Source organism: Amblyomma americanum, chromosome 11 (genome assembly GCF_052857255.1).
Source record: "Amblyomma americanum isolate KBUSLIRL-KWMA chromosome 11, ASM5285725v1, whole genome shotgun sequence".
In the NCBI taxonomy this organism is placed as follows: Eukaryota; Metazoa; Arthropoda; class Arachnida; order Ixodida; family Ixodidae; genus Amblyomma; species Amblyomma americanum.
In genome coordinates this window covers 122,854,336-122,998,514 of record NC_135507.1, presented here as the reverse complement: position 1 = coordinate 122,998,514, position 144,179 = coordinate 122,854,336, and the positions used below count along the sequence as shown (strand labels likewise).

At 48.8% G+C, this 144,179-nt stretch overlaps 2 protein-coding genes across 4 annotated transcripts; one reads left to right on the top strand and one right to left on the bottom strand.

The window, feature by feature from the left end:
* Positions 1-37,025: 37,025 nt before the first annotated feature.
* LOC144111136 (putative peptidoglycan muropeptide transporter SLC46) lies at positions 37,026-131,490 on the bottom strand. Of its 3 annotated transcripts, XM_077644290.1 has the most exons (5): positions 130,281-131,486; positions 68,364-68,603; positions 55,591-55,674; positions 43,428-43,584; positions 37,026-37,401 (listed from the first exon to the last, which is right to left on the bottom strand). In XM_077644290.1, exons 1-5 carry the CDS (start codon positions 131,230-131,232, stop codon positions 37,305-37,307), a joined length of 1,530 nt encoding a protein of 509 aa, XP_077500416.1. In that variant the 5' UTR covers positions 131,233-131,486; the 3' UTR covers positions 37,026-37,304. The 3 variants fall into 3 exon arrangements, with proteins under 3 accessions (XP_077500416.1, XP_077500415.1, XP_077500417.1); XM_077644289.1 differs by lacking the exon at positions 43,428-43,584 and having other exon boundaries at positions 130,281-131,490; XM_077644291.1 differs by lacking the exon at positions 55,591-55,674 and having other exon boundaries at positions 130,281-131,489.
* Positions 76,801-93,771, top strand: LOC144109391 (uncharacterized). The gene is made up of 5 exons (XM_077642174.1): positions 76,801-77,242; positions 79,144-79,446; positions 82,722-82,892; positions 93,137-93,313; positions 93,487-93,771. The coding sequence occupies exons 1-5, from the start codon at positions 77,039-77,041 to the stop codon at positions 93,724-93,726; spliced, it is 1,095 nt and encodes a 364-aa protein (XP_077498300.1). The 5' UTR covers positions 76,801-77,038; the 3' UTR covers positions 93,727-93,771.
* Positions 131,491-144,179: the final 12,689 nt, after the last annotated feature.

The window sequence follows — 144,179 nt, the reverse complement described above, 5'->3', positions numbered from 1 at the left end:
TAGGTTATCAAGCGCGTCTATGGTTGAATTGGGAGCTCTGTAGAAAGCACCCACTAAGACAGTACGACCATTCAGTCTGGTTTTAATCCATGCAGTTTCTAAATCATCAAACCCTTCTAGAACTGAGAATACTATATTACTCTTAACCAGTATTGCAACACCGCCACCCCTCCTTTCACGGTCTTTTCGTACTATGGAGTAGTTTGGGGGAGCAACTTCACAGTCTCTAATATCTTTATGTAGCCATGTCTCTGTGATTACCATAATATCGGGTTCATGTTCAAGGCATATACTTTCTATGGCGTCAACCTTGTTAAGCATGCTCCTAGCGTTCACATTTATAATTTTAAAGCAGACCGTCTTATGATTGTTTAGTCACTCATTGCTAGTGCTAGTGGCAACCTGGCATTTGAACCGCTGCTTGGTCTCCTCGTTCCATGCGTATAAGGTATTCTTGACTTTTAACTTATCAAAAATTAACTTAGCTTTCACGCCGTTCTTTCGTTCATCGTTCAAATATGGCACAGCCACCAAAATTGAACCTTGAAGTGACTTTAAATGACAAAAACTGAATGGTGGGGTGCTGTACGTGATATCAGGGAGCCAATGGCCGGAAAGTTCTCGCCGGAAAGGGACCGCCGCTCTTTTCGCCTCAGCTCGCGGCGATGGCCCTACGTATGTTTGCTTTATGTTTTTTGCAGTTCGGTCCTCTAAAGTTCTCAGAGTGCTATGCCTTGGTATACCAACACGCGGGCTGCCATGAACCTGGTGTTCATCGCTGCTCTGCGGATACATATCCCAGGGCCGCAAGCCTCGGTTTGACAGCGGCTTTCAATATGGCCCCGCCTACTTCCACGCTGACCGGTGACCATCTTGATATTCCCCTTCGATTCGCCGCTTCTGCGGAGGCCCCCAGAGAACTTTTCGCCACCCGTGCGCCTCTCCCTTCGTGTGGCGTGGCCTCTCCTTCCTCGACTCGCACTCCTGTGCCATTTGTCGAGCCTCAACTTAACCTGCGGGTGCCTAGACGGGTTCCCTTCGTCGAGGTTATTTGCTCTGCCAAAGTAAACTCAACTCGACACTTGATTGAAACGAGTGCATTGACTGCTCGATGTGACGACAATAGTGTGCGTACATGAAGTTTTGGTAGCCTTTCCTTCTCTGCCAACCACCAGTGCTGCATATTCTGAGCCTGCGATCAACTACAGGGGCGTGTGGATTGTCTTTGCGTGGGAATATTGTCTCTGCACGGTAAGCGTCTCATTGAGATTGCGGAGTTCTTTCTCTTAAACGAACGGATGGTTCCGATGAACGTGCATCGTTTTCGCGACTGTCAGGTATGAACCACGTTTTATTTAGTGCCAAAGCAGTTCTAGCTGCATTCTCGGCGAATGCCGAGGGATGAGTCAAGCCTGCTGGCGAGTGACCTGTCTCAATTTGCAGTGGCTGTACAACCAGGTGTAAAAGGATTCTGCACTGGCCCTGAAGGTTGGGAATGTGATTATTCATATCCTGACATGGTCCATGCTCTAATAAGCCACGGACTACCCAAACTTGACCTTGAAGTGACCGTGGCCAAAATCGGCGAAAGTTGAAGGTTGAGTTCCCGACAGGGTAGTAGGCACGTTCCCAATGTGGCCCACGCCCAAATATGGCACAGACCACCAAAATTGAACCTTGAAGTTCATTTTGAAGTGAAAAAATATTTTGTTGATTAGCTGCTTGGCTAAGCCATACATAATTAGAGGCATCATTACCACTGGGTCATGCCTGCGCGCATTCGTTAATTACTGAATTTACGGGCCTTTTGAAAGAAATTTTAATGGTTAGATGCAGCCGCTTCTAGTCGCGCAGTCCTAACAAAAGAATTCTATAAATCTGTAGTTGTCGCTCTGGATGGTGTCGTCGTCGGTCTTATGCGACAGACCGCTTTTTCTGTGGCGGAATATGCACAGTCTGCTGACCACCCCGAAGTCGTTGCACCACTCAAAATCAGCGAACGGACAGAACAAAACTCGACGGCAGCACCACCAAATTGATATACAGTGAGCGAATGCGTTTTGAAATTGTTGTGAAGCACCTTATAGAACTACGTTTGGTCCGAATGCCGTTCGAAGTGTCGAACACTGTTTGACTTAAATGCCACTTAAGATGTAGCAAAGCGCGTCCTCAACGTAGCCCATGCCGAGATATGGCATGCACCACCCAAAACTTTATCCTTGGAATGACCTTGGCCGAATTTGCCGGTGTATGTGGGTGTGCTAAGGTGAAACGCAAGCTTTACGTAATCTCAAAATGGAATTGGCCCACTTCCAAAATAGTGTTGGCCCACCCTCGGAATTTGCGTGGTTCACCCCCAAAATTTGAAAATTGAGTTGACCCACCTTCGGAACCGACTTGGGACATCCTCAAATAGGCTTCGCCCACTCCAGCAAATTTGCATGGTCCCGAAATTCGGGTGTCCCATCGTGCTTTCGTACAATATTTCGCGCTTGGAAACGCTAAACCACCAGCCATTTTTTAAATTTGTTCTATGTGGGAGGCTGCTCATAACTGCATACTATGGAAAACGAGAAGGGCGTTTGTCCTGACCTATACATGAACGTTAAGCACAGCTGGACTGTACTCGAACGAAAAATCATCGATTTTCGCTTTGAACAACGTGCTTTTTCAGTTCTTTGCCGGTTTCGAGTTTGACCATTCATCCTTGTAAGGTTTATTCAGCTGTTCAAACTGGATACGCAGATGAGTTTCTGAATTGAGAGGCGTCTTTCTGACACGAAAATTTCCATCAAGATCCGACTTCAGACAATATATTTTCGCTACACAGGCAATGCTTCACGAAAAAAATAAACGCGAATATGTTCTACAATCAGCCTTTTATGGAGAATGTTGCTAGCAAATATTAGTAATGCTATTCCACATAAGTTCTTTCCATTCTTGGGGTGCAACTCGTAGTGGTTCTTTGCTTTCTGTACGCGTGTGCTTGTCAGGATCTCAAAGTAAAAGCACTTGTTTCGCGTAATATTTTAAACGTATGCCCAGTCTCTCTTTCGCGCAAGTGATGCCTGTCTGTCGAAGTGCCCTTTTTCACTGTCTAAAACAATCGCATGAAAAAATCTCGTGGCGCACTGTCATGAAGACGACAGTGCGCCAACACCGACGATGATTAAGAGGTTTGGGTGGCCTCAGCGACCTGCTGCCGGGTGGGAAGAAATCCGAACGCTCGCGCCCAGACGTTCGCCGCTCTGCTCTGCTGGGAACGATCGCCTAAGTTTCGGGTGGCTTCTCGTTTTGTGGGCTTTAAGCACGCGGTAAGGCGGTAAGCCTGGGCTGTGTCTACCCAGTCAGACATCAGTCTGGCCAGGGGAGGTCCCCTGGTCGGCTTCTCTATCCCCTGATCTACTGCCTTTGGAAGCTCTTTCGCGCGGCGGCGTCGGCAGTGTCCCTTGTTACGTATCGCCTACGACGCGCGGTATAGCCGGCGCGGATGCAACGGACGCCGGGGCTTCGTTTAAAGTGGCGGACTTTTTGGCCCGTTCAGCGCTGCCGCAACGCCTCCCGCCAAGCGCATCCAGGCAGGTTTCAATGTCACGTGTCTTCGTGTGTGCGTGTGTATGTGTGCATGTTGCTGCCCACGCTTGTCAAAGCGCGGCAGCCGGGGAGAGGAGCTCCCCAACTGGGAGGCGAGGAGGTCTGACCGGCGCCGGCCCGGCGGACGCGTCACGTCGCCGTCTCAACGTGTCCGTGCGTCGCCGTCTCGTGCGCCTCATCCCGAGCCGTTCCGTCTTGCCCTCGACTCCGAGAGTATAAAGGCAGCTGCCCCGGACGCCAAAAGGAAGGCTTCGATTTCTTCCGTCGAGTAACGTGGTCACCCGTTTCTCCACTTCGGTCGACCTGACCGGCTGCTCTTTTGCGATGCTAGAATAAACAAGTTGTTCTGTTGGTACTGGCAGTCGACTCATCCTTTGCCAGGACCTTCGGATGTTTCCAGCTGTGCCCCAGGCCGCCAGGCCAACGCTGCCCTTGGGGCTTGCGACCCATTTGCAACAACTGGTTGCCAGCGGTGAGATCGCGACAACGGAGGCCAGCAGCGAAGATATGCAACGACCATCCGGGAGCAGTGCAACGAGCCCTGTGTGATGACTGGTTGCCTGCAGCGGAACGACTGCGCTGAATTCTTGGCTGCGAGGTATGGTGAGTGCGGGACGTTCTTCTTCTGAGTTTTGCCAGGCTTTTGTTAGTGTCAGAAACAGAGCTGGTAATTGTGGTTGTCGTTGCTGCCGGGTTAGTTTGCGGCAAGACAATAGTAGGCAGTAGAGAAAGCAGCATTCGGAGCAGCCATGGATTGGAAGTCGTTGCGCAAACCGAAATTGCTGGAGCTTGCAAGAGAGTTTGGTCTGGATGTCTCAGACAAACTCAGAAAACCAGAACTGCTAAGGGCTATACTTGAGTTGGAGGCTGAGGATGACCTGCTGTCGGAATGCCTTGAGACCATTGAGGAGAGGGCAAAAAGACAGGAGCGCGAACGTAAAGAGCAAAAAGAGAAAGACGAGCGCGAACGTAAAGAACAAAAAGATAAAGAGAAAGAAGAGCGCGACCGTCAACACGCTTTGGAAATGAAGCGTCTCGAGGTAGAGATGGAACGCGCTCGTAATGGAAGTGAGGCACACGGTGCAAGAAAACGAGTATCGTTCAAAATGACTGACCTGATGCGGCCGTTTAAGCTTGGAGAGGACATTGGTTTGTTCCTGGTTAACTTTGAGCGAACTTGCGAGAAGCAGGGGTTCTCTCGGGAAACGTGGCCACAGCGCTTGCTCACTTTGCTACCCGGCGAGGCGGCAGACGTAGTCGCTCGCTTGAAGAGAGAGGAGGCAGAGGATTTCGACCAAGTGAAATCGAGTCTGCTAAAAAAGTACAGGCTGTCAGCGGAGGCGTTCCGTCGGAAGTTTCGGGAAAATGAAAAAGGCAGAAATGAGTCATATACAGAGTTTGCCTACAGGCTTATGTCAAACATGCAGGAGTGGCTCAAAGAAGAGAAAGCGTTTGGTGACCACGAGAAAATTCTGCAGTGTTTCGGGCTGGAACAGCTTTATAGTCGGTTACCTGAGAACGTGCGGTACTGGGTCTTGGATAGGCCAGACGTTAGTACAGTGGCTAAAGCCGCCGAGCTAGCCGAGGAGTTTGTGACGCGTCGGGCTCGCGGAGCTAAGGGCGGTCAAAAGGGTGAATTTGGCTCCAAGTCTGAGAGGCCGAAGTTCACACCCATGAGAGCAAGGGGGGACACACGTAGTGCGGATGCGAATGAAAGCAGTCCGACCGAACGTAAGGAGACGGCGGCAGCCGAAGCCGAACGCAGAAAGCGGTTCGAGACGAGGCAAGCGCGCGTGTGTTATACGTGCCAGAAGCCGGGTCATTTTTCGGCGCAGTGTCCAGAAACAAAAACAAAAGTCGTGTTTGTGTCATTATGCAGCACTGACGAGAACATGAAGCTTCTCGAGCCTTACATGCGAGACTTCCTCGTGAACGGGAAAGAGTGCCGAGTGCTTCGTTATTCCGCAGCTACAATGGATGTAGTTCACCCCTCTTACGTAGAACCCGATATGTTCACGGGCGAGTGCGCATGGATCAAGCAAGCCGTGGAAGCTCATAGCGTGTGTCTGCCCGTAGCAAAAGTGCTTATTGAAGGACCTTTCGGAGCACTTGAGACGGAGGCCGCAGTGTCATCTATGCTGCCCCCCCCCCCCCCCCAGTACCCGTACCTATTTTCGAACAGGTCCGATCACCTCCTGCGCGAGAAGGGGCTTTTGTTTAGTGAGGCTGGCGTTCAGGCCTTAACCAGATCGAGAGTTCGGGAGCTCGCTGCAAAGGTGGTAGTTGCGGGGCCGACGTTGTCGAACAATGAAAAAGGGTCGGAGGCGCAGCAAGCTGATATTCAGAGCACGTCCGAACTGAATAAAATTGAGCCTGTAGCGTTGAAGGCACCAGGTACTGGAGAGGAAATGCCCGACACGGGAAAGTTAGAAGAGCTGTCTGCAGATTTGCTCATCGCGCCTACGTCAGATGGACTTAATAGGTTGCTAAAAGTCAGCCGGTCGGCTTTGATAGCCGAGCAAAAAAAGGATGGCAGCCTAGAAAACATGCGCTGCAATGTCAAGGAAGAGATCGCCAAGAAAAATGCTCGTTTTGTGGAAAGAGGTGGGGTCCTGTACCGGAAGTATCTAGACCGCAGGGGAGTGGAGTTCGATCAGCTGATCGTGCCTCAGTGCTACCGTCAGGATCTGTTGCGCTTGTCGCATGGGGGTTCGTGGTCCGGACACCTAGGAGTTAAGAAGACTAAGGACCGTCTCTTGCAAGAGTACTATTGGCCAGGGTGTTTTCGTGACGCAGAACACTTTGTGAGGACATGTGACACCTGTCAGCGGGTTGGCAAACCAGGGGACAAATCGAGGGCGCCGTTGAAGTTGGTACCTATCATTACGGAGCCTTTTAGACGGCTCGTTATGGATACAGTGGGATCTCTGCCGGTAACAGCCACGGGGTACAGACACATTTTGACTGTGATCTGCCCAGCGACAAAGTTCCCTGAAGCAGTGCCGCTTAAAGAACTCAGCTCAGTTGAGATAGTCAATGCACTACTGTCCATATTTGCGCGAGTTGGTTTTCCTGCGGAAATCCAGTCAGATCAGGGCACAGTGTTTACTAGCGCTTTGACGACAGCCTTTCTCGAAAGGTGTGGGGTAAAGCTGTTACACAGCTCAGTGTACCACCCACAGTCGAATTCCGTTGAGAAGCTCCACTCCGTCATGAAGCGCGTGTTGAGAGCATTGTGTTTTGAGCAACAAAGTGATTGGGAGCTGTGTCTGCCTGGGGTGATGTTTGCATTAAGGACCGCGCCGCATGCGGCTACGGGGTTTTCGCCAGCTGAGCTGGTGTACGGTCGCTCGCTGCGGTCTCCGCTTCGCATGCTTCGAGATTCGTGGGAAGGCAGGGGCGACGACCCAGTCGTGGTCGAGTACGTGCTCAGGCTCCTCGAACGCTTAAGAAGGGCACAGGAGTTGTCAGGTGAAGCAATGGCAAAGGCCCAGCAGAGGGCCAAGGTTTATTATGATCGGACAGCCAGGGCCCGTTGTTTTGAGGTGGGCGATGAGGTAATGATATTATGCACATCGCTAAAAAACAAACTCAACGTGCAGTGGGAGGGCCCAGCACGGATTGTTCAAAAACTGTCGGACGTTAACTACGTGGTGAGTCTGCCAGGAAAACGGAAAGCACAGCAAGTTTACCACTGAAATCTGCTCATACCCTATAGACAACGGGAAGCAGTCGTGTGTATGATGGTAAACGTTCCCGAAGAGCTTCCGGTCGAGCTTCCGGGACTAGGCTCAATAACGAACAGGGAAGACACCGATCAGGTCATTAGTGACTTAATCAGTAAAGCACCGCTGTCGCCTGAGCAGAAAACCGAACTACATCAACTCTTACAAGAGTTTCAAGGTCAGTTCTCTGAGAGGCTTGGTAGGACTTCTGTCCTTACTCATGAAATAGAACTTACCTCCCCAGAGCCAGTACGATCCAAGGCGTACCGGGTGTCACCCCGCCAGCGCGATATTATGGAGGCTGAGGTAAAGAAAATGCTACAGCTCGGTGTTATTGCGGCGGGTGAGAGTGATTATACCTCCCCTTTGATTTTAGTTGAGGTACCGGGCAAGGAACCTCGTCCTTGCGTCGACTACCGCAGGCCTAATTCCATCACTAAGGATCAAATTTATCCGATCCCTAACATCGAGGAGCGCATTCAGAAAGTTAGTAGCGCTCAGTTTATTTCCACCCTAGATCTTGTCAGGGGTCACTGGCAGGTTCCACTTACAGAAGGGGCTAGTAGGTATGCGGCGTTCATTTCACCAATGGGAATATTCCGTCCTAAAGTTTTCAGTTTTGGTTTGAATAACGCGCCATACTGCTTTTCAAGCCTCATGGACAAAGTGTTGCGGGGACAGGAAGAATTCGCTTTACCGTATTTAGACGACGTAGCGATATTCTCCGCATCCTGGTCTGAGCATATGGCACACTTGCGGGCAGTGCTAACCCGCCTGCGCGAAGCGGGCTTGACAGTAAAGGCTCCCAAGTGCCAATTAGCACCGGCCGAGGTTGTCTACCTCGGTCACGTGATTAGACAGGGTCGTCGCCGCCCCTCTGAAAAAAAGGTGGCCGCTCTGCGAGACTTCCCGCAACCGCGCACGAGGACCGATATTCGGTCGTTCTTAGGTGTCGCCGGCTACTATCAGAGGTACATCCCCAGATACTCCGATATCGCGGCTCCCCTGACGGATGCTCTAAGAAAAACAGAGCCCCAAACAGTCGTCCGGGGCGAGACAAGGGAAAGAGCTTTTAGCACCCTAAAGAGCGCCCTAACAAGCCAGCCTGTGCTACGATCGCCAGACTACACAAAAGGGTTCGTTGTTCAGTGCGATGCTAGTGAGCGAGGCATGGGCGTTGTACTGTGCCAACGGGAAAATGGAGAAGTGGAACACCCCGTCCTGTATGCTAGTCGTAAGCTGACCTGTCGTGAGCAGGCATACAGCGCCACCGAGAAAGAGTGTGCGTGTCTCGTGTGGGCCGTTCAGAAATTGTCATGCTACCTAGCCGGCTCGAGGTTTATCATTGAGACGGATCACTGCCCTCTCCAATGGCTGCAGACCATCTCTCCCAGAAATGGCCGCCTCCTGTGCTGGCGCCTCGCTTTGCAACAATATTCCTTTGAGGTGCGTTACAAAAAGGGGAGTCTCAACGGTAACGCCGATGGCTTAAGTCGAGGCCCCTAACGTAGGAATCCGCCTCAAAGTTGTTTGTTACTGATGTTTTCTTTTTGAGGCAGGATTTTTAACATATTGCTTTTGTTTAGTGTTTCAAAGTGATGACGTGCTTTCTAGTGCAATTTTCCCATTTGTTCTGAGTGCTGCTTGACTACTGTAAGGAACTAGGCATTAGTATAAAAGGGGAAAGAGCCTGGCAGAGCTTAGTGAGGGTTGTGTCGTGCTTGCTGACTGAGCGGTTACGTTTCGGCGTAGTTCTAACGCTTGCTGGGAAAGAGAACAAAAATGGCAACTCTCCCGAAGTAACTTTGCAGTGTCCTGTGTGAACCTGAACCTGAGAACGAGGCCTTCTCTGTGCGCTGCGCTCAGGCAACGCGGAGGGACGACAGATTTCGATTACGAGCATCATCGAGCGACATCCCTCCGGACAGCGGATGCAGTCCCCTGACCATCGGGATCTTCTTCTTCCGGCGGGGCGGTCTGTTACGTTTCGCCTACGACGCGCGGTATAGCCGGCGCGGATGTAACGGACGCCGGGGCTTCGTTCAAAGTGGCGGACTTTTTGGCCCGTTCAGCGCTGCCGCAACGCCTCCCGCCAAGCGCGTCCAGGCAGGTTTCAATGCCACGTGTCTTCGTGTGTGCGTGTGTGTGTGTGCATGTTGGTGCCCACGCTTGTCAAAGCGCGGCAGCCGGGGAGAGGAGCTCCCCAACTGGGAGGCGAGGAGGTCTGACCGGCGCCGGCCCGGCGGACGCGTCACGTCACGTCTCAACGTGTCCGTGCGTCGCCGTCTCGTGCGCCTCATCCCGAGCCGTTCCTTCTTGCCCTCGACTCCGAGAGTATAAAGGCAGCTGCCCCGGACGCCAAAAGGAAGGCTTCGATTTCTTCCGTCGAGTAACGTGGTCGCCCGTTTCTCCACTTTGGTCGACCTGACCGGCTGCTCTTTTGCGATGCTAGAATAAACAAGTTGTTCTGTTGGCAGTCGACTCATCCTCCAGAAAAATCATACATGAAAACCTGCCTTCCGTGCAATGGCTGGGAACACCTATTGCACTTGTCAATAGCATCACTTACCTTGGAATAATTCTAGATGAGAACCTACACTGGAAGCCATACATTCAGGCGCTTTGTAAAAAGTTAGCTGCAGCATGGTTTGCACTGTACAAATGCCGAGATTATTTTGGTAATGCCATACTCAGAATTATTTATTTCTCAATTTTTCAAAGCCAGTTATCATATTGCATTGAATCATGGGGCCACACCTACCGATCTTATTTGGAACCACTTAGGGTCTTGCAAAAAAGGGCAATTCGATTCATTTCACATTCAGGATACAACGCCCACACTGCTCCTCCTTTTAAACAGATGGATATACTGCCACTACTATCATTACTTGAATACAGGACTGTCTTGACAATACACACATGCCTTAAAGACAATTACCCGTTACACTCATCGCTATTCTGTATCCCACCACTATGCACTCGCAACGCCACTCATAGAAATTTCCTTCTTCCGAAAACGAAAAATGTCTATGGAGAAAGAAGGATGGCCCATGTTGGTATTAAGCTGTAGAACAAGCTTCCAAGTGAACTCAAACGTAGTAAAACTCTTCCTGAGTCATTGAACAAATATTATAAACAATGAGTGAAGCCAGCGTTTTTTCTTTTCATGTATTTTTGTGTGTTTGTATGCGTATGTAAAAGAGGCTTGGTGCTCTGAATATTGTTGCTCTATGTACCCATTTATGTATTTTTAATTTCATGAGCTTTTATATGTATGTAATTAATTTTAGTTATGCCTGCAATTCTCTTTGAAACTGAATTGCATGGATCCCAACTAGCTTTTAGCTAGGGATCCAGATGTCTTCACAAGCATGCCTTGTATGAATGTTGAGAAATAAAATTGAATCAATCAATCAATCCTTTGCCAGGACCTTCGGATGTTTCCAGCTGTGCCCCAGGCCGCCAGGCCAACGCTACCCTTGGGGCTTGCGACCCATTTGCAACACCCTGTTGCGCTGGTTTCTCAGGATAGAGGTGTAATCAAGATGACCGACCCTGGAGCTGTTCGGGCTGCTCTCCAGACAGCCACTTCTCATTATGAGTCAATCTCAGAGCTACGCCAATTTGGACGCGGCGGGATTCTGTGTAGATCGCCAGACCTCGATCGACTGTGTCAGAGATTTACTTAAGGCCTCATACTTTGCCTCGCTTCGGGTAAAATCCTTTATCCCTTCACATCTGGCTTGCACGAAAGGTATCGTTCGAGGCGTGGACTCATCCCTGTCTCCACCAGAGACTCTTGAGCTTCTGTCTGCTGCAGGTGTTTTTGCTGTGCACCGCTGTAGCCGGGATATAAACAAAATGCGGGTGCCTACCGAATCTGTGATTGCCACCTTTGTCGGAACTTCCTGCCCCTCCGAAATCAAGGCAGGGCCTTTAATTTTTCGGGTAGACCCTTTATCATCTAGGCCCCTGCAGTGCACCAACTGCTGGCGCTATGGCCATAGCGCCGGCGGTTCCAAATCCAACTTGCGGTGTTGCAACTGTGGGGATGGTCATGCAAGTAGCACCTGCACTGAGCAGAACGAGAAGTGTTGCCTTTGCGGTGGGGCCCACTTTGCGAACTACTCAAATTGTCCCTCCCGAGCGCACGAAATGCAAATTCTGGAAATGATTGACAGAAAACGCTGTTCGTGCCGTGACGCTATGACATAGGTGAAATAACTTGGCTACGGTTACGCAGGCGTAACCACTCGTCAAGGCGTTGTGTTAGACTCGACGCTGTCCCAGGCAATTGCGGCTGTTGTGGAGGCTTCCATGTCTAAAATGGTAGAAAAGATTGTCGCAAGTGTATCGGAGTGCCTTACAAACGTTCCAGCGACTCAGCTTACACATGCTGGGCAGGCCGGTTTGTCCCTTCTCTCGACAGCAATTCTTTCTACTCTTACCCGGTCTACACCCAGCAAACAACGTACTTCCCCAGGTGCGCCCAGAAAGGATGGAATGTCCCAGTCCCAGTACAACATTCATCAAACATTTCCAGGACGTAGAGGCAGGACACAAACACAAGGAAAAGGGCAGTTCACCCATTAATGGTCTAGAAACGTTTTTTCCAGAGTGTTAAGCTGAAACAAAAACAAATCATAGCATTTTCATCCCAGAAATGTAACTGGGAGAACGTTTCTGGGAACAATGCTTTTCAACAAAAATTGCAAATTCACTCCTCGCTCCCTTTTCTCTCTCCCTCGCGCCAAACGCTACGGGGAGAGAAGGTTTTGCTCTTGCACTCGGCGTTTTGAGAGATCAAACAGTTTTGTTCAAACAGCCGAAGAAAGCGCAGTTCACCCCGCATCTCTCTTGTGGGCCGTCGGCTCCATGCTGCAGGCAGGCAGGCGACGGCTGTCTGCCTTTTCATCGCACCGCTGGAAGCGGCGGTCACCAACGTGCCCGTCTTCTATATTGTTTCCAACTTCAACACGGTGCGGCGGTCCCTGCAGGAATCTCCAAATTCCAGCAGTCCTTGTTGCACCGTTGTCTAGCAGAGGCACAGTAATGGCCTCCCGTCGCTCGCCCACCTTCCTCGCTGGACGGAAGCCATCTTGCGCACACGTATTCGCGCAGCCCCTAGCCGCTCGCGCACAAGCCCTAGCGCGCGGCAGCTCTTACTCTCATCACTAGGCTGTCGTGGACTTCGTAGCACCGATTCATGGTAGCTCTCGTGCGCACCTCAGCGTGGCCACGTAATTCCTTTGGGGCTGATGCATCGGCGGTGCATCGGAAGTCCTTTGCGCATCTTCACGGCCCTACACCATAAAGGCGCTCTTCCAGGCGTCGTTCGCGGCAGCGGATTTCAAGGCAGTGGGCGACTCCTAGCGCGCACTCTGCATCCTTCCGCACCTCCGACGACTGTAGCGTGTTGTTGGTGGCAGCGTGGCCGTCCACTGCGGTCATAGCCGGGGGAGATCTTCGGAGGCCCACCTGTCACATATATTAAGAAGCCTAAATTAAATTAAAAAAAAAAGGTGTGCAGAAGACGACGCGAATTAACCGAAGAATAAAGAAGAGGAAGAAGAAGCAGTCGTTGAGGTGGAGAGAGATGATTGGTGGAGAAGCATTCGGTGAGGTGGAGAGAGATGATTGGTTGAAAAGAGAACAAGACGACGACAAGGCTTACGTTGACTAACACCGAGGCTATAAAAAGGCGAGTGAGAGCGAGGCACAGGGGGGGAACCGAAGAGAAGCGGAGGCTCCGGCAGGTCAGGGACACATTGGCTGGAAGAGAGCGACGCCGGCTACTGCTCCGGTGAGCTAGCGTTCTACGACATCGCATCGTGGACTTCCAGCCGTGCCTGAGCCCGTTCCGGGGAGTCAACGGAGGACGCTGCCACCTGCTACGGCCAGGGTTATCTCCAGCGCTGTTGCCACCCATCCGGGTGGTGCCCCCACGCCAACACTGGCATCACCTCCACGGGCGCTTGGACCGGGAGCTTGTATGACGCAGCCAGCGACGCCAGCCCAAGCGCGTCGAACGCCGCCAGCGACGCCAGCCCAAGCACGGCGAACGCCGCCTCGACGCCGCCTACTGGATCCATACAACGCCGCAGCCACAACGAACCAACCGTGAGCACGAACGCCGACCGCTAATAGTAGAACACTAGTAGTAGACGCTAGTAGCAGTGTTCCCGGGTCGTGTGCATTTCTAGTCTTTGTGTTTTGTGTTAGTTTTGTTAGTTTTGTGTTCTAGTGTGTGTGCCACGTAGGGTGTATTAAATGTGCGTTTGTGTGGGTACACCCGTCGCCTAGTCCATTCTTTCGGTCCGAGTGTTCTCCGGAGAGATCCGTGACAAAGATAAGTGGCGAGCCTGTGCCAGGATTCATTTCCTTTTTCTTTTTGCTTTGTCTCGGATCTTTCCGATCTCTCGAAGGCAGAAAGGATGGATTTGGCAAGAACGTTAGAACTGGCGCTCAAGCTAGGGTTAAGCAAGGAAGAGGCGATGCGTCTCTGTGACGAGGAGAAAGAAGAGGCAAAAAGGCAGAGAGAGGAAAGGGCGCAAGCACGTGCAGACGCTCGTGAAGCAGAACGCGAGGCGAAAAGAGCTCGCGAGGCGGAAAAGCGAGAAGAGAGAAGAGCTCGCGAGGCATAACAGGAGAAAAGGATAGAACGGGAGAAGGAGTTTATTTTGTGGAAACAGGCGCTTGTTGCGGGAGGATATGAGGAGATCCCGGACAATGATCAGCGTTCCTTAGCGGGTACAGAATCTCCCAGACCGGCCAGAGTTTGCCCAAGGAAACTGATGGCTCCTTTTGATGACGAGAGAGATGATTTGGATGCATATCTGCAACGATTCGAGCGGATAGCTTTGGGGCAAGGCTGGGAGCGCAGTGAATGGGCCATGGCATTAAGCATGTGTTTAGTTGGAGACGCGCTGAATGTGTTTGGAAGGATGCCTGCTGCTGATTCCATGGACTACGAGAAAGTTAAAAAGGCACTCCTCCAAAGATTCAGGCTTACGGCGGAGGGTTTTCGTGAGAGATTTCGCTCCGCGAAACCTGAGGATTCGGAAACCGCGAAGCAGTTTTCCTGCAGGTTGACCAACTATTTTGATAGGTGGCTTGATATGTCAAATTCAGAGAAGAGTTTTGAAGGGGTGCGTGACAAGCTGGTCACAGAGCAATTTTTAGCGTGTTACAGCTCAACGCTGGCGCTATTCCTGAAAGAAAGAAAGTTATGTTCACCGGAAGAGTTCGCCGACACTGGTGACCAATTCCTCGAGGCTCAAGGGTTAAGGAATTTGAGTAAGGTAAAAGAGGAAACCCAAAAGTCCCTAGAGACAGATGCGGCAAAACCAAGAGTATATGGCGGTGCATCTAAGGCGCCAGTAAGGTGTTTTCTCTGCGGCAAGGTGGGACACCGTGCAGCTGACTGTCGAACTAGTAGCGCTGCCCAAAAAACACAGGTTGTGTGTCAAGGTTGTAAGAGGAGAGGGCACACTGTGGATGAGTGCCGATACAGAACGCAGAGCCGAGCTGCATGAGTTCTCGACTCTAGAGTAGAACTTGTCACGCCACCCGAAGTTTCACAGCTGAATCGCCGCTCGAAAATGAGGCAGTGAGTGGAACACCCATGTCGAAAGCAGCAATGCCAGTTGTGGTTGGGCAAATAGGGGACCGTCCTATATTGGTGCTTAGAGACAGCGGAGCCAACACAGCCTTGGTTCGGAGAAGCCTGGTGAAGGACGAGGATCTTACAGGGGAAGCGTCGGTCGTCACTCTGGTAGACAGCACAGTAAGGTACAGTGCCTTAATGAAGCCAGGATGCTAGTGTCCACACAATCTTATACTGGGCAGGTAGTGGCAAAATGCGTAGACCAACCCATCTACGATCTCATCTTGGGGAACAATACGGGTGCAAGAGATGTCGAAGACCCTGATCCCGAGTGGAGGATGCTCGACGTTGAAGAACATTCAAAGGAGGAAAGGCCAGCGACAGCTCAGACAGGTGCAGTCAGTTTCTCGTCGGCAGTGGAGACAAGAGCTCAAGCGACAGCCCGAACAACGTAGCGTCCGCTCTCTACTCCTGTTGCGATGTGCTTGAGCGTAACACCGGGCGAAATTGCAATTAGGCAAAAAGAAGACCCGAGCCTGAAGACCTGTTTCGAAAGAGTCGGGGAAAAAGTGAAAATAAAGAAGAGTCGCACGTCCTTCGAATATCAATTGATAAATAGTCTTCTGCACAGGGAATGCATATTTAGTTCAGGAAGGCGGGTCCAACAGCTGGTGTTACCGAGAGATATGCGAGAGACCGTGCTACGCTTAGGACATGACGCCGTTATGGCCGGACACCAGGGTGTCCAAAAAACGATGTCTAGGATCACCGAGGAGTTCTTTTAGCCGCGTGTTCAGAGTGACGTTAAGCGCTTTGTTCGCTCATGTGACGTGTGCCAGCGCACAGTTCCAAAGGGAAGAGTTGGTCCCGTACCTCTGGGCAAGATGCCAGCCATCGACCTACCGTTTCAGCGAGTGGCGATTGACATTGTGGGGCCGATCTCTCCAGTATCCGCCAAAGGCAATAGATATGTGCTTACTCTGGTTGACGTGGCCACTCGTTATCCTGACGCTATTACACTGAGAACTACTGACAGTATTCAAGTGGCGGAGGGTCTCGTGGAAATGTTTTCGCGTTATGGGTTCCCGAGGGAAGTTTTGAGTGACCGGGGCTCGAACTTCACATCGGAACTAATGAAGGAGGTTAACCGCCTTTTGTCAGTAAGACAGTTACTGACGACGCCTTACCTTTCCCTGTGTAATGGGCTTGTAGAGTGGTTCATCGGAACCCTCAAAAATATGATCAAGAAAATGTGCCAGGAGAGACCTACTGATTGGGATAGATATCTCCCAGCTCTTTTGTTCGCTTACCGCGAAGAACCACAAACTAGTCTTGGTTTCTCGCCTTTCGAGATGCTATATGGGAGAACCGTTAGAAGTCCACTTACAATATACTCAAGGAGCTGTGGGCTAATAAAGAGATTGCATCAGATCTCAAGACAACATACACATACGTGCTTGAGTTGCGGGACAGGTTGAAGGAAACATGCAGGCTTGCATATCAATGCCTGGAGAAGGCGCGTGAACGCCACAAGGGATATTGTGAAAATAAAGCCATTCACAGAAATCTGAATCCGGGCGACAGGGTTCTTGTGTTGCTTCCCATGGATCATGATAAGTTAATGCTGCAGTGGAAGGGCCCTTACCTTGTGACGCAAAAGAAAAAGGACATGGATTATGAGGTATTGATAGATGGCACTAAGAGGGTTTTCCGTGTAAATATGTTGAAGGAATATGAAGAAAGAGGGCCCGTACGGTACGCCCCCAAGGTAGCATGTGCGGTAGTGGCCGATGAGACAGGTGATATTTCCGAGGTGCCCACGTGCAGTGAGAAGAAAAATGCACGAGGGGATGAGGTACTAATGAAGCTCAATGTAACTGAAGACAGACGATCACAGCTCTACTCCAAATCCAGGGGGAGATGTTTTCGGATGGGCCACGCAAAACGGAGGTCATATGTTACAAATTAATTAGACTTGTCAGAAGCTAGCGCCACACTGCGGCGTGCGAAGACGCTGAAGGGGAAGAAAATAAAGGAGACGTGGCGAAGAGCGCGTGGGAGGGAGAGCGGTTGGAACACGGTCGGCGACGGATGTCCCCTGGCTCCCCGAATTTCCAGACTTGGGCCTTAGCCGCAGCCGTCCGGGCTACCAGACCTGGACAGCCGTCGTCGAGGGCCAGGCCCACCAGACCTAGGCACCGCGGTTCCCTTCCTGTGCGGCAGCTTCAGAACACGGGCCGCTTGGTCTTTTCCGCTGCTTCCCGGACTACCAGACCTGGGGGCCACCTTTCTATCCACCACGGCATCCCCGGATTACCAGACCTGGGGGCCGCCTTTCTATCCACCACGGCATCCCCGGATTGGGCCTTAGCCGCAGCCGTCCGGGCTACCAGACCTGGACAGCCGTCGTCGAGGGCCAGGCCCACCAGACCTAGGCACCGCGGTTTCCTTCCTGTGCGGCAGCTTCAGAACACGGGCCGCTTGGTCTTCTCCGCTGCTTCCCGGACTACCAGACCTGGGGGCCACCTTTCTATCCACCACGGCATCCCCGGATTACCAGACCTGGGGGCCGCCTTTCTATCCACAACGGCATCCCCGGATTACCAGACCTGGGGGCTGCCTTTCTCTCCACCACGGCGTGCCCGGACTACCTGACCCTGTCGTCCACCAGAGCGTCGACCTGAGGGCTTGATTGCGCCAACGCCCCGCCACACCTCCTTGCCCGACGCACCACCTTCACAGAGCACACTTAGGACGATGAACGTTCCGCCGAACGTTGTGTGAACGCTTCTTCTTTGTCCTTCTACCTTTCCTTTGTCTGTCGCGAGTGTTCTCTTTGTGTTTTTACCTCCTTTTCTCTTAGTTTCTCACAATAGAGTTTCCTTTTTTCGCACATGCCGCCTGGGTTTATTTCTTCGACCTTTTACGCTGAGATAATGTGAACCTGCAGTCCTCTTTCCCATCACAAATTTGGCGTTCGCGACAGGATACGGCGGGTTTTATGTTTTTTTTCCCTGTGATCAGCAAAATTTTTTCTTCAGCATGAGTGCGTCAGAGTTGGTTGCTTTAGGCGAGCGCATGGGCTTGCATGACGCCGAGTTACGCGCGTGGGTGGAGGAAGAGCTACGTAAGGTGCGCGAAGAAAGAGCGGCTGAGCGTGAAGCCACAAAGGAGCGTATGGCATTAGAGGCTCAGATTTCTGAATTACGCGTGAGGCTTATGGAGGGCGGTGAGCGACTTGCAGATGCTGAACCAAGCGTTCCCTGGGCTGTATCGTTTGGGGCCATCAACCCTCATGGGCTCATTCCCGTTTTCAATTAGGGGCGCGATGATCTTGACGCGTACCTCAAGCGATTGGAGCACGTGGCCACTGGTCAAGGTTGGCCAAGAGACAAGTGGGCCACGGCGTTAAGCCTATGTTTGGGTGGAGAAGCTCTTCGGGTGTGCGGAAGGTTATCGCCAGAAGACTCTCTAGATTACACCAAAGCTAAGGTAGCGCTCCTGCAACGGTTCCGTTTCACCGCGGAGGGGTACTGCGAAAAATTTCGCCACAGTAAGCCCCACGACGGCGAGACCGGTAGGCAGTACGCTACGAGGCTGTTTAGTTTTTTTGATCGTTGGGTGGAAATGAGTGGTCGTGGCAAAACATTCGAGGAGGTTCGCGACGTGATTGCCACCGAAGAATTTCTGAACAACTGCCACGCGAGGCTTGCGATATTCATTCGTGAACGGGACTGTAAGACAGTCGACGAGATCACAGTAGCTGCGGATAATTTTATGGAGGCTCAGCGGCAAACTAATTTGCTCATTTTCAAGGAGAAGGTGTAACCCAACAGCCGGACGTCGAGGGACAGTACTCCGGGATCCAAGACACAGGTGCGATGCTTTCTGTGCGATAAGGCGGGACACAAAGCTTCGGACTGCAGGACGCGGCCGAAACAACCTTACTGCATGGTCTGCCGCAAGCAATGGCACGATGCGCAGTCTTGCCGGCGCAAGAACCCAGGAGACCGCGAGGTGTCAGCCTGTTGTATGCATCTTTCCAGGCCCTTGGTTGAAGTTTGGCCTGTTGTCGCCAGTGTGGATGTGGGTTACCGGCCAGCTGGATTCAGTGTCAGCATGCCTGTGCAGGCAGGCGTGTTGTTTGGGCAGCCGGTTTCTGTTTTGCATGATACCGGCACTAACAGTATCGTGGTGCGGAGGGACCTGGTTCCCGAAGCAGCTCTTACGGGAGATAGAGCTACTCTACTCCTGGCGGATGGCAGTAGTTTGAAGGTCCCAGAGGCGGAGGTTCTCATCTCGTCGCCCCATTTCACGGGCAAATCCATCGCTCGGTGCTTGGAGAGCCCACTGTACGACGTCATCATTGGGAACGTGCCAGGCGCTAAGGAGCCATTTTCCATCAACGGGACGGGGCCGCCAAGACGTCTGACTGTCCCTGAGGGGACGGGAGAGACTGAAGACTCTGCCATGCTGGGAACGGCGAAGGTTGCTCCGGCGCACAGGGATGAATCCCTCAATGCGTGGGAGGTGTCCAGTCCCACCTTCCGAAAGAAACAAGAGGAGGACACCACACTGGATGTGTGTCGGAGCAAAAATCGGCAAGACTTATCCAAGCAGGAACAACACCGCCTATACGTTTCATTTCGAGGGCGGAATTTTATTCCGTTCGTTCCAGTGTTGTCCAGGAAAAACAATACAGCAGGCTGTGGTACCACAAAATTTGCGTAATCAAGTCCTAGCACTTGCGCATGAAAGTGCTCTCTCCGGCCATCAGGGCATCCGCAAGACCACTGAAAGGGTGCTCGGTGAGTTTTATTGGCCATGAGTGCAGGCGGATATCAAGAGGTTCGTAAGGTCTTGCGACGCATGCCAGCGGACACTACCCAAAGGGAAGGTAGGGAGAGCCCCCTAGGTCGTCTACCGCTCATTGATACACCATTTGAGCGAGTGGCTGTAGACCTGATTGGACCGTTGCACTCCACTTCATCCAAGGGAAACCGCTATATACTTACGTTGGTGGACTTTGCAACACGATATCCCGACGCGATACCTCTACCTGCGATCGACGCGGCCACGGTGGCAGAGGGTCCTCTGGAAATATTCTCACGGATTGGTTTTCCAAAGGAGGTCCTCTGTGATCTAGCATCGAGCTTTTCGTCTTCGTTAATGAGGGAAGTTAATGGAATGCTTGCAATCAGGCATCTGTCTTCCATACCATACCACGCTATGTGTAATGGCTTGGTGGAGCTATTCAACGGGACGTTAAAGAGCATGCTCCGCAAGTTGTCTCAAGAACAGCCCAAAGCTTGGGACCGTTACCTCGCGCCTCTGCTCTTTGCGTACCGGGAGGCACCGCAGGCTAGCCTGGGCTTTTCCCCGTTTGAATTAATTTACGGCCGACAAGTTCGAGGACCTCTGACGATTCTCAAGGAGCTCTGGACCGCGGGCCAGCTAAGCGAGTGAGCGAGAACCACATATGGCTACGTGCTGGACTTGAGAGCGAGGTTAGAAGAGACGTTGCGACTTGCGCATGACAACTTGGCGAAGGCACAGAAGTCGCAAAAACTATATTATGACAGGCGCACTACCCGCCGGCACCTTCGCGTTGGAGATCGCGAGCTGGTTCTTTTGCCTACGTCGCAAAATAAATTGCTAATGCATTGGAAAGGCCCCTTTATTGTGACCGGCAGGAAGAACGACTTTGATTACTGGCTTGAGGTCGGCCACGCGAAAAAACTTTTTCATATCAATATGCTAAAAAGGTATGAAGAGCGTCAGCCGGTGATGGCGAAGCCGGGTGTCGGCATTGAAGCCATCAAAAGGTCTAATGCGTTAGACAGTTCCCAGGCGGCCCAGCTGGACTCGCTGCTGGCTTCGTACGGTGACATATTCTGGGAGGTTCCAGGGCGGACCAACCTTCTTCAATGCCGCTTGGACCTGACGACAAAGGAACCTATCAATACTCCTCAGTACCCGTTACCGTTTGCCATGAGGGATGTGGTGGAAAAGGAAGTTAGTTACATGTTGGCGCTGGGGGTCATTGAACGCTCCCACTCACCATACAATTCACCTTTGGTCCTTGTGAAGAAGCCGGGTAACACATACCGCACTTGTGTCGACTTCCGGCGTATCAAGAGTGTGCTCGTCGCCGACGCCGAACCCATCCCGAGGACGGACATTATGTTCGCGGAGGTTGGCACTAAGAACAACTTCTTGAAGGTGGACCTCACAAAGGGTTACTGGCAGGTTCCTATAGACGAAACATCTCAACCTATTACTGCCTTTTCGACTCAGTCAGGACACTACAAATTCCGGTATATGCCTTTTGGGATCAAGACCGCGTCTGCTATCTTCACTCGCCTTATGAGATCACTCCTAGTAGGCCTTCCAGATGTAGTTCATTATATAGATGACGTCCTAGTCGCAACCGCTACTTGGGAGCAACACTTGCGCACCTTGACAGAGTTGCTTCGGCGCATTCGAGCGGCTGGTCTTACAGTCAAGCCTCAGAAATGCGAGATTGGTGCGACCCGCGTTATTTTTCTCGGGCATACGTTTGGTGATGGAGCTATCCAGCCGGTAGATGCTATCGTGGCAAAACTGCAACTTGCCGCGAGACCCGAAACCAAAAAGCAAGTTCGGTCCTTCCTCGGTTTGGCTGGCTACTACCGCAGTCTCATTCTCCGCTATGCTGATCTCGCTCAGCCTTCAGTCGAGTTAACGCGGAAGACGGAAGGCAACCGTGTACGGGGGACGCCAGAACGAGAACAGGCCTTTGACAGGCTTAAAAAAGCCCTGACATCCAAACCAATTGTTAAGGCGCCTGACCTCGCAAAGGATTTCATTCTCCGCACGGACGCTTCTGGTACCGGTCTCGGGGCGGTCCTTCTGCTGGAGTACGACGGCACCCTTCATCCCATATCTTATGCGAGTCGACAGCTCCTTCCCCGAGAAACGCGCTACTCAGCTATAGAGCGAGAGTGTCTTGCGCTAGTTTGGGCGGTAGACAAGTTTCACATCTTCCTTTATGGACGCATGTTCACTATTCAAACGGACCATCAGCCCTTGGCATACTTGACTCAGGCCAAGCACTTAAACAGCCGGGTGTTGCGTTGGAGCCTTGTACTACAAGAGTACACTTTTCATATTGAACATATCAAAGGGTCCGCGAATGTTGGTGCTGACTATTTGAGCCGGGCGTGAATGACAGAAGTGTTCTCATCCTGTAACTCTGGTACTTAATGGTCAATGTCTTGATGTTTTGTGAGTGTGTTCCGGGGCTTCCTCTGTTGTGTTCTATTGTGTCCCGTTATGTTTGGTTGACTGCCGTGTGTTCAGTGTTTTCCAGTCCGAACTGAGGTTGTGAGAACCGTTCGGGCCGTTCATCGTGCGTGTGAGGGGTGATGTGATGCGTGCTCAACAGTGACCAGTTTCTTCTCGTCGCGTCTTCAACTTCTGTCTTGTGTGCCGCTGCCCCACGTTGTAATTTTTTCCTATGGAAAAAACTCGGAAAAGGGGGCTTTTGTCAGAAGCTAGCGCCACACTGCGGCGGGCGAAGACGCTCAAGGGGAAGAAAAAAAAGGAGACGTGGCGAAGAGCGCGTGGGAGGGAGAACGGTTGGAACGCGGTCGGCGACGGACGTGGGGAAGATCTGCTGGCTCCCCGAATTTCCAGACTTGGGCCTTAGCCGCAGACGTCCGGGCTACCAGACCTGGACAGCCGTCGTCGAGGGCCAGGCCCACCAGACCTAGGCACCGCGCTTCCTTTCCTGTGCGGCAGCTTCAGAACACGGGCCGCTTGGTCTTCTCCGCTGCTTCCCGGACTATCAGACCTGGGGGCCACCTTTCTATCCACCACGGCATCCCCGGATTACCAGACCTGGGGGCCGCCTTTCTATCCACCACGGCATCCCCGGATTACCAGACCTGGGGGCTGCCTTTCTCTCCACCACGGCGTGCCCGGACTACCTGACCCTGTCGTCCACCAGAGCGTCGACCTGAGGGCTTGATTGCGCCAACGCCCCACCACACCTCTTCGCCCGACGCACCACCTTCACAGAGCACACTCAGGACGATGAACGTTCCGCCGAACGCTGTGTGAACGCTTCCTCTTTGTCCTTCTACCTTTCCTTTGTCTGTCGCGAGTGTTCTCTTTGTCAGCTTTCCTGTTTATTTGTTTTTACCTCCTTTTCTCTTAGTTTCTCGCACATGCCGCCCGGGTTTATTTCTTCGACCTTTTACGCTGAGATAATGTGAACCTGCAGTCCTCTTTCCCATCACACTTGTATACAGATAGAGCTAACTGAACAGCTCTAGGTATCTCTGGCATTTATCTTGTTGTTGTTGCTGTTTTTGGTGTTATGTGATTATACAAGGGAGTGTGTTGTGGACACGAACATGTTTATTAAGGACTCTGTACGGACAACGGCAGTGGTGTGTTAGTGTTCTGAAAACGCAATTTGGTGTTCTGTGTTAGTGGTGTGCCTTTGGTGTGTGCTGGACATCTGCGGTGTGGTGTGTTCTGGGTCCAGAATCGCCACAGAAGATAGTCGGTTGGCTGGATGGCTTGAAGATGAGGATTACGTGAGCAGTTTTTCATGGAAAAACTCTTGAGAGAGGGGGCCCTTGTCACATATATTAAGGAGCCTAAATTAAATTTTAAAGGAAAGAGGTGTGAAGAAGACGACGCGAATTAACCGAAGAATAAAGAAGAGGAAGAAGAAGCATTCGTCGAGGTGGAGAGAGATGATTGGTGGAGAAGCATTCGATGAGATGGACAGAGGTGATTGGTGGAGAAGAGAACAAGACGACGACAAGGCTTACGTGGACTAACACCGAGGCTATAAAAGGGCGAGTGAGAGCGAGGCACGGGGGGGGGACAGCAGAGAAGCGGAGGCTCCGGCAGGTCAGGGACACATCGGCTGGAAGAGAGCGACGCCGGCTACTGCTCCGGTGAGCTGGCGTTCTACGACATCGCATCGTGGACTTCCAGCCGTGCCTGAGCCCGTTCCAGGGAGTCAACGGAGGACGCTACCACCTGCTACTGCCAGGGGTGTCTCCAGCGCTGTTGCCACCCATCCGGGTGGTGCCCCCACGCCAACACCGGCATCACCTCCACGGGCGCTTGGACAGGGAGCTTGTACGACGCAGCCAGCGAGGCCAGCCCAAGCGCGTCGAACGCCGCCAGCGACGCCAGCCCAAGCACGGCGAACGCCGCCTCGACGCCGCCTACTGGATCCATACAACGCCGCAGCCACACCGAACCAACCGTGAGCACGAACGCCGACCGCTAATAGTAGAACAATAGTAGTAGACGCTAGTGCCCGGGTCGTGTGTATTTATCGTTTTTGTGTTTTGTGTTAGTTTTGTTAGTTTTGTGTTCTAGTGTGTGTGCCACGTAGGGTGTATTAAATGTGCGTTTATGTGGGTACACCCGTCGCCTAGTCCATTCTTTCGGTCCGAGTATTCTCCGGAGAGATCCGTGACACCACCACACTCTTGCTGCGAGTGCCCATGGATTAACCTGCTATACCTACATTGCCGTCCTGTCGCAGCGGTATAGTTTGTGTTGTGTTCTCGTCGCTGACTCCCAACCCACCCCCACCGGATTACTTGTGCCTTGATCACCTTGATCTCGCCTCCCACGCCGTATTGTGCCGCACGCGTGGTCTGCTGTACCATGGGTGCGGCGAGCCAGGGCTCCTACCTCAAGACGTCCCCCCTTTCCATCCGGCTCCAAGCAGTGTTATCTCCACACTTTGTCACAAGAAAATAAAGCGGGGGTGTAACGAGGATGTAGCGCGTATGTTTGAGCGTTCGCTGTGGCGTGAGAAGGCGCAGAACAGAAGGCTGCGTTGAATTCATGTATATAGTTGCAGCATTTTATTTCATCCCCGGGTTTCTGTCGGCAACGTCGTCAGGGTATGTTGGTTTATGCTCGTTTTTTTATTTTCGCCTCGTAGAATTTTTTTTCCTGTTTTGATGACACGCTCAAAAAAGCTTACTCCGAGGCTCGTGCGAAAGGCAAAGCGAGAGGGAGGTATCACCCTGCAGAATATTCGTGATCTGAAACCGCGTATCTGTATCGTACGCCCATATCGTCTTTTTTTTTGGCACCCAGATTGCTCTCTACATGCGTTTGCTTTTGCGGGTGAATATATGCTTTTGTATCCTTTAGAATGTTTGCTTAAGGTGCATCAACTTTCAGCCTGTATTATGTTTTTATTGCTTCATTTTTTTTTTCAGATTTCTCAGAACTAGAAAAAAATTTGGCCATTATTTTATGCTGGTGCCGTAGTGCTACGTACATTGTGTGTTAAATGGTGCGTACCTGTCTCCTGTTTGTATTCATTTAAATGTAAAGAACACATCTAATAAACTGAAATTACATCTGTATTGCGCGGTTATTTCCTGTTATATGGGCGGGATCGGGGACTTATTTAATTCATATTTCCTTTGTGTGTGAAATTCTAGCACATTTCATGTTCTTGTGGCGGGAGCAGCGCCGCACCAAACAAAAAAGAGAGAGGCGGCAATCGACGCTAAGAACCAGATTTTAAATGCACGTTCGTCGAATATATACATCTCGCTCGTGCAGTAAGAAAAGGACAGAAGCATGACAAACGCATAAGATGTACACGTGGTGAAATATTAGGGAAACGCACGCAGATAATCAATCTCGCTGTCATGAAACGCTATCGAAAGTATGCTGACTCATATACGTCGCTCTTTTGTCGGTTGTTATTTCCCTGGTCCGTTGATCAAAATATGACGTGATGACCATTGTGTTGCTAAGCTGCAGGTCACATTCATGCGTTCTGCAATGTTTTGCTAATTCACTGCTGATGGCGCCCTTTAGGGATCTTTTGTGCTCTCGAAACCGTTCATTCAAACAGTGCCCTGTTTGACCATTGTAGGTGCGTTCACATGGCAGATGTATTTTATAAACCCTCTTTTCACACATTTCACATGTTTATTTCGGTGCTTTTTCTTGCATTGATTTTTCTTTGCTCGCTGTTGACTTTGGCGCACAGGCTTCTTAATTTGTTGGGTGCTGTCATGAGCACATTTACACCAGCTGGCTCTTGCGCCAACCTTTTTGAGACTGTGGGAAATGCCATTAATGTATGGAATGACCGCGTACGGCTTCCTTTATTCTGATGTGGTTGTGACATATTTTCTGCCTATAAGTGCTTGCAGAATCCCTTCTGCGACACTGGATAGCTGTCTCGTCGGGTAACCTGCTGCTTTCTGCCGACTGTTCTGTGCGTCAAACCTGCCTTGAACTTCATGATGACAGGATCCCGTCAATGCGGCTCTCATTGCTGCTTTTGCTAAGGACTAGAAGGACTAGAGGAACTAGGACTAGAAATAACGAGTGAACTCCCAGAAAACAACGTTATGCGATTTCTTGACTTGACGCTAGCCTTTCTAGGCGCTCACGTATGCTGGCGGTAGGGACCACGAAGCTAGAAGGGACTGCTCCCCTACACACCTGCGCACTCTAAGTTCATCAAGCGGGGGTAGAAAAAAACTGCAATGAGAGCCGAATTGACGAGATCCTGTCATCATGAAGTTCAAGGCAGTTTTGACACTCAGAACCGTAGGCTGAAAACAGCAGGTTGCCCGACGAGACTGCTATCCAGTGTCGCAGAAGGGATTCTGCAAGCTTTTAGAGGCAGAAAATATGTCACAACCACATCTGAATAAAGGAAGCCGTACGCGGTCATTCCTTACATTAATAGCATTTCCCACAGTCTCAAAAAGGTAGGAGCAAGAGCTTGTGTAAAAGTGCTCATGTCAGCACCCAACAAGTTAAGAAGCCTGTGCGCCAAAGGCAACAGCGAGCAAAGAAAAAAATCAATGCAAGAAAAACACCGAAAAAAAACATGTGAAATGTGTGAAAAGCGGGGTTTATGAAATACCTCTGTCATGCGGACGCACCTACATTGGTCACACATGGCGCTGTTTGAATTAACGGCTTCGAGAGCACAAAAGATCCCTAAAGGGCGCCATCAGCAGTGAATTAGCAAAACATTTCAGAGAGCATGAATACTCTCCGCAGCTTATCAACACAATGGTCATCCCGTCATATTTTGATCAACGGACCAGGGAGATTGAAGAAGCCTTCAACATCCGACCAAAGAGCGACGTATGCGCCTGCATAACTTCAATAGCGCTTCGTGACAGAGAAATTGATTATCTGCGTGTTATGCCTTAATATTTCACCACTTGTACATCTTATGCGTTTTTTATGCTTCTTTCTTTTCCTTCTTATACGAGCGGGATGTATACATTCGACGGACGTGCATTAAAAATCTGGTTATTCAGCGTCGTGTCCCACCTCTCTCTTTGTCTCGTGCTGCGCTGCTCCCGTCACAAAATCATGCACCAACCAGCCCAAATTTTCACCTTGTTAAAACACATTTCATGTAAGCAGTTAAGTCTGAATGGCCTAGCCAGCAAGCATTTACGCGGGTGGACAGATGTATTACACCACCTGTAATGTAAGCATGTGCCTGATATTTGGCACATATGTGCGCTTAGATGCCTGAAATGTGCATGAAAAAGAACTAATTTTATTGAGCCAGAGCCGAGAAATCTAGCACTAACCTTTTGGGGGTGTCCCTGGGACACACAACTTTTTGGACACGGCTAGCTGTGGGGACGCTTTTTGGATGTCTTCGGGAATAATGAGCACCTCCTGGGGAGATTTCAGATGTCCTGATGGGATATTTCTGGGAGATTTTGAGGAGGTTTTGTGTTTGTCGGGCAATTCCTGAAGCACATCAGCCCCATGAACGTATTACAGCCCCCTTCCGCGGTACTTACTTCGGGTACTTCGAGTGATGATGATATCATCTATGATTCCGAGATGATGGAGCCTGAAGCGCGGGTTTTTAGTCTAAAACGCAGTGGGTCCTCCATGTCTCATTCGTCGTCTTCTTCGCATCGCATACCCAGCCCAAATCAAAGAAGCAACAGCTTGGCACCAAGCCCAAGGATAACATTTTGGGCCAGGCTGTTGCTGCTGCTAGGCTTTCGCAACCATAGCGTCGTTGCGAGTTCTACAGTGAAACTGTCGTTCTATTCTTTCAGCTTCCACACATTTACTCTGCATTTCTACTCATCTTAATCCGGACGTCATAATTTTGCAAGAAACCTAACTTTCAACCGACAAACATTTTCATTTTAAAAATTACCGTTCATTTCGCCTAGATCGTCAGTCAAGAGGAGGTGGTTTACTAAACTTAGTCTCTTCAAAATTTTTGCCACAGGAATAAGGTATCTTTTTAACAAATATCTCTTGACTGTGCGATTTTGGCATTAGACTTTGTACTTCCTGGGTGCTCTCCATTTTTCATAGCAAATTGTTATTTTCTCTCTTGAGTGCAGGATATTAGGCCTATGGACTTATTACCCCCTAACTGTAAAAAACCAGTTCTTGTGGCTGGCGACTTCAACTCTCACCATGTGTCGTGGGGTTTCAGGACTAATCTATGCGGCAAGCGCCTTTGGGACTTGGTTTCTGATCACAACCTTATGTGCTTAAATTCAGGATCGGCCACTTATCTACGCTCACAGACTCAATCTGTTTTAGATCTCACGTTCACTAGTCCTGGCATTGACGTAACGGATTGGTCGACTGTTGATTGCGGCACCTCAAGTGACTATATACCTATTCATTTTGATATCATATGTCGTGTAACTCCTGCGTCTTCTCAGTTGCGGTCACATGTATATTGTGACAGATTTCAGATAGCGTTGCGCTCTGCCCTTGCGTCAGTGTCTAACATCGCCGAGTCCCACCAGTCAACAAGCATATGTCTGGCTATAGAAGAATGCCTTAAAAAATTCGGAGTTTCTGGTGTGGCAAACAAAAGGGAATTCTTCTACCTGGTGGAATGCGGACTTACAAGAGATTACAGGGGGAGAAAGGCAGCACGGGAAAAGCTTCTTCATAATCAATGCCAAAATAACTGGAGTGATCATAAATATATAGCAGCCACCTTTAAACGCACAGTTTCTCGTGCGAAGGAAAAATATGGCTCAGATCATTTCAGTTATCTTTCAAAGCCGGACAGCCGACGTGCACTATTCGGCTTTCTACGGTCTAGAAAACTGCTCACGCCCTCTAGTAATTTACAGTCGTTAGTTATGTCACCTAAAGAAGCTATCCAGGTGGTTGAATTTATTGCCACGGGCCTGCAAAAGCGATTTTCCTCTCTACTGCTTTTGCGACCAATGTTGTTTGCGTCAGTGGTGCCAAACAATAATGCCGCACAAGTTAATCTATCGGAGCTTTCCGAAGTTGTACAGAGATTACCAGCTGCTGCTCCTGGCCCTGATGGTGTCAATACAAAGATGCTCAAGATTCTCTATGAGGAGTCTCCCGACTCCTTACTGCACCTCATTAACTACTCTATCAAACACGCTTGGATACCTCCTGAGTGGAAGCTGGCCAAGGTGGACCCTTTACTTACAAACAGGGTGGAGGCTATGAATTGGATAATATTAGACCAATTTCTTTAACATAAAACGTGGTAAAATTAATAGAAAGGGTGTTACTAATTCGGGTGTCAGCCTTCGTGGGCCGCAAAAATATACTCAGCCCGTGTCAACTCGGATCCCGGCCACGGTGTTCGATATGGAATGCACATGCTGATCTTGAAAGCAGAATTCTCCTTGCTCGTCGGCAACGCCTGGTCGCGGCTTTGGTTACGCTAGACGTCGCCAAAGCTTACGAAAGTGTAGAACACTCCATCCTAATACATAGGCTACAGTCTCTTCAGTTTCCAGATTACATAGTTGGTTGGATATCTGAATTCCTTTATGACAGGGAATTTTTTTGCGTCCATAATGGTGTTCAATCAGAGAGGTACAAACAAACGAGAGCTGTACCGCAAAGAGCTGCTCTTTCTCCTGTGCTCGTTAATATTCTGTTGAGCTCAATTCCTCTCAATCGCCATGTACGCACTTACGTCTATGCGTACGACATTGCGTTTTTTTTTTGCGGCTGCGCCGGATATACATTCCCTGCATTATGGCACATACCCACACAAGCTAACAACAACGACCGGTTGTGGCGCGCGTTGAGAGCTTGAGCTCGCTCTGGAGGTCCGGACTGGTGCTGCCGCTGCTGGATCAGTTTGTGCCACGGTTACGCCGCCAGCCCTTTCAGCGTTCCAATAAACCGCTCTCCACTTTGTGGAGGTTCGGTTTTCCATCCCTGTACCGCCCCAGAGCTCCGAAACCGCATGCTACCGACCGCCGCTGTGCCCGCTCAGCACGAAGCCAACCCCCAAGCCTTGCAGGTGGGCTGCCCAGTCACCTACTTCGGTGCCGTCCGGCAGCGAGACCCCACTGTTTTCACCGGGCACTGCAGGCGATCAGGATGTTGAAGGCTGTCTGGCCTCGTACGAGCGGGTGAGCCGCCATAACAACTGGTTAGACCGCATGAACCCCAACGTCATCTTCTATCTGAGCGACGTCGCAAACCTCTGGTTCCGGAACCAAGAGGCTGATATTCCAACCTGGGCTATTTCAAGACGATGTTTGCACAAGTTGTTGGCTCTCTCGCAGTACGGAAGCTTCGCGCTGAGCGAAGTTTGCCCGTTCGGGCTCAGCATGCGGGGGAAAGCTTCACCGCCTGCATCGAAGGTGCGGTCGATCTCTGCAAACGTGTCGACCCGTCTATGCCTGAGGCCGACTAGATCAAGCATATTACGAAGGGGATTGACGACGACGCTTTCCACATGCTGGTGGCGAAAAGTTCAACAACCGTCGCCGCCGTGTACAACCTCTGCTAGGGCTATGACGAGTTGCGCAAGCAACGCCTTGGCGCTCGTCGCTCACCCGCGCCTGGCGAGTCCGCGGCCTGGCCGTCGTCAACGGTGACCTGTTAGGTCACATCAAAGACTTCGTAGGAGACGAGGTGGCCCGGCAGCTTTCGCTCCTCTCGGGCACACACTCTTCGCCCCGGTCCTGACTCCTGAGTTACGGCACACCATCACGCAAGAGGTTTTTGGGCTAGGCTCCCAAAAATAGATGGGCCAGTGCCATCGTGTTCCTTGTCACCTGTGGACAACAGTTTCAACGCTTCCATGTCGAAGACTACCACAGGAAACCGTCCGGATACATCCGATACGCCCACCGCCGATGCCGCCAACATGGCTCCTGGGGAGCCGCAGCAAGCCGCCGAGGCAACATCGCTTCGTAGCGGCACAGATAACGCGGCGCAATCTGTCGCTGTGCTTGACGCCGACGCAAGCATGACGGACGACGAATCCGGCCAAGTGGTTGCGGCGATACCTGTCTCCAATCCCTTCTCTGTTCTTTCCACGGAAAACATGCCTGGAAATAACCATTCTCAGGTAGGATCTTGCACTTTTCCGTTTTCGAAATTTGCCAAGCAGCCTAGGATGGGGTTAGGCACTTCTCAGATAACTCAAGAAAACGCTCGCTTGGTGAACAAACGACACGGCGTAAAATTTGGCCGCTCGCAGACAGCAATAAATGGTTGCTACGCGGATACGCATTTTCAATCGCGGGGCCCTTCATCGGCTCCCATTGTCACCACATTCGGCAGAACCGATCACTCGGCTGATAATGACCACTCTGAAGAGGATGACTGGCAGCCTGTTAGGCGAAAGAACAAAGCAACAGCTGCCGATCCAACCTGTGTTAAACATACTGTGATAATGAAGCTAACTTCATCTGGACAACTAGGCTCACTCCCAGCACACTGGCTGCACAGAGCCATTGCCGATGAGCTTCAAAAAATCCATTTTCACTCAGGCTTTCAAGCACGGCCTCTTGAAAGAAGCAATAAGTTTGCGGTCGACGTATCGCATACGCATGCCAGGGACCATCTTCTCGGACTGCAGTCTGTCTTAATTTCTGGAAAACCTACATCTATACAAGCCTATGAAACCATTCGCTCCGGCTAGATTCGTGGGGTCATATATCGGGCCAACGGGCTAAAAAGCAAACAGCTCATGGCCAACCTCACGTGCTACTCGTGCAAGGTAATCAGTGCCAGGCCAATGGGCAAGAACGAAGCAGCTCTCATCACATTTGAGGGCTCCAGTCTTCCCCGCAAAATCCATCTATACAGCATACTCCTGCCGGTCATACCTTATCACCCGAAATCTGTCATATGTGAGACCTGTCATAAAATCGGACATAGGACAAATTCGTGTCCACTAGTCGACCAACGTCGATGCTCGTTCTGCGGTCGCCCCGCACATGGCAACCTCGAGGTATGCCCGACAGAACCGCTATGCCGTAATTGCGGAGGACAACACGTAGCTACAGACCCGAAGTGCCCTGTTCGGCGACAGGCTACCAAAACCCTGAGGAACGGCATTGTCCGCCGAATCCGAGTATCGCGACGAAAGGAGCGCAAGCAACAAGCCGAGCTTCTACATGGTAACGAAACGTTTTCGACGGCTGCGCACAAGAGCCCTGCCAGCTCACAGCGATCACCCTCGGAGCAAATTGTGCTTGTTAAGGAGGACTTCCCTCCAATACAAAGTCAGCCGTTACCAAAGGAACGAGGCAGTGAACATAAAACTAGAGGGAAAAATGCGCACGGCCGCTCTACACAAACTGAGAGCACTAGTCTAAGGAATGCCACACCTCCATCCCTAATGAGATCTCCTGAGCATTCCGCGACGGCGCCAAAGCAAGCACACATACACCGTGCTTATATTGAAACTCTCCGTGCTACACAGCGCGGTGCAGAAACGCATCTGGCGCAAGATCGCTCACACACGGTGCACTTAGATGAAGACCAACTCAAGCACATTATCGAAATGGTCACTGCTGAGGTAATCAAGCGCATGCTTCCACTCTTAGGACTGTCGCAGGCTTCTCCGAATCAAGAGCCCGGAATTGGGCACACATCATCTTCTCTTCCGCGCACCTTCCAGTTTCAAAATGGCGGGCACTAGCGCGAAACCTCATGAAATTTTTGCTTCGGACTCTCCTATATGGTTCTTACAATGGAACTGCCGGGGAATCCGTCGCAAACAAGCTGAACTTCAGAGGAGACTGTCCATCACGCCGAAGCTTCCTCTAGCTATCCTGCTTCAGGAGACTGGTACTAATAGGCCCAATCTAATAGGGTACAAACCTTACTGCACCCCTTCCATAGAGCACCGACGTCCTGGGCCAGGATCGCGATCCGCGAATCCAGTAGCCTATGGGCAGGCATGCGTACTTGTTCTCTCTCGCGCTGCCCACACCGAGCTTGATACGTCCGCGTGGTGCACGCAGACGCAAGAGGTAGCGGGAGTGCACCTTGCATTAGAAGGGGACCAACAAGCATTGGTTTTTTCGGTTTATGCCAGATCCTTCGGTACTACGACATATCGAGTAGATATATCTTTTATAGAACACTTCTTAAGGATATATCCCCAGGATCGCGTTATAGTTGGGGGTGATTTTAATGCCATGCACACCAGCTGGGGATATCAAAGCTCAGATGTTAGAGGAAGGCATCTATGGCAGCACATTGTCAAAGACAAACTGACCATCGTTAACGACCTTACGTTGCCCAGTCGCTGTGGCCAGCACAGAGGTCAACAAGACACTTCTCCAGACCTGACACTTGTTTCCCATCCTAATGAGATCATATGGTCACGGGCTGATGATGTCATGGGCAGTGATCACTATCCCGCCAGTGATCACTATCACTAGCGCACAGCTCCGGGTGGTTGTTGGGGTTGACGTCAAAAAGGCCTTTGATTCCGTGCCCCACTCTACCATACTTCAACGGCTCCAGGAAGTGGGGATAGGCGGGAACCTCTACCGCTTCGTGAAAGCGTTTCTTGCGGACAGAACTTTCTCGGTAATGGTTGGGGATGCTCAGGGTGCACGGCAACCTAACCGAACCGGCGTACCCCAAGGCGCCGTCATATCTCTGGCTCTTTTTAATATCGCGATGTCAGGTCTTCCGCCAATTCTAACGTCAATACCCGGTCTTAATTTTGCCGTGTATGCAGACGATATAACGCTCTGGACCAATTCTGGGTCCCCTGCGGAGCAGGAATTAGCCTTGCAGACAGGCCTTAATGCCGTCCACGACTACATCAAGAAATGTGGCATGAAACTTCTCAGGAAAAAACCGAGTACGTGGCTGTCATTAACGGTCCGCGGCTGCGAGCCGAGGCCGAACGAAATCTTGTTTCTCTTCATTTAGGGGACTCGGTTATTTGCCGGAAACAAACAATCCGTATACTCGGAATGCTTATTGACGAGGATGGAGGAGCCAAAAGCTGGATTCATAACACGGTGCTTAGTTGCCATCAGGCTTTACATCTTATGCGCCGCGTCTCTGCGCGTGGGTGGGGAATCAAAGAGGTGGGACTCCGTCAGATGGCCCTGGCACTCATAACATCGAAAATACTGTATGCACATTCCTACATGCGGCTTAACGCGACCCAACGCCTTCAGCTTGAACGAATCAATCGGAAGGCGATGCGCCTTGTTACTGGCCTACCACAGTTCTGCCCAGTAGAGGACCTACACGCATGCAGCAAAATCAATGCCCTACAGGATGTGGCAGAGCAGCACTTGCAAGCCCAGCGTGTCCGTCTCTCCACAACGGCGGCTGGCCGTCAGATCCTGCGGGCATTAGGCTACAACACTGACAAATTAGAGCTGCTGTCGTCTCCTGCCCCACCATGGGAACTAATCGATTTAGTAGAGGGTATGCCACTACCAAAGATCATGAGTTCAGCTAATCCCCAAAGGCGCAAAGCTGCCGCTAAACGTCACGAGAAGATGTCATACAAGCTAGCCCAGGAAGGGGCTATCCAGCTATATACTGACGCCGCTCAGTTTTAACTTGGCGCCGCAATAGCTTGTCACGACTCTGAGTCAGATACCACAATAGTTGAACGGCTCTCCGAGGAACACACTGTCACTAATCTCGAGCTCATTGCCATGCGCCTTGCCATTACTCGAATAGTAGATCGACAGGATCCGGCTCCATGCACCTACCATGTTTACACTGATTCACAAGCAGCGTACACCGCATGCCGCGCGGGAGGAGCAGACTATGCCGTTCTTAGCGCAATTCGAACGGAAGCCCGACGCCTGCGAGAGGAGGGCTACACTATTGTTATTAAATGGATTCCTGCACACGAAGGAATCACTGGAAACGAAAAGGCACACCAGGCAGCGCGCGCTGCAGCTCTTTCCGCACCTTTGCCTGGATGCACACTCTTTTCCGCTTCTTGGGCCCGTGATGACGTTGCACATCCGTCGTCACCTCCTATGAATAGGGCCGAGACATGACATCGCGCACAATGCTATCGCCGCCGCATCCTCCAGCACGTGGCGAACCCTGAGCAATTATACCGCCGCCCACCTAGAACTTTCCGAAGGGTAGAGGCGGTACTCCTCCGCCGCGCCCAGACTGGCCAGCTTCTGTCGCCAGCAAAGCTCAACTTCATCAACCCGCACTCATACCCGACCCCTCAATGCCCGGCCAGAGGCACGGCCGAACACCTTTTGTGGCGCTGCCCTGCTTTTGACGTGGTGCGGGAGCGAGCACTTCAGTCCCTGGGCGGGCACCGACCTGGCACCTTGCAGGAATGGGTCGATCCACCATTACACATCGGATCATCGGACGCACTCCGGCTCTGGCGGGCTTTTCTCCTATACTTCAAGGAAGAAGAAGGGCCTGGCCGTTTCTTCGCAGAGCCGACCACAGGACCACCCCACTTCGAAGAAGTGGAGACCGGCCCTCCACCTCCACCCCCATGAAGCCCCTCATTTCTGCTGCAAGGCTAGGCCTATTTTATGCAGAAATAAAGACGTATAAAAAAAAGAGGTAGCCGATGCACTTCCAGTTCGTCGGCAGCTCGTTCCCGTAGCTCCTCAAGTCAACTTTCTCGCGATGCAGCTTAATCTTTTTTAGGAGCACTCTAAGTATATCCGTCTCTCGATAAGACGATTTGATCGCAATATTCACCTCGCATATCTAGTTCAGGCTCTTCGCTTTCATTTGCAAATACTTTCGACCTGAAAAAGTGGCATGCGGGCAAAAGAAATACGGTCAAGCTGTACGACTGAATGTACCGGGTGTTTCATCGAAAGTTAACCAAAAATTTTAGAAATAGGTCTTTTTAGTTATGAAACCGGCTTTAGCGGCACAATAATACCTGCGTCAGCGGACATCATGAAAGAGGTGAAAAATGTTTACTTAGCCAACTGACTAATTTCAGATAATTAACTAACTTTTACAGGCGGGCATCTAGTGGCAATTAAAGATTTGAAGTTGGTAGTTAGTAATACGCATATAAGTTTGAAATTTAGAAAATGCGATTGCCCTTGGAGCTGTGGCCCAACCAATTTTGGCTACATAACGCTTTCGAAAAGGACGCAGGCAAAGCAACCCCCTAGTGCACGTATCTTGTCGAAATAGCCAAATTTTGTCGAGCCGCAGCGTTAAGGGTAGTAAGCATTAGCACAAGCATAGCATAAGCATTAGCAAGGAAAATTGGTTGTGTTGAAGGCGAAAGGCGCTCTGATGTTCACTGGTTTGCCAGGACTGAGACGCTGTCTTGAACACTCAAACCTGAACGGAATCTGCCAAGCACGATGGAAGTGTTTTGCTGCACTCTGAGCATCTGCCAGACTTTCCATCAGATTAGTTAGCTAGCATAAAAGTTATACTTGCTGATACGAAGCACGGTTCCTCAGGGGGACTCTCGATTGTACAGAGCCTTATGGCCGCGAGCAGCTCGGGACGCGGCTTAGAGAATTGAGAATATATGCATTTGTTTGAAAACCTGCGCCTCACTTTGGGCTTTTATTTTCGAAGCTCGTAACTATGCGGCGCCTGCGTGGATGCAGAGTTGTCAAGAAGCAGCCTCCTGTCGACTGAATAAGGCCTATAACCCGTCCACACGCGATCTGTAACCCGAAAACGCCCAAATTAGATGGCCGTGTATGAAAATACTTCGTGTGGACGAAGTGTGACATGCTCACTCTTCCCTTTATATCGGTACGCACACAAACACTCTCTGTACATTCTGCATATCCGCAGTCAGCGTACTTACCATTTGCTTTGAAATAATGACACCATTTCGTTGTGTTACATTTATTCATTTCTATGTGCGAGCAAAGAGGTCGCACCGATGGCGGAATGAGGTATATAACACCGTGTGCGACGTGGCGGCACACGCGACTTGTTCACGACGGCTGGGCTTGAGCGCCGGGAGGGTTCTCTTGGCATAGATGAATCGCACATGTAACACCGAGCACAGAAACAGCACTCGCCGGACTAAAAATTTAAAAAGAAATCTGCGGTTTTTTCTAGCAGTCACATCTGTCACTCGCACAGCACACCTCGCCGAGTTGGGGCTAAGAGGACACAGCAGAAGGCCTGGAGTCTTGCTCATAGTCTCCGTCACTTCGTGGGAGCGAAGAGTACACTGCCACCTCTCTGTACAGACAGTACCTGTAATGCGAGAGACAAGCTTCACTGTAATACACTAGATGCTTCTGAAACTAGCGACAGAAGATGTCATTAGTCGGAGTTTAACAAATTCTGCTAGTTTTGTCGTTTTTTTTTAAAAAGATTCGTCCCCAAACATCCATGCCGCAGAGAAGGGGGCAAACTTGACGCTAATGAGTCCTACACCGACAAACGCCCAGCGACCAGAGAACTGCATAGCAAGCGACCGTTGCAGTGAATCGATGCAGCGAAGCCAGTGAAGCCTGGTTTGAGAAAAAATACAGGACAGACGAACAGTACAGTAGGTGACATAATCAGGGCGACAATGATAAAGCGAGTGGTGTGGAGGAAGTGAACATCCCACAGGCACAAAACAGGAAGTAAAGAAACTTTGCAAGCAAGGAACACCGGAAAAGGAGCAGATGAGGATCTGATAACTGCAGATCTATTGGACGGTGGGGAGACTGTGCTAGAAAAACTTGCCACCCTGCATGCGCAGTGCCTCACGACCTCAAGAGCGCCGGAATCTTGGAAGAACGCTAACTTCACGCCAATACATAAGAAGGGGGACTTCAAGGGCTTTAACAATCACAGACCCACAAGCTTACTGTCCGCTGCCTACAAGGCATTTACTGAGGTAATCGCTAAAAGAATTATATGACCCTTAGACTTCAATAAACCAAATGACCAGGCTAGCTTTCGGAAAGGCTACTCGACCAGAGGCCATATTCACACCGCCAATCAGGTGGTATATAAATGCGTGGAATATAACCAACCCCCATATACAGTCATAAGACTATATATGGGGATTGGTTATATTATGAGAAAGCGGTTGACTCGGTCGAAACCTGAGTATTCATGCAGGCATTGCGTAACTAGTATGTTGTATAAGTCCATGGTAAAGAGAAGGCAGGCAGGTGATTTCGGACATACATAAAGTGGACAAGAGAAAGGAAATAAAACTGTGATCAAATTTCAACCGGGAAGGATGCCAAATAGAGAGACACTTCTCTCCTTGTTCTATTCACAGCGTGTTTGCAGGAGGCATTCGGAGGACTGGATTATAAAGAGTTGATAAAACTTAATGGATACTACCGTAGTAACCTGTGATCTGCTGATGACATTGTCTTGCTAAGTATAACACTCCCAGGGAATGAATTGCATTACATGACTGAGGACCTAGACATGCAAAGCAGAACGAAGGGTGTAAAAAATTAACGTGAAGAAACTGACAGGACGGTTACCACTGGTTAACGCGAGATTCAGTGACAGTGTGTACCTCACGGTATGTTGTGGCAGAGAATATTGAGAGCGGCCTCACATCAGTTCTAGGGCGCTCTTTTTAGTTTTCCACACACAGTCATTTTTCGTCTAGGTACGCTTCGATTGGTTTATGGTTTATAGGGGTTTAACGTCGCAAAGCGACTCAGGCTATGAGAGACGCCGTAGTGAAGGGCTCCGGAAATTTCGACCACCTGGGATTCTTTAACGTGCACTGACATCGCACAGCACACGGGCCTCTAGAATTTCGCCTCCATCGAAATTCGACCGCCGCGGCCGGGATCTAACCCGCGTCTTTCGGGCCGGCACCCGAGCGCCATAAGGCTAGGTAAGCTTCGAGCCCACCGCTCTAGAAGCGCAGCGCCGCCGATGACCCGTTCCTGTGGCGGCGATTTTCATAGCAGCTGTCGCAGATGGACCGCGCTACATTCCTCCGCTCTCGCCATACCCTTCCTTCCACGGCAACCCTCGTTATCCTTCTGGGGCAGATACCCTACGGTTGGTTCCCATGGCAGCCACGCATCAATTGCGCCTTCTTGCACTCTCGCCGTACCCACCTCCTTCCACGCTTACCATCTTCCGGGCGGTTACCGCTGTAACCATCGTCTGGTTATGCCTTCCTACGTTCTTCTGATAAAGCCTCTTTCCATTGTTACCCCTCTTCATCCTTCCAGGGTAAATGCCCTCCGGGTAGTTTCCGTGGCGACGGCCGACCACCCGCCGACCTTGTTACACTCTCGCCATGGTAACCATCCGGATGAGGCTGGAAATATGCAGTGATAATAGGAGTGGTTTTTGAGGAGATGAAGTGGCGCAGTAACTTTCTTACTCCTCGGTGGATACCGCGTCGTAAAGGAAGGGAAGAAGTTGGGAGTGAAAGAAGAAACGAAGAAGTGGCGTAATGAAGGACTCCAGAGGAATTTCGACCAGCTGGGGAACTTTAACGCGCACTGGCATCGCACAGCACACGGGCGCCTTTGCGTTTTGCGTTCATCGAAATGTGGCCGCCGCGATCGGATAATAGGAGGTCAATGGGGGAGGGAGCAGAGGGGGCGGGTTGGTGGGTTTCCTTGTAGTGGCCGTGGTTACGACGATGATGATACGACCAACACATGCACAGTAGATGGGAGGCCATTAATGTTTGCCGCGATGAATTCCAGTACTTGGAGCCACAAAATAGAATTCTGGCGCCTATTCTGAAAGATATGTGCAACGCGAAGATGGAGAGGATATGGATACATGAACCAAAAAACCTCAAGCACCTTTGCCAGCCTACGTTGGCCAAACGGGCAGATGTCACAACGAGAGGCTCATGGAGCCTAATGACAGCGTCATCGGGTCATCTCGTCATCTCGGCATACACTGCAGCGACTGCAAACATTTCAAGGAACGTGGTCCCCTTTTTGGGAAGAACCAAAGTCCTTCATAAGTATGTCAGCAAATCAGCCAGAGATATAGCTGAGGCTGGTGAGATCGCGGAAAAAGGAGATCACGGTGTCAGCACACCATCGGTGTTGTTAATTGAAAAGTAGCGTGGTGTCTTGGGAATTTCAAACCAGAGTGTTGTATTTTTGTTGTTTTTTTTCATCTTGCTTTTTAAGTTTTAGCTTTGTTTTCTTTCTTGCACCAACGAAAGAGTGTCCTCGTGCAGTTTGGCGCCGCTACCAGTCTTAGCGTGACTCTCTCCTTTTCGTTCATGGGCACGCCCGCTGTACTGTATACGTATACGCTGCGCGCAGCAATAATCGCTGTTGGAGTGTCCGAGGTTCGTGGTGTCTCCCCTCTTGTCGGTGTTCGTCTTCGCGCTGTATGAATGAAAGCATGAAATACCAACTAGCCCAGCAACTGATTTTGAGTACAATGCATCAATAGTTTAGTTACCCCTTTCTGCAGCACAGGGACACATGTTAATAATATTAATAATTGGTTTTGGGGGGAAAGGAAATGGCGCAGTATCTGTCTCATATATCGTTGGACACCTGAACCGCGCCGTAAGGGAAGGGTAAAGGAGGGAGTGAAAGAAGAAAGGAAGAGAGAGGTGCCGTAGTGGAGGGCTCCGGAATAATTTCGACCACCTGGGGATCTTTAACGTGCACTGACATCGCACAGCACACGGGCGCCTTAGCGTTTTTCCCCCATAAAAACGCAGCCGCCGCGGTCGGGTTTGAACCCGGGAACTCCGGATCAGTAGTCGAGCGCCCTAACCACTGAGCCACCCACTTGCCTCAAGCGCCAGCAAATGGAAAGCGATGCATATACGCAAAATATTTTTGCGTGCGGAATGCTACTGAACTATGAAACAAGTCATTGTTTTCTTTTTATATTTCGCTAAGAGGCCCCTCGACGTTCTGTGCGTTTTTACAACCGGGGTGTAAGTATAGAGGGAGAAAATGAAAAAAAATTGTTGAGCCTTTGAGCGTTTTTCATCAGTAAACTGCCTCATAATACTTCTAAAAGCAATTTTCAATTCCAATGCAAGTTGATTTAAACGTCCAAAAGACTGAGGTAAGGGTACCGCATCTGAGGTCTGAAGGGTGAGAACACACTTCTGCTTAACTTCCCTGCCTTCCCTTGTTACAATGTGAGTGGTCCAACTGTACTCCCTTTTTTCTACAAAACCAATACAGTCGAGCCCACTTATAACGGCGGCAGTTATTACGAACGCTCGTTTATTACGAACGAGGGTGGTGCAATTGTCAAAGCATGCATGGGCGCTATGGCATCGTATCTAAGATACAAAGAACAAATGTTGCCGTACAACTCTGTTTCAGCGAACGAGGAGACCCTTTAAAGGCGTTCCCATAGTCGGAAACCCTCGTTTCTCGCAGGAGCGGAGAGCAATGAATGCCTTCAGGCCTCTGTGCATGCATGCTGGCCGCTGGCATACTGGCCGCTGCACCAACATTAGATTATTAGAGCATGCCAATTCCTTAGCTGATTCTAGAGGGCAGCATCTGCCTAAGCATTTTAAGACCTGCAAGCATGACGACAAAGATTGCACTCCACTTTCCGGCAGGACTAAGATTATCGGACGCGCGAGGGATAAGAAAAAAACGCGAAGTTATCGAAGCCTTGGAAATCGCGAGATTAGGGCCTGACAAATGTGTTAGCGAGGCTTCCATACACCTGTACCGCAAGGAGTTCGAGTTTCTTGGATTGACAAGATGATTATGGCTTTTGTCTTTGTGGTTGGTGCGCATGCGCTTTGTTGTTGAAGGAAGGAGGCATTGGTGCAATAAACCAGTTGTTAGTCTGCGCTTGTCTCGTGTGGTTCTTCTCTCTCGTCCCGTCCTTTTTGCGCAGTTATTCATTGTTTCCATAACTACAACACGACGCCATTAAAAAAGAAAGGATGCACAGAATGCAGACGAAACTTTGTGACAGATGAAGCCGTTAAAAACTTATGCCTTCAAAGGCGGCGCCTAGCACTGGTGACAGGTGCAGCTTTGCCGTCCTTCTAAGCACGAGCATGGACGGCAGTCCTCGGGAAGACTGGCGGGGTTGTGAAAGCTACGTTCTCATGCGCACGGCACTAGCGATGCGTGGCTTTTGTTTTCGGCAAGCGTGCCACTCTTCGGAAAGGGTTGGTGATGACAGGCGACTTGTTCGCCGAGTGGCTTCAGTTCAAAAAACAGGAAAGTGCTGTCCGTGCTCGACAACCGTGCGGAGCACCGCATGCTGCCTTCTCCGAATGCGGTGACCACGCTTTTCTGCCACCAAAGGCGACGAGCCGAGCTTGCCACTTCTCATTGGTACAATTAATTTACTCGAGGCGCCGCGTTACCAGTGCATACTGCGAGTAATTGACTGACCAAGTCCCAGTTCGGGTAATTCTGTTTCCCGCCACGGAATAAACTTGCATGGGTGGAAATGACTACGTAGTGATCAAAAATTGCTTCCGTAAGACAGAGTTTGTAATCCCATTAACGATAGAGGACGCTCTCGAACACCCACATTATCGGACGCATGTATAGATTTGTGCAACGCATTTTCGGCGAGACGGACCTGATGTTCATGGTGAGTAAAGAAAACTTTCGGCCAAAAAAATGCGCGAGACGAACTGAAGAAAACAAGAAGAACGGCCGTTTGAATGCATAGTAACACTTGAAGAATAATGCAACAAGAAAACGCTGACTGAGGGGTGCGCAAATTGTGTGGCTCATGTAGCACAAGCAAGAAAAATTCCCAATTCCTTCAAGCTAACAGTCCTACTACATTAGCATTACGCCCTCTCGGCTCTGCCTGTCAATGTATGCATTGCTTCATTCCTTCGCCCTCCACAGCACTCCCTAAATACCCAGGCCACGGTGCAATGCAGTGAAGTAGCTCCTTTTGGTCCTGTAACGTTCAAAGTCACTAGAAGGATATAGGTATTCCCAACCTCGCCCTTTGGAAGGTAAGAACCTTCTAGAGGTATTCATGGCAGGACTTGGAAGCATTTTGATTGTCGCATCTGTACGGAAGGCAGCACATTATCCCCATAATTGGCGTGTTTCTGCCATGTTTTTCTTAGGGTCGCATTATGTCCTATCCCTTCGAACGGTTTCTGCTTCTGCAGACGTCTAGGCGCTTCTTTTCGTCTGCGTGTACGACATCCCCTTCTCTCGATTTGTGTCCTCCTCTACTTGCATTGATGTTACGCGTTCACGTCGTGGTACATTCAAGGAGCCCCTCTTGCGTGCTGCGTTAAGGAATTGCTTCGGAAGCTGGTAGCCAAGCTCCGATAAGCGCCGGCGGCGACAACTCACGTGACAGCGCAGAGCGGGACAACCATGAGTCCCGCCGAGATGAAGAAGGGCAGCCCGGCGTCGATCTCGAGCACGGCGTTGAACACCAGGCTGGAAAAGAGGTTGCCCGCGATGGGCACCAGGGACTCGCACGAGCTCCAGAAGGAGAACACCTTGCCTGCGACGCAGGAGACGGAGCAATGCTATAGACCTCCTTCACCCCGCGACGTCACGAAGATGCGGTGGCGCTGATGTCAGCAGCGACTTTCGCATGGTAGGCAAAACAGCTACGTCCAGCCGGTGCCTACCGCAGCTGCTGCAGCTACCGGCGGCTGCATATCATGCCTGCGCACTGCAGACTCAGCATGTATTGATCAGCTGCGTCACTGTTCGATCCACGTAGTAGCATAAAAGGAAATTTAAATTAGCCTCGATAGGTTTCTCGCACATAAATGCCGCATTAGGAAACTGGTTAAAAGAGATTGGACTACGGTAGCAAAGCGCGAAGTCTGGGAGTCGATCGGCACTGCCACTCAATGTACTTAATAGCATGTAAGTTACTGCGTTCATTCACCTGAACATCAGCATAGTACGCTTATAACTGCGCAAGGAAAAAAAAGCACGTATGTAGCTGCGCACGCATTTATAACCTTGAGCCGGTGCCCCCGCCGGCAGGTTCACTCGCCCCCAAGGAATGCATTATTTTGTTAATAGCACAGCATGTTTTAATGGCACGTTTCATGGCATTTGATATTTACTAGAAAGTGTTTCTTAATATGACAGACGTAATCATTTGATTCGAGTAGAAAGAAGTCTGGTAAGTTCATGCGCGGTCACGTTGGCGTGCTTAGAATAGCGTACTTTAAGTGTGCTACATGCTAAAGCTACATGCTTTTTCATTGCATCATGCATGTGTCATGTTTCATGATGCAGTCCATGACCGCGAAGCTTGTTTGGAAAGTAGCAGCCGCAGGCGTGCTACTAACAGACGTGTCGAGATTGAGAGGAGGCGCGGCAATGAAAAGTATTTTCGTTATTTATGCACGCGATATCAAACTAAATTTGGTGCAAATATGAAATTGCTACGCTAGTTTAAGTAATGCCTTTTATTTTTAGCTATACCTGGTGCAGTTCTTGGGTAATTGTAATTAACACCCTCGTCAAGTCACCTCAAGGTCTTAACTAATTGAGTAGAAAGTGCGCAAATTTTTTATGCCAGCATGTTCACAAAGCCCTGTTCTGTATATGACGCCATTACTTCTTTTTTTAGATGATCATGTACTTATATGCATGCATAGTTACGTGAAAACGTTTCTTACAAAAATAACGAACATAATACTGCACATGTAGGAAAAAAAATCGAGAGATAAATTACACTCCTCAACGTCTCAGGAGTCGTTTGCGACAAATAGAATGATTCTATTTTCATGCGTTACGAAATTACGAAGGTGTGAGTGATGCCAATCGCAGAAAATGTGAAAGGTCAGAAAACGAACAGTATAATTAACGTTTATTTCCTCGTTTTTGGCCTCTTCGCTTGCGCTTTGGTCCAAGAAATGCGGCCCTGAACTCAAAGCATTACCTCACAATTTTCGACGACACCGCATCTCGAAAGCGTACTTTATAAATTTATACTGAATATTTTGCTATAATTTTTCGTCACGAAACAGAACACCCCAGGGCTAAGAAAGAAAATAATTCCAGAAATCAAAAATGTTCACCAAATCGACCAGTTTAACAAGGAGAGAAGTCGGCCTGGCTGGTGCATGATCCTGCGGATAAAAACAGCGCTTCAGCGGGACAGCTAAAGGAGAATAAGGAGACGACGCTGTCCCCACTTTTCGCACAGCACGACACCTACGTATGTCAGCAGACGGTGAGCGCACGTCTGCTCCGCCGAAAGATCGCCAGCACATCCTCTCACTACTGTCCCGAAGCAAAATCATTCTGGCTGGAGCAGAGTGTCAAAAATTTCCTATTTTATTCAATGCCTAGCGTAGAATTCAACGGCAGAAACGGTTTCTGTTTACTACTAACCATATCTACAATACACAGTGACGAACTATTTCTCTGAATACGCCGCACGTGGCCAACGCGAGCTCGTGTACTTCGAGAAATTACTAAGCTGTAAACATGAACCATTGCTGTGATTCGCAAAAACTGAAAACGAGCCTACAAGCCTTGAAAACCCGCGCTCAACACCTTTCCGCGACGACACTCCCTGGCCTTTTGCCTACCACGAGCCCGCTAGCGACTGCAGCGCCACCTTGTTTGTTTACAAACATGCAGGCGGTCTATAGGGCACTGCGGGGAGCTAGGGTGGTTACGTGGTAGCAGGGCATTCATTCGTTGCCCTGTATGAGTCACAAGTGACGATCAAGCTGCCTCAAAAATAACACTTCCAAGTTATCGCGCTTCTTTGCGCCGCCACATTTTGCAAGTCGTTCAGCCCGCTAATGTGGTTCGTTCCGCTACATTCAGGAAGAAGATACCATCGCTGACCGGGGCGTTTTACACAAAGGAAAGGAAGACGCATTAAGACTAACGTACCGCACATTCATGCATGCATACTAGCGAAGACGCCAAGACCGAAGCAAGGTCTTGTGTGACAATTGGAGGGGGGCTCACTACTAGTGTACCGTCAACCAAGTCAGCAGTAATCGCGTTTATATGAATGCGACAGAGGCGCATCATCTTTTCGGGCCTATCTCGCGGAGCCGACGCGCCACTGCTTAGATGTACCAAACCAAGTCTATCGATCTACTCCCACCTGGCGGAGTAGCGCGACTGGGCGTTTTTCACTGTTTACATGAGTGTGATAAACCAGAAAGTTCATAAGATGCGCTGCTGTCGCCATCATGTAAAAGCGTCTAGTGCTCAAACCACCTATTAGGTTCCCTGAGCTCCCTACTTACGCTTTGTGGGTTTCTTAGTTGGCACAGGCCACTACCCACCGCAGGTTCGAGCTTCGCGCGAGCCAAGGGCCGCGATCAGCCGTCACCACACGCACCCAGGGGCACCGCTGCGGCGGCGTTCAACCTCTGCAGAGAGGAGAGCGGCTTGCCGCAAGAAACAGGCCTCCAAGTTGACAAAGGAGACGTTTATTGACGCCGTCCTCCAGCGGTACACACACACACACTCAACAGTCACTCCGTCCCGGGGCGCGCTCAGAGCAAGACTCCGGTGCACGCTCGGGGCAACAAGAGAAATGCGCGCCGCTAGCACGCCGCTGCAGGAGATTGTCCCCGCGGCAGTGCTGTGATCTCTCTCGTGTCGGCCGTTGAGCCGTCGTTTGCGAGAGAGAGTGGGCAGTCAACGCAAGGTGCGCCTGTCAGAGGTCGTTGGACCCCTGGACAGGCTCGAGCCGCGGCGGATCGAGGACCCACGCTGGCGAGCTCGAGTATGAACTGGTCCGAACGGCAGAGGCCGGCCCGGATGAACAGCAACGTACGCACCTTACGCTGTCTCGGAGGGGGTCTCTCTCTCTGGGCCCCGCGCGACCACCCAAAACAGGTCCCGAATTCCCGCCAAAAGTCACCAATGGCAAAGGCCCTTGGGAAGCCGGGGGCGGAGCTGCGGCCGAATGACAGCGATTAGCCACCAGCCGTCTCTCTGTCGCCCGAGTCGGGAGAAAGGGAAAGAGAGCGACGCGGGATGCCGCGCAGACGCCACGGCAGGAATCTAGCAGGCTTCCCACAGCTTGTATGCACTGGTGACAGCCCGGAAAGCATGCTTTAACACAGTGTTTACCTTACTTCCTTGACTTTGTGTTTAGGTCTGCACTTAGCGACAGCTCGTTTTGCGACTATATTCTACCTAATCTTGACGCGTGCCGCGATGGGCGGCGTAGTTCGTTGCTCCTACTGCGGCCATTTGTGTGCATATTGCTGAAATGCCGGGTGCTGCATCAAGGTCTCCCCAGCCTTGCGCTTAAACTGAAGCTGCTCTTCCTGTGAGCTAACAGGTTTCGTCAGAGGCATCCTGTGCACTGACATTATTCGACAAGAGAACACGATTTCATTGTACCTGTTATTTATCACACTGAGGCACGCCCCTGTGCTCTATATTTGCGCAATGCATTTTTTTTCTGCCGTTGAACTGTGGTTCTATTCCCATGGAAGATATTTTGCTCGCGGAGAGGGGAGGCGGCCATCTAAACCTGAACGCGTTGAACTCTGCGAGCTACGAGACAAGGCGTGGCGGTTGGCTCCGGATTCATTCCGGCTCAGTGGTTAGCGCGCTCGGCTACTGATCCGGAGTACCCGGGTCCGAACCCGACCGCGGCGCCCGCGTTTCGGCGGAGGCGAAACGGAAAAGGCGCCCGTGTGCTGTGCGATGTCAGTGCACGTCAAAGATCCCCAGGTGGTCGAAATTATCCCGGAGCCCTCCTCTACAGCACCTCTTTCTTCCTTTCTTCTCTTAGTTCCTCCTTTATACCCTTCCTTACGGCGCGGTTCAGATGTCCGTCGAGATTTTAGACAGATACTGCGCTCTTTCCTTTCCCCATAAAGCAATTTTTCAAATTTTGATGTGGTCTTCTTTAAACTCACTATGCGGGGCGTCCTCACATTTCGCTTAGGAGCCGTTCCTTGGCTGCCAAGCAGTGCCGTCGTCCACATGCGCATGCAGGGTGTGTTGCTGGGAATGTTGGTTTGACATTCTGAACATTGTAGCGCTGGCAGACGACAGACTCGTTCTCTCTTCGTCCGTCAGCGCTCCAATGTTCAGAATGCGCATGCACCGTGATAGGCAGCGACGGGGCTATTTGAGCGCCCCGCCGCCGTGCATTCGAACGAAGGGCTCGGATTGAGAGTCGCGCGCGTATACCGGGCCTGCCGACAGGAAACAGCCCCGATTCAGAAAACAATGAAGGCCCACTGCTACGGCGGCCGCAGCACAGATGGCGGAACAGGATCGAGCAGCTGCCGCGTCGACCGGTCTCGTGAGTGGGAAACTGTGCGGACAGAACTAACAGCTGCTGCGCGTCGCGTGCGCTTGGTGACGTCAGGGTCAGGCGCTCCAGACGGCGGGGCTCGCTGCTCATGCGTGTCGCCGTTACGGGACTTCGATGTCACTGGCGGAATTCACGCAGGCATCGCATCGAGCGGGGCTCGGCGAAATCGAATCTATCGGCAGTTGAAAAGTTTAACCTTATCCGTACACGGGCGCGGTTTGTGTGAAAGCTGTTCGTATACGCTGTCCTCGGCTTTCCCAATATACAATATTCTGTGTGTATGCGTGGCTCGTGTTCTTCTCGTCTCTCACCCTTTATCTCTCTTTTTGCAGTGCTGCATTTGAGCTGCGCCTCCTGTCTGTCTCATATAGCTTCCAGAGAATCAACAAAATTACGACGACGTAATTATAATGGTAACAGCTTGACGTCCTCTGAAAGTTGCACGGTCGTACTATACATGCACATAGTAATTTTTTCCTTTGTGGTCTTGGTTAAGTTGAGAGCATGACGGAATCCAGTGTGACCGGGAGGGTACATTTGAAAACAAGAGAAACGCCGATCAGTAAAAAAGGCCCTTGTTGACGTTTCGGCTCCAGCACGGAAGTCTTGTTCACAAATTCGGCCTGTCTTTTGTTTTCAAATGTGTTCTTGGTTGCAGACGAAAGCGACTGAGGCAGGCGAGCGTAGAACATACGCGTACCGTTGTGTGCCCCTTGTCTTTGCACCTTATCATCATCTGGCGCTTGCTGTTTTCTTACACCTTTTCTTCCGCGAAAACCCAATGACCGCAGATTGCGTTCACTTCAGACAGACGACGCTCCCCTTCTTCTTATGAACAAACTCCACACCCTTTTCCTTGTGGTTATTTCCCCTCCGTGCAGCTTTCCCACATCCTCTGGTACGACATTTAAAGCACAGTTGGAAAAACTTCGCGCGACATTTTAGCTTCACCTGCAAGAGTATGACGCGATAGCCTTAAAGGGCCCGTCAGGGGCTCCCCTTGCACACGCAGACACTGTTTCCTTCAAGAAGGGTTCTGAGCCGGGCTAGTTGGTGGATGATTGAACTGCGCGAAAGAAACGGGGACCGAGAAGAAACACGTACACACACACAGCGCAGACTTCCAACTTTTAATTCGAAAAAAACGCCTCGAGCATTCCTTTTATGCACACCTAATCCCCACATGACACAGCCAGGAACCAACACAGCAGATAAGTTTAACAATTCGAAAAACGCCTCGAACATTCCTTTTATGCACACCTAATCACCACATGACACCACTGACTCTGAGCTTCCAGCTACAGTGCGACAAATTGCCCGTAGCACAACAAACCAAGACAAGGGACGTGTTATCGGCGACGGAGTTGACAGCCTCATCCGCACTGTAAGTGAACGTCCACCAAAGAACCCTCCATTAAAGAAAATCGTAAACTACCTGAAAGACAACGACCTTACAGTCATTCAACAGGATAGATAAGCGGGCGAGTTGGTGATACATAATGCAAAAAAACAGCGCGAACAAACGGGGACTAGACGAAGAATACACAGGACCAAGCGCTGACTCTCAACTAAAGTTTAATCACAGGAAGCACACTTATAAAAGGAAACAGAAAACGAAAAAAACACAAAATCAGAACGCATGTGTTACTATGTGATGTCCAGATATGCAACTTCACAGTTACGCAGGAGCAGGGATGGTTGGCTGACACATAATCTTGGTTTGTTTGTCATGTTATACGCCTCGATAATTTCCCTGGTCAACTGGTCGGGGTGTTTGTACAAAATGTCAGTAAAATGCAAGGACGGAAAACATGATTGACACTCACGGCAATGATCAGCTAGATTAGTGGAGCGATTAGATTCTAATGAATTGAGATGTTCTCCGAGTCGTGTGTTGATACAACGTCCCGTTTGCCCAATGTATATCTGACCACAGGATAGGGGGATTTTATAAACTACCCCTTTGGAGCACGGCACAAAACTTTTAGCGTGCTTAACACCACAGGACGTTACAGATTTCTTGGGGTTGCGGGACTTATTTTCTACTGCTGAACAAATTTTACTGAGCTTATTCGGGGCCGAAAAAACCACATCAACTTTATACCTATGGGCCACATTTTTAAGACCATGAGACAGGCGATGCACATAGGGAAGGACTGCGAACTTTTTCCGTTTCTGTTCTTTCTGTGAAGACGGCAGCAATGTCGGCGCTTTAAGCTTTTTAATTATTTTATTGCAACCCAAAGTGATAAGCTCAGCTGGATATCCTGCTTCCTTTAGTCTCTTAGCCTGATTATCAAAGCTTTCTTGCATAGCATGGTGACAAGATTTTGACAACGCAGATGACAAGGATGAAACAACAATTCCACATTTCACTACCTTAGAATGATGTGACTTATAGTTCAGCAGCAGAAGCATTTAAAGCTAATGCACGGGGTTTACAGTTCACCACTGAGGTACCGGTCGATAACCAGATACAATTTTTAGATTTATGTTTGACTGAGGGGAAGGGACACATGTGTTGGAATTACGCGCCACGTGCCAACAAACCGCTGCTGAACTATAAGTCACATCATTCTAAGGTAGTGAAATGTGGAATTGTTGTTTCATCCTTGTCATCTGCGTTGTCAAAATCTTGTCACCATGCTATGCAAGAAAGCTTTGATAATCAGGCTAAGAGACTAAAGGAAGCAGGATATCCAGCTGAGCTTATCACTTTGGGTTGCAATAAAATAATTAAAAAGCTTAAAGCGCCGACATTGCTGCCGTCTTCACAGAAAGAACAGAAACGGAAAAAGTTCGCAGTCCTTCCCTATGTGCATCGCCTGTCTCATGGTCTTAAAAATGTGGCCCATAGGTATAAAGTTGATGTGGTTTTTTCGGCCCCGAATAAGCTCAGTAAAATTTGTTCAGCAGTAGAAAATAAGTCCCGCAACCCCAAGAAATCTGTAACGTCCTGTGGTGTTAAGCACGCTAAAAGTTTTGTGCCGTGCTCCAAAGGGGTAGTTTATAAAATCCCCCTATCCTGTGGTCAGATATACATTGGGCAAACGGGACGTTGTATCAACACACGACTCGGAGAACATCTCAATTCATTAGAATCTAATCGCTCCACTAATCTAGCTGATCATTGCCGTGAGTGTCAATCATGTTTTCCGTCCTTGCATTTTACTGACATTTTGTACAAACACCCCGACCAGTTGACCAGGGAAATTATCGAGGCGTATAACATGACAAAGAAACCAAGATTATGTGTCAGCCAACCATCCCTGCTCCTGCGTAACTGTGAAGTTGCATATCTGGACATCACATAGTAACACATGCGTTCTGATTTTGTGTTTTTTTCGTTTTCTGTTTCCTTTTATAAGTGTGCTTCCTGTGATTAAACTTTAGTTGAGAGTCAGCGCTTGGTCCTGTGTATTCTTCGTCTAGTCCCCGTTTGTTCGCGCTGTTTTTTTGCCTTACAGTCATCCAAGCCGACAAAGAAGGCGGCTTTGTTGTTATGCCGGTTGAAATGTATGAAGAAAAGGCCGTTCAGGCATTAACGAAGAACTTCAGGCCGATTGAATTTTGTGAAAAAAGACAAAAGATGGCTGCCAGGAAGCTTCTGAAGAAGGTACAACTTGAATCAAAGGCCAAAGAGGTCAAGAAAGGCCAAAATGGGTTCCTGCATGTTTTCTTCACAGGAAAAACCCACAAAGCGAAGTGCCCTCTTCGTGTCATCGTATCGGAGGACAGCTAGCAGCGTATGGTAGGGGATTATCTAAAAAAGCACCTGGACAAAGTTGTGGGACCGGATCCGTTTTTAGTGAAGATCTCAAAAGAACTTCTTGCCACTCTGGATGACATCACTTCGGCCACCACGGCATTCTCGATAGATATAGAAGACTTATTCTATTCTATTCCGCATGAAGCCTTGTTTGCAGCTGTCAAGCAGCAAATAGAAGAATATGGTGAAGTTAGTTTCCGAAACGCAGTTAGCATGTCGTTGGAACAATTCCTTGAATTGTTGAAATTCTACCTTGCCTCGACCGCAATCTGCCACAAAGGACAGTTTTACATTAAAAAAAAGTGGCATATGCATTGGTTCTTCTGTGGCACCCGTTTTGTGTAGTATTTTCCTTTCTTCCTTTGACCAGCACTTGCAATGTTGTCTCCTCAACCAATATATTGTACGCATATTTAGGTACGTTGTTGATTATCTTGTGATGGTAAACCTCTCTGCTAGTTCTAGTCTGCCTGAATTGGTGAGTAGCGTCCTCAATGTTTTCAAGTGTGAAGGAAAAGGGCTTAATTTCACTCATGAATTGCCTAAGGGTAACCAAATCCAGTTTCTGGACATCAATTTAGAATTTACGCCTTCACATATCTGTTGGTCCTACAACCCCAGAATGAACAAGCAGTTTCTACCCTATGACAGTGCCCATTCAAAGTTGGTAAAGAGAGCGATCGTTCACCTTGCCTGCCGTTCCGCCCTAGAAAAGTCATGTAAGCATAAAATGAGTTCAAGCCTTAAGCTCCAGATTGACAGAATGTATGATGCTGGGTATGCCCGGCAACTGATAACCTGTGTTTGTGAAAGCTTGCTACAGAGGATAAAGAGTACGAACCGCCAAGTGACCGAACAACAAAAACCTGTGTGTGTCATGCCTTACGTGCACCGAGTGTCACACAATTTAAAAAAAAGTGGCAGGAAGATACGGTGTCCAGCTTGTGTTTGCGGCGCCGTGTAAGCTCGCTAAAGTCTGTGCTATCATGAACAGGGACAATAGAAAGCAAAAATGCACCTTAAATCACAGCCTTAAGTACAGACTGTACCACAACAGTTATCTATCAGGTTCCTTTATCCTGTGGGAAGACGTACATCGGCCAAACTGGGCGATGTTTTAACGAGAGGGCGGCTGAACACGTTCGCAACCTGTCTACCAATTCAGGAGGAAATTTAGCCTTACATTGCAAGAAGTGCAAAAAAAGTGATTGCCACCCGTTTCTAGAAAGTACTAAGTTCCTCGCTATAGCTAGAACAAAGACAGAAAGGGAAATAATTGGGCCTTCTTAATCGCAAAGAATACGAACAATTGCGTGAGCACTCCATCCATCCTGCTTTCAAATGAAAAAATCTCGTTTTTAGAAGGTAAAACTTTAGACTGTCCTTTGTAACGCTGCACCTTTACTCTTGTTACTTGTTGTTTCCTTCCTTTTTTACGTTTTAGCCCGGTTTTAGCTTTTTATTCATCATCGCGTCGCTTTTACCTTTGTTTTTTGTTGTTTCCATTTTCACTCTCGGTTTTAACCTCGTTGGTATTCTGGTTTTGTATCTTTCATATGGTTTCGCTTTTATGCCCTTTCGATTATTTTTTAGTGTTTGCACTTTCATCGTTTACTGTTGTTACTGTTGGTCCCATGTCACATCGCTTTTTGCTTACTAAGTTTTTTCTTTTGCTCGTATTATATGGTTACGCCGTGTGTCATTTAGTTTCAATGTCAGGTGTTCACTTGCCTCCTCTTCTCCCCTTTTATCTAGGTAACAAGTGTGTTTAGGCATGCATGCACACGCTTACAAATTGTTTTTTAGATTGGTTCACTAGTTCGGATCTACCCAATTGTTAAACTTATCTTCTGTGTTGGTTCCTGGCTGTGTCATGTGGTGATTAGGTGTGCATAAAAGGAATGCTCGAGGCGTTTTTCGAATTGTTAATCTTATCTGCTGTGTTGGTTCCTGGCTGTGTCATGTGGTGATTAGGTGTGCATAAAAGGAATGCTCAAGGCGTTTTACGAATTGTTAATCTTATCTGCTGTGTTGGTTCCTGGCTGTGTCATGTGGTGATTAGGTGTGCATAAAATGCTCGAGGCGTTTTTTCGAATTAAAAGTTGGAAGTCTGCGCTGTGTGTGGGTACGTGTTTCTTCTTGGTCCCCGTTTCTTTCGCGCAGTTCAATCATGAACTGTTTCCTTATTGCACTAAAAGGTAGTCAGAAAGGGGCTCTCAATAAATTTGCAATATGTTATATGGAGATGTTATATGCAGCCAAAATTTGGACTTCTGCGTCTTCGCGCCTTTCTGTCCCATCTCGTCAATTCGCGCACACCCAAACGCCGGCGCTCCTCCCTCGGCTGCCTCCGTCTAAAGTCACTGGGACCTCCGTCGGCTGCCGGAGCACGCGGAGTGGCCGCAGCCGTGGTAGACGTGTGACATTTGAAAGAATTTGGCGCGGTGAACTATTGATAACCGCCGGCTGCTGACGTCGCATGCCAGGCTTCGAGCGATACCCCGGCACTGGGCGTCGCCTCGAGGTGCGAAAGATGGAATTAAAAAAAATATATTGTAAATTTCCCGCTCCCTTTTGAGGTCTCGTACGCGGCAGGAACGCTCGGTGGCCTCTACACGACATAGTGCAAGCATATTAAAGCCAAGCTCAAACATCATTTTCTGTGGCCCTTTAAAACCCGATCTAATGAAACTTGATTTTACGAAGTTCCCGGTCCAACGAAGAAATTTCGATCCCGTCAAGTGGCCACAGGGTGCAATGTGCTTCAGTACCAGTATAACGAAAAAAAATTCGGCCATTAAACCCGATTTTTCCGAGAATAAAGGAGTCAAAAAAGCGATTTCTCATTTATTTTTCCTACGATGTCTCGCAGCTTGTTGGCAGCGTGCCAGCTGTAACATCTAGGCGTCGAAATAACGACCCTGGTTTTGACTTGATGGGGCTGCAAGCTGCGCTGCTGCACGGAACAACGTACCCGGCAGTCGGCGGCGCTTGACACCTTGGCTTCGAATCCGTTTTACCACATGGCGCTTCCAGGCACAAGCGATTCGGACGCCTTCGCCGACTTTTCATACCCGTAGGCGCGGGTTGCCGGCAAAGACGACTCCGCGGTAGCTTTTGGCTGCCTCTACGTTAGGAATTTAGATTTCGAAAGGCCGAAAAATGACTTTCTCTATTTCACGAATTTTCGACTTTAACGAAATATTTCTTGGTCGTTCTCAATTCACATCGATAAATCAAGTTCTAAGTATACATCCCCCCACCCCCCCGCAGCTTACGGGGAAAAAATACTTGGATCCGGAGCAGCCCAGCTGCTTCGACAATGTCATCAGCGCAAAATACTAGACAGGTGAACAAAGGGCGGCTGGTAATCGAACTATGGCCCCTCCGGCCAATCCGTCGGCAGCAAATGCACTGCCTGGCGAAAGTGCGTTCAGGTGCAGCCGTACGAGCATACGCACCGGCCTCGTCCTTGCTGATGAGCTTGGACACGTTGGAGAGGATGGCCACGGGTGTCACGCTGGTCAACGAACCGAGCGCACAGCCTGCGAAGAAGAAGAAAAACGAGGGAATATTACTTGAGGAGAAGAAGAAGAAGAAGAAGAATAGATGAGTGCTGTCCCCACAAGGCTCTGGCTGTTCTGTTGACGTGGCTCAGCTACCCAGGCTGCGGGGCAGTGGCTAAGTACCTGGCGGTGTTGCTCTAGCTTGCTAAATTTCTCCTTTTTGCCTGTGCCTGTTTGCTCCTGTTCTGGAGTGATTGGGTGCGGGACGAGAGCTTAATGTCTACTTCTCCTGGCCAGGGGTTTTCCCCTTGGTCGGCATCTCTTCCTAAAGACCAGCTCCCAATTGACCTCTTTTTCTGCAGCGGTGTTTCAAGCATTCCAGTCGCATTAGTGCCTTCCGATGGAGGCGCCATCCGACTGAACAACCCGGAGGCCGTGCAGGCGGCTCTTAGGTCCACATCGCAGCATTTCATGCACATTACCGACGTCCGGCAGTTCGGCAGGGGTGGTATTTTGTGCAGGTCACCGGATAAAGCCTGTATTGAAGACCTGCTGAAATGTACGTCATTCGCCAACCGCCCGGTGAGCGCATTCATTCCGCCTCATCTAGCATGTTCCAAGGGCTCGGTCCGAGGGGTCGACTCTCGATTGAGCCCTGCGGAAACGCTCGAGAACCTCTCGCCTGCGGGAGTGATTGCTGTCCATCGATGCAGCAGGATGGTTGACGGAGAAAAAATTCCTACGGAGTCCGTCATTGCCACATTTGCAGGAATATTTGGCCCGTCAGAGATTAAGGTGTGGCCATTGGTTTTTCGAGTAGATGCCTTTAACTCTCGGCCCCTTCAGTGTCAAAACTGCTGGCGATTTGGCCACAGCGGCAAAGCCTGCAAATCGGCCTTACGCTGCTGTGCCTGTGGGGAACGTCATTGCAGAGAAGAATGTCTTGAACAGCAAGAGAAATGTTGTTTGTGTAGCGGTGCTCACCCTGCTGATTCGCCTGACTGTCCTGCACGAGCACAAGAAGTTCAGGTGCTCGAGCTTATAGACAAGCGCAGATGCACGCGGAGAGAGGCTTTTGCCGCAGTCAAGGAGAGAGCCTCAGCCTTCTCTAGTGTGGCCGCCAAATGTCCACCCATAATGGATTCTAGATGGTCCCAGGCTATTACAGCGGCAGTTGAGAAAGCTGTGGCAAATGCAATGGATCGCATTATGGAAACCGTGTCCACGTGCATTTCGCAGGTCATAGCTGCTCAGATGACCAATCTTCTGCAGGCGTCCACCGCTCCGCTCTTGTCTTCTTTGGCTTCGGAAGTTACCCCTCCTTCTGTAGTAATCGATTACGCTCCACAGGGCCAAAAACAATGCGAGCAACAAAAGACCTCTCAGGCCTCTCCTTCGCATAGCGTTATGGACGCATCCTCTATGGATTGTATGGATATGGAGTCTGATCTCCGCGCCCAGAAACGAAGTGGGTCTCCTCTGAATATTGCAGGTCCATCTTGCCCCCAGTCAAAGACAAAGAAAAGTAACGCAAGTCAAAACGCTAAGACCAGGATTTTAGAAAAGGCAGTCGCGGCTGCGGCACTTCCACCAAGATAGGGTTCTTAAGTGTACTCCAGTGGAATTGTCGATCTATATTCTCCGCTTCAAAAGATTTAAATTGCCTATGCAATCAGCTTCTACCAGATTTAGTTGCTTTACAGGAAACATGGCTAACTTCAAATTTCAATTATCATCTCAAGGATTACCATCCGTTCCGGCTTGACCGGTCATCACGAGGGGGAGAATTGTTAGTGCTCATATCTACAAAGTTTTGCCACAGGGCATGCATTTCTTTTCAATATGCGGACAATGAATGTGAAATCCTTGCGGTTGACCTCAGTGTCCCAGGTCAACAGCCCTTTACGGTAGCTAATGCATATTTCCCGCCTGGTGTGAGTGACACTCGGCCCCTTGACTCATTCATGTCTAGTAGCCGATCTCAGGTTCTATTACTTGGCGACTTCAATTCGCACCATGTGACTTGGGGGTTTAAAACAGACAGCTTTGATTCTAGACTATTTGATTGGGCTTCTGGCAACAACTTGATCTGCAACAATTCCGGATTGCCTACGTTTGTTCGTGTGACGTTCCTTGTGTGTGCTACGAGGGTCCGCGTTCGACGGCGCGGCGTAGACGGAGCCCCCAGTGGCGGCGAAAGCACAACCGGACCCCCTTACATGTTTCTACTGTATATGGCTGCAAGCAACTTGAGTGGGATTGCTTTCGGGCCTGCCGCCGTGAACCGCACGGAGACGACCCAGGTGACAGCGGCATCATCAATTACCGAGCCATACTCGTTGAGAGTGAACGACCAGAACGAAGGGGTTTAAGCACAACCAGAACCCCTTTCCGGAGCACATTTTGTACGCGTGTGTGCCTTCAGATGTAGAGAGCGGCGCCGTGGGAGTGCTTGAGCCGGTCGACTCTCTCAGCAATGGCCTGAAGGCAGCCGCGTGCCTCATGACAGTTAATGACGCCCACAGAGTGCCCCTACGGGTGGTTAACTGTAGCCAGCAGCCACTGAGCCTTCCCAAGAACAAAACAATGGCTTTCTTCACCTCTGCGATAGAGAAACGTGAGCCCACCGATACGGTACTCGCAACTGTAGAGCATGCTAGTCCTTCGGCTGCTCCAAAGGCGTCGTTCGATCTTTCTCACGTAAAATCCAGGGAGAGGGAGGCTCTGGCTGGTTTGCTGAACGACTACTCGGAGGTATTCGCCGCGTCCAACCTGGATTTGGGCTGCTGTGGCGTTATAAAGCACAGGATATAAACCGGAACTTCATCGCTCGTTTACCAGCGTGCGTACAGGATTCCTTACTCCCAACGTGAGAAGATGGAGCGGCAGGTGCAGGACCTGATTGATCGTGTCATTGTCGAACACTCAAAGTCACCCTGGGGAGCACCAGCACTATTGGTGGAAAAGCCAGATGGCTCGTATCGATTGGTAGTGGACTACCGCAAACTAAATGCCGTAACTCGCATCGATCCATACCCCATCCCCAATATACAGGAGACGCTTTCTCAGCTGGGCTCTGCCAGGTACTTCAGGGTAGTGGACATGGCGGCGGGATTCTGGCAGATAGCAATGGATCCGGCAGATGCCGAGAAAACGGCATTCAACACGCCCTCAGGGCACTATGAATGGAAAAGAATGCCGATGGGTCTGGCCAACAGCCCTGCTGCCTGGCAGAGAACCGCTGATGTTATCCTGGCAGGTCTTCTAGGGAGGCTGTGCTTCGTGTATATGGATGACATAATCATATACAGTGACAGTTTTGAGAACCATTTGCGCGATATTGAACAGGTTTTGGTGCGACTAAGAGGAGCGGGTCTCAAGCTGAAGCCCTCTAAGTGCCAATTCCTCAAAAACGAGGTGAAATACCTCGGGCACGTTGTTTCAGCTGACGGCGTGCGACCGGACCCTGAGAAACTAAGGTGTGTCTCGGATTTTCCATCCCCGACTAGCGTCCGCCAGGTCCGGCAGTTTCTCGGCCTGATCGGTTACTACCGAAGGCACATAGAGGAGATCGCCAAGCTCGCTAAGCCGCTCACCGCTTTAACAGCCAAAAATGTCGCCTTTCGCTCGGACGAAAACGCGGAGGATGATTTTGGGGCCCTGAAAAGGAAGCTAATGAGTGCACCGCTGTTGCGCCACCCGGATTTTAATTTGCCCTTCGTTATGGCCACAGATGCGTCAAAGTTCGCAGTTGGTGCCGTGCTATCTCAGGTTATCGAGGGCAAAGAACATCCCGTTGCTTTTGCTAGCCGACAGCTGAGCCCCACAGAGCAAAAGTACGGAGCTACGGAAAGGGAGTGCCTCGCCGTTGTCTGGGCAGTAAAGCACTTCAGATGCTACCTTTACGGCCGCAAATTCAAGCTAGTCACAGACTGCCATCCTCTGAAATGGGTGATGAGTGTCAGGGACCCTAGCTCGCGACTCGCTAGATGGAATCTACCCCTGCAGGAATACTGCTTTGAAGTTGAGCACAAGTCAGGAAAGACACATCTGAATGCTGATGCACTCAGCCGCACAGCTGCCGTGGCAGCTATAGATGAGTTTGTCCCCGTAGTCGACCCCGCCGAATTACGCACAGAGCAGTGCAAAGATCCTGACCTGAAGCGAATAATCGAAAGCTTAGAGGGCGCACCGTCTCACCTCGAACAGCTAGGTTATTTCATTGGAAAAGACGGCACCCTGTGTCGGCGCACGAGGCCAACCAGGAAAGGGAGACCAGAGAAAACCTCTTGGGAAAGAGTCGTCATACCTCGGTCGTGGACAGAAAGGGTTCTTCGCGCGTTTCACGATGCGCCATGCGCCGATCATTTTGGCGTAGCGAAGACACGCAGGCGTGTGGAGCGTTTGTACTTTTGGAGTGGCATGCGACAGGATGTTAGAGACTACTGTGCGAAGTGTCATTCCTGTCTCGAAAGAAAAACACCCAAGCGACGAAGACCAGCTCCAATTCAGCCGTTCCCTGAGGTTTCGGCTCCCTTCGAGCAGAGAGGTATGGACATAATGGGCCCATTGCCCACGACCATTTCCGGAAACAAGTACATTTTAGTATTTGTCGATCACCTTTCAAAATACGCGGAAGCGGTAGCACTCCCAGATCAGAAGGCAGACACGGTTGCAAGAGCATTTGTCGAACAGATCGTGCTCCGACATGGACCCCCGAGGCAACTCTTGACAGATCGGGGAACGAACTTCGTGTCGCAGCTAATGAGGAGAGTTTGCGAGCTGCTTAAGATCGCTAAGAAGCAGACAACACCGTACCATCCGGCTTGCAACGGCGCGGTGGAGCGACTGAACCAAACCGTGGCCGGGTTCCTGTCGCATTTTGTTTCGCGCGACCAGCGGGACTGGGACTTGTGGCTCCCATATGCAATGTTTGCCTACAATTCCGCAGCATACGAGAGCACGGGCGAATCGCCATTCTTTCTTCTCTACGGCCGAGACCCGGACCAGCCTAGTGAAGTGCCAGAGGGCCCCCGTCGTGTCCCATACGCTTCACTGGACGACTATAAGGTTGAGCTAGAATCGCGCTTGCAAGTGGCGAGGGACATCGCAAAGGAGGCCTTAAAGAAAGCGGCGAAGCGCAGGAAGGAGGTGCACGATCGCAGTGCTAGAGACGCGCCGTTTGATGTGGGGGACAGCGTGTACATTGAAAACTGCCAAAGGCAGATTGGGCTAGCTCGTAAGTCCCAGACGAAGTGGAGAGGACCGTGCGAGGTTGTCGAGAAGCTTTCTCCGGTAAACTTCAGAGTCCGAGACGTGAACCGGCGCTTGATAAGGATACACGCAAATCGCCTCAAGTCGGCACCGGTTCAGTATTCACGAAATGAGGAAAGGGAAAGCGCGGATTTTGATGGGGACAGAAGTGAAGCGGAGCGCGCAGATAGTTCGCAAGAAACGCCCTCTCCTGCATTTGTTCGGCAGGCGCCAGAGGTGACGGCCGGAATGCCACCGGATTTACTTCATGCATTGCTAGAAGAAGAAGAAGCGCGCGAGGTTGCCGCGCAGATAACGCCAGGAGAGGCTCCTGCCACGAGCCCTCGCGAGTCCCAAAGCAGACAAAGGGTCACAGACTTACTTAGTGTGACTCATGAAGGCCGATATCCGCTGCGAAATCGGAAAGCTAAGTCGGACTAATGGCGTAAACAGAGCGGAGTTGTGAACTGGTTAGAATTGTGTAATGCCACAGCTCATAACATTGTTATGTGCTTATGTGTTAAGTTATCGGAGTTGGTAGTTAAACCTTTCTGTCATTAAGTAACACCTTCACAGGAGAGCATGCGGAGCGCATGCAGAACCTGCCCTACTTCCTTTCGTTATCTATATTTTTGTCTGTGCCGTGATCGTGCTAGAAGTGGGAGCTCCTTTGTAACTGTGGTAAATTTATTTCGTCCAGTTTGGACTAGAAAGGAGAGGCTTGGGTGCTGAGTTTCATGTTTATCTGTAAAAGAAGATCAGTGCTGCCCCTGGAGACGCCAGTTATGACAGCTGAGGCATATGGTGTTGTGCAGTGGTGTTGAGTGCAGCGAAAAGTGTTTTGTCGGACGCACTGTGCGAGGCGATTCAGAAAGACAAGGGGAGCTGCATGGACTCAAATGTTCGGAGAACATTCTTCTGGAGGGTGAGCGAGTGTGACGTACCTTGTGTGTGCTACGAGGGTCCGCGTTCGACGGCGCGGCGTAGACGGGGCCCCCAGTGGCGGCGAAAGCACAACCGGACCCCCTTACATGTTTCTACTGTATATGGCTGCAAGCAACTTGAGTGGGATTGCTTTCGGGCCTGCCGCCGTGGACCGCACGGAGACGACCCAGGTGACAGCGGCATCATCAATTACCGAGCCATACTCGTTGAGAGTGAACGACCAGAACGAAGGGGTTTAAGCACAACCGGACCCCCTTTCCATAGTGTCGACACGAGTCGAACGCCGCCGCCGCCGCCGCGGGGAGACGGGCGTTATCTTCCCTAATTGCCGTGGCCGTCCCGGGGACAAAGGGGCCTCGTTTCGGCGGGCCTGGCCCCGTGGCAAGACGGCGGGCATCATCAATCAACCCTCCCGAGCACATCCCAGGACAAGGGACCACTTTCCCGGCCTTTTAGTGACCTCGCCTTCCGGCCTTGAGTGGCGAGTGTCATTTGATGGAGAACGGAGGTCGGTGACCCGCGGGAACCGTCAACCAGCCAGAGCGCGCCTTACCACAGCCGACGCTACCTCGACGACAACCTTCTTTCCCTCGGACTCAACACGTGAGGGGGGCGAGACCATAAGTGCGGTGGTGTGTTTGTACGCCCAAGTGAAAGCCCTAGCCCCCCCCCCCCCCACTCCGGCGTGGGCGTCCTCACCCTAGGGAGTGTGGGGATAAGAGGATATAAAAATCGACAAGGAGTACCGAAGAGGCCACGCTCAGGACGACATCGTTCGCCAAGGGGGCCTTCAGCGCCGAAGCCCGACGGCGTGCAGCTTCTGCCAGCAACCGTTCGAGCTCAACTTCGGAGCCCCTCCATCGTCCCCATGAAGTTGTCGGCACGTAAGCTCGGACGCCCCAGCCTCTGATGTATAATCATAATCATGTGTAATTATTGAATATATCTGTTTGTTTAAACTGAGCCATACGGTGTCTCTTTGCCTCTCCGTCGCGTGTGGACCTGCGCATTATGGGGGGTCATCACATTCGCAGTCAATGCCGCTCTGCCTTGGATTTAACTTTTTCCTCCCCAGAAGTCTCTGTTACGTCTTGGGCGCCTGTTGACTGTGCAACAAACAGTGATCATCTACCGATTAGTTTCAAGTTTGCGTGTAAATTAACTCTTCCTGAGCGACATCAGCGCACGTTAATAAATTACAATTGCTTTAAAACGTGTTAACGCAATTTAAAGACACGCTAAAATCAGCCCTCCAAATCACTTCAGACACTCGCGCTCAAAGAAGTGCCGAAAGCAAGGCTGCACATCTATGCTCAGTACTGGACCATGCAAGGCAAAAGTCTGAATTTTTGCTCAAGAGAACAAAGGGTGCAATCGCGAACAATTGGTGGAACGCTGAGTGCACGCGTGCATATAGACGACGGAAAGCAGCTTGGAAGAAACTTCTCATCAATCAATGCCCAAAAAATTGGCTGGATTATAAGTATGTTGCAGCAACATTTAAGCGCACTGTCGCCCGTGCAAAGGAGGAGTATAATACAAATAATTATGATTTCCTTTCCCAATCAGGAAATAAACGAGCTTTGTTTAATTTCATGAGGCGCAACAAGGTGATTCCTCCGGCTGCCAACATTGAATCCCTTGTTCAGTCCCCTGCTGACATCGCAAAGGCCTTAGAGGATATTGCGTGTGGCCTAGAGCTTCGCTTTACACCTGCTTTACCTTCTCCTACTATATTCACATGCACCTCAAGTGATTTCACTGAGGTCTCTATGCATGAGCTGTCGCAAATTGTTCTGCGCTTATCCCCAGCGGCTCCTGGCCCCGATAAGGTCACTTCATCTATGATCAAAATATTGTTCAATGAATCTCCTGGAGACCTGTTGGCTGATTAACCATTCTATTAAAGGCCCTTGGATACCGCATGAGTGGCATCTTGCTGAAATAGTTCCATTGCTTAAAAAGCAAGGGGAGGGCTTAACTTTAGACAATATACGCCCTATTTCGTTAACATCGAACCATGTGAAATTGGTGGAAAGGGTCCTTCTCAGCCGTGTCATGTCATTCATTTCAGGAAATGCTGTATTGAATCCATGCCAAATTGGTTTCAGGCCGGGTTGTTCAATTTGGTGTGCTCATACTGACCTTGAGACCCGTATTAAATTAGCTCGCAATAGAAAAACGTTTGCTGCGCTTGTCACCTTGGATGTCAGTAAAGCATACGACAGCGTGGAGTACTCGACTCTATTACTAAGATTACAGGAACCCAACTTCCCAAGCTATTTTGTAGCCTGGATTTCTGTTTTTTTGGAAAATAGAGAATTTTACTGCTGCCAAAATGGTGTTTCCTCAAGGAGATTTCCACAGACAAGAGGTGTTCCGCAAGGATCAGTTCTCTCACCTCTTCTTTTTAACATTTTTTCTAAGCTCAATTCCATGCATTCAAAATGTGAAAACTTATGTGTACGCCGACGATATTGCATTTTTTGCATCAGGAGGTGACATTCACACTCTTTATCAAACCCTGAAAAATTACCTCAATGTTCTTGACAACTGGCTAGGAAGAATTCATCTGTCCCTTAATGTGAAGAAATGCGCATTGTTAGTATTTCCAGTTTCTGTTCCAGTAAATATCTGCCTGGTCTATAAAAATAACATAATACCTCAAGTTCAGACGGTGAAGTATCTCGGTGTAATATACGACTCTACTCTCTCCTGGCGGCCACACATTGAGCAAGTTTCTGCAAAAGGAGTTCGGGCCATTGGCATCCTGCGCAGGCTTTGTAGTGCTAGGTCAGGCATGAGAAGGCATACGCTTCTGATGATTTATAAAATGTACATCCGCCCAATTTTGGAGTTCGGGTGTGTTTTATTCTCAGGAGCTCCTGCCTATAAATTTCGCCCTCTTGTGCTTTTGGAGCGTGAGGCGTTGCGCCTTTGTCTGGGGCTTCCAAAATATGTCGCCGATGCTGTTCTGCACCTTGAGACGCGAATGCCTTCGTTATCAGCTAGGTTTCGCATTTTAACAGTTCAAACATTTTTAAAATTGTGCGACTCACCTCTTCATGCTTCCAGTATAGTACTTCTTAGTCAACCTTCCGCCTTTTTTAGTGCTGCCTGGTCTCGATTTCATACCCCGCAGATATGTTACATGCAGTCCCTCCTTGATCGCATAAATATTCATTTCACAGATGTCCGCCAAATATATAACAACTCCTCATCTGTCCAGATTGAATTCGATGGCATTTTCCCATCGAATGCAAAGCTGCAGCCATTCCCGCTTCTTCAGGGTCTATTGCACGACCACCTAAGGTCCTTGCCCTTTCATGTTCTTATTGCTACCGATGCCTCGCAGGATCGCGAAAAGGCAGGTGTGGGAATTTTTTCGCCTTCACTGGATTGGTCTTTTTCTCTCCGTCTTCCTGACTTCACTCCAATTTTTCTGGATGAATTATTAGCAGTAATCTTAGCCTTACGAAAATTAGAATCTACCGTTTCCCAGGTCGTGGTTATGACAGACTCTCTGTCCATTTGCTCTTCCTTATCCTCACCCACTGACTCTCGGCCATTACGCCTCTTTAAGTTCCTGATTCCGCTCCATCTAAATTCGGTAAGGTTGCTTTGGGTACCCGGTCACATGGGCTTTCACTTAAATGAGGTTGCAGATTCCTTAGCAAGAGCCTCTCTCAGCGGCCCAATTGTTGCTGTCCTGCCATCGTGTGCATATACAGCTGCGGTGAGGTTTCGCAGCTACACAATATTTCAGGAATTTTCTGCCTCGGCTCTTACATCTTCTGCATCCTTGGAGTAGCAAAGACTGGCGCTCACGCAGACTAGAGGTCTCTTTCACGCGCTTGCGTTGCCGGGTTCCCCTTCTAAATTTCTACCTTCACAGATCTGGCCTGGCAGCTTCCACACTGTGCCCTTTTTGTGCCGAACGTGAGACAATAGATCACTTCCTGCTGTTCTGCCGCCGCTTTTCTCATTTGAGGAAGCGTCTTTTGCAAATTCCATTTCATCAACTGGGCTTGCCTGTGTCTTCCGCGGTTGTTCTTTCCATTGGCGCTTCTTTGCTTGGACGAAGCGACAGGAGTGTGCGCTCTGCTGTGCAAAATTTTCTTCAAGAAACGCAGCGACTCCCATTCTAATTTCTTTTTCCCGCCCTCAGTCAGTACGACATTACAACATTACAGGTATTGTGTACTATTATGCACATTAAGCAATTGTCCCGTCTTTGATCTCCAAGTTAACTGGACCCCTTTCCTTCCCTCTTCCAATCTCTCAGACTACATACTATGACCACTCCTTTTCCCGTCAAAACTTTCCTGTATCCAGTAATTAACCGCCTGTGCCTTGGCCACTCCCCCGTAGTGGGTATGTGCCAGCAACGTCTGAGGCCTTCCTTCCTTCCTTCCTACAAGGCTCTTGCGCCACGCAGGCTTGCGAGGCATCGCTGAGGCCATAGGAGCTTAGCGTTTAGGTTCGGTTTACGAGGTTTAACGCCCCAAAGCGACTCTGACGATGAGGGACGCCGTAGTGCAGAGCTCCAGATAAATTCGACCACCTGGGGTTCATTAACGTGCACTGACCTCGCACAGTACACGGACCTCTAGAATTTCGCCTCCATCGAAATGCGATCACCGCGGCCAAGATCGAACCCGCGTCTGTTTCTATGCTGAGATGCTCACGACTATAGGCGCCAGGCCATGGCTGCTGTGCACCTATGCAGCTGCCATAATGTATCTTCTCCACCCCCGTCCATTAACAGTACTTAACTGATATAAAAACAGCCAAAGCAGCAACATTGTTTCGTAGTAAATATACCTCTTCATAGCAGACCAATATTAAAACGCAGAGACCGCAGCGGTGGCCTAGCCGCTTGAGCATCCGCCTCGCGTGTTGGAGGCGCAGGGTTCGATTCCACCGGTGATACAATGGGTATACAAGCTTTCCCCTGGCCTGGTGCTCGGTTTATTTACGACGAAATACTTGGAAAATGGGTCTTTGACCCTACCTTGAGTCGAAGAAAATACCTTGTGCCAAGGCGCTGTTTGGAAGCAGATGCAATAGAGCCACAAAAATTCATCGTCATCATCATATGAAAGCGCAGAAAACCAAAGTAATGTTCAACAGTCTAGCAAGGGAACAGCAGTTCACAATTGGCAGCGAGGTGCTGGAAGCGCTAAAGGAATATGTCTACTTAAGGCAGGTAGTGGCCGCTGATCCTGATTATGAGCGGGAAATAACTAGAAGAATAAGTTTGGTTTATGGGCGTTTAACGTCCAAAAGCGACTAAGGCTATGAGAGACGCCGCACTGAAGGGCTCTGGAAGTTTCGACCACCTGGGGTTCTTTAACGTGCACTGACATCGCACAGTACACGGGCCTCTAGAATTCCGCCTCCATCGAAATTCGACCGCCGCGGCTGGGATCGATCCCGCGTCTTTCGGGCCAGCAGCCGAGCGCCATAACCACTGAGCCACCGCGGCGGCCCTAGAAGAATAAGAATGGGGTGGAGTGCCTATGACCTATCCCCTCAGATAATGAATGGCAGTTTACCAATATCCCTTAAGAGAAAAGTATACACTTGTATCTTGACCCTACTCACCTACAGAGCAGAAACGTGGAGGCTAACGAAAAGAGTTCTGCTAATGTTAAGGACAGCGCAGCAAGCTATGGAAAGAAAAATGATAGATGTAACGTTAAGAGACCGGAAGCGGGCAGAGTGGCTGAGAGAACAAACGAACGCTGGTTAATGACATAACCGCCCAAATCAAAATGAAGAAATGGGCTTTGGCAGGGCATGCAATGCGAAGGCAAGATAACCGCTGGTCCTTAAGGGTAACGCAGTGGATTCGAAGGGAAAGTAAGCGTAGCAGGGGGCGGCAAAAGGTCACGTGGGTGGATGAGATTAAGTGGTTTGCGGGCATACGGTGGGCGCAGATGGCAGAGGACAGGGTTAATTTGAGAGACGTGAGAAAGGCCTTTGCCCTGCAGTGGGAGTATTCAGGCTGATGATGATAGTGGTGATGAAATATTCTTGTTCGTTTTCTTCTTCTCTCACAGAGGGACACAAACTGGAGAACCGGCTTGTTTAGCCTCTCAGACCAAGGACTAAAATTTTATTTTCTGTCTCTCTCTTTGCAGAACTTTGCTTCTCATTTATGTGGTCGACTAGCTTGCCTTTCTTCCCCATCTTTCATCGCAAAAGCGGCCCTCCTAGGTGTCAGAGCAGCGTGCCAGAGGCGGCCCCTCCTTTAAAAAAATTCCTTTTTACTGTACACAGACTTTCGTCAATGAAGTCCATAGACTTCCTATAAACATATCCTATAGACTAATACGCACTGATCATAGATTTATGGCCATGCACTTTTAGTATACTTTTTGTCCGCGGACAGTATATAGACTATGAATAGAGGAAAAGAAATGTATATGTAGGAAGGCAATAGAGTCCACAAGAAGCGTATAGGAAGCCCATAGACCACTTTTATAAGGCCTATGCCCTGGAATGCGGGCGCTGGTCACGCTCACCCATGTAGTACATCCAGGGCTCGCGCGAGAAGCCCTTGATGACCAGGAAGGCGGTCATGGAGAGGATTCCCGCCATGGCCATGACCAGGTCCGGCAGCTTGAGCACGCGGCTGCAGAAGCCGATGAAGAGGCCCGAGCACACGATGTCCAGCGCCCCGAAGCCGGCCGCCATGTTGGAGTACATGGCCACGCTCCAGTGGAAGCGGCGCAGCGAGAAGTAGAACGAGATGCTCTTGCCGGCTGCGCAGCAGAGAAGCGAAAGAGGGACACGGAGGTCAGCGACCCGCGCCGATCGAGGGCCGCTTGGTTGGATTTCACAACTCGCACTGTTTATTGAAAAAGTTTACTCGCGTGCCAGTGGTGGCACGGCAAGGTCTCGCACGCGGAACTCCATGCTCACCTGAGAAGCCGTGGCCTGCAGTGGATTATTAGACTCCTCAAAGGACGGATGTCGTTCCGCATCGACAAGGCTACAGAGCAGGCACGATTTGCAACCTCCAGCCCCAGGGGCGAATTTATGCGTCACCGGCGATTTGAGGGGATCGTTCCCCTGCCCCTCCCCGATAAATCGGACCTCTCCTGCGCCTCATGGGACGTTATATTTTGATTCGAGCACGTATATGAGCGGGCGCCTTAGAGGGCGGTGTGTGAAACTGAGAGTTAAATAATCCGCCGTAGATTACACACTGCCCGTTTTTAGTACGTGCTGGTGGTGGAGCTGGACGCAGTGATTAGTACCCAGACACAGTCAAATTGAAGGTTTGCCCACGTTATTTTCTGTAATACATCACAGAAATGGCCGTACAACAGCCACGCAAGCCACCTAAAAGAAGGGCACTTGATTCTTTACGATCCTCTCTTGAGCGTTTTCTTCACCCGATTGTAAGGAAATTATTTGGGCTAAGGCTCATCTTTGCGAGCCGATTTCCTGCCAAGTGTGCTTTTTAGCACACTTTCGGCATTGCACTTTTGGTATGTGTGCAAAATGAAGTGGTTTTTAAGAAATCACGCAGCGATTTCGCAATCCCCGATGTGACAGCCATTTCGCATCGCTGCTATATTAATCAGCGCATGAAGTTGGGCCAGTTGGCTTTCCATGACTAGAAGACAAACTACAGAAATCGTTTCGAATCAGTGCGAAAACACGGACTTGTTCTACTTAGAAGACGGCGATGAACAGGCGGTGCCGTGGGACGGACCGCTCGTGTCAGGTCAGCTGCGAACAGACAACGCGACAACGGATGATTTTGCCTGGGGTTGGCGCACATCGGATTAGTGCTTGCGCACTAATAGAGCGAAAAACGGGGCGTACAGGAGTGGGGAGAAGACACGGGGTATTTTTATCTCGCATGTTTCGTTCTTGAGAACTAACATTAAGAGCTCCCTTTTGTGGAATAGTTAGATAGGTGAACTTGTTACATGGCTGGCTGAAAGGAACCGTAGTGAAATGGGAAGCAGCGTGTGGGCGCTGCGGCACGGCCCTGCAAGGCAGCGAAATACAGGTTTGTCTTTCTCTCTATACTAGCGTGCCTCGCACTTATTCGAGCAAAGCGTACCCAGTGTTAACAAGGCGAAGGCAGCAAGGAAGCAAAGAATAACGACCAAGGCTTCTAATTGGGCTAGTTGGTTGCTATAATTCGACATAGTGGCTAGCGCACAAGGTAGACGTACACAAAAAGAATTAAGACAGGACAAACGCTAGACGCAAGACTTTGGTAAATCTCTTCGCATGTCCCACAGAAGGGCAGACCAGACAGAAAAGCCGAAGAACTTCAGGTGGCACCAGGCGGTTGTTGAGCACAAAAGTCAACACCCTTTCACGACACGTACTGCAGGACAATCAAGTTGACATAGGAGGTGGAAAGGTTGTGACAAAGAGAAATGGGGGATAAGGGGGCCCAATGTACCAGAAATAGTAACTGCCAAAGCTCTTAATTGGGCCAGTGGTTGCTATAATTCGACATAGTGGCTAGCGCACAAGGTAGACGTACACAAAAAGAATTCAGACAGGACAAACGCTAGACGCAAGACTTTGGTAAATCTCTTCGCATGTCCAACAGAAGGGCGGAACAGACCGAAAAGCCGAAGAACATCAGGTGGCACCAGGCGGTTGTTGAGCGCAAAAGTCAACACCGTTTCACGACACGTACTGCAGGACAATCAAGTTGACATATGAGGTGGAAAGGTTGTGACACAGAGAATTGGGGGATAAGGGGGCCCAATGTACCAGAAATAGTAACTGCCAAGGCTCTAAAATGGGCTAGTTGGTTGCTATAATTCGACATAGTGGCTAGCGCACAAGGTAAACGTACACAAAAAGAATTCAGACAGGACAAACGCTAGACGCAAGACTTTGGTAAATCTCTTCGCATGTCCAACAGAAGGGCGGAACAGACCGAAAAGCCGAAGAACATCAGGTGGCACCAGGCGGTTGTTGAGCGCAAAAGTCAACACCGTTTCACGACACGTACTGCAGGACAATCAAGTTGACATATGAGGTGGAAAGGTTGTGACACAGAGAATTGGGGGATAAGGGGGCCCAATGTACCAGAAATAGTAACTGCCAAGGCTCTAAAATGGGCTAGTTGGTTGCTATAATTCGACATAGTGGCTAGCGCACAAGGTAAACGTACACAAAAAGAATTCAGACAGGACAAACGCTAGACGCAAGACTTTGGTAAATCTCTTCGCATGTCCAACAGAAGGGCGGTACAGACCGAAAAGCCGAAGAACATCAGGTGGCACCAGGCGATTGTTGAGCGCAAAAGTCAACACCCTTTCACGACACGTACTGCAGGACAATCAAGTTGACATAGGAGGTGGAAAGGTTGTGACACAGAGAAATGAGGGATAAGGGGGCCCAATGTACCAGAAATAGTAACTGCCAAGGCTCTTAATTGGGCTAGTTGGTTTCTATAATTCGACATAGTGGCTAGCGCACAAGGTAGACTTACACAAAAAGAATTCAGACAGGACAAACGCTAGACGCAATACTTTGGTAAATCTCTTCGCATGTTCAACAGAAGGGCGGAACAGACCGAAAAGCCGAAGAACATCAGGTGGCACCAGGCGGTTGTTGAGCGCAAAAGTCAACACCCTTTCACGACACGTACTGCAGGACAATCAAGTTGACATATGAGGTGGAAATGTTGTGACACAGAGAATTGGGGGATAAGGGGGCCCAATGTACCAGAAATAGTAACTGCCAAGGCTCTAAAATGGGCTAGTTGGTTGCTACAATTCGACATAGTGGCTAGCGCACAAGGTAAACGTACACAAAAAGAATTCAGACAGGACAAACGCTAGATGCAAGACTTCGGTAAATCTCTTCGCATGTCCCACAGAATGGCAGACCAGACAGAAAAGCCGAAGAACTTCAGGTGGCACCAGGCGGTTGTTGAGCGCAAAAGTCAACACCCTTTCACGACACGTACTGCAGGACAATCAAGTTGACATAGGAGGTGGAAAGGTTGTGACACAGAGAAATGCGGGATAAGGTGGCCCAATGTACAAGAAATAGTAATTGCCAAGGCTCTTAATTGGGCTAGTTGGTTGGTATAATTCGGCATAGTGCATGGCTAGCGCACAAGGTAGATGTACACAAAAAGAATTCAGACAGGACAAACGCTAGACGCTCGACTTTGGTAAATAAACTGGCTGTATCTGGCATGTCCCAGAGGCACGGAAACTTAAGGAGTTACGCTGCCTCCGGCAGCTGCGGCGATAAGTGAAACTAGAATGAGTATATCTGCACACAGCTACGTATCATCGTCAACAGATGCAGTAGCACCAGTTCACTGCGTAAGAAGGTCTCGCTTACAGGAAGTGTATATCGTGATTAAATTGTAAATAAGGGGCTTTAAGGTGGTGAAGAGGAACATGGCTTATGAGAGGCGCCGTAGTGAAGGGCTGCGGACTGGTGTAGACTACCTGCGGTTTTTAACATGCGCTGACACCACACAGCAAACGGGCATCTTTGTATTTCGCAACCGTAGAAATGCAGCTACGGCCGCCGCAGCCAGGATTTGGAAGTATGTATGACTACCTATATTTTATTTCAGTGTTCGCTGAAGTTCCACCTGCATTGCCTACGCCATCGTTTTCTGTCGCGTAATATAACTGGGAAGAACATATTGATCTCCCAGATCTATTCATGTTTCGCGGCGAATGAGACAACACTGTGACGTTCCTTGTGTGTGCTACGAAGGGCCTCGTTTCGGCGGGCCTGGCCCCGTGACAAGACGGCGGGCGTCATCAATTACCGAGCCATACTCGTTGAGAGTGAACGACCAAAACGAAGGGGTTTAAGCACAACCGGATTCCCTTTCCATAGTGTCGGCACGTGTCGAACGCAGCCGCCGCGGGGAGACGGGCGTTATCTTCCCAAATTGCCGTGACCGTGCCGGGGACAAAGGGGCCTCGTTTCGGCGGGCCTGGCCCCGTGACAAGACGGCGGGCATCATCAATTACCGAGCCATACTCGTTGAGAGTGAACGACCAAAACGAAGGGGTTTAAGCACAACCGGACCCCCTTTCCATAGTGTCGGCACGTGTCGAACGCCGCCGCCGCCGCCGCGGGGAGACGGGCGTTATCTTCCCCAATTGCCGTGACCGTTCCGGGGACAAAGGGGCCTCGTTTCGGCGGGCCTGGCCCCGTGGCAAGACGGCGGGCATCATCAATCAACCCTCCCGAGCACATCCCAGGACAAGGGACCACTTTCCCGGCCTTTTAGTGACCTCGCATTCCGGCCTTGAGTGGCGAGTGTCATTTGATGGAGAACGGAGGTCGGTGACCCGCGGGAACCGTCAGCGGGCCAGAGACCGTATACCACCGCCGACGCTACCTCGACGACAACCTTCTTTCCCTCGGACTCAACACGTGAGGGGGGCGATACCATAAGTGCGGTGGTGTGTTTGTGCGCCCAAGTGAAAGCCCTAGCCCCCCCCCCCCCCTTTCACTCCGGCGTGGGCGTCCTCACCCTAGGGAGTGTGGGGATAAGAGGATATAAAAATCGACAAGGAGTACGGAAGAGAGAACGCTCAGGACGACATCGTTCGCCAAGGGGGCCTTCAGCGCCGAAGCCCGACGGCGTGCAGCTTCTGCCAGCAACCGTTCGAGCTCAACTCCGGAGCCCCTCCATCGTCCCCATGAAGTCGTCGGCACGTAAGCTCGGACACCCCAGCCTCTGATGTATAATCATAATCATGTATAATTATTGAATATATCGGTTTGTTTAAACTGAGCCATACGGTGTCTCTTTGCCTCTCCATCCCGTGTGGACCTGCGCATTATGGGGGGGGGGGGGGTCGTCACAACACTGAATTCTGATACTGTAGAAGCTTGGGCAAGTTGGTGTGACATTGTTTTTCAGCAGCACAGGGGACAAAGGACGAAACAAGTGCACAGACACGGCGCTGAACTTGCAACTGGTTTATTGAGGCGATTTTCACTACTTAATTACAGTGGCAACTAATGTCAAAAGAAAAGACTGATACACAAAACAGATTGACGATAATGACAATTCCTGAGCAGAGGTCTACAGTGGCACAAGACCAGCTGCGCACGTTTTTCTATTCTCATCAAGGAAACGTAGTTCTTTATCAGACGGAGCTATTGAGGAAACGCTTACGCGTTCCTCTTTGAATTTATGGATTTCATGAGCTTCAATGATTTCACGAGTGATTTTTGTTCTATTATCTGACAGCACTCGGCACTGAGTGAAAACAGGATAACACGGCGGTTTTTTTCTTCTTTTTTCTTTCCTCTGTGCAGTCTCTGCAACGAATTCCAAGGTGACGGGATGCGGTGCCGCTCACGATGTTGTGTTCCCGCAGCCGGTCGTTGAGGCAACGACCCGTTTGTCCCGTTAGTGCTTGCCACATGAAAGCGGAAACCTGTACACAACATTCTTGCTACATGGCACAAAACCTTTTTGGTGTTTCTTATCGCAGCCTACCATCCTTTCATTGCTGCTGAAAAGGGTAGGAGCGCGTGCCGATGTAAACGTTGTTTTTTCCGCGCCCGATAAGCTCTAAAAACTCTGCCATATTGTAAACAGCAGCCGCTGTAATAGCCGCCGCTGTACAACTAATAGAAGATAGGGCTGCCATCGCACATATCCCGACTTACTGAAAAAGCGAAAGAAAACAATCGTCGGCTTGGCGCATGCGTGGGTATATTACTGAGTGGTCTGTTTTCAATAAAAATTTGCTGCTGTTAGTCCAGCCATTGTCCTGTGTGGTTCTCTCCTGTGTATGCGTCTTGTTTGGCTGGTAAAAATTTTTCAGCATGCCTTACCAACTGGCCCACCATTCGACCTTGCTATTGCAGACCAAGGAAAGGTACATCGAAGTGGCTGTACGATAGGATATGTGTCCGAAATGTAATGCAATGTATAGGGCTGTATATCCGGATATATGTCCGAAAGCGTGTGACGCACTTTGCCTCGGGTCCTCAAAGCATGCCACCAACACCTTTTTTCTATCTGCATCTGGAAAACTGTCACTTTTCGCATTAAGAAAAAGAAAATAGAAAAAAAACTCTAGTGAAATGAATGTCCACTTGCGCTACTGGCCTCAAGATTACACGCTTCTTTGGCACAATCAAAACGAATCGAAATGACGTTAATCAATTAATGAGCAAATGGTGTTAATCAATGGTAATCAGTAGTCAGTTGAGATAGTTTGTTAATCTCCATGGTGAACTGAATCCTGTTCGTCCGTCGTGTTTTGTTCGCGCTTCAATTCATCATGAAGCAGAAATAAACCGAGAACCGAACTTGGGGATACTGCAGCGAATATGCAACGAACTGAAACGCCGCCGTTTGATACTTTGTTGTGCGTGCTAGCAAAACCCCGTGCGGCATTGGTGATTCCGGTGCCCTAAAAAAAAGTACCTCCTACTGCACGCCCTTACCCGCGGCGATGTACCAGCGACAGCTGTACCACAAGAGCTACTGCACATGGACATACGTCACATGTCCCACGTCAATCACGTCACCATACATGGCACATTATTCGGAGTGCCCCTGTCCGACCTGAACAGCAGCCACCTCGGATGGCTCTCTCCTCAGCCCACATTATCGGAGAGGGGGCTACGTAAGCACACATTTTTCAGAGTTGCAAATAAGGCGGTCACATGGATAATACCCGTGTAGATCACATGATCAAGCTTGGTGCGCTCTCAAAGCGCCCCCTACTGCTCACCTGGAGACGATTACTTGTCCACATCACTGCGGGAGGCCTCGGCTGCGGCATGCGAAAGCGGGAACGCTTACCTGAGAAAGCTTCCTACGTAGCTATCGCTATAAAAGGATCGCGACGGTTAGCTTGGGACACGGTAAAGGGTGAATAGCAAAAGCATACGCCGAAGCACACGACGGGCAACTAGAAGACATGCAGGAATTCACAGTACTGGGAACACGAAAGGGAAAAAAGCCAAATCTCCCCCCCCAACCCCCATTTCGCGGGGCTAAAGGCAAAACACCGATAGATGTCCCTTGTCCTTACAGAGCCAACTTCGCGACTCACGTGCATAAAAGGTCCTGGTGGCCGCTGAGAATGTGCCATGTGTGCCTGGTGGGCACACATGGCTTATCCTCAGTGGATAGCGCTCTCATGAGAATGATCATGCACAATTCTGAATCGCCCAGATTGGCTCATTGGTCAGTGGTGGGGCCAAGATCTTACTTACGAAACACTGCGAAGACTACGAAAGACAATGCGACAATTGCTGGTGAACCGTCCTGAAACAGCCACCGAAGTAGAAGTGGCCGTATGCGGTTCTGAATTCATTGTCCAGGGTGAACAAAACCAATAGGCTAACGCAAGAGTTTTCTCTCAAGTTGTACGGCGACTACAACAGAGGCATCTATCGCTCTTAACAGCATTGCGTCACCTGCCGTTGTTACTCTCCGGATGAGATAATTGGCAGGTACCGACTACGGGGCATTGGCCAAGACACAGGCGGCAAGTGACAGGTGCGCAAAAGCGTTTTTCACGAAAGTACTCGCGCGAAGGTTTGCCGATTAAAATACGAAGAAATCGATTCCTGTGAGATGGGCAAGTCAGGACTCAGGATGAGGGCTTTATAGGCAGAGAATCGCAGCCTTGAATATAGATGAATTTTGTGCATGGGCAAAAGGAAGTAGGAATTCAGAATCGTTAGCGAGGATCGCCTCGCAATTTGAATCAGTTATTGTTGTCCTCTGTTGCGGGGGATTGGCCAGGGTAAACTTGTGCTAGGGTAATTGTAGTGTTTTGGGTAATTAGGCACAGATTAATTAAAGCGAAAATAAAATAAAAAACGGGCGACAAGGTTAGAGTAACGAATACATGAAAATTACTAAAAGATTGTTTAGGTTCGGAAATTTTGGGTACAATTAGCAAGGGGATCTGCCGGTAGTCTGTTGTTCGCACCACCGCATTTCTTTCCTCCTTCGTCTTCTTCTAGGTCGGGTCCAGCAGCGTGTATGCCGGACGCAAATGGGAAGGAAGTGCGCCGCATCGTCATCACCATCGTCGCCTCGTCCAGCGGACGGCCGTGATCGGGGGTCGGGTCGGAATGGCGGCGGGGGCGCCGCTGCGGCTGCTACTCGCCCTGGCGTCCATGGGCTGCGGCCTCGCCCAGCAGAGCCTGCAGGTGGGGGCGGCGGCCGACGACGGCGGCGGCGCTGATGGTGGGGGGACTGTACCGGCCGGACGACTACGGCGACGCCGCCGGCGGGCCGCCTGCGTTGGCCATGCGCGGCCGGCTCGCCAGGGAGGGTGCCCGCAGGGCGGCCCAGGTGGCGCAGTCTCGGTGCCGCGAAGAGGCCTACCTCGAGCTGCGCGCCATGTGCGAGCGCAACCTGGACGAGGTGATGCGCCTCTACACGAGGGTGAGCGCCACGAGTGAGGACGGGGGGACTGCTTGCCCTTGGTGGTCGCACGGAAGAAGCACGAGCTCTCAACTTCCCGCAGTCCGCAGGCAAACAAAGTAACGCCGGAAGTTCAGCACTCATGCTTCACACTTCCGCACGTCGTCCTGTTTTGTTTTTTGTGCTGCAGCCACAAAGATATGCCATATAAAGTGGCTACGCATCGAGGATGCGTCAGAATAGCCCGAAAAACAGAATGCCGGCGGTGTCGTCTTGTTGGATCGCTGTGGCCACGTGACTTAAAGAGCAACGGCAAGGAGCACGCGTGTAGTGTTACGATCGAGCTGTTCTGGTTTCCGTAGACCTTTTATTGTTTAGATTCATGTACAGTACCCCATTTTGTTTCATTCACCTACATTAAGTTTTAGTTTTAGTTTTTTTTGCCGAGTTTCCGTTGAATTTTTATTGGGTTTGACTCCACTTCCTTCTCAGTTAGAGCCGATGGTCTCATTATTTCACATTTTTCTCTTTACCAACTTTTTGTTCATCAAGTTTTAAATCTCTAAGCTCGGCGTACTGTGTTTGTTGGCGCTTTTTTTTTCACGCAGCTTTGGTCCTTTCAGCATCTGGGTTTTGCAGCCTTGGTAAATATTTTGCACTTACCTTTTATACACATTCTCGGTGATCGGTGGGGTTCTGTCTCTACACGTGGAATTGGTATGCAACGCGGCTTTATGTTGTTTGGCTTGTGCCGGTCTCTGCTCGCGTTGACGCCTTCCTAGGTGAACTTATCCTTTAATTTTTGTTTTTGTTCCGCCCCCTTTTGCCGTGCGCACAAACCTCTCTCCCTCCTCCCACCTATATATTTCGCTCCTTTCATTAAACTTGTCAGTCACCGACGTGTTATGTGTTTCCCAAATAGAATCGCAGCGTCTAGCCCGGAAAAATGCCGTTCCGCCTTTTGCCGTGTTCGTTGTCATTCGGCATGTGCTGGCAGCCATGCAAACTAGAGGTGTTTGTGCACATTTCCCGGGACTTGAATCGTTTGGCAATACGGGACAGCCAGGAAAAAAAAAAGGTTGTGCTGCTTCACAAGCGTCATTGATGGTTTCTATGCTGACCTGTCTGCGATAAAGGCGCCAGCGTATTAGTTCTGACGTAAGCATCCCATTTTTGGTTCGCCTTCGCAGTCGTATTTCATATATGAGCGAGTTACGCAGACATTTTAAAAGAAACAGGAAATGAGTACAGAAGCTCAGTATTATCCTGGGAAAGTCTATATAAGTGTAGTCTAAGATACAAGGCTCCAGAGTGGACAGGACGAACGAACACGGACAAGGCGGTTACTGCAACGCGGTAGTCTAGTGCAATCGCAGTCATGCGTGTATTTTGTTTGCTTGCTTTTTCCTTGCACCTTGCTATAAAAGGTGAGCTCGCGCAATAAACTACCGTTGCAGTAAGAGCCTTGTTGGTGTTCGTCTTTCGTTTGTCCTGTCTACTCTTGCGCTTTGTCTCTCCGAGTCATGCACCAACTCTTCCAACAGTCGATTCTTCCAAGTATAGATTTCAGTTGGCGATGTGTCCCTACACTACCCTAGGAACTTGAAAATAACAAAGCAGTGGAAATCACTGACGGGGCGAGAGCTGAAGCTGTGCCGCGGCAAAGCTGCGCTAAGCGATTTTCAGAGAGCATTATTAATGGCACGCTCGAGCTTGATCTCGTATGCCTCTTCTACGGCCTTCGTAGTACTGCCGACGAGTAAAACGAGCGTGTGCGCTGGTTGTGAATTGAAGTAAAGTTGCGGGAAAAAATACAGATTACAAAAGGAACTATATTTACCCATGGCGACTTTTACCTCTGTACCCTTCGCGCAATACTGGCGCGGTCGGTCGCTTCACCGGGCTGTTCACCGCGGGCCCAGGGCGAGCGGGGCCAGTCGTGCCAGCGGCTGCACCAGTACACGGCGTGCGTGGGCAAGGCGCTGAACAGGACCCGCTGCCACCGCGTGGCCGACCTGACGGTCCGCGAGCGCCAGAGGATGCGCGCGAACGTGAACGACTACAACTGGAGCTGCTCGACGAGCAGCCGCCAGGAGTACGCCGCCGGGGGCGCCGCGGGCCTCATGAGCGCCAGCTGCGACGGAAAGGCGCTCATCAACCACCACATGAAGTGCGGCTCCACCTTCCAGAACTTCGTCGGGTCCATCAACGTCTACAAGGAGCAGGTGCGCGCGGTCGGACACAGCGCCCGGCCAATGCTACACGACGGCGCAGCGCGCAGCAAATGCACAGGGGGTTTCAGGGAAGCCCGCCTTTAATTTTCAAAATATACGACTCTCGTGGTACGAAAACAAGTTCTGCGCCATAGTAATGCTAACTGTTTTCGAACCCCAAAAACGCTATCCAAAAAAATTAGTTTCGAGCGCCCCTGAAATCGACAGAAAACGAGGGCAGGCGCAACGTTAGTGGATCGAAAAACACGTCACGCAGCAAATGCGAGCAGATAGTTTTTCTAGCTGAGGCTCACATTAAAGGTAAACTACACATGAAATGCTCGGAACAGAACACAGGTGAGTGACAGAGGAGAAGCCCACTAAAGGTTATACTCTGGGGCGGGTGACATCAGGTGGCACAAGAAGGCATGGATGGCGGTGCAGAATTAGTCGTCTCATGGTTACATCATCCGTTTGCAGACGCCTCTCTCAAGCAACCACTCTCGCGACTGCAGCTGTCATCACGACACCATCTTGAGGTGCTGTGGTGTCCGTGCGACTCAGAAGCTTCTTGCAGAAAATAACTTACTACAACCTTTGAAAAGCGTTATGCGCTCCCTCAAAACACGTCACAGGCAAAGAGACGCGATCAATTCCCAGGACGACGCGGAGGTATTAACTGTTTTACTCTTGACAGGCGTGTTTTTTACGCGTTAGATGAGACGGCTATCATAGAAGACGCACGTGCATCTGCGGGTTCATTTGCTTGTGATGAAGGGGACTGGCCACCTGCGCAGAGAAGGCGGCGCTGACTTGAAGCTCACGCCAACACCGCCGTCACCTGCGCGACCCCGACGCAAGGTTTCGGCTGCCACTGCACGAGTGCTATTGTGCTGACGCAGTGCCGTAACGCGTTTTGCGTGCAGTGAGTCTCGGAGAAGCTCCGCGGCTGTTAACGCTGAGCCCTTCCGCACATGCTCGCACTGAGCAGTGCTGCACGGGACGTTCGCGGAAATAACGCATCGTGGCCGCACCACGGCCTTATTACGAGGGACAGATAGCCAGTTTACCTTTCCCACCGCAGAGCCAATGCGTTCTTGGCGTCCGTCGGGCAGCACTCGGAGGGATCTGCTTTGAAATTTAATGCACTGATGCCAACGAATTTCACTCAAAGCAGCTAAAATGCGAGCAATAACGCGAACCTACACAGCTTGGAACAGCGAACGTACTGCAATCCCAGGCCATTACGTAAGACTTATGGGAGTTGCAAAATTAAACGGCGGAAGATTTCAGTTCCTAATGGACAGAGCAAGTGTACGGGATTAACGACCCGTAGCGAGACGCAAGCTATACGGGGCGCCATATTCGAGGGCTCCGGATTAATTTCGACCACCTGCGGACCTTTAATGTGCACACGGGTGTTGTGTCATTTTGCCGCCATTGAAATGCGGCCACCGCGGTCGGGATTCTATCCCCCGACCTTGAGATCGGTAGCCCAACGCCATAGCCACTGAATGACCGCGGCGACTAGACAGAGAGAGAGTAGGTTGTGCTCCTTGCGAGCTCCTTTCTACTTTGCTTTTATTGGCAGTCAGCAATGAGGATGTCTGCGAAAAATGTAGCGCTCGAAACACAGGACGAAACGGAGAGGCCACCACTTGCGCTAGCTTTCGGCTGGTTTTCACCCAACGCACATGCAGGTTTCTGCACACTGCGAGAATCTTCCCTCAATCTTATCACGCAGCAAGCCACTGTTCGCGCCATCAAGAAACACCATCTCCTTCCTTGATAGCGATACTGAGGGAGTGCCCACGCAATCTTTTTTTTCCAGTTTTTTTACTAATCTAGCTTCCATGATCTCCCGTGTTGCTTTCGACTCCCGTATATGGCTTTGCATTCAATGTACATCGGACTGCATACACTTGGCGTGCAATCATGACTCTGTTCAGCAAAGTTTTCTTTACCATTTTATATATTTTGTTGTGTTCGCGTAGCCTTAATTTGGGCTGATTAACTAGATTAATAAAAAAAACTGGAAAATGATTAAAATGACTGCGCATGAGTGTGCGTGCGTGCGTATGTGTCTACGCGCGCGCGCGTGTGTGTGCTCAATACGTTTGCATGTCCCTTGTCAGGAAGACGGGTGGCAACCTTTGCATGTCGTTGTCCCAGGGTCCCATTTTTTATTGCCATAACATTTACGTTGTCGTCTAACAGAAAATTTCTGGCTTGTCTGCCCCGAACTTCCCTGATTGGTCGGGACAGAACCCATTACAACAAAAGGGAGGATTGTTGGGCCAGTTCGTTCATGATTCAAGACTGAAAACTGTGTGCTGTGTGTGCGTTGCTTCTACCTTGTCCCGTTTTTCGCGCCGTTTTCAGTCTTAAGAACCCATTACATTGTGACATCATCAAGAATTGTTCACCATGGGCGGTGGCAACCTGCCCACCTTGACAGGTTGCAGGTGAACCCCAGAATATTGAAGTTGGCCCAACCCCAAAATTCCATAAGACCCCCCCTCCCCCCCCCCCCCCCCCCCCAAAAAAAAAAATGGAACTAGGCCCACCCCAGGAAATGGATTAAAGTAGACTAGTAGGTGGAGTAAGGCGGATTACTTGGTCGGGTTAGTAAAATCTCATATGATAATCCAATGGTAGGTACCCGAACATTCTTGAAGGTGATGACTCATGCATATATATGAGGGTAATGGAACCAGTTTCAACCGGCGTCTTCTTAACAAGTTAGCCTAAAATCTCCCGTTCTGGAGAAAATCCTGGGTCGCCTTAGTCGGCGTTGTGAGCAGGAAGTGTCCGGGGGGAACCAAGATGGGCCAACTAGATCACGTCACCCTGTGGCATCACAACTTGCTCAACAGATTCTGAGCAAACTGAACACCGTGGATCCCACAAGCCTCAGCTGTGGCAGCACACGCCATCGCAGGGCAGTGCTGCGATTGCGTCTGGAGTGATATGAGGACTCTCAGGGGTCTACTACTGTAAAGTCGAGGATGACCAGTTCCTGATATATGCCATCAACGCTATGGCATCATACCTTAAACAAGAAACTCATCTGTCCCCTCCAATTTTTTTTGGCGGGAAAATTGCAAGAAACTTAGACTCGACTTGTAAACACCATAGCAGGAGACCTAAGTGCTATAGCATTTTCTCCTTTAATAATGTGGTTAATATGGCCGAGTTCTGTTTCGAATGAATGCCAAGCACAATCAACCGAACTCAACCGGCTGCCAGACATGACGTCGCGTGATTCAAAGGCACGCGCGGCGCAGGCAAAGGCTTGTCGCGCGGTTCGGGACTACAAGGACTGCGTCAAGCCCATCTTCCAGAACGAGGAGTGCCAGGGCAACCAGGAGCTGATGGACCGGCTGCTGCGATTCTCGCACACCGTGCTCAAGGAGTACAGCTCGGCCTGCAAGGAGCGACACACGGGCGACTACCAGGCACGGCCCCTCTCTCTCTCTCTCGCACCCTTTGCGAAACTCCTTGTGCAGACAAATGATCAGGCAGACATTCGTAAATGTTATTCCACAATAGATCACATTCACACTATCAATCCGGTGACAGAGAAATGCTAACAATATAACCAACCCCTATGTATAGCTTTTATTGGTTACGAGAAACCATTTGACTCAGTAGAAACCTCAGCAGTCATGCAGGAATTGAGGAATCAGGGCGTAGAAGAGCCTTATGTCAAAATACTCGAAGATTAAACTAGAACCTGCACAGGTACCATTGTCCTCCATAAAGATTGGAATAAAATTCCAATAACGAAGGGCGTCAGGCAAGAAGACACGATCTCGCCAATGCTATTCATCGCCTGTTTACAGGAGGTATTCCGAAGCCTGAATTGGGAGCAGTTATGGATAAGAGTTAATGAAGAATACCTAAATAATCTAGGATTCGCTGATGACAATACCTTGCTGAGTCACTCGGGAGGTGAACTGCAAACCATGATCAATAGTTAGAGAGGCAGAGCAGAACGGTGGGTCTAAAAATGAACGTGCAGAAAACCAAAGCAATGTTCAACAGTCCAGCAAGGGAACAGGAGTTCATAATTTGCAGTGAAGTGCTGGAACTGCTAAGGGTATACATCTACTTAGGGCAGGTGGTGACAGCTGATCCGGATCATGAAAGGAAATGACTAGAAGGATAAGAATGGGGTGGAGCGCTTATGGCAGGTTCTTTCAGGTCATGAATAGCAGGTTACCATTATCCCTCAAGAGAAAAGTATATAGCCGTTGTATTTTACCACTGCTCACCTGCGGGGCTGAAACATGGAGGCTAACGAAAAGGGTCCAGCTCAAGTTAAGGGAAACGCAGCGAGTTGTGAAAAGAAAAGCGATAGGTGTAACTTAAGAGACCGGAAGCGGGCAGAGTGGATGAGGGAACAAACGCAGGTTAATGACATCCAAGTCGAAATTAAGAGGAAGAAATGAGTTTGGGCAGGGCACGTAATGCGAAGGCAAGGTAACTGCTGGTTCTGAAGGGTAACGGAGTGAATTCCAAGAAAAGGCAAGCGTAACAAGGAGCGGCAGAAAGTTAGGTGGGTAGATGAGGTTAAGAAGTTTGCGGGCATAGGGTGGGCGCAGCTGTCAAGGGACAGGGTTAATTGGAGAGACATGTGAGATACCTTTGGCCTACATGGGCGTGTCAGGCTGATGATGATGCACTGACAGACTTCACGGTGCGAAGTCTGGAGCACTGCCTGGTGTAAGTCTTGAGGGTCACAGCCTGTTGCGTCGCTTGTGGCATTCAAATGAGGAGCTCAGGGCTGCTTATGATGTACAAAGACTTGCAGGACGCCATCGACTGCATGTTCGGACGTTAGAGGCGCCGAATACGTCTTCTGAAAACACTCCGAAAGCTCTCGCCTAGCATAGTGCCTTTCCAACCTTTCGACCTGAGAAATGGGGACAGTAAACGGAGGTAAGCGTCTCGCGGTGGCGGATGCGCTCTTAGAAAAAAGGTATCAGTACTTACTAACATTGGGGTAGTAACTAGCTGTCACTTATGTTACAACCCAGTTAGTAATTGCAGTTATTAACGGGAAGTTTAGTAACAGTCAGTAACAGGAAGGTTAGTAACAGTTACTAACCCAGTGAGCTAGTAACGGCTGCTACCCGCAGTTACTAGAGGGAAGGTTAGTAATGGCTGCTACCTAGTCACTAGCTGCAGTTACTAATGGGAAGCGTATATTACACTCTTAAGAAAAAGGTCGGGGAATTCACTAATTAACTACTGACCAGTACTACCTCAAGAAGCTAGTGAAGAGCACTAGAGTCGCAAACAAAAAGCTAGTAGTATTTACAAAGAAAAAATGGGTAGAAACTTTTCGTATATATTGCTAGGTTCTTCGCACGGTGTGCTGGCGTGGCTTGTTAATTTGTGCACACTGTAAAAATAAAGCTTCGTGGTCAATTTGACTATTTCCCGAAACGAGTCAGAGCTATCAGAGCGTGCTGGCCGGAAATCACACGATTAGGTGTAGGCTTATTGAGCATTACATGTAGAAATTATGCGAGGCGATGGCATCAAACAACCTTGTCGAGCACACACAAAGGTCCAGAATGCAAGAAAAGCACAAACCATAAAGGGTCATACACGCGTCACACGGGCACTGCGCATGCAGAGGTAAATCTTTCTCAGTCTTGAGGGAGCATGAGCGAAGGCCATATTTGTCGGCGCCTGCCACGAGCGGAAGCCCTAGCCCGACATTATGACAACAGAATAGGTGTATACTACGTGAACACCTCCGCCCTCACCACCGGGGATGGTACACTGTCGCCGTAGTTCACAACAGACACACAGTTAAAGGCCTCACCTTCAGAGCCCGCCGTGCAACAAAAGCAGAAGTCGCGATTGCTGTCGCGGCCTCACATTCCGATTCAAAATACATACTCACCGACTGGCGAGGGGTCTGTCGGAACGTCGAACAAGGCTGCACTCCCTTCCTAGCCAATATAATCTACCGATATTGCATACGGGATACGGACCCCGTACACCGTTATTTCATATGGGCTCATCAGGGGTTGGCAGGAAACGAGGCAGCAGACGCAGCCACCCGCGCGCTCTCCCACCGGGCTGTTTTCTCCGCCCCACCCGATCTGGAACCCCATATTAATCCGGTCTATACCTCCAAAGATACTGCAACATACAGTCCATGTAACGTCCTCAAGAATGTGGATGTGCGGTTCCTCCTCCGCCTTATCACCAATGCATTGCTGTGCCCAGCAGCCCTAAAACATTGTGACCCCAGCTTTAGCGGCAGCTGCCCGCACTGTAGAGCGGTGTCTTCGGGCACTTATCACAGGTTGTGTGCCTGCGCCTCTAACCCGGCTATTCCCCCATCCCCAACCCAACCCTTGAGGACTGGGAGGTGACCTTGCTCGGCTGCCACGAATTGCAGGCCCAACAAGCCTTAGTCGGGCACGCCCGTCCGGCGGCCACCGCCACTTTGGGACCTCCACCAAGTGTTCTTAAGGACCGGTCCCTTATGGCCGATTCACATGACGGTCCGTTCGCCCGCGGCCCGCGCATCACGTGTTCATGCGCCACTAAAAACTGGCCTGCAATCCGATGACGTCAAGCGGATGCGACGGACCAAAAGAGCAGACGATGCGCTGGGTGTACCACTGTTGCCAGATTATTTTAAAGCGTTTGACAATGCTGGCCAAACTGGTTTTTTCTCCCGACCCATGACTGTGATCGAATGGTTCAGGTGCGGCCCATTGTCCAATTCGTCAATGGCCTGGGTCGTCTTGCTAGCCGAGTCGATCGCTTCGTCATGGTAGCGAATGCAGTGCAGCTTGTCAAAACAGCGCGCCAGTTCAACGCCACTCAGCGAAATGCGGCAGCCGAAATAATGGCAAGAGCAGTGGTTGCCAGAGCTAGCACGCGCGTCTTCGCGGGCCGCCGCTAATTCCCGCGATGGGAGAGGCACTTGAACTTCCTTGGTTGTCCAGTCCCCTGGCCGACAGCACGCCTCTCGATTTGGTGACGCACGAACACGTGATGCGCGGACCGCGGGCGAACGGACCGTCGTGAGAATCGGCCATTACGGGCTGATCCAAGCATACTTCCCGGGCCAGTGCAGTTTCGCCTGCTAGGCTTTGTTCCGGTGCAACGCCAGCGGTGGGGATGGGTTGGCCGGGCCCGTCCTCTGGGGATGCAAAACCCCATGGGAGTGGCAGCGACTCCCAAGCGACTGTGAGGGCCAGTCGCGCTCGTGCGGTCCGATGCCTGAGCGGAGGCAGGCCTGGAGACACACGAAGGCTGACCCACGAAATCCGGCACAGAAGGCATGTACAAAGTTTAAAGGTTTTTAAATACATGCTACTTCCCTCCGCACGCGGGGGTGTGCACGTCTGGCGACCAACGCGCCGGTTTCTCGTTACGGAGAAACCAGGTCCGCGCGGTGTCCCCGATGTCCCCGGGGAGGCAGCCTCACGGCCGACCGCGGCGCCATTGGGGTCATTGCGGGACACCGAGGTAGGCGGGCGTAGTACGACCAGTGCGAAAACCGTCGATGTTGTGGAGTACCGGCGGAGTAGGCCCCGGTCATCTCACCCTATGGCACGTTCTTCGTTTGTGGCCCAGTCAGCCCAGCCTTGAACACTCCCTCCTCAGTAGGAGCGGAGCAAGCTAGGGGAGAAAATAAGTGCATGGTTGGTTGGTTGAAAGCACAGGGGGATCCCCCCGGAGGTGTTAGGTCATGGCGCCGAGGGCCAGAGGGCCGACAGGCTGACGATCTAAGCCTCTATTGGCCGGGTCCACGGAGCAAGACTATATAGGTGGTGAAACTCCCGTCAGCGCGAGAGAGCGCAGGCGACCAGATAAAGTCACAATTGTATGCGCCGACGGGGCCACATGCAGTGGCGGCACCATGCGGCGCCTTGTAGAAGCCACAGCGAAAAAAAAAATGCAGCTCTTGGGCAGGCGGCTCCGGCGTGCTCTCCGGCAGCGCCCGCTCAAAGTAGACGACAAGCAGACGACGCGGGTGTTTGCTTCAGCGGGCACGCCGGGAAGTTGTATTTCTGCGCCCTTAAGTCAAACAGCAACAGTTCTTGTCGGTGTCTGTTCGAGGGCAGTAATACTAACAGCCCTGCTACGCGCAGTGCGGCCTCCTTCGGAATTTTCTAGACTAAGATGGGATGCAGGTGTTCGAAATTGCAAAAGCGGTTACAAGTGTTGCAGGGAGAAGGTGAGCAAAGTGAGAAGTTGTAGCCGCTTGTTGCCTTCTCGGCTGACTTGTAGTCATAAACGCTGCGCCGTACGACGCCCGCGTTCTCCTCCAGCACATGAAACTCAGCGTGGTCACATGCTCGACGAACGTGAAGGCATGTTTGCCTTCGACGAATGCCAGCAGCGCTTATACCCATCCAATCAAAGTCATCGCGCGGGTGTCAAAGAATAGCCCTGCGTACAACCAGAAAGTACAGATCATCTTATAGCGGTCATGGAAAAGAACGCGTTTTATTTTTTTACTGTGCTCAAATGATTGAAGCGCAGCACCAGTTGCTCTTCCGGCTACCAGCGGTAAAGAAGCGCGCGAGAGTGCCATCAATAGGAGTCAGGCGCGCGCGGCCGAACGGGAGCAACAAGCTCGACCGGTTGCCTTGGCAACCGAAACAGCAGTAGTTTCTTTCCAGGCCGCCAGGCGCCGCCAGCATGATAGTGGCGCCGCGGGCTTGTTACCTTTTCTGGTCGCCGCAGACAGCGGAGTTTCCACTACTAAATAGTCTTTCTCCGTGGCCGGATCACAACACACATACTTCCGGTGTCTGAAAAACCGCGAAAAGCACTCGACGGTTAGAAGCTGGCAGGTCGGAAACAAACCCTGAAAGTTGTGGAGGGGCCCGAAATAGCCGACCCCGGGTTAGGTTCTCTGTTTCCCGGAGCCCGTTGCGTTTGGTGGGCGGTCGTGCATACCTTGAGCGGAGCCGCACCATTGGGCAATCTTGACGACCCCCTCCCCCCCCCTCCCCCCCCCCCCCCCCCGTCCTGGCCAGGCAGTCCAGCAATGGAGTCGAGACATTCGAAGTATCAGAGCAAAAACTAGCTGTCCCTATTCCCATCCCCACGCCCATAACCCTTTTCCCGACATCCATATAACCTATCCATTTCACCCGTCTCCGCTACGTCCCAAGGGAGATCAGCGGAGTCTCCCCGGGCCCGCTCCCACGGCTGTGAGTCGCTATGTAGCTTCCCCTCACCTTCATTTTTTTCCATTTTCCCCACCTACGGGTGGTAAAATTATACCACTGCCCTCGGACCTTTTCGTTTATCTTCAAATTAGATTAAGCCTGTTGTACGTCAGTGGTGCAGGCATGGGCTTATTATTTTTCAATCTTTTTAGCTTGCCCCAGCCTAATATATGTCCCTTGTATAGCCAATAAATCTTTTCACCACAACCACCAGTCATATATGCTCCGTAAACCTGACTCTCAGTTGCTAGCTAGTGGCTCCTACTCGTTGAGCCAAGATACCAGCAATTCGAATTATCACTTATAGTCACTACTCTGTTAATGGCCCTCGTCTGCTCCTATCATACAATATTTTATCGGTGCCCAAAATAATCGACTACAAATTATGTACCCTTATGTACAAATCTGTTCTACTTCTTTTTCATCTACTTCCTTTTTCGTTAACTAGCAGTGACCAATATCCGCGTCGCAACGACACGCGTTTTGCTAATCACAGTAACTTTTTACTCCCTAAACCGAACACTAATTACGGAAAGCAAACAGTTCGTTTCTCTGCCACCACATTATGGAACTCGTTACCAGTTAGCATTAAGCAATCATCAAATATCTGTGCCTTAAAATCCGCTCTTCGTCAGTTTCTACAATCTCCCTAGTAGTATTTTACATGGTAAATGGTACTAGTTCTGTCATTTATATCATTCTATGATTTGTGTTTTGTATTGGTCTGTAAGCTATTAGGTGTGTAATCATTTTTCATTCAAATAGGGTATGCATTATCTCTCGTATTTCACTCACTACTCTTTAATGATGCCAACAACTTTTTTTTTTTGCATTTGCTGTCTGTAATTCTTTTTTACAATTGTTCTTACAGGAGGTCCCGTCCACAGTCTCTGACCTTGGGGCCTCCTTCTGCGTTCCAGTGTTTATCTAATCTTTTACCATAAACATGCAATAAACGAACCTTGAACCTTGAATTAATAAATTGAGATTGTAGAAACATGTTAGTCTACGTAACCGCACTTACCTGCAGAAATGTTTAATTACAAAACAAATTTATTCACACTGTCAGTTACATTAGTTGACTTTATTTTATGGTTAAAGGAACGTTTACTGACAATTTACTAACAAGCAACCATAGTTAGTAAAAATGTAGCAAGGGCTACTTTTACTAACTATACCTTGAATAGGGTAGTAAATAGCTTGTAATAAAGTAGTAAAATAAATTCAGACTTAGAAACTGCTGCACTTATACGTTTTTACTACATTTATGCTATCTTTTTTTAAGAGTGTGGGGCTGACTCAGCACCGGCAGCGATGGACGCACTGCACTGGGCGCGCCCGTGTGTTCCTCAGCTCGGTTTCATTGTCCCGGGGGGCAAAGCTCAGACATTCGGTCATCGCTGACACCAAGTTGTTAAAGGCATCACATCGCAAATGTCAGCGCACCACTCAGCGAACGTTGCTGCGCCTTTTGTTTACGCCGACAGCTCTACACAGAGCATGCTAATAACCTATTCGCGACGTGACCCCAATCTTAACTCGATAGCTGCGGTTCAGCAATTACATTGCGGTTTAATCAATCAATAAATAAATAAATCAATCAATCAATCAATCAGCAAATAATTAAATCAATAACAGGAAGAAGTAGCCGAACTCGATTTTTGTGAAAAAATGAATACCCAACGAAGGTATACGCAAACCCCTGCGAGGCAGTCCGTTTCACGGCGTGTTCGTTCGCACTTTCGTTTGCTGGAATCGCGTCCGGTGCCTTTCGGTATCGACACAGGATATACAGTTAAAACCGGATCTGAGGAAAGCCGGTTCTACGAAGTTCCCGATCTAACGAGAAAATTTTGATTCCCTGGCAAGTACCCATATGTTCCAATATTCTCATCAACCCGAAATAACAAAGCAATATTGACCACCAAACTCGATCTCGCGAGGTTTCTTTCTAGAAGAAAAGAGTAAACGAGCAAAGAAAGAATGATCTGACATTTTACTCATGTACGTGTCCCGCAGCTTGTTGCTAGCGTGCCAGCAGTAACGCCTACGCACCCTAGTCCCGGCCCTAGTTTTGATTTGAAGGAACCGCACGCTGCGCCGCTGCATGGAACAACGGACTCGGCGCTTCCCACCTTGTCTCTTCGAATCCGTTATACCAGGTGGCGCTTTCACGCACAAGCGGACAGACGATAGGGGCCGCCTTCGCGGACTTTTCATGTGCTCACCCTTGGGTTAGCGGCAAATGTGATGCAGCGGTAGCTTTGGGTGCCGCTACGTTACGATTTTAGGTTTAGAAGGGCAGAGAAATTCCTCTCTCGATTTTACGAAGTTCCCGATTTAACGAAATTATCCGCGGCTGCTCTTCACTTCGTTAAACTGAGTTTCAACTTCCGCGGAATTCAGCTTTACAAAGACAAGAAAATGCTTTAGCCTTGCGTTGATGGACCAATCAAGAATAGTCGAGAAAAGGATGGAGTGCGCAGCAACCGTGGCCTACTGACGCAACAGGACGCCGGGCAAAAGGCCACTACGACCGGAAGCAGAGCGAAACCCTCAAACCGTACACTGGACATAGGCTTGAGGAAGAGAATAGCGACACACAGTGCGCGCCAAGGGAAAGAAATTGGCATAGTTCAGAGCACCGGAGGCTCGACGTTGTTCCAGTGACCTTAGGGCCATTTTGAAACAGCGCAACAAAGACGGGACGTGGAAACTGAGGTGTAAAGACAAACAAGCGCTGACTAACAACTGGGTTTATTGAAAAAAACACGCAAAATATATACAGAGTTAGGAAAGACTAATCGCCACCATAGTCAACTCATGCCACATGTGACGCCAGATATCCAATCTCCCCTTCGGAAAGGGCGACCGATGGGCAACTAATGCACGTTGCGCCTTTCTCACGTATAAGAAAAGCTTCAAAAACTTCTCGCGTCATCTTATCACAATGGCGAAACACGATATTAGTGTTCTTATAGTCGGGGGTACATTTGCATTTCTTGCAACGGAATGCACCTTTAGTGAGAGGGTCTCCTTCTGTTTTTCTTTTTTCGTACTCTTTTTCGTGTTTACATTTGCACCTTCTGCAGTGGACCGCCACGTGTGACAGGGGGTCTTTTTTTCTGGTGTTCTCATGTTCCATGAGTCGCTTGTTTATGCATCTTCCTGTTTGGCCAATATATGTGGCGCCACACGAGAAGGGAATTTGGTACACTACCCCTACCTCGCAAGGTACATAAGGGGAAACATGGCGCACCTGACAAGCCATTTTGTTTCCCTCCTGCCTCTGCCTTACCTGTCTACACATTCTGCCTAATTTCTTCGGGGCAGAAAATACGACGTCAACGCCATATCTGCCTGCCACTTTTTTGAGCCCATGGGACATGCTGTGCGCATATGGAACCACTGCCGGCCTTTTATTTTTATTTTCATTTCTTGCACTCGGCCGAGCCCCATACTTCACGTGCCTAAGCAATTTTTCCGCTGCCCTGGAAATGAGGTGAGCCGGATAGCCATTCGCGCATAATCTGTTTGATTGGGCTGCAATGCTCTCCCCAATCATTTCATGGCAGGACTTCTTGAGTGACGATTGGAGGCACGACAAGATAATGCCTTGTTTTATAAGCTTGGAATGACCTGACCTGAAGTTTAACAAGGGCTTAGCCGATCTTGGCCGATAACACCAGCACACGTGCTTGTCTCGGGAAAACAAAACTAAATCTAGAAACTGCAGTTCCTTGTTCGTGGGTACCTCTGTTGTAAACTTTAGCCCACGCCCGTACTCATTAAACACCTTAAGAACATCGACTAACATTCTAGGCAGGCTGTCTGGCGGGGTAAACACCAAATAGTCGTCGACATAACGAAAAATACGCACCCCTAACTCCTTCGAAGCTTGCTCAATCGCCCTGTCCACAAAACTCAAACACGAAAAAGAGTACGAAAAAAGAAAAACAGAAGGAGACCCTCTCACTAAAGGTGCATTCCGTTGCAAGAAATGCAAATGTACCCCCGACTATAAGAACACTAATATCGTGTTTCGCCATTGTGATAAGATGACGCGAGAAGTTTTTGAAGCTTTTCTTATACGTGAGAAAGGCGCAACGTGCATTAGTTGCCCATTGGTCGCCCTTTCCGAAGGGGAGATTGGATATCTGGCGTCACATGTGGCATGAGTTGACTATGGTGGCGATTAGTCTTTCCTAACTCTGTATATATTTTGCGTGTTTTTTTCAATAAACCCAGTTGTTAGTCAGCGCTTGTTTGTCTTTACACCTCAGTTTCCACGTCCCGTCTTTGTTGCGCTGTTTCAAAATGGATACGTACCAACTTGCCCAAATTTCTGCTTTACTCGACCTTAGGGCCGCCATGCCTGAAGACACCGCAGCGTTTGTGGCGTCCGTTCATTGCAGTTTCAAAGAATAAGCGATTGATAACTACCGATGGAATCCGCTGAACGCTTTCGTGCGTCCCCTCAGGACGCTCCTGGCGGTGGACGCGGCGGCTACGACGACGAAGAGGAAGGCGGCGTGGGCAGTGGCTTCTGCCGCTTCGAGCAGCTGCGCCAGAAGACGATGCAGTGCCAGCGCGAGGGCTACAGCATCATACGCACCCGGGACGCCCACGCAAAGGCGGACATCTGCGAGGAGCTCAAGGTGAATGCGTTCGTCGGTGGCTGAGGGGCAAACACGCATCCGTCTAGCAATGCCCACGGTGCAGTCTTAGCTAGCGGCAGCCAAGAAATGCTCTAACACTGCCCCCAACGCCACCCACTGCGCAGCATATGCCCCGAGTTTGGATTCACTCCCGTGTACCCCTTACCCTGCAGGTGTTCAAAGACTGCGCCGTGGCCGCACTCAAGGCCACCCACTGCAGCAAGGAGAAGGGCGCCCGCCAGTACGTGGTGGGCGCCGTGCGCGAGTCCTTCGCGCGCTTCGGCATCGAGTGCACAGGCCTCTGGAACGGCGCCCCCGGGCCGGGACCCGCCGCGAAGAGCCTGATCGCCCTGGCGCTCTCCGCGCTTCTGCTGGGCATGGCGCCGCCATGGATTCCGCCGGCGCTCCACTGAAATTACAGAATTTGTGTCCACACGCAGCACGCCTCCTCTGTGTATGGCTCGCGCAGTGAGTTCGATCTAGGGTCATTGTGCGCAGTCTTTAATGTCTTGATTTCAATCCTGCACTTTTGAAACGAAAGTTTCACTACGCTCTTCGCGTGTCGCTAAATTTGACCTTCACATAGCCAGAGATCATGTTCTCGCGGGGTGAGGTGTCCACCGAGATGTCGAGATCTGAGAGCTACTGAGCCCTTTCCTTTCCTTGAAGACATCTCCTTTCCTCAAAACACATGCTTTCGCATTCCTCCACGTAAGCAGACTGGGCTCTGAAACACCTTCTGATTCGAACCCGACCGCGGCGGCTGCGTTTTTATGGAGGAAAAACGCTAAGGCGCCCGTGTGCTGTGTGATGTCAGTGCACGTTAAAGATCCCCAGGCGGTCGAAATTATTCCGGAGCCCTCCACTACGGCACCTCTCTCTTCCTTTCCTCTTTCACTCCCTCTTTACCCTTCCCTTACGGCGCGGTTCAGGTGTCCAACGATATATGAGACAGATACTGCGCCATTTCCTTTCCCTCCAAAGGCAATTATTATTATTATTATTAACACCTTCTGAGGAAAGCACATCAACCCGCTAAATCACTGCACTGTGGTGTCATGAAAACCTCAGCCAAATATTACACTTTTGCACGCAGCAGAGGACCCACAATCGCGCGAAAGTTGGCGAGCCCTTCCCGGCGCCTTTTTTATGCTCGCGCCCTCCTCCGTCGCTCGCATCTACGTATACATGCTGAGAGGTGGCTACTGGTTAGATTCTTTCCGACGTCAGGCTGCTACCAAGGCCGCGGCCAATTTCCGCGTAGCTCAGGCGGGTCAGGAAGCTTCGCCCCCGGAGGTGGGGCAGGCGGAGGAGCGCCGGCCTTCCAGCGTGCAGAAAGTGACGAGAGGAGAGGGTAAAAGCGCGAAGACGCGGAAATTCGAATTTTGGCTACAGATAACTCAGCTTCTACATAGCGCATTAGAAAATTTCTTGCTGCACAGTACTCGTGAAGAGGCGTGCTTCAACATCCCAGGCATACTGGAGCTTTATTAGAGCCCCTTTCAGAGCCCCTTTAAGTACCCTCAGTTGCGTCTCGCCTCCATCGAAACGCGGCCGCCGCGGTCAGGTTCGAATCCGGGTTCGAGCTCGGGTTGTTCTTGCCCAACGTTGTTCGCGCTGTTTTACAAAAGATGCAAAATTTAGTGCTGTTTCTGCTACTTCAGCCGCAGATTTAGATGGGTTCTAAGCGAAGTATAGGAGTTGTTGCGCTTCACATCGCCAGTAAGTCAAGGAAGGTAAGCACTGGCGTTCAGCAGAGATGCGGCCTGCACACGGCTGCTGAAGCGGACCTGCAGACTGCTCGCATAACCGCATATCACCCACGTGGAAAATTTTAAGTCAAACAACGAAGGGGCAAGCTGCACGTCGCGTTTCTTGGATTTTACCGCTTGGAACCACGGAAAGAAGGGCTGTAAGTTTCAGTCGAGATCTGCACCCATAATCTCAATCCCTAGCATCCTCCCCTCTCGAACCCCAGGTGTAGAGCGCACGCGAACTAATCAGTGCGTAGACGAAATCCCAGCAGTGAGCATTAATAGCGATGCGCGCATATAAGCAGGTACGCCCGGCGCAGACGATGCGAGGCGCGAGCCAGCGTAGACCAGCTATGCAGCAAACTGACCACGTGACCAAGCGCAGCCAATGGGCGTCGCAGCTGCGAAGAGAAAACCAAGAAAACTAAAGCGGTACTGTCACCACCCGAGAGACGGCGCTCGAGCCTCTTTGAGATTAGTGTTACTGTATAGGGGAGCATATACAGGAACACTATTTGAGGTTAAAGCGATAACAGAGAGGGTCCGTCACTCCGGAGCAAGTTTTCGAACTGCCCCTATCTGAAAACGTTGGTTTCCAAGAGTTGACGAGCGCTTTTGATGGATTTGTGGTAACGGCTCGGTTATGCTAAGTAATGCCAAGATTCGCCACGACTGGCACAAGACAAGGTTAACAGGTCGTCAGGAGGAGAGGCCTGAGTAATCGTGTGAGCTTATATGGGTTGATAACGGCGACGGTGACGAAATGTCATTTTTGAACGGGGACTGAATCCGACGCAGAAGCGCCAGACCCCCCGCATTTTTTTAGTGCATGAGCTACATAACTCCGTGTTGGGTGACATTCAATAGCTTTTCTTTCGGACTGCCTCCCCGCGCAGCCTTTGATACCGGTGCCACACTGGCGGTCTGCTAGGCTCGTTGCATTAGCAATAGCTATAAACTCTCTACGCGCAATATTAGTCGACGCTGCTTCCTGGTCTCACAAGTCACCAAACAGCCTGTGTTGTCTAAAACCACCACGTCACGTGTGGTGACCCCTTTTCGTCGTCACGGACGGGCTACGCCAAGTAAACAACAGAGGCGCGCGTTGCACCAATCTGGCCACACGCTGGCTCACGGTATGAAGACTCAAGCATAGAAACGGTTGGTTTCTATGGACGACGTGCTTCCCGGGCAAGCAATACTCCCTGTTCTCGCCGAGTTTCCAAAAATCGTCTACGATGAGTTTATAAGCCTCTTCACCCTATGTTAATGGTTGTTTTTTTTTTTTGAAAATTCTTTTTGGCAACAGGGCAATCGAAAGGCGATTATCGCTCTCGAAGTCCCCACCCTTGCCCTGGCGTCTGTCTTCTTTTTTTCATATTGTTTCTTTTTCGTTGTGAGGAACAGTGAAGCTGCGTCATCGCTTCTCGGCGTAATACATATCGTGCTTTTGGTCCTGATATATATGCATCAAAGCTGCAATGCATTTCCGCGGCAAAGTTATTTGGGAAAATGATGTACGGAACTCTGCCCCATTCGGAGACACTTCTTTTCCCACTGACACTCGATGCACTTTAAAGGCCATCCATTGGCGCCATGGTGGACGATGGAGTGGCTGGGCTGTAGTTTCTATGCGTTGCGTTAAATATTTGCGAAATTCTACTAGCCTGTCGTTAGGCATGGAAGTGAATCCCTGTGACTTATTGTTAACCACCTTCAGCTGCGTTACTTGGAAAGCAGTCAGTAGTTTTCGCCCTGTCTTACCTGCGTGTTTAGCCTATAACGCGAAGTACGTATACGGTAGTTTATACCTAAGCGTCGCCTCATCAGTGCGCACCGTCATTTTCGCCTCAGTTTTCTTCGTTTCATCCGCCTGCGTCTATCTCTTTGAAGCGTGATTCGAAAACATCACCTCTAATGTCCGTCCGGGTAATGTAATAATAGTAAATTGGGTGTTTGGGAAAGGAAATGGCGCAGTATCTGTCTCACATATCGGCGGACACCTGAACAGCACCGTAAAGGAAGAGATAGAGGAAAGAGTGAAAGAAGAAAGGAAGAAAGAGGTGCCGTAGTGGAGGGCTCGGGAATAATTTCGACCACCTGGGGATCTTTAACGTGCACTGACATCGCACAGCACACGGACGCCTTACCGTTTTGCCTCCATTGAAACGAAGCCGCCGCGGTCGGGTTCGAACCCGGGAACTCCGGATCAGTAGCCGAGCGCCCTAACCACTGAGCCACCGTGGCGGGTCGGCCTATGGTCGTGCTCCGACATTTTTCTCCCCAATATCGCTCCTATGATCGCCGTCTGAGTGGCAACTTCATAGCGGCGCCTTCTTAGTGCCAGCAACGACCTATCAGGTTGGCTCCGTGCTTACGTGGCTATCCCCGACACACCCATTTTAATGTACTTTGGCCCAAATGGTTTGGTTTGGCTTTATGGGGTTTAAAGTCCTAAAGCGACTCAGGCTATTGGGACGCCGTAGTGGATGCCCTACGGATAAATTAGACCACGTGGAGTTCTTTAACGTGCACTGAGATCGCACAGTACACAGGTCTCGAGCATTTCGCCTTCATCGAAATGCGACTGCCGCGGCCGGGTTCGAATCCCCGTCTCTCGAGTCAGCAGACGAGCACCGTAACCACTGAGCCATTGTAGCGGCTCGACCCAAATGCATCTGCTGAAATAGCAATGCCAAAGGTGTTCGCCGAGGTGCTGTATTTAGTCAACGTAATCCATGTTTTACGAAACAGTACATGCGGCAGTACAATACGAAGAAGTACATGCGTTTTATGGAGCGGAATCTGTTAACGTGCTTCCCATAGCAACAACACGCTCACTTGGGAAGCAGTAACGTGAGCATTCAGCACGTCACGTTCGTTTTACTGATGGCCAGTGACGCTATTGTTAAGGCAACGTGTAACGTGAAGAAGCAAAAAAGACGAACTGCGCAACAAGAACACGGACGAAAGGGAGGCAGACACACACTAACGCAGACTTACAACTTTACTAAAGGAAGGAATACAAGGCAAATATATATAGCGATCCCCAACGCACTTCAAATCTGATCAATATGGCACGTGACAATCTGCCCAGGCGATAAACAGACCACACAAAAACCAACCGCTTACAAGATAATCTTATACCGGGCCGGCCCTTTCTATGAAAACAAAAAGCAAAGGAACGCTTAGCGACAGTGCACACTTGAGAATTACACGTTCAGCAAAGTAAGGAAATTCATAACAAAAACCACACCACTGTAGCCATCTGATACCACTGAAGCTCGAACCGCTTACAAGCGCAGGTGCTGACACCAAAACCAAGAGACGAAGCACTCCCCCTTTTGAAAGCAAACAAAACGGGAAACAATTCCTTAATAGAAATGCTTTCACTAATCAATCCATTCTTTCCGTTTCATATAACGCTGTCAGAAATATGTTCTTACAAAACAATGAATCATATCCAACTGTAAAATAAACTAAGTATCCATGTGCTGTGATTAAACTATCATTTGCGTGTGTGTAACAGTACCGAGACTATTCTGGTGATCTGTTATGAAGATATTGTACATATTTGTTATTTCCTGCATTCTCTTGTTATTGTTTTACTGCTGCCTGTCATCGCCGTGCCAAGCCGCTACGGGAGATGGGAGCTTTGTCAAGCCGCGTGCGCGGCTTTTTTTCCTTTCTCCTCAGCCATTGTACATGACTGAAATAAATGCAAAATGAAATGAAATGAAATGAAAAACAACCACATCGGTCATCGTCAAAAACAAAAAACAGTGAAAAAAAGGCACCAGGTCAAAAAGGTAAAAAAAAAAAAACCATGAATCAGCTCAAGAAGCTAACGTCACTTGTGTTCTTGTTGCGCAGTTCGTCTTTTTTGCATTATGATCAACCAACTAGCCCGACAAGTCCTGGTGAAGAAGCTCACTTAGAGAACTATGAAAGGGGTCTATTGGCGAGCTGGATCTTTAACAGTTCTGTACAATGTATATTCTGTAAAGGCTTTGTCAAGGCCCTTCATGATACCTTTTCTCCAACATTGATGCATTACTCTGGCGGCTGGTGCGTTGAACTTTCTATTGGCAGCGATTCTGCACTTCTCAAAAGTAGTGACAGGCCATATACCGAAGTCACTCCTGTATGCTTACGGAAGTCGAAATATTAGCTTATGCTTAGAATGCGTTTTTTAGCGTGAATTACACAGGGAAAAAAGGAGATACACGCAAGCTTTGAAGCCCCAGATCGCAGGCGCATGCCCCACACATTCGCATCTGCACTAACACAGTTTAACAATCCAGCAGTTTCAGCTGCATTATTCGTTAAGCAGCTGAAGGATACTATCCTCTGGCATCTGAAATGTGAAACGAAGCCCTTTCGAACAATTCGCAATTATGTCAAGCGCTCTTCGTTTCACTTTTGAGATGCCAGAGGACAGTAGCCTTCAGCTGCTGAATGTGTATTCGCTTTTCCGGGAGGCGCAGGTATGTTGGAACTAAAAGCCGCGGTCTAAACAAAGAAATTAGGGTACGATTGGGCCCATTCGAAGCTAGTGAAAATAGGAAGCACCGTTAACTGCCTACGCGCTGCTCTCGCAAAGTCGTGTGCACGCCTTGTGGCTACCAGTGTGCAGCACCAGCTCGAGCGCCTGAAGGCGGCGGGCTACCGGAACGAACTTCTGGTGTCGGTAGCTGAAACACTGTTGCGGGAAGAGAAGAAGGGGGAACGAGGGCGGTCAGAGCAAGCCAGAAAGCGAGGCCTGTTGCCGTTCCCTACATCCAGGGGTTCTCCTACCGCCTTGAGGAGGTAGCAGTAATGTGCGGCGTCCCAGTCTTGTTCTCTGCTCCAGAAAGTTGTCGTGGCTGTGTCCTAAGGCAAACGGCCTAACGACCGGCACTGACGCTTGCATGACGGAGCACCAGACCTGCTTGTATAACAGGGGCCGTCTACGAAATCCCCGTCTCTTGCTGAAAACACTACTTTGGACAAGCGGGTAGGGGTCTCAACGACAGATTGCGTCATCACAGCAGAGGAGTCGAGCGCCCCGCGAAGTGTAGCCACCCGGCTGAACAGTGCAGCCGGTGCCCTAGCTCTAGCAGACCATCGTGCACTCAAGCGTTGAGCAACACACGTGCGCTGCGTAGCTTAAAACAGCCGAATAGCAGGGAAATTTTCGAGGCCCTCGAGATAGACAATGAAGACGATAAATGCGTTAGCACTGCATCTGTTATCTTCCATTGTGTTGCGTTATCTGAAGACTACAGACTGACAAGTGTGCCTAGTTCACGTGAAACTGCTGGATTGTTAAACTCTGTTGAATTAGATGCGAATGTGTGGGGCATGCGCTTGTGAGCTGGGGCTTCAAACCTTGCCGTTTGCTTAATTCTCTTCGTGCCCATAAACCATCGGTTGTAGTCGGCGTTCGTCCTGCGTGTGTATCCTTTCTTTGCCGTGTATTTCGCGCTGGAAAAAATTATTCTACGTACCAAGACCAACTATCCCGTCTTTTCTAGCTGTCGACTCTCTTTCCTTTTATTTGTTTGGGCTATAAACCCCTCTACACCAAGAAAGACTACCTTATGCTTACTCGTACTGTTGAGTCACGATATATCAAACCCGGATATTTCGAATTATTGGCTTTGTCGAACACACAGATGAAAGTCCCTTGAAAGTCCTGTGTAAAAGTACAGTAAGGTCGGGCAGTATATCGAACTCTAATTCTGCCGGTAGTATACCCAGATTCGCCCCCCCCCCCCCTCCCCCCTCCTTGCAAGTGGCGCTTGGGACCACTTTTTGAGCGCTGAGACGAGTCTGCTGCGCGGCGTTGGACACTTTCTGGCGGCGCTAGCGGTGTGAAACCACCCGAAGAAATTAATGTGGAGTGTGTGTAATTGATGGTGACCTTCGGCCCCTGGTATCCATTTTCCACGCCACACTCTACCTTAATTTTAATGAGAGAATATTCTATTTGCAGTCTGCATAACTAGAGGTGTTATAATAGGCAGTGACTAGTCCTAAAGCACTGCCCGCTGCTGCTGCTGCTTCTATGCGAAGCAGGTTAAGCCGAACGACGACTCGCGAACGGTGCATGGGTTGCCACCACGCTGGCTGGCGGCACGTCGCTGCAAGAAATGCGTCACTAGCGTGCGTGCAATGTACTGTTGTTTCTAGGTTAGAGATTAGCTTCTTCACTGCTATTTTCTATGTATGGCAGTAATCGTGTCGGGATATACGACGACTAAGCACCCAAATTGTAACCGTTACTAGCGATGCATTAGAAATTAAAAGTGGTGTTCCACAGAGTTCAATTTTAGCGCCGCTTTTAAACTATCGCGAAAGGTGTGCATCTCATTGTGTTTTCCTGTAGGCTGACGAAACGTCGTTAGTGTCTCGTCATTGCGATTATCCTCGAGCGGTTCTTAACCTTCAGCAAGACTCATCCCGGCTAATGCACTGGTTTCACAAAAAATTGATTACAGTTAACAGCAGAAAAACTCAATTATGTTTCCACAGCGCAGGTTAACATGTTGGACTTACCGTCCCGTTGTATTTTATTTTTATACACCTACTTGTATTGATAGCAAATATCGGTTTACTGGGAATTTTACGACCGTGAGGTATCTACTTTGTGGCTGCTCTGAAACGCTTACCTTGCTTTTCTCTGAACTTCGTAGAATTGCATGTCTATTGTATTCCGTGAAAGCGCTGTGTCCATTGAAAATACGCGGACTGATAATCTATGCTCTGGCCTACTGCGGTTTGCGTTATCGTATTTCTCGTTTCTGTTCCGTATTTTTTCGCGCAACAAAGTTGATAGAGTTCATAAATCTATATTACCTTGCGTCACGTACGGTATGGAACGAAAAAAAAAATGTTGATGCGTTTTCATGCCTGAAACTACCAGATTTTCCCATCTTATTTATTGAGACTATTGTGCCTGAACATATGGGGCCCAATTATGTTTGAGTTGCGTATGTGCCTGAGTGAACTCGGCGTCCACGTGAGCGGTTTTTCTCTTCCTCGGGCACGTACTCTATACGGTGAATGCACGTCATTCTATGTGCAACTCACCCTTAATAGTCTGCCGGGTGTGATATCCTTACTGCATTCTCGCAAGTAAATTAAAAAAGAAATCTTTACTGGTGCTTGTTAAACTCTGCATTCTGCATTGCTTTTTGTGTATTACTACAATTACGGATACTTCCATCTGCCGAACACTTCCACTCCAGCCCATGCATGGCTTTGGCAGGTTCGTATAGATTACCTTATATTGGTTTAAATGAAGACTGACTAATTTATTGAATGAAACAGACGTCGAAGTGGCGACAGCAAGAGGATCTATACCTACAAACCAAAAAACATGCGCAGACCTCGCCTTCCATAGCCAAGAAGCATTATGAGATGTCGAAAACAGCGTTCCCTTGGACGACGTCTTTCGCGCCGTGTACCCTGAGGGCTCCCGAACTGAGCGACCATTAGTGTCACAATCACTCTTGCAGTTTTTAGAGGACACTGGTCTTGTGAAACAGTGGTGAAGACGCAATCACTTAAATCAGTTACTCAGACGGAGCAGCTGCCCATAGGCTACAGTAAGGCTAATCCCGCCTGTACCACCACGACCTATCGTTTCGAAGACGACGAAGAAGCGGGCAATGGAGCGGCACGGGGCGCTCACGCTAGGCTCTCAATCACTAAAAATCATATTTCATCTATCAATCTGTCGTCCTGTTCCTCGGCTTGCCACCGTGTATCCACATCTTGTCCCTTCACCGAACATAAAACTATGCTGGTTGCGTTAAAACAACAGATCCAAACCAACACTCGGGTTGTTGGTCCCCCGGTCTTTGAGATGGACGAGACCCTCTAAATACGCCTCTAGTCGCGATCAAATCCTTACAAGGTACACGTTCGCAAGACTTTGTAATAATAAGCTACTATCAGAGCTGAGTTTCCTCCCCGCCTCCTCCTGATACTCCTGTGCAAGTTCACGTAAACGCCACATCTTGGTGGGCGGCTGTATGACTGAAAAAAAAAAAGCGGTATCAGTCCGACAAATAGGCAAAGTGCTCCCAGAAACTTAGAAGCTACACAAATCGGTACACAGTGCACAAATTCTGGCGTTTGGAGAAAGGGAATGGCGCAGTATCTGTATCGCATCTCGGCGGACACCTGAACCGCGCCGTAAGGGAAGGGATAAAGTAGAGAATGAAATAAAAGGGTGCCGTAGTTGAGGTCTCCAGAATAACTTTGACCCCCTGGGTATCTTTAAGGTGCATTGACATCGCATTGGCGCCTTTTGCTTTTCTACATTTTTTTCTGCTTTTCTGACTTTACATTTTGGTCGTAAATTGCAGGAGCATAAAAAACAAATCCGACGAATTCGCTTCTCTTGTCTCTTCCGTTAAACCACACATGGTTATAGGCACAGAGCCATGGCTCGATGATTCCATTTTTAGTTTCGAAGTTTTTCCTCCTGGTTTTCACGTGCACCATTTCGGCCGCCATCTACATGGCGGTGGTGTTTTTCTTCTCGTTGACTCATGCCTTCAGTCGTCTCCCATTGCAGTTCCAGCTGAAGGCGCAGTGTCTGTATGGTGCAATATCCGTCTTAGCAATGGGCATCTACTAAGGTTGGCTCTTTTTACCGTCCCCCCTCTGTCACTTCACTTGAATTGTATAGATTATTCTCTGACTTTCTGTCTACAATAAATAACGACTATGTTATCGGCGGCGACTTCAATACGTCTGAAGTTCAGTGGCTGAACAATAAGCCTGTCCTTAGTAATTTATCAGCACTTTCCTTAGCTTTTCGCGACCAAATATTGGCAAATGATCTCTACCAGTTTGTTACTGAGCCTACTAGGCTTGGTCCTAGCCGGTTTTCTGTTCTAGACCTGCTGTTTTCAAACTGGGCTTCACTGGTATCTGAAAACTCTGTCATTCCGGGTAATAGTGACCACGAATGCGTTGTTGCCCATGCTTGAATCATGCCGTTTTCGTGTCCTCGCGACCTACCGAGGAAGGTCTACTTTTTTTATAAGGGCGATTATGCTTCACTCTCATATTGTTACGCGACGACAAGCCGGTGAAGACAGGACTATATGAAAGGTAGCGATGGAATGATTTAATGGCGGTGTGCCTAGCGCGAGCATTCCGTGCCACGCCACTGCTCACTTTGACGTGTTCTATAGTCGGTGACACTACCCGGGGCTGCCGAGCGATCGTCCCGATCGCGTGAACTAGGAGAACGGCAGTGAAGATGAAACGCAGGCTGTGACGATGGGCTTGACAGGAGGGATGAACACAGAAGAGAAGAAGATGCAGGGCTTGCCGTCACGACGAGAGAGATGAGCATAGGATGAGCGCTGGTGCAGGAAGCTTCCGGGCAGTAGCTAGGTCACCTTGAGCCGACGGCCGAGGCCCATGAACACACCGAACGGCATGGGCAGGGGCTGTGTTCGAACGTGTTGGCGGCGTCTAGGGTCGACGGGGTCATAGGTGCGAGTTACGGCGTCGTCAAGTTGTGTCTTCTGGACGGGGCTTGGGTGAACGGCGTGGTCGGTTCTGGTCTGTCGGGCTGGGGCACAGCCGGCCGGTGCGGACAGGAACACAGGACCGACGACTACGGCAGATGCAGGACGCCGAAGCTCCAGAACCAGGGTGGAGATCAGTGACCCGCACCTCACACCAAATGTTACGTGACGCCAAGCCGGTGAGGACAGGACTACATGATAGATGGCGGTGGAAGGATCTAATGGCGGTGGGCCTAGCGCGAGTGCCCCGTGCCGCGCCACTGCCCACATTGTCGTCTTCTAGTGCGTGACACTTGCCAATTTTCTGTCGGAATTCAGCCCCTTAAATTAGTCTTTAGAGTGTAACGATTTCTGGAAAACATTCAGCTGCACCCTGAAACTACTTATAGACAAACACGTTCCCTCCAAAATTCTGACAGCAAAAAAAAAAAAAACGCAGACATAAACCTTGGGTTACTCAAGAGGTCAGGCGACTGGTTAATAAGAGACATCGTCTCCTAAGCACTTACAGAAGGCATCGTAATCCTAGAGTACGTGACATGTTACGTTGTCTTGGAAAGGATATGAAACTAGCAATCAAGGTTGCAAAAGAAAAATATTTCTTAGAACTAGGTCCCAAGCTAAAGAACAACCTGAAAGAAATGTGGAAGTGTTTAAAAACAAACGGTAAGAATCAACTAACTTTCCGAGCCTAAACAATGACAATGTATTAGTTACAGATGACTATGAAAAGGCCTGCTACTTTAATACTTATTTTAAGTCTGCTTTCAAGACTTCATTCCATTATGAACTGCCGGTTACTCATGACGTCGTGCTAGAGTATATGACCGTACTCGTTGTGGCCTACAGTGGCGTTGTCAAATTGCTTGCCAATATAGATGTTTCCTCGGCAAATGGACCTGATGGCTTATCTTCCTATTTGTTAAAGGCTTGCTCCGACGTGATTGCCTATTGTCTGGTTTTGATATTTGAGAAATCCTTAGTTTATTCACTTTTACCTCAAGAATGGAAAACTACACAAATGTGGTCTTAATTCATAAAAGTGGCCCAAAACACATTGTACCCAATTACAGACCAATTTCGCTCACAAGTGTATGCAGTAAAACGACGGAACGCATAGTGTACAGCGATGTAATAAAGCATTTAGAAAAGTTTTTTCACCGAATCCCAGCATGGTTTTACAACTGGCCATTCGTGTTCAACATAACTCTTGGAATTCAGTCACGATCTTTTTGTTTCATTTGACCTTGGTGTACAGACTGACTGCATATTTTTGGACTTTAATAATGCGTTTGATTCTGTCCCCATGTTTTGTTGTTGTATAAATTATCTTTTCTAGGTCTTTCCCCTTTGCTAATTGACTGGATTCAGTGCTATCTACAGGATCGCAGGCAACGCGTTGCAATTAATGGCTCACAATCTGATTATGTTGCAGTCACCTTTGGAGACCCTCAGGGATCTATTTTGGGGCTCTTGCTGTTTTTGATATATATCAATGATATTGTTCATGATATCTCATGCAAAATGCGTCTGTATGCAGATGATTGCGTCATTTATCACAGCATCAAGTGTTCCTCGGACCATGATAATCACCAGAAAAATTTGGACAGTATTCATCGCTGGTGTATTAACTGGAAAATGTCTCTTAACCCCACTAAGTGTCAATTTGACTCCTTTACAAGTAAACACAACCCATCTCTGTTTAATTATAATTTAGACGCTGTACAACTGTCGCAAGTGAGCGAATACATTTTAATATTTGAGGGTTTATTTTTCATCTAAACTAACCTGGAATAAACATGTCGAAAACATATCAGCAAGGGCTTGCAAAATGCTAAATTTCATCAAACGTAATTACAGAAAAGCGCACGTCAAAATTAGCGAAATACTTTACTTCACTAACGTAAGACCTATATTGGAGTACGCCTGTACGGTTTGGGACCCCCATACTAAACTTCTTTCCGACATGCTTGAAAGGATACAACACCGTGCAGTTCGATTTGTCTGCAAAAATTATAGCTTCACGTCTAGCGTTACATTACATAGGGATGGGTTGGAATGAGGACTATTAAGCAGGCGCAGAAAAAATTTGCGGTTAGAAATGCTCTACAGAATGTATTTCAGAACAGTTAGAGTAGACAGAGAAGCTTACTTTTTGCCTCCTCATTTTGTGTCTAAGAGGTGCGATCACCAATTCAAAATAAGAGCATTTAATTGTCGAACCAATGTCCTTCGTTATTCATTTTTTCCACGCACTGTCAGTGAATGGAACCGACTTCCACAGAAAATTGCTGAATGTCACAGTGAAACGTTGTTTCGGGCTTTGCTGACATGTGTAGTTGCTTGCGCGGTGCCTTAGCTATTTTGCTCGTTCATTCGTTTCAATTTTTTTTCTTGTTTGTTATTGTGGCGCCATTCTGTTCTTTTCTCTTTTTTTTCTTTCTCGCACAACGGTCTCTGGCAAACATGTATTTCCCCCTGCAATAATGCCTTTCGGCGCTGCATGTATTTTAAATAAATAAATAATTCTAGCGCATTGTAAACGCTTAATGCAGTTAGGCGACCTGAAGAGCGGTTTATTGCAGAGCCGAAAGGGCTGGCGGCGCAACCGTTGCACAAACTGACCCAGCAGCGGCGGCACCAGTACGGACTTCCGGAACGAGCTCGAGCTCTCCAACGTGCGCGGCAGCCGGTTGCCGAGGCCGGCCGAACCTCTTCATCGTCGTCGACGGTGGCGTACTGTCGTCTTTGCAGCCCCTTAAATTTTTATTCGAGAGATTTTTCTCGAGGGATTCCCCTAAACAACTTGGAACACCGTAGTTCCCATTTCGAGCTGCTGATCAATTCGGCCTCGCCCCGTGATCTGAGGTTCGACTCCCAGACTGGTACCAACTGTAGACGTTTCCTGTGTAGTCGCAGACCTCAGTTCAGGGGAATGCTAATAACTACTTTTAATTCCGCCACATATTACGGCCCTACACTTGGTGGGCACACACCAAATGCTGTCTCCGGTGGCGAGTTGCTCATGCAGCCAATGCTGCGGGTCAGCTTTATCGCATGTTGGCGGCTGTGCTTTCGTCTGGAAGCCAAGGCGACGTTTCAGACTAAAATTTAATTTTCTAGTTACAGAGATACGGGTTCATTCTATAGTCATACAGAAGCTTGTTTCTTTTTCTTCAGACTGATTGAAATAACCTTCAAACTGGATTCTCAACACTTTTTCTCTGGCGTGTAGCCATAGGTGGTGATGCAGGCAATTTTTTTCTCACGAGTCGTCTGTGCTTGAAATAAGGGCTCAACGCGCGCCAGAAAAAAAAAAATATATATACGTAAGCACTAGTACTTGCGAAATTCATTCTCTCTCGACTTCATCAATCCCAGCAAACAGCATGTCCTAAGCAAAAGGTACTATAAACTAGCACTGTTCGTAAACAGTTTCAGAGAAAAAACAAAACAAAACAAGTGTGGTTATAGCTAAGCAATGAAATTAGTGCCGTGATGTGGTTTCCCAGTTCTTCTATGTTTAAATTTTTTTTAATGAGTCAACATTACTTTCCTCATGCGTGGCGTGTACAGAAGTGCCCACTCTTTCCTTCCGCAAAGTAAATCGGGTAATCTCGGTTAAATTCGGAGGAGCGCCGCTCAAGCTACAGCCAATGGGAGGAAGCTCGGGTAAGCTGTGGTAAGTACGAAGGAAGCTGCGCGAGAAGTTGTTCGGGGGGAGCAACATATGGGCCGCACAGTCCCTGTATACTGGTGGCTGTGGTAGAAGCAGCCATCTGCCAGTGCAGTGGCTGATAGCTTAGCCGCTGCGCTGGTGGTGGTATGAGGACTAGCCGGAATCTGTGAATGTTAAGTAGAGAATGACCAGTTCTGCATATGTGGTCATTAAACCACGGAGCTCCGAATGATGTGTGCTGTGGTGACCAACGCGAAATAAGTTACACAAACGCACAAACCACAAACGCACCAAAGGAAACAGTAGTAGTGCACAATGCTTTCGAATTCATACCACGTAAGCAGACTTAAATGCCCCCGGTAGTTTTCAAAGAGCGTTAGCACGTTTGTCAAGGACACGTCTGTCCGCAATGAAGGTCAGATTGAACAAAACGGTTACCACGTGACCACACTATCTCATATACAACAGTGTCGATACTTTCGATCCATTGTATATGCGCCAGTCTAGCGGCCATCGAAGTGGGACCCCCCGGGACAAGCATTTGCATATAATATGAGGGCCGTTCGTTTGATGCAGGATGTTTGCAGCTGTGTTAGATAACTAGGCATGTTCCTGAGGATAAAATTACTAATGAAGATGAAGTCCAGAATATGTTTGCGATTCTACAACTTTTCCGCCCCCAAACCGTGCATTCCAAGGATCTTCAGATGGCTATTACGGCCGAACCGTTTGTATCAGGGGGTTCCAGATGGTGTCAAATAATTCGTCGTGTTGTGAAGCGCATGTTTAAAGATTTATTAACTAATATAATGAGGAAATATACCGGATATAGCGAAGGTGGCTGTGAATCGCAAAAGTATAGTACAAGATCCGTGAGGTAGATGGCGCTGCTCGTGTCTTAGAAGGAAAAAAAAACATGTGTCAGGGCCTATAGAGATACAGCGGGAGCTCTGGCAAAGATGTCCTCTGTTTCCTTTGTTGTTCATGTTGTACCTATTAGTGTTAGAGACCAAACTAGAGAGGAGCGAACTAGGCTTCAACCTCTTTTTTCAGGTAAGGCGAATGGATTAAACAGTCGTTAACGGGACTAATGTACGCGGATGATATAGTACTAATGGCTGACAACAAGGAAGACTTGCAGAAGTTGATAGACATTTGTCGTACAGAGGAAAATAGATTAGGTTTCAAGTTTCGTAAGGAAAAATCTGCAGTCATAATATTTAATGATGAGGGCAACGAGCATAGAATACAGGAGTTCACGCTAGAAGTAGTGGATGAGTACAAGTATCTTGGGGTGTGGATAAATGACTGTGCTCAGTATCTGGCAGAGCATGAAAAATACGTAATGAATAAAGCTAGTAGGAATGCAGCTGTCATGAAAAATAAGGCACTGTGGAATTACAATAGGTATGAAGTGGTAAGAGAGATATGGAAAGGGGTGACGGTTTCTAATCTGTCTGACTTTTGGCAATGCGGTCCTATGCATGAGAGCAGATGTTCAAGCAAGGTTAGAAATCAAACAACGCGGCGTTGGGAGGCTAGCTTTGGGAGCACATGACAATACACCAAATCGGGGGGTGCAGGGTGATATGGGATGGACGTCGTTTGAGAGCAGAGAAGCTAGCATTTGAGGAGCGATTGAGAGAAATGGAGGAAAAGCAGTGGGCCAGGAAAGTTTTCAGATACCTGTACATAAGGAATGTTGACACGAAATGGAGAAAGCGAACTAGAAAATTGACAAGCAAATATCTGAACAGCAGTAGGGGACAAAATCAGCAATTATCGGTTAAGAAAAAGGTTAAAAAAACAAAGAGAGCTCTGTGGAAAACAGGCATGCTGATGAAATCGGCACTGGGAACATACAGGATCTTTAAGCAAGAAATTGGTAAAGAAATTATCTACGATAATTGTAGGGGAAGTTCTTTCTTGTTTGAGGCCAGGACGGGAGTTTTGCTGACTAAGACATATAGAGTCAGGTACCACGAGATAGACACGTTGTGCGTTGCGTGCGGAGAGGAGGAGGAAACGGCTGAACACTTGATACTTTTTTGAAAAGGGCTTCACCCTGCAGTGGAAAGCAGCGGGGCTGATTTATCCAAGGCATTGGAGCTTAAGGACAGTGAAGGGAAAGTAGATTTTAAGCGGGTAGAGGCAACCAAGCGAAAGTTACCTGACTGGTGGCTAAAATCAAGACAAGAGTAAAATTTCACAAGTCATGGCCAGATGGCTTGAACCACCCCCCGATTTAAAGGGTTCAGCCTTGTCCATCCATCTTCCATCCATCCAAGGGATGTTTCCGGGAAAGTGGCGCTACGCATACGGATTCTGGAATATAAAATTTATTAGCTAATATAATGAGGAAATATACGGGATATAGCGATGCTGCCTGTAAACCGCAATAGTAGTGCAAAATTTATCAAGTAGATGGCGCACAACACAGCATCGCACATTTGCATCTAACGCTCAGAAAGAAGTGTTGGCGGATGATTTTCTGAGGTGATGAATTTTTTCAGGTATACACTCTTCCTTAATAAATGTTCACCACGCTGACCTCCTTCGCAAGCATTTCAGGTTGTTCATTGCAATTCAGGTCTGTTGGAGCATGCGCAGCGTGGGTGATACAGGCCGCACGTTTTACGGTCCCAAGTATGTAAATACGCATCCGGGTACGCCCTGTCGAGAAAGTGCACCGCCTACGTCGCGTGATGCGGGCGCTCTGAAGCGGCAAACATTACAGACCATCACACCGCATACAGGCTCCCTAGCAAGGTTTAAAAGAATTGACTGATGTCCGAGTTGGTACACCACTTGTTGTAAGTCGAGTGCTCCGAGGATAGACTTTCTGCGATGAACCGAAATTAGCCTCGTACCGTGAAGCCCTCAAGCTCTTTACACCAAGAAGAGTTGGGCATCATGGCTAGGGATACCATTTGCCCATTAGAAAACCGGTGGGTACCCGATGGCACAGGGGAAATGCCAGGCGGATATTATACCATAAGAAAGCACAAGGGGAAATCTACCTGGGAGATTATCGACGCTTTTCTGACGAAAAAGCAGGCGAAGCTTGTAGTGGTGCCCTCTCGGTGTTGTAGTCGAAAAAAACTCAAATCTGGCTGAGTGGGCACCACGGCAAGGACAACATGTCATTGCCGAGCAGTGAGTTTTTTCTTTTCTGTTGATATCGCCTTATTTGTTTAACAGCTTGCTGCGTCGGGCTAGATACGCGCAGTAAACGTTTAGTTTCAGCAGCGCGTTGCCAGTGTCCGTGTTCCGTCCTGTGCAGCGGCCGCCTCGTGCATCTTGTTTGAACAACTCCCTAGAGAACATTTCTCTGTTAAGGCAGTCAGATAACAATGGGCGAGAAGAACAAAATTGATGCCAGAATGCAGTGTCGCTCACGGCTAGCGCGGCAGCTGCTATATCGGTGCGGTATCGCCAGTTTGTCTTGCTGACGTATTTTGCCAGCTTCGAGCACTGAATGCGCTATCAGCACGTGCTCTCCATGTTTAAAAGCGAAGTCCTCTGTTCGTGTGCTTGCTTCCTCGACGCTTCCGTTATCACCACGTGCACTTCGGCTGCCGAATACACGAACCGGCAGCGTCGAATGCCCTGCCGAGACGCAGCTGAAGTTTCAGCAGAAATATGTCCTTGATGGGTGTGGCGCGAAGCCATAAAAACAAAGGATAAGCGTCATCATTGTAATAACAATTTTTTGCAGCCACTTCCACTCACGGCGACTTTTGTCATAAAATAGCTGTTATCAACAACCTCACCTAGGGTTAATACCTTTTACTAAACCTTAGTATTGGCTCTACCCACCGGATCTTGATGACGATAATAGCCCAAGAGCAGCATTTGCAGTCTGAAGTTAATTCTGTGACACAAGTGACATCTTGGTCGCCCACAAGGTAATGAATGACACGCGCAAGCCAGTAAGAGAGTTTTGGAAGGCCGTGCGAGTATGAGAAGTGATACTGAAATAACCACGCAATGAAGTATGCGTAATCACCCAACTGCGACGTCGGCGCATTATTTTTGGCCCCTCAGAAATTGGGTGCACACGTTACGTTACGGGAGTAACGACGATCGTCAGTCCCCCGAGGTGAACGGACGGAGCAGAGACGGCGCCCAGCGATGCCCGCTCTGTTGCTGTGCTGTGCCAAAGTTTATTTCTTATTTGCTGCTTGTTAAAACCTGGCATTTTTAAATCGAAGCCTGCAAATGTACGCAACGAGTGAAATACTTGGGGGCAATTAAGCACTGCTTTAAGGGTATCGCGCGACAGCGTTAATGAGTCCCGTCAGCAGTTCCTCATGCCCACGCAGACACGGACACTGTTTACTCTTTCACACTCACAATTATTATGTGGAAGACCACACGACATACACATAAAGCCCCGCTTTAACAAAGCAGTGCGAGCGTCCCTGCGCGGCCTAGCGATATACAGCGTGTGTGCCTCACAATAAAATGTCAGGAATTCGATTCCCGACTAATGACTCCAATTTTCTTTCCTGCGCATTTCGTTTACTTTGTATGAGGAGTGAGTGAACGTTGCCATGACCACGACAACGCCGGCTGCGAAGCATGGCTCGATCACAATTTTTGCGCGAAGAACGCCACTATAATTGCTCGGTCTACGTTTCACGGCTTATCAAACACAGCTGCGGAAGCTACACATTGCACGAATAATATCTAAACATGCGATAAAGTACATGTGGCCTATGAAGAACGCCATTATAATTGCTCGGTCTACGTTTCACGGCTTATCAAACACAGCTGCGGAAGCTACACATTGCACGAATAATATCTAAACATGCGATAAACTACATGTGGCCTATGAAGAACGCCATTATAATTGCTCGGTCTACGTTTCACGGCTTATCAAACACAGCTGCGGAAGCTACACATTGCACGAATAATATCTAAACATGCGATAAACTACATGTGGCCTATGAAGAACGCCATTATAATTGCTCGGTCTACGTTTCACGGCTTATCAAACACAGCTGCGGAAGCTACACATTGCACGAATAATATCTAAACATGCGATAAACTACATGTGGCCTATGAAGAACGCCATTATAATTGCTCGGTCTACGTTTCACGGCTTATCAAACACAGCTGCGGAAGCTACACATTGCACGAATAATATCTAAACATGCGATAAACTACATGTGGCCTATGAAGAACGCCATTATAATTGCTCGGTCTACGTTTCACGGCTTATCAAACACAGCTGCGGAAGCTACACATTGCACGAATAATATCTAAACATGCGATAAACTACATGTGGCCTATGAAGAACGCCATTATAATTGCTCGGTCTACGTTTCACGGCTTATCAAACAGAGCTGCGGAAGCTACACATTGCACGAATAATATCTAAACATGCGATAAACTACATGTGGCCTATGAAGAACGCCATTATAATTGCTCGGTCTACGTTTCACGGCTTATCAAACACAGCTGCGGAAGCTACACATTGCACGAATAATATCTAAACATGCGATAAACTACATGTGGCCTATGAAGAACGCCATTATAATTGCTCGGTCTACGTTTCACGGCTTATCAAACACAGCTGCGGAAGCTACACATTGCACGAATAATATCTAAACATGCGATAAACTACATGTGGCCTATGAAGAACGCCATTATAATTGCTCGGTCTACGTTTCACGGCTTATCAAACACAGCTGCGGAAGCTACACATTGCACGAATAATATCTAAACATGCGATAAACTACATGTGGCCTATGAAGAACGCCATTATAATTGCTCGGTCTACGTTTCACGGCTTATCAAACAGAGCTGCGGAAGCTACACATTGCACGAATAATATCTAAACATGCGATAAACTACATGTGGCCTATGAAGAACGCCATTATAATTGCTCGGTCTACGTTTCACGGCTTATTAAACAGAGCTGCGGAAGCTACACATTGCACGAATAATATCTAAACATGCGATAAACTACATGTGGCCTATGAAGAACGCCATTATAATTGCTCGGTCTACGTTTCACGGCTTATCAAACAGAGCTGCGGAAGCTACACATTGCACGAATAATATCTAAACATGCGATAAACTACATGTGGCCTATGAAGAACGCCATTATAATTGCTCGGTCTACGTTTCACGGCTTATCGAACAGAGCTGCGGAAGCTACACATTGCACGAATAATATCTAAACATGCGATAAACTACATGTGGCCTATGAAGAACGCCATTATAATTGCTCGGTCTACGTTTCACGGCTTATCAAACAGAGCTGCGGAAGCTACCCATTGCACGAATAATATCTAAACATGCGATAAACTACATGTGGCCTATGATTACCTTTTCCGTGCTTCATGCATAACCCGCATAGTCGGAATGCTGAGTAGGTTGCAGCGGTGGTCTAACTGTTTCGAGACAGCTCCCAGCCCATTAATAGAGCATTGCTGCTTTCAAACTTATTGGTTAACTAGAACAGAAAACTTGGTTAGTTGAAATGGATTCATCTTTAAGCAGCGCAAAACACAGGACGTAGAGGAAGAAACACGAGACGACACGAGTGCTATCTAACAACTGAACTTTTATTTCTAGAAGGGTTGGTTATATAGGCACCAAAAGCAACAACTGAAAGAACACACAAAAACCCAAATCATAAAATCGCGATAGTCCGTAAAACCGTACCTGCACGCAGCGGGAGGTTAATCGCCTCATTTTAACAAAGCACACAAGCAAGCTTAACACATGACATGCACCTGCTATGAACCTGTCGCCACACATTCCCCGAGAGCGTGAATCTCTTTTTCCACGAGATTGATAGAAGGCGAAGCGACACATGTTATTATTAGAAACGCCTCAACCAACTCTCTGCTAGTCCGATTTGGGTGACTAAACAAGATATCTGTCCTGTCCAAATGGGGGAAACAATCTTTACATTTCCGGCAGTGCACAGCAAGGTTCGACGAAACTGCCCCTTTTACTGATCTTCGATGTTCAAACAGCCGCTCCTTTATACAGCGGTCTGTCTGGCCGATGTACGTCTTGCCGCAGGAAAGCGGGATAGAATAAACCAGTCCAGTGTCGCAGTCGACGAGCGGTTTTTTTATGTGAGCCTGTGCATCTGTTCCTCCCTCGGTCATCCCGGCTCTCAAGCTTCTTCCTTACTGCACTGCAGACTCTGCTCAGCTTATTCTTAGCTGTGAAAACTACTTTTACCCCGTATCTTGCCCCTACCTTCTTCAACCGGTGTGACATTCCATGTACGTACGGAATACCGACTATTCTTGTTAGCGCGCCGTCCTTTTCATTTTCTTTTGCGAGACTATCGCCCCTAGTCAATATCCTTTCCGATATTTGAGCCACAGCCACATCTGGAGAACCAGCGTCCCTAAGCCTCTGAACCTGCCCCTGGAAGCTTGCGTAAATCGTGCTCCCACAGGGTTGAGACTAGCTTCCAGGGGCAGGTTCAGAGGCCATGCGATATACCGGAAGTTATCCAACACCGCTTTGCTGGCTTCAAAGATGCAATTGCCGTTTGGGACGTTCTACACGGACACCGAAGAAAAAGAACGTTTTCAAATTCCACAGCGTGCGATACCGTATGACCACTCAACATGACCACGAACCATAAGGCATGATTTGTCTACACGGACTTTACAGCCTGTTGTAAACGCACTTGTTTGACCGTAATGCTGAGACTTACGGAAAAATGAAAACCGGGCGAATTGGCGCCTGTGTTGTGTTACGTCTTTGCTCGTGTCTCCGTTTTTATCGCGCTGCTAAGATATGATGTCGAGAAGCCTGTCGTTTCCTCCTGGCACATTTTGGCGAGATGATGCTCCAACTGAAGGTCACAGTGAAAGTGACTTGGTGCCTGATTGGTTTCCGTTGCTGATATCTCGTCTTTCCCTGCCACCCTTTTAGCTGTGCTAGTTTTGTTGAGTTGTGTTTTCTGTTAAGTAGCTTGAGCGCAGCCACTAGCCTTCTGTGTTGTAAATAATCGTTGCAGATAGGCCGTTCCTGCCCATTAACGCGTGTAATAAATGCCACGTAGCAAAAACAAACAAGCGGCATCTAGTGCTTGTAGCACGCCTGGCTCCTCATCGACGAGACAGAGGTTCGATTTCCCCTGCAGGCACAGGAATGTTTTTCTTTTCGCTCTCACCCTCTTAGGATGAACAGTTCTCAATTCTTTATTGGATGATTACCCCGCTTAGCCCGAGGGCGCTGCAGCAGGTGGGTTACGGAGTGAAAAAAAAAAGACATCTTCATTTATAGAGCACACATGTTGACGTGAAAGCCGATTCCATTCGCTGATGGAACGAACAAAAAAGGAACGGGCGTCCATGTTAGTTTTGGCACGGTATTCCAAATCTTTAGACAATGATCTGTGCGGGCAGAGACAATGTGGGCTCTGGCAGTACATTTCCTTTTGATTACCTGTTATATTCTGATATACCTGAAACAAGACCTTAAGACGCAATTTCCTTTGTCGGCTGGAAAGAGTGTTGCAGCCTAATTCATTTTTCATGCCAGTGCAGCCATCAGTTCTCGAGTACTGACACAGGAGAAACCTTGCTGCTCTGTTTCGATTTTTTTTTCAATTTTATTACTCAGATCTGAGTGCCAAGGATCCCATACGGCGCAAGCGCATTCGAGCAGTGGCCGAAAATTTTTTAAGTAGTCTGTTGATTTCAGAGAAGGAGGCGCGTGCTTCAGATTTCGCTGCAAAACGTTTAAGGCCCTAGCAGCCTTCGAAACTATCGTTTTTACGTGTTTACACCAAGAACAGTCAGCTGTAGATGCCAACACCTAGGTATTTATGTTCTATGTTTTGTGTGACTGTATTACCACTGATCAAGTACTCCGGGTTTTTTTTTTTACGCGTGAAGGTTGCATGAGCACATCTTTTAGCGTTTAACTTCATCCTCCACTCTGAACACCATTCGAGAACAATTGCTAAATCTCTTTGTAAGTGGGGAGCATCACCTTCATTTCGATTTTCTCTACATGAAACACAGCCGTCGGCAAACAACCGTGTACGGGATTCGATTTCAGAACAAATATCATTGATGCGCACCAAGAACAAGAGCGGTCCTAAAACTGAACCCTGTGGGACACCTGATATGTCCACAAAGCTATACTTCTTTCCATTTAATACAACGCACAGCCGAAGGGAAGACAGACACTTTTCGATCCACGCAAGTATTGAGTTGTTGATATTTAGCTCCGCAAGTTTCCTTAAGAGCAAAAGGTGCGAAACCGTGTCAAACGCCCAGTGAAAGTCCAGGAAAATACAACAGATTTGTCCGCCGTTGTCTAGATTAGATACAAGGTCATAATAAAATTCAATAAGTTGAGTCGTACAGGATAAACCCTCACGGAACCCATGTTGCTCTCAGGCCAGTAAGTTGTTAGTCAGTAAATGTGTCATTATATCTTTACGTAAAATCTGTTCTATTACACTGCACGGTATGGATGTAAGTGAAATGGGCCTGTAGTTCTCTCTTTGATCCTTCTTTATGAATACGAACAACGTGTGCAATTTTCTAGTCATCTCGAAGGGCACCGCTAGAAAGCGACTTGGTGTACAATGTATAAAGATAAAGAGAAATAGGTTCGGCACATTGTCTTAAAATTCGTGGATAAATACCATCAGGTCCGGTAGCTTTATTATCGTTAATTTTGTTTAGCAGTGACCTAATTCCACTGACCATTAGCTCTGCTGGTTCCATAGCCGTAATTGAATTTATTTGATGTACAATTGTCTTTTGGTAAATATACTGACTGGAACTAATTATTCAGACAAGTAGCCTTTTCAGTGTCACCTAATACGGCTTCGTTATTAAAATCTATTTCGCTAATGCCAGTCGGATCTTCTCCGAAGCCCTTCATGCACTTCCAAAATGCACTGGCATTCGAGTTTATCTCGTTGCCGAGTTTTTCAAAGTAGAGTCCCTTTGCTTCTTTTATGTACCGTTTGCATTCCCTGGTTGCAGCACGCAGATTTCCAAAATGTCGAATGCTTTTAGTTGTCTGACAGTTTAGAAATATGCGCCTTCGTTTCCTAACTATTCTTAAGATACGCGCAGTCATCCATGGCTTTTATGCTGTTCAAGTTTGTTACAATCAACGCTGGGAATGTAGATATCGCTAAGTTCCTTTAGCTTTGTTTTAAACTCAATTCATTATTCATGAACGTCACACCCATCAGAAAGGCATTCAAATACCGTTTAATAATCAAAAAGCTTCACTGACATGCTGGCATAATCCCCTTTTTAATATAAGTGCACTTTTCTAGTCGCCTCTTTGTTTATCAGCTACTTTTGGTTTTAATACTGGCGACTACAGCATGGTGGTCACTTATTCCAGGAATGACATTCACAAAATTTGCCATATTTGGCGAGTTGCATAAAAACAGGCTCATTGTATTAGTGCCCCGAGTGGGATCGGTCACATATTGCGTTAATACGAAGGAGTCTACAATACCTTTCATTTCCAAGTTTAAGCTTCCACCAGCTGCGTACTCGCAGGTTCCATCACGCCATTACAAGTCAGGCAAATTTAAGTCCCGTCCGTCTCTGTCCCTTGTGTTCTTTGTCGCGCTACAAGGCGCTTGTCCCGTTCGTCTCTGTCCCTTGTGTTCTTTGTCGCGCTACAAGCATCCCCTCGAGCAAATTTAAGTCTCTCACTGACAACAAAGTATGACAAGAGGCTTCGGAAATTATTTCTTGTAAAATCTGTAGTGTCGCGACAGACGAGTTTGGGGGCCGGTAGAACGCTCCGGCTGCAAGTGGCGAATAGTCCGGTATTGTCTCTTTGCACACCACACAGATTCCACATCTCGTGGCCTACATCTAGTTGGGACGAGTTTAACGAGCGTGTAACTAAGGTAAAGAGGCCACAATAAGTACGGGACCTATCTTCCCGATAAGCAACGAGGTCATTCGAGAACACCTCACTGTCCTTGATAGAAGAATAAAGCCACGATTCAGTTCCAAAGATTAAATCAGCTTGTACAGAGCTGATAAGCACAGCAAGGTCGTCGGCTGTCCTGGACACTGCTCGCTGCGGACGAACAGCTGAATCCTAAGGGATGACTCGTAGCAGACTAACGATTAACCCCTAAATGACTAATGAGAGTTTTGTTTGGTTTATGGGGTTTTAACGTCCCAAAGCGAGTCAGGCTATGAAGGATAATTTTGACCATCTGAGGTTTCTTAATAGCAGTACACGGGCCTCCAGCATTTCACATCCATCAAAATACGACTGCCGCGGCCGGAATCGAACTCGCGTCTTTCCGCTGAACAGCCAAGTACCATAACCAATGAGCCACCGTGGCGGCACACTATTGGATGTGGAAGCGTAATTCGCCCCCGAAAAGGTCAACATTTCGCCTGATAAAACGAAATATCGCGCAGAGTGCAGTTCGCCCTGCGTATGCGCGCGATAAAAAAAAAAAAAACCTGTCGAGCAAAACTGGTATTCACTTCTACCGGAGCGGGAGCCAACGATAACTAGCTCCATGTAACGTCTCTCATTACGGTTGTGGCGTACTTGTTTGGAGATTTCAGGCGAGTTCAGTAAATGGAGGAAGAGAATATTAATTGAAAATAATGTGCACCTTTTTTTAAACACGCGCATGTATTTCTCTTTCTCGATATTGTTCTTCTTCCCAAGCTTTCAAAACGGCGCGATATGAGAAATACGTTTAAGAAGGAAGGCATTTTCGACATAATCCGCTACACTTTTCTGAAGCTTACTTATCCGACACCTGATTGCAGAAAAGCTCACAGATATCGTTTACTTATCGATAGATTACCGAAACCATCGAGATAAACGAATACAAGGAAACATAACCTACTTACTTATCGTAGCACTTATGTCATTACTGAGATACAGTTCGATCCCGACTGTTGCCTTATAAGCAACGTCTCGCCGAAGCAGAGCTGCACATGTCACCGTTGCCTACACGAAAACCAAGTTTGGGTTTTCCCTTTATAAAGATTTCTAAGACATCTATAATACGACCAGTCCTTGCTACATATGTCTGATGACAGCCGTCAACCACCAGCTCAGCCCGCAACCCTCTGGCACTTTATGCCGACGCGATTGCGCTGGTCCAATATTGGCGAGGATATGTTTCAAATCACGTGAAACTGTTTTCACATCGTCCCTAGTCCCGCATTGTAAATGTGCCGCAGTTTTTTCGAAAGGTTAGGACATAATTTACGCCGAAAAACTCGACTGATGTTCGTTTCATTGAGTTTCAGACTTGTGTCTGTGTGCCGGAAAATATCTAATACGGTGGATATTACGAAGCTTCGCAACCAAAGGCTAAAATCGAAGTACGTGTCTATGTGTGTCGATTGCACTGTTACAAGTGTTGATGAGTGCATAGAAGTACTTAACCATCTGTTGGAATGCAGGTGAATCCGCTTGCCTCTTTCGACTGACCCATTAAAACGGGCTCGCACTGACTACGAGCACTTTAAGGGCACCTGAGGAGAAGTTAAAGGATGCGACTTCGACCATACTGACTAGACATGTGGTCCTAAAGCAGCGCAGAAAGCGTTTTTGCGGAACTAAATTTCCTTCGCCTCCTTACAATACAGCTTCCGCGCCTGCGATTTCGTTGTTTCCGGGTCTCAGGAGGATATATCGCAGATAGATTTGGCTACGTCTGCGCTTCCAACCAGTTTTCCGCTCAATCACAGTGGACTCACGGCGTCATCTGCAGCTTCACACCAAAGAGCGGATGATCTAGTGTTTTGTTTCAGGGATGCGACTGGCTTGTTTTCAAACAATCCCGAATAAACACGTGCGACTTTTCAGTGCCCCAGGAAGGTTCCAGATAAGACACCTGTTATCTCGGAAGGTTCCCCGTCATGTTGTCTCGGAGCTGTCTAGAGCTGTAGGCTCGCTGATTCCAGAAGCCTGCAAGCGATCATGCCATTACTCAGCTCAGGGAAAAAGCTCGCTCAAAGAACAGTTCGCTGCTGAAGCCTTGGTTGGCCATTTCTTGCTAGCTTGCGTAGCCGAACGTGGCAGTGTGTCTCAACCCTCTCGCTAAGCTGCCGACCCCGAGGCACTCTCTCGGTCCTTCTCTGCCTCATCTCCACTCCTTCCACAGTATCGTGACGCCATTCGATCGACTTAAGGTCTCAAAGCGACTCATGATATAAGGAAAGCCATAGTGGAGGGCTCCGGATAATTTCAACCACCTGAGGTCTTTTAATGTGCACTGACATCGGACAGTACACGAGCTTCTAACATATCGCCTCAATCGAAATGCGACCTCCGCGACAGGGATCGAACCTACGTCCTTCGGGTCATCAGCCGAGCGCCATAACCACTAGCCATTGCAGCGGCTTTGTGGTGCCATTCTAGTTTTTTTTTCGTAGAGTGAAGAGCATCCTAGTTTGCGCGCTTAGTGAATGTGCCCAATGTCGTTGCGTTAGGCTGCCTGGTTTTTGCTTATCAGCTGCTCCCGATTTCAAATGCAATGGTTTTTAATGAAGCGTCGCCACCCTGCCCAGTCATTAGCTACTTTATTTTTGAAGACATTTTCACTGCTCGCACTACGGAAAGTGGCGCCAGCATAGGTGGCCGCTGTTTCTTTTAGCCTACTTCGTTTATTGCTCCTTTTGACATCCACATCGATGGAGTATCCCTGCGGACGTGGTTTCCACCGCGTAACGCTGCTACATATCTCTCTTCCCTCTTGAACAATGCCTAGGATAGATCCGGCCTTGCCCCTGCTGACAAAAATAAGCTTTTCTGATATAACTATAGGTAGAGGGAATATCAGTGTGGGCACTCTGCTTTGACGCTGCTTGAAACCTTTAAACGGCGGACTCGATCGGAAGTGATTTGGAAGGCCTCCTTGGGCCGCACGGGTGCGTGCCCGGTTTCGTATTTCAGAACCGAGCAGGGAATTTAGGTCATGAACCCCACAAGTGGCGGCTCGACCTGCAAAAGGGAACGAATTTGTTTTTCTTTTTACGAAAATTTGTTTCGCAGCTACAAATTGATCACAAGGCACACCAGCGCTGCAGGCTTCGGATTCATTGCATCCATGTGTGCTTTTCTAGCTTACACTGATAGAGAATGAAAAAATGCGCTTTTGCATTTCGTCTCCACCAAAATGAGACCGCCCCGGGATGCAGCCGAACCCGCGGCTACGAACGAATGGGGGACCATATCGCAGCTTAGCCACCGCAATGGCTGCCTGACGCTAAAATGGAAACTGAAGCGGCAAGTAGGCTGCGGAAATTGAGAAACGAGAAAGCGGATCCACAGAAGCAGTACCCGGCATCTCTGACGCAAGATCCTTTGTCGCCGTCTCGATATCTCAGTGGATGCACGCGCCTACGACGTCGAACGCCGGGTGTCTGCGGAGAGGAAGAGGGAACTTGGAGGCGATGCACGGGTTTCGGTTTTCCCGATTCTATCGCTCGTTAAAAATAAGATGCACATACACCAGTGAAAGCCTGAGGCCTTCTTCATCTTCCTATTCGTCCATGCTCATGTGGCGAACGTGGACAACTCGTCCTGCAGCCTCCGCACTCCTGCATGCAGTCCAGGCTTACAAAGTATACTCTTCGCAGAATATAAAGAGAAAGATAAGATACAAAACACCAACAACAAAACAAGCATTCACGCCGGCGCATAGAAGGTAATCAAGCTGGTGCATCTAGATATAAAAACTCGCTCATGCAAGACCACTACAGGATGAGCCACACACGATTACTCATTATTGCGGATATGATAAGCCTCAGCAATTTCTCCAGTCAACTGGTCTGGATGGCGAAACAAGATGGTGGCTTTATCACGCAAAAGCTTGCAGCCAGCACATTTAGAGCAGTGCTTATAAATATTGGACGAGGGCGACTTTTTTAGGGACAAAAAGTGCTCTTGCAGTCGCACACTGCAGAAGCATACACTCTTCGCTGATATCCATGGTGGTCTTCCGGATAAAGTACGCACGCAGAATTAGAACCGCAAAGACCTCGCATTCAAGCCATTTCCGCACTGAAGGGCGGTTCCTCCCCTTCGCCCTGATTACATGCATCGAACTGAACAACGCCTTGCTTCTGCGCGAAGCAATGTTGCGCCGTATCATCTGCCGACAGCTGCGCTGCGAACGTCGCCCGCCCGTTGACGACAGCAGAGCCACGCCTGCGGACGATGTAACAGCGTTAGATTTTGTTGCTACGGGGCCCTCCACGAATGCAGCCGTTGCTCTGAGCCACACGTTTAGGGCTTCTAAAGCCACCCCGCCCACTTCCTCGCCACGAGGAACGGCACTTATTTTTTCACTAACATCGAGTTCAAAACAGCTTACTCCAGATGAAAAAAACGAGCAGAACGTACCGATTTTCCTCTCGCGTAAGTGGCATTCAAGTCCATTTTGTTCTGAGATGCGCGTCACCCAAAAACTTTTTCCGCACACCCTGCAAGTGGCGAATAGTCCGGTAATGTCTCTTTGCACACCACACAGATTCCACATCTCGTGGCCTACATCTAGTTGGGACGAGTTTAACGAGCGTGTAACTAAGGTAAAGAGGCCACAATTTCACGCTTACTTATCCTTCACCACCGACGAGTATATATCCCCCCCCCCCCCCTTTCGGGCCGGAAGCAAGTAAAGGAGCGCTGACGTCGTCCAAAGAGCTTCAGCAAGTGTGTTTAGCGCTAATTAACTATATTTCAGTTAAAAACATCCGGATGAACATGTTGATAATGATGAGTTTTTATGGCGCAAGGGCAGCTTTGGCCAAGAGTGCCATGGCACAAGGCAGGTTTCATTGCACAAGGTCGGGTCAAATACCGATTCCCCAAGCATTTCGCCCTAATTAAAGAAGCCGAGCACTATAGGCATGGGAAAGCTTGTGTCCATTGTACCACCGGTGGGTACCCGGCGGCACTGGGGATCGAACCCGGCACCTCCCGCATGCGAGAACGTGTTGTTGAACGATGATGCATGCAGTTGAAGCACACGCCTCGTGACAAAGGGCGTTCGGGGCGCCCATACCGGAGGGCAATGTGAAGTGACCGGCTTTGCGCCTACCATTTATCCCCCTGTCTGGCGCAATCGACTTTTTTTCTCTTTTTCTTGGTCTATTTTTGTGAACCATCCAGTTCTGACACGTCCAAGTTCACGTGCCCACTTCTCCCATTTCGGCGGCATCTGCTGCAGTTCATCCACCTCACAGAATGAATGTGAACGTCTGTGTCCCTCTTCCTTTACGTGTGTTTGTATCTTGCACTGCTAAGAAGCGCACCACTAACGTCCCATGACGTTTCAGCTAACGCGACATGATCGCGCTTCGTGACCCAATAAAACCTGGCACAAAAACCACAGGCACATCGGCTGGTCATCGCGAACGCGCCAATGAATGCGTCCGTCTCCGTATCGCTACTCCCGCTCGTCTCTCTTATCCTGTGCGAAAGAGGAGGCCACCGCCAGGCGATAACATATCGGACGCCGTTTGAGCTTTCATGCAGCCATTCTCTTCCCATGCTATTAAATGTTGGAGCGAGTTTCCAGCGGCATTGTTCCAGCTGTGCGCGACGGCATATCTTAGGAAAATATCTGACCACTGTTCACGTTATCTTTTTTTTACACATTGCGCCATGAGGGCGAAATTTCCTGCATCCGCGTTGGCTGTTTTTTCGACAGAACAAAAGGCGACATCTCATTACTCCCGCGGCTCACGTTCACACTGCAAAGGTGGGGATGCTGTATAGGGGAACGATTGAATAGGCTGGTTGTTCTACGAATTTTCTCGATACACCTTCTCGATTTAACGGACAACCGTACGCGCCTCTGAGCACGAGCCCGCAGGCTTGGTACCGTAGGGTCGAGGTGGGATCTAAAGAGGCCGAAGCCGAAGAGGCGGCACATGTGTGAATATCTGCATCTTCGGTAAAAAAGAAAAATACAGGCGGTCGGTATTAGACCCGTGGCCATGTAATGAAAGGAGCCTGACCTGGCCCCTTTGTATGATAGATGGCAGCACAATTTAGCAGTAGCCACTTAGACGTTCTATCCTAAGGATGTGAAAACCGCTGTTACAAGGTATACGGCAGGTGGCACGTTGTTTAGAAAAGCTGGCACTTACTAGCTTTTATGGCTTAAGCCCTGAAAGGCCCAGAGAGTGAAGATACGAGAAAAGGTAATGAATTTCAAGACTTTATCCTTCCTTTATCTTAGTTCTATCCTTCAGAAGTGAAAAGAAGTTTGTTACAGTTATAGAGGACAACGTTATCCGTAACAATTAAAATAAGTAAATTGGGCTGCTTTTGAGCGCTTCAAATGATCAATCTCTGCACACGTGGTGATGTAGTACACAAGACACCAGTAAGAAAATTCAAGATTCATTCCACCAACTGCTTATGTCTCACTAGGAGAGCTCAAGCTTGAGCCTACTCGCTGGGAGAGAGACGCTTTGCAGTTACCTATTCTACAGCATGTTTCCCGCATCTCCGGGTGGGCGACACTTCAACATTGCTATGAGAAATAAGCTCCGATTGCGGTTTGCCTGAAAAACGCTGTGAAGGTTTAATTCTTACTGAGAAGAAAAATTTAAACCTCAAATAGGTGAGCAGTCCGCGTCGTACGCGATACGCTGAGCATTGCAAGGTTAAATATTAAATGGAATTATCTATAACCTAAGTTCTATTCCAATTTGGCGCTCACCGAGATTATGATCGTGCATGCGCAAATTCACACGTACGCAGTGTGTTTGTGGCACGCAAGCTGGTTACCTGTCATTTGCAATATAATTATTCTGATCGCCGCACACCATCGCTATCACGACAATGCCCGGCGCTTGCTTGTGCAGCGGTCGGAACGACAGTGCACGTACAATGGCCTTTCCCAGTGCACACAACAACAAGGTCGGCCTGTTCTGGACGAGAGAAAGAGCTCCAGAGAGGATGCCGGCCGGAAACATTGCAGCCTCGATGCATCCGCACGAGAACACCCGCTGTCACTATGCGCGCAGGCCTGGCTCCCGCCCCACCGGCTGCCATCGTTCCAGCCTGAATATCGTCGTGGGATGCGATCTCTTCTCTGCAGCTGTAATTGCGCAAATGGCTAGCATCTGCTCAACGCTCGTTGCTGCGTTATGTATGGTGTCCTAAGCCTGTACTAGCTGACGCAAGCACGCAGGCTGTGAAGTCCAAGTTGCTGCGGTTTTCGCGGTCAGTATCCTGTTCTTTCACATAACGCAGAGCGCAGGAGGCGGACAGGTATACGCGGGATATACACAACCCGGTTGTGTATATACACAGGTATACACAACCGCTGTGTTGAGGCGCCACCGTTGCCCTTTTCAGTAGAATCTATGACGAGCCAACAATGTTCAAAAGTAGACATTTGCGCGCATGAGAAGAGAAAAAAAAGTCTAGTATGCAAGTGCAAATAAACGAAAGCAATGACTCCAACCTCCTACATGCACCACACGTTTAGCCCTTTTGAAATGCACGCAGTTAGTTGGGAGTGCGCGCCTGGGCCGTGTCTTACATACTCTCATCCTCCTCGTTTCTGGCCCTTTTGCAGCGTGTCTTTGCACGCGCTGAGCAAAGACAGGCACTTTTCCTTTCCTCTTCCGTCGTCACGCACGCGAACAGAAGAACCGAGGCCGCCGGGATAACGGCGTGGGTGTATATACTACAGGAAAAGCAACACGTTTTTACCCGATTCTTGCAGCCCGAGCTCAGCTGCTGAAGTTAAAGCCAACTTATTCCCTAACATGCATATTGCAGTGAAGTCAGCCAGTGCGCAAAACTCCAGGCATCTCTCAGAAATTGCCTTGCACTTTTTCCACACATCGACGTGTAAAATGAGCTGGTGATTTTAAACTTCTTTTGATGGTTGTTATCAACGGCATGGTTCAATCTGCGGATAAGTTAGGAAACTACAAATGCGGCCAACATAAGGAAAATGCCTAGGCGTTTCAGTTTTTCTCACTTGTTCTGTACAGCAGATATGAAGATATCTGGGTTCATAAGTGACCGCACCAGCGGGATGTGATTAGATATGTAAAAAGCGCTTCGAAATTTTCGGTAGGTAAGACGTGACAAGAGTTTGATCGCCGAGCCTGCTCCTTAACACAGTGGTCTGGACTGTACGTCTTGGAAGATGAGAAACCAGGAAACAGGCGCATAGGAGGCGTGCTATTCCATTCATTGCATCTGGCCCTACCCATGCTAACGCCGTCCCGTTCCAAGGCTGTTGGGCATTTCAAATGAACGCTGTCATGTTGAACACTTACGAAATGCACAGACAGGCAGGTCTAGCGCATAGCCAAAAGCGCTGCACACGAGGATCGGCTGGGTTTTCGATACGCAAAAAAAGTCCTAAAGAAGAAAAAAAGAAGCACCTAAGGTTGGCACCAGTTTCTTGGTGCAACCGGCCACTTCTGGACTCTTCATGATAGTAGTGACCACAAAAAAAAAACGAGTTTCAAGTTCACAACAACCAAGTGCGCCAATAATCAAGTTTATTCGCTGGGAAAAGAAAAGCCAGAAAAATCCTGAAGCGCGAAAGTCTTCGTGGAATGACCGAATTTCTACTCGAGTTTGAAATAAAGAAATGGTTTGGTTTATGGTTTAGGGGGGGGGGGGGGGGGTAAACGTCCCAAAGCGACTCAGGCTATGAGGGACGCCGTAGTAAAGGGCTCCGGAATTTTCGACCGCCTGGGGACGTGCACTGACATCGCACAGTATGAAATAAAGAAATAGCGCCTCACATCTGTCCCCTGAATTCAAAATATAAAGTCCGATAACGTAGGGTCATAGGCGTTCAGCGCTTCAGTATTTCATTTCATAAGAGGCTGCAATGCTGCACAGGGTGGCAATGTGATATTTACGTCTCAGCTGAACGAACGGGCGGTTCGGGCGAGTTCTTTGTGCACTTTGGAACAGGTGAGGACAAAGCACTGAAGAACGAAGACGGCAGTGCCCTGTGCGAACACGTATTCCCTTTGCGTAGTTATTCTCTTGCGCTGCTTCAACTGGAAAGGAACACGACGACACATCTAATGAAGGGAAGACGAGTGAACGGCGTGAGTGAGCCGAGCCCTCAAAGTTCCGGTCAAAGCGGACAACTGCGTCTCAGTGCCTCACAGTTATTCGGTTAAGTCGTCGACAGAGGAGATGTCAGAAGGCGTACCTAGCTTCTACCAGCGTGCATTTGCAACCCTGCTGCAGCAGGCATAAGAAAGGCGAGATCTCACAATTTGTATAACCACGCATAGAAATTATATGCCGTTCTCAGTATTTGAAAACCAATATTAACACGGTATATTAAAGGCGCTTGCATGACTTAAACATTACGGCCAGAACCACCGGAAAAACTCCCGCTGTCTAACTCGTCGCCAATAGAGCTAACAAGTTTTAGCCTTAAGGCCAGTGTGCCACGTTTGACACTGAGGTAATTTCTGGTTTGCTGGGGCATTCATGTCCATCTGGTTTTCTTCTTTTCTTCGTGTGCCTCTAAAGCGGTGGCCTGGTGGTTTCATCATCTTCCTCGCATGCGGGAAGCAGAGCTCAAACCCCAGTGCAGCCGCGTACCCGCCAGTGTTGCAATTGGTTCATGCTTTATATCAGCCTGGTGCTCGGCTTTTCTCGGGTGAAATGCTTGGGAAAAGGGCGTTGGCCAAACACTGCTTTCCAGGGTCGGTGACTCGTTTCGCCTTCAAACACCTGAACTCTCCCTGCGCGGTAAAGCCCACCTATGGTCATTTTTTTACCGTTTAGCGGTGGCCGAGTGAACTGAGCATCTGCTTCGCATGCTGGGTTCGATCCGCAGTGCCGCCGCATGCCCACATGTTTTTCGATAGGTGCAAGAATTTTCCCGGCCAGCCTGGCACTTCGCTTTTCTGAAATGGTATGCTCGGAAATGGGGCCTTTGGCCAACCCGTCCCGTCTACGCATCTTTGGTCCCGAAGGATCTAAATCTGCCTCGTGTGGTAAAGACCGATGATGCTTAGAGCGTTCACATGGTTCTCGCGAGTTGCGGCTAAGGTGGATAAGACTGCCTAAATAGGACACTGACACCTAGCGGGGATTCCTACTCTGCCAGCAGGAACAGAAAACGCATATTATTATTATATCAATATGCACAAATCAGGCAACAAAATACAGCTCACTTCAAACCAGCAGCCCTCGAAGTAAAATTATCCACTGAAAGTTCACTACTGGAACGCGAAAATACTGACGAACAGTGCGTTCTAAGTGGCATCGTACAAAGAATCGCGTTCAAACCGTGCCGCGCCCCGAACTTTCGTATTTATACCCATGACGACTGCTGCTTCAGACATGTGGGAAGGCTGGTACGCCGTGCATTGTGACAGCTGCGCTCGACCGATCACAAAGCCGCATTATATCCATGAATAGTGTTGTTTGAAAGCAGACGACCATACGCCCCATTTTCAAAGAAAGAATTTGTGCGCAAAGGTTGGGTGTTTTATTCTGTTCCTTGTTGTGTGAAACGCTGTATTCTGTTATTGCGCGAACGTGCACACTCATCTTCGAGCCTGCGCACCGGATACGTATCCGGCGGTTATGTTTGCGAAGACAAAAACGCACTCGGAACACGACTGCGCGCTGCACAAACAAGTTCCAGCACCCGTTAGGAAACGAGAAGAAAGGTGAGCGCTCTTGCCTGCTTCGCCGTTTGAATGCGGTGATCAGCTGGTGGCAAGCGTTTGGTCGCTGCGATTGCACTGCATCAACTTATATGAGTACTCGGAATTTCGTTTGAAGTTATGTTAGTGGTCGGATGATCGCCGCAGCTGATGTCGAGACTTGATTACCAGAAATAATAATAATAGAGTTGAACGTACTTTGTTTCGCTTAGAACCTCTCGTTCGTTCAGTTTAGAGTTGTGCGCGATGATGAATAAGTATCAGAGCGGTAAAGTGCATTTCTCCTTGCCGTCACACGGGTCAGAAAAGCTTTCGAACCGAGCCAAGTAAAGTAGGTGCACTGACTTTCAGCGTTGAAGAGGATGACGCCGAGGGACAGGGCCAGCAGCACGAGCCGATGCCTCAGTCCGTGCGGTCTCCAGCCGAAGGCGGCGTCGAAGCCCTCCTTGAAGTTATGCATCCTGAGGTCCTTGAGCATTTCCCTTAGACGGGACGTCGAAGAGGTCGTGCCCGCGTTGAACACCACCACCATGAGTATGTTGAAGAGCACTATGCCCACGGACACGCAGTACACGGGCAGGTAGCCGCCGGCACTGAACAGTTCGCCCGAGATCAGCTGGCCCAGTTGGACGCCGACGAGCAGCGCGCTCATGACGAAGAGGAACTTGACGGCGCGCATGTCCTCGCGCGAAGAGCGCGACGCGTTGCTCTCCACGATGGCCGTCATGCAGACCAGGCCGCCCGTCACGCCGCAGACGAGGCCCAGGACGACGTTCACGTACATGGGCGCCGAGAAGACGAGCACCGTCACTACGGTCCCAGCGTCCAGGACAAAGGCGCCGCACAGGTTCAGCAGCAGCGGGATGCGGTTGCCGTGCTTGTCGCACCACGAGCTCAGGAAGACGGACATAACAGCGGCGGGCACAAACTCGGACAGCACCAGCAGCAGGTTGTGGATGTTGGCGTTGCGGGTGACAGCGTCACGGACGGTGGCGTTCTGCTGGCTCAGCGTGGCGCACACGTCCTCGGGGTACGCCGACAGGCACGACTTGGCGATGAACAGCTGCTGGGTAACCACGAAGCGCATGGCGAACGTGATGGTGTAGAGGAACAGGACGGACTCGAGGCCCAGGCCGCGGAAGAACGGGATCCATCGCTCGCGCCAGGTAAGGTGGCACTCGGGCGAGCCCTCGTCCGCCGGCGCCAGCACCACCGAGGAAGAGCAGGCAACGCTTTCCTCCAGGACTGGTCCCAGGTGGACGGGGTTCTTGCTGGGAGAAGACGGCGAGGCCATCATCTATGTCTCGTGCAGCGCGGCGCACACGGGAACATAGTCGTCCCCCACGCGCTAGGAGCACGACGCGACGCGGGAGCCGACTTGGCTTCGCGCTCGGCGCAAGCAGCAACACGCCGAAGGATGCCGTACGCGGAGTGCTAGCGGGAACGCCGTTGCCTCACCCCAACGAACAGCTGGCGATGACGACAGAGCCCACTGCGCCGGCCGCGCCGCCAGTCTCGTACGCGGTACGCGCACGCACCGACCACGCCGAAAGCGAGAGAGGGGGCGACGGCCTCTATCGGCGGCTCTCGCTCACCGACCGAGGGTGGTGCCGGCGATAAAGCTGCCGTCTTTTGTCACCCAGCGCAGACGTTACTTGTTTCGGCCCGCCGCTCGAAGGCGGAAAACCCCGTCGACGAGCTTGGAAAGGACGGCCGCGATGTCCCTTTCCGACCGCGAATATCGCGAGCCGCGTTTGTGGGGCGCGTGTTCGAAACGGACCGGTCTGGCGAGAGAGTTTCAGCGGAACGGTGCCCCTCTTTGCTCGCTTCACTCGGACGCCTTCCGTGCTTATGCCGCGCTGGCCGAGGCGGAGGGAGAAGCAGTGAACGACGCCGATGCAGACGCGAATTTTTATGAAAGGAAACATTCGTATTATATACCGAGTGTTTCACCAGACGTTCTAGAATTTTCAAAAATAGGCTTTCGTAAGTTAAAAAGGCGTTTTTTTTTCGGCGTAGCATTGTCAGCGGTGTAGCGCATTAGAATACTGCTAAGACGTACTAACACTAGGCTAGTTAACTTGCAATGAACTGTTAACTTTCTATTACTGTTAGCTTCCTTATTTATTTACAGGCATGTAACCCAGGGCAAGTAATATCCACATCAGTGTGTATAATTTCGAAAGCGCTGTGTCCCTTGGTGCTGTGCCCCAAAAAAATTTGGCTCTTTCGACGAGTTACGAACAGGGGCGATGGAAAGAAACGCGAACCGAGCGAAGCCCAGGCCCACCGCTGTTCGCATGTCTCTTGATGACGCTTTTACTTCGGTGGTAGCAGAAATATGCTAGAGTCGTCCGTGATGCATTCTATGACCACTCTAACGTTTTTCTTATCACTCGGGTAAAAGCGCGATGACCAGAAATTCGAACAGCAGGGCGCCTAGGCGCCGCGTCGGTCGCGTTTTTTTCCATCGCGACAGTACATTGTATAGGGGTTCTTTTGCCTGACAGCTTCTCGAAAAGACACGTATTTTGGAGTGGTGTTGGCAAAATGTGCTGGGTCACAGCGCCGAGGGTAATTCTGTTTTGGAAATCATAAGAAATGATATGCATATTACTTACGGTGAGCTACACGCCTGCCAGTAAAGAAGAAGACTAACAGTAATAGTAAACGGTTAACTACTCAGTGCTAATTAATTAGCTTTCTATAGTTAGCATGCCTTAGCGGTACAGTAGAGCCCACTTATAAAGAACGCTCGCTTATTACGAACGAGGGTGGTGCTGCCGTCAAAATATGTATTACGACAATGGCAGTGCGTCTCAGTTACAACGAACGCCTGTGGCAGCATAGCTGCACAACTCTGTTACAGCGAGCGAGGAGGCGCTGTGTACTCGGCCCTGGAGCAGAAAACCACCGCTTCTTGCGGGTGCTGAGAGCGTCACCTGGCCTGCGTGTCAGGCCCTTGCTACGGAATAACCCGGCGTCCCAAACAGGCAAAAGCAATAAACATAAATAGCATGCAGAGGACGGATGGAATGCCAGAAAGACTTTTTACCAGATGCATCCTTCGAAAATGCATGGCTTGAACGGCGACGCCTACCGCTGGTGTAAAGTTTGGCAAATGTCGCTTTAGCGGGTTTCTGCGTGCACGGCCATGAACGTCAGTGACCGGCGGTCAGGAAAACTCGCAAGGAGCAGTGCTTTGGAAGCAACGTTCTCGTCTGCTACATGCGCGGCACAAAGGCCTGAATGAAGCGCGACTTTTTTTTTATTCACATTAACAATAAAGGAGAGGTTGGTGATGCATAGCGGCTCCGGCTACTCCTTTTCACCAATTCATAGCGACCACATGGTCCGACGATGTACAGTTGAACATAACATAACAAAAACAGTATACAACGTATAAAACAAAGTGAAAGCGTCAGAAGTAACATTAATGAGCAAATATAAACTTTGGGAATGTTAGCAGAACTGTACACAATACAATATGCATACGAGAGATGAATAAACAAGGACAGAAGAACAAAAATAAGGAAACAGGACGACCTTGATGCGCGACCTTTTTTTGATTCGATGGCTGTGCCTCTAGGCATAAGTTCAGAGGGGGCACGGGGATGACAGCTGACTTAGTCGCCGAGCAGCGAATGGACCATTTCGGAAAGTTGCGCGCGTCCCCCTACGCGACCGGCCGCAAAGCAGGCTGGCAATTGTGAGCTAGGCTGGCGACGTTGCCGGGCAGGACCCGCAGCAGGAGTGGTACGCCATGGACGGCGCGCAACAGTAGGTAAAAAAAAAGTTTTTTGGAGTGCTAGTAGTAATACTTTTGTTGCATGTTTGTGCCGCGCATATCATCTTTACATTGCCGTACAACTTTTTGGGGGATATGCAGCCGATGCTAAAAGCGCGGAACGAGTATTTTTGCACGTGAGCGCACGAGAAGCGCGCACATGTGCCAGCGTCTCGCGCTCGCAGCTTGCTTTGCAGAGCAACACCGGACGGACGGACGGAGGCTCTTAGCAAGATGCCAATCAGGTTACCGGTGCCAGCCTTGTGGGTTGAGCATGTGCCAGTTGGGCACAAGTTCGGCTCCTGTGAGCTTAGTTTAGAAGACTCATGGGCCCTTGAGCAAGCGACTAGGATGCAGAGCGGCTCCACAACATGGAGCTTGAGAGATCCAAGCGCCTGACTGCTTCACACTTCGGAGATGTGGTGTCACGGCGGAAGCCAGCTGGCGAGAAGCTTTTCAAGAGGCTGTTCGGGTCTAGCCAGATGCAGACGAAATACATAGGTGATGGTTTAAGGGATGAAGACGCAGCCGTGCAGCGTTACATAGAGAAGAGAAAGGTGCCAGTTAGGATTTACGGTTGGGGGTTGTGTGTCAACCCTGGTGTCCCTGATCTTGGTGCAACGCGTGACCGTGTTGCCGAGGAGGGAGGAGATTTTGGTCTCCTTGAAATTAAGACCCTCTCAGCTGCCAAGGAACGGGGTGATGTATTAGAAAATGCTGTGAATACGGCAGAATTGAAAAGATTTTAATAATGCTATCTGCTGCTATTCATGCATTAATCTTGTCACAAGTCCCACTCGCATTACTACTCATAGTGCGACGTTAGTGGATGTATGCACCACAAACGATCCTGATAATTCATTTGCCGGCCTTCTAACCGCGGATGTTAGTGATCACCTTCCTTTGTTTTCTTTTCTTCCTTCTGTTGGGCATAACCGCCACAATAATCCTGTGGCTATATCCTATCGAGAAATTAACATGAAGTCTTTAGATTTCCTTCGGTCTCTCCTAATCGAGAATCTGTTATTAATGAAGCAGACGCCAACAAGGCTTACACCTTATTTGCAAGCAAATTAAAAAAACTGCTGTGGCAGATCCTTTCAGCGAGTTTGGAAGGCACACAGCAAGATAAGGAAACCTTGAGTTACGAAAGTCCTCTGCAAAAAAAAAAATAGAGAAGAAGAACAAAATGTTCCACCCATTTCCATACAGCCGTGACCATGAAAACCTTCTTGAATTCAAGAAATTTCGAAATCAACTTAATGGTGAACTGAAGAAAGCAAAGGTAGAATGCTACGAAAAATTGTTTGCTGGTATTCGCAATGACCCCAGAAAAATTTCGCATGAAGTTAACACTCTTAGACATAAGCCTACTCGCAATCCTAATACCACTATTCCCCCGCTAATACAAGCATGCCACAATCTTTTACAGCAGCAGAACTAAATAGGAATTTCATAAGTTCTGGAACGTATACCCCATCAGAATATCATGTGCCAGACAGTGTGCGACGGCTGGAAAAACCAAGCATCTCGAAGTCGACAGTCATGGCTCTGGTGACAGAAATAGAAAACATAATTAAAAATCTGAAGGACAAAACTGCGGCTGGCTTTGATGATATTAAGGCACATCCCTTGAAGCATATGGCTGACATTGTGAGCCGACCTTTAATCTACATTATTAACCGCATGTTGGAAACTAGTATATTTCCCGATGAGCTTAAGATTGCCCGTGTGTGCCCTTGTAGCAAAGGATGCGGTGAGGCCGCTATAAATAACTACAGGCCAAATTTCTATTCTGCCAGTTGCGTCCAATGTCTTTCAGATTGTTATAAGCAAGCGTCTAGAAAGTTTCATTGAGAAGTGTAACATTATATCTGCTAATCAATATGGTTTCCACAAAAAACATGTACCGAGGAAGCTTTACTAAATACCAAACTTGAAATACTCCACAATATTGAAAATAAGTTTTTCACACTTGGGCTATTTCTTGACCTACGTAAAGCTTTTGATTCCGTTAACCATGAAATATTATTAACCAAACTTAGTAATTACGACATACGTGGTCGTGCACTAGATTTGATGCGGAATTATCTTACTAATGGGCACCAGTATGTAAAGTTCAGCAATGATGTATCGCCCAAACTAAATGTAATCAATGGTGTCCCGCAAGGGTGTATACTAGGCTCAATTTTATTTAATTCCTATATAAATAACTTGTCTGCTATACCTGATTCCCCTCGTCTGATTATGTACGCAGATGATGTTAATGTATTTTTTGCGTTTACTTCACTTCCAAATCTAGAATTTACAGTTAATGAATATTTGAACAAACTTTCAGCATGGTTGCATACAAATAGGCTGCAACTAAATATAAATAAAACCAAAGATATAAATTTTGTTCCAGTTAATATACCTGCTGAAACAATCACTAACTACTATATTATTTAATATTATTAAAATAGAACAAATAGCGAGGCAGAAATTTGTGGGCGTGTGGTTTGAGACCGATCCATATTGGAACACACGTGTAGACAAGCAAAGTGCAGAATTAAGTAAGGTTGTTGGGTGCCTGTGTAGGTTAGCTAACTATGGTTGAAGAAAACATTGTACTATACTTTATTTTATTCCCGACAATCATATTGCAGCCTAGTATGGGGTACTACGAGTAAAAACAATATGCCCGGTTAACCATATTACAGAACAAAATTTTAAGAATGTTGGAAAGGTACAAAGGTAGACCGCAAGATTTATCAACTGAACCCCTCTTCTTAAAACATGAAATCCTGAAACCTAATCAGACATACTATTACAAGCTTGCACAATTCATAAAAAATAAGCCGTATGATAACGTCGGGCCTAAGACACGAAGTCAATACTGCTTACGAAAAGAAACACTTAGAACACCACGCATACGTACAAACTATGGCAGGTAACACTTAAACTACCAAGTCCCCCTATTTTTAAATAACCTAGGGTACGGTATTGATTTGTGGGCACGTATTCCAAAGATGTCACTAAGAAGATTCCTGCTTGAAAGTGAAAAAATAAATGCTTAACATTATAATTTATCCTTATGCTGCTTCGTTAAAATACAATTTAACTTTGTGTTTAAGCGTTCGCTACGTATATTTCACGTATTTTATATGCTTGTTAGTGTTTTTAGTTTTATTTTCTGTTCATTTTCAACGTTTTCTGTCTGTACACGATGTATGGTATATGCTTGCAAGTTTTGTTTGAAATTACACCTTGTCCGCCGTTACTGCTCGATAGGGCAGGGCCCTTGTCAGGCTACGCCTTTAGCTCCTGCTTTTGCGCGTTTGTTACCTCTCTAACAAAGCAATGAATAAACTTTAAACTTCAAACTACCTGAAGAATGGAGTTCTTAAACCAACGCACAAGTACTTTTACTAGGTCCAGGGGTAAATGGCTTTGATTGGACTCTCCTGGTGTGATTTTGTGGTTGATAATGGCACAGACTGCACATTTCAGAGGATCACTTTTGACAGCTCGCTTTGGATTTTCAAAATGCTGCCACGTCTTCTGGAATGTCACAAGAACTACCAAGAGCATTGTGCTTGTGTGTGAATTTCAATGAGTTATTTCAGTTACATTGGCCTGCAGGACAAAGATGCTTGGACTCATACCATGCTTTGGCATGTGTTCATACTTACATATATTTGGTTTGTAAATATTTTCACGAAGTGGTGGCTGCAGTCTGGAGAGAAGAAATGCTGCGAAAATGGCGTCTAAACAAAACTATTTATTTGGGCTCACTTGCGCCCACAATGGCCTGAATCACTCGGCGGCGGCGAAGCGACAAGCGTGCTCGGCGGTCGTCGAACAGAATGCCCGCCGCCGTCGGCCGTGCTCAATTTAAAGCTGATTGCGAACTTTCGAGATAAAGCATGCAAACTTACTAGAACATTCTGGAACAATGGAGAATCAGCTCTGCCTTGATGCGATCAATCGAGATAAATCTGGTCGCGTATTGCGTCGCAAACAAAGCGATCAAGCGGCGTGGCGGCAGATTTGAAGAAGGAACAAAACACTGCAAATATTCGTGGCAATATCTTGTATTGCATTAGTCTCCATGAAAAAAAATGAAGAAAGCGTTTTTCTGTCTAATACCATTATGGTCACTTGCATGTGTTGCCACCACCTATTTAAATATGTGTGCAACTAATCGGTGCGTAAAAAAGTAAATGTCAAGCACCACACGCCTTTCTGCCCTGTCATCGAACACATACACAATGCACTCCTAGTCCCAGGAACCTGGGCAGCTACGTACTTCAACATTTCCTATACTTGACGATGGTACTGAATTCACACTGGTCTCTGTAAAGAAACCGCATTGAAAGTTGCAAGCAAAGTCTTTGAAACGTGACAAGTGTGTTCTCCGTAGTGTGGGAACTCTTGCACTCAATACGTGGAGTGAACCAACGAAGACTTATGCTTTGCAGTAAATCAATGTGCCGCCATAGAGGGCGCCCATGGTGCACATTCAGCATGCTTTGATCACTGCTCTGAGGGGTTAATGCATAAGTTTCGAGCAACACTGGGCTCGCTCTCCTTTGACGACCAAGCTCAAACCTGCCGCATCTCTAGTATTGCAGCTGATATTGAGTGCGATAGCATTGATTCATTGTTCGTATTGTTCCCGTCTCTGACAACCGATTCATGGAGCCTGTCAGCATTAGTGCCGAAGGTATTGCATCACCGATTAAAAACCTAAGTTATCCTCATCTGCCGCAGTGGACGACACAAACTCCAAGATTCTTAAAAACGCCATTTCAATTTCCAGCCAGATTTTGTGTCATATATTTCAGCAATCTTTATCATCCGGAGAAATGCCTACTGACTGGAAAATTGCCAAGGTCATCCATGTCTTCAAAACCGGTATCAAAAGCTTACCTGATAACTATCGCCCTATCTCGTTAACAAGCATATGCTGTAAATTACTTGACCATATTATCGCTCCCCACATTTACAACCATCTAGAACGTAATCACTTTTTCTTTTCTAATCAGCACGGTTTTATAAAAGGCTACTCGTGTGATACCCAGTTATTTGAATTTAATACTGACTTGTATTTTAACATGGACGATAACTAGCAAACAGATTGCATTTGTTTAGGATTTATCAAAAGCATTTGACACAGTTGCACACGGCCGGCTGTTTACTAAATTATCTGCCGTTTCTCTTGATTCTCTTACATTGCCTTGGCTTCGTAACTTTCTCTCATTTCGTCAATAATTCACTGTTTTCAATGGATCTTCCTCACCGCTATGTGATGTAACCTCTGGCGTACCACAGGGAAACGTACTTGGACCCTTGCTTTTCCTAATTTACATTAATGACCTTCTTAATAACATTTAATCCCGTTTACGACATTTCGCAGATGACTGTTTAGTTTATCGCATGATCACTTCAGAGACTGACCGCCTGACTCTTCAAAATGATCTTAACATTATTGTTGATTGGTTTAAAAACTGGCACATGACCCTAAACCTTACTAAATGTAAATCTATGACATTTAGCAGAAAACATGATGTGTCTAACTTCAACTGCTCTATTAACAACACCTTCCTATCCCAAGTTATGTCTTACAAATATCTCGGAAATCAGCTCACTCCAGATCTTTCATGGTCTTGTAACATTTCAGTCGTCTGCAACAAAGCGTCGAGGACACTGGGTTTCATACGCCGCAACCCGCGCAACTCTCCTAGCTCCGTTCGTAAGCTCACATACCTAACTTTTGTACTACCACAGTTGAAATTTATCTAATCTATATGGTCGCCCGATCAAAAATATCTCATTAAAATGGTTGAGACTTTTCAAAACAGAGTTGCCCGGTACAATGTTAGCAATTATAGTCCCCTCGCCAGTGTCTCCCAGCTTAAAATCCTTAATGATTTGCAGATACTCGAAATTCGTCGTTAACTTTCGCTTTCTGTTCATTTCATAAATATGTTTACACCCGCCCCTCGTTTCTGCCTCTGGAATCATCTTTCCGCTCCTCAGCGCGCTTGAATAATCATTTCAGTTTCAATGGTGTATATGACAAAACTCAATCATTTAATTCGTCTGCATTACCTAAAGCAATCAGGATCTGGAATGATCTTCCTGACAACATAATCTCCTGTCCTGATCCAATAGAGTTTAAAACGACCCTATATATGCATCTATCACTTTAGTACTGTTTCAAATGCTTTTCTACAGTTTCAGTTGCTTTTATATTGTTCTCTGATGCACCACTCTTTTTGTTTGCACCTGACTACTACCTCTTAGCATATTTGCGTTCCACAGTTTTTTGTATTTGCTGTTGTTTTGTTCAGATGTTATTTTTGCGCCGTTTTAAATAATCTGTGTTCGCGGTTTTTTTTTTTGCCTTGTACCGCGTCCATGTACCGTTATTGTTGTTTATAATTTCTTTATATTCCTTTTCCTTGATGCCCCCCTCACTCAATGCTCTTCGGGGCCTGTGAGGTATCAATAATAATAATAATAATAATAATAATAATAATAATAATAATAATAATAATAATAATAATAATAATAATAATAATAATAATAATAAGTTCTTTCTCAAGGGTTCCATGCAGGACATTACATGAAATTTGGTAATAAAGCTCTCAAATTTCATTGGCATGAAACACTCGCATATATATGCAAGTTTTTTGCATACGAGTACAGTACACACATATACCAATATACAAGACATATACATATCACAATTTTTTTTTTTTTAAATATGAGCCCGCCACTTAAAACATGCAAAAATGACGAAGCGAAATTCACTCCAAAAAGTTAGGAAAGACAATCTGTGGTAGAAAAGACAATGGCTGCAAACACCAACTTTCCATCTTGTCTCTCTAGCTCAGCAATGAGACTGGTGATCTGGTTTCAAGTCATGACTCAGATATAGTACTTCTAAACTCTATGCTCAAATCATTTGCACAACACCGACACAAAATATGGCACTGCAGCCCTATATAGCCTGTACAGTGACTTCAGACTTGATTCAGCAGAGCAAAAAATGCTGCTCCAGTCTGCTGTGCATGAAGTAGTGTACTTTAACGAAACTTCAAGGCCTTGTTCTGCAGCAGAGATTCTCCAACTGCGTTCTGTGGAACTCTCGGGTTTTTTGGAACACTTCCTAGAATCCCCAAGCACCTATGTTCATGCATGTCTTCACGCACTTTAGCCAGTTATTTTGGGACTAGTGCTGTAGCTGCTTACTGATATCTCACTATACAGCCAGTCATAACTGAATTTAAGTATTTGTTCAGGTGCTGTGCAGCTTGCGTACCCGTTTTACATATGTCGGCCAGCACCTTTTCAAGTCTCGGCCGCAGCGGTCGAATTTCCATGGAGGCAAAGTTCTAGAGGCCCGCGTACTGTGCGATATCAGTGCTCGTTATAGAAGCCGACTGCATTTTAGCCTAATAAAGTTCTTCTTTCTTCAGTTTAGAAGCCTAAAAAGTTTGAGCACCCCTTCATTACAGTAGACCCTGCATAACGTACAAAACATTAAAAACACCACCATCGCTCATCGGTTTAGAATAGGCTCATGCATGAAATTATTGAGATAACAACAAATTTTCTATATCTTGTTCAGCTTCTATGCGATAACATTAGAAAAGACACCACGGAGTATCCTTGATGACACGTTCAACATGGATCCGCAAACTGGCTATTTGCCGTGTTGCTAACTCATCTGCCAGTGACAACTGCGTGCGGCCATTCAACATGGGTGGCATGTTTAATTTGACATCAAGCTGACGGAGGTCATCTTCAATAAGGAATCCTCTATCCGCCATTACACTGTCCCCTTCCTCGAGGAACTCATACAGGCCAGTGTGTCTTGTGATTTCTCGATCAGAAAGCCTTCCAGGAGCAAGATTAGACACGAAAGAAACGAAGCCGTTTGGAGTGATGCCAATGAGCCCTTTTGCGGTGTTATGTCCTTTATACGAGCTTGAAGTGTCGCTTTGTGTACTGTAGTAAGACGGGTTCTTGATAAAAATTTCTGTGTAGTCCAGTACAATGCGTGTAGATGGGTACAGTTCTTTAATATTGTCTGGCATGAACAGGTCCACTGTGTTACGTGACGGCCACATTGGTATGGGGATTAGCATTTCATGCAAAATATTTACCCAAAACGAGTACATAGCACTCACGGTCGACAGAGACACTTTCAGGGATATGCCAAATCCTGCTCTAGTAAGGTAACCCTGAGCCTGCAAAGCACTGCAATGAGCTGTTCTTTCATTGTCAGTACAGGTGGCCGGCCAGCACCCGTTTTCGGTGCCTGGTACATGCCTTCAACATGCTCAACAAACGCATCAAATTTTTCGAAGGAGTTAAACCCCGTATAAAACATGAGTCGTTTCTCACCTGAAACAAAATCGTGAATTTTAGAGACAGGAGCTTTTAGTTTTAGTTTCTCTTTGAGCGCCTCAACTTTCACATCGTGCAACTAAGACTTCAGATCCTCAACCTCTTTCTGGAGCACAGATTTGTCTTTTCGGAGCACGCTATTTTCATGCTCGAGTTTTTCAGGGTTCGAGAAGGTGGTGGACCTTTCTCAGTGTGGCAGCAGGTGCTGCGTCTGGAGGCCCCATGGAGTACGAGTGGTCGCCACCTAAAAAAAATGAGCTGCTTGTTGATTTGAGAACAGTTAGGTTCTGCTTTAATGCAGATTTTAGGTTTTGAAATAGTCACTTCAGCTCATAATGGCTGTTCTGAACTTTAGCTCTCGGCTTACATTGATATACAGACAACAAAGTACCAGGATGACAAAGCCATAGAGCACAACTCTCTTTCACTCCACTGATCCACCTGTGCAGGCAATTTACCAACCAGCAAGCCCAGATCAATATTATCCAGTTATACTTCTAAACCTGATGAGCTGTTTGTTTCTCCTCCTGAGCATGCAGTTCGACGACGTTGCAGCTTGTGCTACCAGCGTACTGGTGTGGAATCTCCAATCATGCTGCATGACCGTATCCGTAGTGAACTAAAATCTATAAATACTAGGTTTCATGCACCTGGCATGTCCGCCAAATTTCCACTACATTTGGAGAGCCTGATTTTTGTGTCATTTCTCCAAGCTGGGGTAAAGGAAATAATGTCAAAGTGAAAGAGATGTAATAGGTAAGTTTCACAATGCGTGCACTGGTGGAAGAGGTACCGCGTTTATCAGAAAACTCGCTGAAGTAATAACACATGCACAGTAAAAATTAGTGATGATATTTATGTCACAGAACACATGAGGTTCTGCCACTCCTAACATGCAGATATCTCATGGTTAGCTGCAAAAGCTCGCGAAAAACTGGCTTCGCAGGAAAAAGTTTTGTCACTTTTAACTGGATGAAGAAGCCGCTCGCAATTAATATACCGGTTGCCACAGCACCCGTGAACACCGGTATCAGTGGTCGCGATAGGGATCCGTTAAATGCGAGAAATAATTTTTCGTAGTGGAATGCAGAAAGCGAGAATTTTTAACCATCACTAGCATTCCGTTTCCGTGCGAGGCGAAGCCGGTGCACCGAAGGTCAGCTGGGTGGTCACCTGGGAAACTACGGCGTTTTCTGCGTACAAAACGCTTTTATGAAAACGCGTACACACAAAGCCGAAGTCTCAGAAAAAAGGTGGCGCAGTTAAATTGGCGCTTACGCTGATCGCATTGGAACACGTCAACTACGCAGCCGACCTCCAACTCGTTCAGAAGGAGCACCGGGCTGGCAGAGAAAGTTTGGGAGCTCGTCTTCTTGCGTTTCGAGACTGGGAAAGCTTTGGAAGTTATAATATGCAATAACCGTCTCAATATATATATATATATATATATATATATATATATATATATATATATATATATATATATATATATATATATATATATATATATATATATATATATATATATATATATATATATATATATATATATATATATATATGGGGGGATTGTTGGCAGCCGGTCCATATAACCACGGCGTCCACTTGCGTTTGAAGTGGGCTCCGCATATCCGGTAATGCTTAGAAGGTTTCCACAAAGAGAAGCAACCGGCATTTCCCTGGCGGTTGATTCTTCTCACCCACTCATTTTTTTTTTCATTTGCAGCGAACGCATGAAATGAAACGTTTTTGTCTCTCAGCGTGTTGTCTCAACAAGGCACACACGTCTGACCGCCGCCTCCGCACTTCGACGACATCGCCTGCAGTAGCGGCTGCGGTCACTAAGTGACCCACATGCATGTGACACTTAATATCGCGCACCTGCAACCGCCCACCACGAAAAAATACACGAAATCTCCGACCAAACGAAGCACGCTCAGACAGACACCACAGCTACGCGAACGCAGGAGGCAGGCAAGACGGCCGGTCGGTCGGCGCTAGCTCACCTTTCCCATAATGCGCCGCGCGCCCGCTAGGTTTTTTCGCGGCGCTGCGAC

Coding starts and splice junctions, on each gene's coding strand:
- LOC144111136 (XM_077644289.1), bottom strand. CDS start 131,232: ATGATGGCCTCGCCGTCTTCTCCCAGCAAGAACCCCGTCCACCTGGGA. Junction 68,604..130,280: donor CATCCTCTTCAACGCTGAAA/GTCAGTGCACCT, acceptor TCTGCTGCGCAG/CCGGCAAGAGCATCTCGTTC. Junction 37,402..55,590: donor CATCAGCAAGGACGAGGCCG/GTGCGTATGCTC, acceptor CTCGCATTACAG/GTACTGTCTGTACAGAGAGG.
- LOC144109391 (XM_077642174.1), top strand. CDS start 77,039: ATGGTGGGGGGACTGTACCGGCCGGACGACTACGGCGACGCCGCCGGC. Junction 79,447..82,721: donor TCAACGTCTACAAGGAGCAG/GTGCGCGCGGTC, acceptor CGCGCGGCGCAG/GCAAAGGCTTGTCGCGCGGT. Junction 82,893..93,136: donor GACACACGGGCGACTACCAG/GCACGGCCCCTC, acceptor GCGTCCCCTCAG/GACGCTCCTGGCGGTGGACG.